General features: G+C 42.9%; 2 protein-coding genes and 1 long non-coding RNA gene across 7 annotated transcripts; all 3 read right to left on the reverse strand.

Moving 5' to 3' along the window:
* Positions 1 to 14,260: 14,260 nt before the first annotated feature.
* On the reverse strand, positions 14,261 to 15,593 carry LOC144405471 (uncharacterized). Its single transcript, XR_013467077.1, has 2 exons — positions 15,281 to 15,593; positions 14,261 to 14,959 (listed from the first exon to the last, which is right to left on the reverse strand). It is a non-coding gene; the product is annotated as an uncharacterized LOC144405471 (long non-coding RNA).
* A 5,928-nt stretch (positions 15,594 to 21,521) lies between these two features.
* ptf1a (pancreas associated transcription factor 1a) lies at positions 21,522 to 23,581 on the reverse strand. The gene is made up of 2 exons (XM_040169845.2): positions 22,328 to 23,581; positions 21,522 to 22,209 (listed from the first exon to the last, which is right to left on the reverse strand). The coding sequence occupies exons 1-2, from the start codon at positions 22,944 to 22,946 to the stop codon at positions 22,007 to 22,009; spliced, it is 822 nt and encodes a 273-aa protein (XP_040025779.2). The 5' UTR covers positions 22,947 to 23,581; the 3' UTR covers positions 21,522 to 22,006.
* Positions 23,582 to 33,680: 10,099 nt separating this feature from the next.
* On the reverse strand, positions 33,681 to 115,999 carry LOC120815930 (disks large-associated protein 1). Of its 5 annotated transcripts, none has more exons than XM_040171038.2 (16): positions 115,740 to 115,999; positions 98,626 to 98,705; positions 80,266 to 81,640; positions 69,783 to 69,997; positions 66,764 to 66,959; positions 63,752 to 64,034; positions 52,582 to 52,706; positions 51,644 to 51,769; positions 51,333 to 51,491; positions 51,152 to 51,234; positions 49,025 to 49,070; positions 48,530 to 48,811; positions 43,891 to 44,023; positions 43,339 to 43,430; positions 41,450 to 41,602; positions 33,681 to 38,761 (listed from the first exon to the last, which is right to left on the reverse strand). In XM_040171038.2, exons 3-16 carry the CDS (start codon positions 81,520 to 81,522, stop codon positions 38,537 to 38,539), a joined length of 3,375 nt encoding a protein of 1,124 aa, XP_040026972.1. In that variant the 5' UTR covers positions 81,523 to 81,640; positions 98,626 to 98,705; positions 115,740 to 115,999; the 3' UTR covers positions 33,681 to 38,536. The 5 variants fall into 5 exon arrangements, with proteins under 5 accessions (XP_040026972.1, XP_040026971.2, XP_040026969.2 ...); XM_040171037.2 differs by having other exon boundaries at positions 43,891 to 43,975; positions 80,119 to 81,640; XM_040171035.2 differs by having other exon boundaries at positions 80,119 to 81,640.
* Positions 116,000 to 122,277: the final 6,278 nt, after the last annotated feature.

Below are 122,277 nucleotides of genomic sequence, written 5' to 3' on the forward strand. Positions count from 1 at the left end.
TTTAATACAATACTCCATCATATCTCGCCTGCGATCCCACGCTGTGGTGTGAACCACACTGAAAGATGTTTTTAAAGCGAGGGGGACCCCAATGGAAATGGCGCCTTCCGTACCCACAAAATCAAATATCTCCCTACACACTACATGTGGCCAAGAGTGGGGGGAGTCAAACTCTTTGCAGAATCTTTTGCAGTATGTTTTGTCAGATGAAATGTTGTGTGTTCAACTTGTAACCAAGGCGGTTTTGCTCCCGGTAGTGACACATTTTTTGGGTGTGACTCTCCTCTTCAACTCTAGCAGTGAGAGCGTTCTCTTCTTTTCAGGAATCAGGAATAAGGAAACATTTATTGCCATAATATGTCAGACATACTGTACAAGGAATTTGACTTTACGGTTGGTGCATAACAGCAGACAGTACGACAATGGACGACAACAGTGCACAAGGAATAAAATAAAATATAATGCTATGCTTTCAGAGGCTTTTCTTCCTGAGGCAGCTGGAGAAATTTAACCTGCCAATGACGATGATGGTGCACTTCTACACGGCCATCATCGAGTCCATCCTCTGCTCCTCCATCACCGTCTGGTACGCTGCAGCCACAGCCAAGGACAAGGGCAGGCTGCAGCGTGTCATCCGCTCTGCAGAGAGGGTGATCGGCTGCAATCTGCCGTCCCTGCAGGACTTGTTCGCTTCCAGGTCTCTGAAGCAAGCTAAAAATATCGTAGCCGACCCCTCTCACCCCGGACAAAACCTGTTTGTGCCCCTTCCATCTGGCAGGAGGCTGAGGTCCATCAGGACTACGACCTCCCTCCACACCAACAGTTTCTTCCCGTCGGCAGTCGGGCTCATGAACAGAGCCCGGTCCCCCCCTGCCTGACTCTGACATCCCACCGGTCACTCCCTTCATACTGCACATGCACCGGTCACTTGTCACTTTCACATACACTCACATTACAGTTGTGTAGAGTATGATTATCGCCTGTGCACTTTATTTTTAATTTAAATTCCTTCTTATTCTTTATTTTTATATCGTCTATTCTATATCCATTGTGGCAACCTAGGGAAAGGGAGGCCAGATTCAGGCATAAAACAAGATGCTCGGAGGCAGTAATTGTAAAACAAAAATGGTCCTTTTAATAACACGGTCAACAACAACAGCTCCTTGGGCCAACTTCCAACAGAACTAGCACTCGCACGCTGGGCTAGTGACTCCCGTCTATTCCATGGTGTCAACGGTTCCTTCGTCCTGTTAGGGGCAGAGGAGAGGAGAGGAGAGGAGAGGGTCCTGCCGTTACCTCTTCTCTGCTACTGGGGCTCCTGTCTCTTGTTCGTTTCCCTGTGTATGCTCTGCTCCCTAGTTGTGTCCTCCACCTCTAATTAACATATGTCCCGTAGGTGTGACCAATGGCACGTTCCTGCCATTGGTGGCTGCAGCACCTGCACAGGATAGTATATCCCCTTTATTAACTCCCCCAATCGGAGCTTGGAGATCTGCCTCCTGTGCTTGGTTCCTCCCCCTGGTTCACCACACCCCCTAGCACATTATATTTTATTCCAGACTTAAATTGTAAATTTGTAAATTGAACATGCCATGTTCTACCACTAAGTTATCTAATCTGTCTTGTTGTCCATTGTCTTACTGTCGGATGTTATGCACCTACCGCCATGTCAAATTCCCCGTATGTCTAACATATTATGGCAATAAATGTTCCTGATCTTCTTTTCCCAAGTGACAGGTAGTCAATTAAGGCCTCAACGAGTGGTGTAAGCCAGTGATTATAGCGTGCGCCACAGCTGTAGGTTTGTAACTAAGCAGGCAGATGATGCTGTTTTCAGTCTATTGTCAGTGACAAACACCTACACATTTACTGTCTCGTCTTAACAGACAAAACACACCAGGGACTGGGCACGCAGGAGGTCCCTGCTGCCTTTTCTTCCTCCATTTGGTCTCCTCTGCTTTCTTCTCCATCCTCTTACGTTGAAAAAGAGAACGGTTTCGCCCCGCCAGCCTTCTCTTAGCCAGACCAAAACACACAGAGGCAGAAAGACGCCCACTAAGACTGCCAACCATGGCTAATGTGACAGCCCAGGCTGCTATTCATTCACACACACACACAAACGCACACACAAACACACACACAAACACGCGCACGTATCCACACACACAAGCACACTTTCATGCACATATAAATGGAGTCACAATCAGCCTTACACACTCACAGTCAACACCCCAGTGGCATTCAAAGCCTTTTTAACACATGCTTTCACTCCAGTTGATAATGTGACAAGTAGGTGATGGGAATCCCTCCCACACCCCGGCCCTCCATACTGGGACCATTCTTATTGTTGACTGGATATTTGAATACAAGTTAGCCTTCAATATGTTTATACTAACAAATGCAACTGCAATTCAACAACTTACTCCTAAATCTAAGGCAAAGGGAGGTTTCAAGGAACTCTGTAATCAATTGTTTAAAATTATTTTTCAGATTTAATTAATTAATAATGAATCAATGAATCAGTTAAAGTGGTTGTGTTTCTAGAGCCTGAATAAGTTACGGTACACAACGTCAGCTTCTATGAAGGGATTACCCCGGGGCCTCACCACCACTTGGCTGGAGGAAGACCAGTGTTCTCGGGGCAACATTTAAACGTCTTGCTAGCCACTTGTTCAAAACTCACGAGAGGAGTATTTACTAAACTATTTTATTTTGTAGTTCAATACTTATTTCATGCATCTAACAGAAACATAGTGACTTAGAGTTGAGGGAACCAGAAGTCAATAAATGCAGGTTAAAGGACTGATTCCTTTATTCTTTATAGTACACACAAGCACAACCTGAATACCACCTAATCACTGGGCCCACCACTTTATCTCAACAGCTACTGACGGGATTGCCATCATATTTGGTGCAATCTGCTTGATACAACAAATAGAATTTCCATCTGGATACTTTGCACGTTTTAAAAAATGTGCTGCATCACTCCACGATAGCCATTACCTGCTAACAGTCGCATTGTGAGCATGTTAGTAGGTTAGGTAGTATTTAGCACAAAGCACAACTTTTATAATGTACAGCCTCTTAGAGAGGCAACCGTGGTTGTTTTGTTGACAATATACATGAGAGAACATTTTGTCAATAATACTTGAGATGTAATCAAAGCAGGTGACAAGGTGCCAATCAACAGTTTATTTGGGCTTTTGAGATGAAGAGCGGCCTGTGAAAAAGGGTTGCATTTGATATGTCCAAATAATTCATTACTTCTTTAAGTAAAGTCATTGCCTAAAGTTATAGAAGCAGAATAATTTGTCCTGGACACAGGTTTAAAAACCTAATATCATGACCATAAACATTTGATGGATTACTTGAGTACTGAGCATTGAAAACAAAGTAAAAGTTGGCCAGTATTGTTTGACAGCAACCTGACTAGTATTATCCCTTCATATGCACACGGGTTACTCTGCAACCTTCTCATTTTGATTACAAGGCCGTTCCAAAGAATTAAGCATAAAATTGAAATGATCTGATTGGATGAATACCACGAAAAGGGGAGAATGAAAACATGTGTAATCTCGGTGAACTGACCCTTTAAATTACGTGGCTTTTTTTCATTGAACAAGTATCCCGGCTGCCTCTGAAAGCTCTACATCATGTTTGCGTGACAGTGCGCTGGCTGCCCTAGCAGACTGCTTCAGTCCCAATGGTCATTACTGCTTCATCTATGTGACCGCAGGCATATTGAAGTAAATCAGATGTTCTGGGGTTGACCTCTGCTGACCTGACCTTCACCTGCCTCTCTGACCACAAGCTTTAAATCAGCCAGCGCACCCCAATCACAATACTGGCCGAAGGTCCCAAAGAATAGGCCAGCACTCCTATTCACGATGCAGGAGGAGCATAGGACCATGAGAAAGGGACAGTGCCAGCCAGGTCAAACCCAGGCTCTTTGTAGGAGCTGGAGCTAATGGCACAGCAAGCACTAAACGCATAAATACTGCCATTCAGTGGGTGGAGCCTGAGAATGGCAGAAAAACACACAATGGATCAAAAGAAATATAAGAAGCAACGCCTCCTTAATCAGGATGTGGATTTAACATTATTGGAATGAAATCTTTACTTACAAAATATAGATTGATTTATAGTGACATACACATTGATCATTAGACTAGTTGGCGACGGCAAAATACCCAAACTGGAGGCCTCCAAATGGCAGTGCACAAACCAACAGGTGATGTCACAATGACAGCTCCATTTTGTACAGTCTGCTTTGGATTCATTTCAATGTAAACCCATCGGCCTCATTGTCAGAAGGCTGACATGGAAGGCCTGATTGACATGGCCCAAATCCTGCAATGCAATACAGGTTGTGTCAAATCTCAACAAAAATATGCTGTATATCAAAAATAGCATGTTTTTTCTGGTTTTGACATAGGGAGATGGCTAAGTATTTTCTTTTCTAATCAAGAATTCAAGTTAAAATTATTGGATTTTTTTATTTGTGTATGACTATGTTTCAATAGATGAGTTTATTTATAATTAATTATAATTATAGTGTTATTATGATTCCATCAGTTATTGGTAAAAATGTATATATTAACACGCCGTCCCTGATAGCCAGAACGTGAGTTGGAAGTGTGGGGCCACTGGCAAAGGAGGAGATATATTGTGTAGACGTTCTTAAACAAATGCTTGACCTCAGACACAAGAGCAAGAAAAGACATGAAGGACAATTTGTAATTAGTTAGGTAAAGGCACACATTTACAGAGCGAGTATAAAGTGTATAAACCAAAAGTATAAATGACACATTGCTTCAATGAGATGATTTAATATGATCACTCATGCGCATAAACAAACTTGTCATTATCATGCTTCCCTCATGTTCTCTGCGAACATATGGAGACACGGCATAAATATTCATTGATCTCTTCATCTCATCGGCCCGGTCTTCAGTCTCCTCTCTTCTCCCACATGCATGGGTACATCACATGTGAATTGGTTTCTTCCACTTGTGTTTCAGTGCTAGGACATTTTGATACGAAAGATCAAGGTTCACCAGGTGCAGGTTCCACTAAGCCCTACTCGTCTCATCCAGCTTTCACCCAGACCATGAATATTCATACAGCTTGGTCCATGCAGATTCACTCGCTGAGACGTTAATTTGTCTTCTAGGGCGCGAGGGGAAAACAAATGCATTCTCGGCACACACACACATACACACACAGAAGGTTTCTTCTTCGACCCATTAAGAGAAAGATGTAGCAGAGAACCTCAGTCGGTGTGTCTTTCTTAGGATCAACCAACAGACCAGTTTAATGAGACAATGGTAATTTCTCACAAAAAACATATTCTGAAAGGCTCCTCCATAGTTCAGTAAAGTTGGCAAGATATTCACAGATTCAGACTGATGGACCGGTCTGCGAGCTGGACGCATTGGTGTTAATGTGCCGGTAATGATGGTAAATTATGGTGGTAGCTGGCTGTCATCTATGGTCCACTACGGTTACAGAGAGGTGTCCTTTGTGTTTTGACAACGTTTTATCTCATAATTTTGCCTTTCTTTAGTGCGGAAATGGGCTTCTATAGTTCTGTGAATGCATAACTCCAGCCAATCCAAAGACAGGGTTTGTAACCAATTAGATGTAGAGATACCATGGTGACTGGCTCCGCCCGCTTACTGTCAAAAACAGCGAGCGCGCAGAAAACACCTTCTCGAGCGTGGGTTCAGGTTTGGCGAGCAAGCCCGAGAAGGACTTTTGCTCTCTCGAGGCCGACTTTAGGCCCACATGGACCTGATTTGCGGATCTTGACAGTGATTTGCCGCCACAGTAACACCTGCTCTTTTTCTGCTGTGAAAAGATAAATTTGGCAAAAAGACTGCACACTCCCTTTGGAAACATAATTTTTTCCCCTGTGCAAGAGATCTATAACACTAATTTCATCATACGAGCCCGTGTTGTAGGGTCACCATGAAAGAACCTTGGACCTCTTCAACCAAAAGCAAAGACCTATTGTCAAAGCTCCAGAGTAGAAATATGCCTCATGGTGTATTTATCTCTACCGCTTGTCACCATTAACACCCAGCAGTGTTTTCCTTGGGGTTGTGATGAAGTGAGAAGAGAGCAGAGGTCACGGCTGTGTTTCCTTCTGAAGCTCCTGATGAGGAAGCTAAGACGTTCACCGACCCGGACGGCGGAGGTAACTGCAGTAATCTGCGGGCTTCATATTGACTCGCCGATAATTGGTGTGTGAGCTTAACGAGCTTAGACTACGCGACTAGCTCAGATGAATTATGAGGGGGGGGTTAAGCCCCCTGTCAATATGGAAGCTAACACCACAGACTGTATTATCAGATGCACAGAAGCCAGCCTGTTGATTATACTTTTACTACCAGATGACACCATCGCCATTTAAAAGACAAATGTGATTATTGGCAGACGTTTAGGGAGAAGCTGTTTGTGTCTCCTCTTGAATTAATGAATCATACATCAATTAGGATGACGTTCATAACTTTGTTTTAGCCATATAGGGAATGTATCTGCTCCAAAAGAAAACATATTTTTCAAGAAAACAATTTTTTATTTTTTTTATTTCTGCTTATCATGTAGTTTTTTAATTGATTCATCTCACAATTACATTTATTTTCCTTTTTATTTTCTTGTAAACTATAAACTTGTTCAAAGTTTAATCTTTCATAAAGAAAATATCTAGAGCATAGAGCTTTTGATATAGCTGTGTGTAACGTCTATTTTTTTTATGTAAAGAAGGTATTTGGAAATTGTCCCAGTAGTCTCAGTAAAAGCTTCCTCAGTAGATTACTTACATAAAACATGTTTTATAAAGAAAATGTCGGCTCAGAGAGTGAGGGGAAAAACACCTTTTGAAGATATGAATTGTAAAATGACAGCGTAAATAAAAACAATAGCTTTTGTTGCATTGAGCAGGAATTGAGTTTCTTTGTTGAGTCTTTGTCAAGTTGAGTCTTTCATGCAGGAATATATGCTGTGAGACACTCTCGGGTCCTCCCTCCACATCCATAGACACTGACATATCAATAGCTCAGCATATGTCCAACCATCTATCACCGCGTCTGAACTGCGCTCTGTGTCACTTGGCCATCAGCCGCTTACACCCTGAAAGATACAATGTGACCGCAATCCCCCCCACATCCTCTACACACCACAACCACCAGTTCAGGCTAGCCTCTTATTACTCCAGTCCACACACACACAATAACACACAAAATCCCCCACTCACCACGACTTGGCCGTGTGGTCCCGGCCAACTCCAGCCAGGTCCCAACCTCCCCTCTGGCCCCTCTCAGCTCATAGATCACTGCTGACACATCAGTAATTGAGCTGGGATAGATAAGGGCCACCGGACAGGACCCCGGGGCCCTGCCACCGCAGAAAAAAGCCCAGAGCAAACATTGTGTGACCGTCTGATAAAACCCCCCAACAGGACTTTGGTTTTGAGCTGCAGTCAAGATCACTTCTTCTTCAGTGGTGGCCTTCTGGTGAGACATGACCCCTGCAGCAAACATTTAGGGAAAGACAGCACAGCAACATTAGCCTTTTTCTGATCGCATTTAACCCTTTAGACGGCCAACTTCAACTAAAGGAGATGTTTCCATAAACGTGAACATTTGGGGTTTAGATTGCAATACACTTTTTGCGTAACCTTGATCTAACCTCATTGTAATGGCTAAAGAGTATTGTCACCATCTGTGTTCGGAATGGTTTCATGCCTCATACACTGACCACTTGCCGTCGTACAATTTCCTATAAGGATGAAATGCTCAATTTAGTAGTTTACTCTGTTGTAGCATAACAATGAGATCTTTCAAGTTCAAATGTGCATTCTTTCACTTGTTTCCTACATTTGACAGTAACTAGGTTTCCAGTAGTAGCCATGTTACTTAAGTTACTGTTAGCTAATGCTAGCGGTTCAAAAGGCAAAAGGGTCTAGTTGGAAGTTAGGGAAAGAAAATTTGGTAATCCAAATAATGCAAGCTAACAATAATGCTAGCATTATCTACCAAAAACATTAGTGTGATTCATTTTGAATGGGACAATTTTAACAATTCAACACTAATGCTAAAGCCATCAGCTAACGTTATAGTTCCAAAAACAGGCTTTCTTGAAGGGGCCTTTTTTAAATGAGCAGTCATTACGTCTACATTTCTAACCTGAACAAGTCATTGATATATGCATCATTAAAGTACTCAATTAGGAAAATAATCATTAGTTGCAGCTATATTTTCTAAACTAAACACATTATGGCTACTGCGGGAGCGTGTTTTCCCATTACTGCTCACAGTTCAAAAGCCAGTAAGGCTAAAAGAGGATTGGGGGTTTAAATAAAGAAAGCGAGAACACGTTGTTAGCAGGACATACAAGCGTGATAAATTTCCGTTCGTCCTTTGTCAGTGAATACGTCTGGGCCCATATGCTGGACTACAGAGCTACGTGAAAGCAGCGTTTAAAAAGCCAGGCCTACCACATTAAAGCCTATAACAATCTCTGTTCATGGTAAGTTATCACTCTCAATTAATCACCTCTCACAATGGGATTTCTGATGTGTTCAAGCCCCCTGAAAGCTGCAGGTCAGGCTGAGGGCAGACTGACTCTCAGTTCTCCATTCTCCATCCTAGCTCCCTTTTCACTCCATCACATCTCTCAGTCGCCGCCAACTGAAGCGTCTTTACATTTTTCTTACTCTTCAAGCTCTGAAAGAATGAGTCGGGCATCACACACTCCAAAGCAAACACACAGAGATAGATGTAAATGTGGAGATGTGGGGCTTATTATGTCAAGTGAGGGCCGGTGCAGTCTGACTGACTGTCTGACTGACTTTGTGCTTGATTATAACCCCTCCCTGATCATTCCACTGGGGCTGCGTTAGCCTATGAATGGTATTGTATTGTTCCGGCTCTCCCCATTCCTGCACTGCTGAATGGGTTTAACCACTGGTTTAGATTCAGTTACACGGTTTTGGTTGAAAGTGTCCCCCTCCCACTGCTTTGGACTCCATGGTTCCCTTGACTGACCTGTTTAGAAGCTGCCGTGGAAATGTCATGTTGCCCCTCCCATGGGCCGGACCCTACATTCACTTTGATAGGTAACAAAAAAATGACTTGGGTTGGGAGTAAACCAATGGCTCTTTTAAAAGCACCATGAATTGCTAATTTATGGTGGAACGTAGCAGTGTGGTGATGGAGGACTTTGAAGTGGAGGATGCAGTGATTTGCTTCTTTTGCAGCCCAAAAAATGTTCCCTAAAACAAAAACTGTCCCTGCAGGGGCACATTTTTACAGTTTAATTAGAAGATTTAGGAAACTGTTACCAAGAATATAATGATTTATAATCAATAATCAATCACAGCTGACATCATTCATTATCTGAAGCTGCAAAAAAGATAATATAAAATAAAATAATATTTTCAAAATTTTTTGTTCTTCTATTTCATATTGAGCTATATTTAAAATAGGTGCACATTTTTTGCAATGTGCCCGAAACAAAAAAGACAATCAAGTGGAATCTTGTGAAAGTATTTCAGTAAGATGTGTAGCCAACAATGGCTGTCGTAAAGAATTGTACAAGAGTACTTGAAGTATAAAAAAACAAAAATAAATTTGTTTGTTCACCATAAAGCTGGTGTACCTAAAACAGTATTTTTAAAGAATTACATTGTAATTTGGGGCCAGACAATATTAAATCATCAAGCAGCAAGTACTGTCAAGTACTGTTTTTGTCACGGTGTGGTTCACTTCCTGTCTTATTTTGTAGTTTTCTGCCACTCGTGTCCCCGGGTAACTTCACTTCCTGCCTTGTCTCGTCATCCCCTGTGTTCGTCTAATAGTTTCCACCTGTGTCCAATCACCTGCACCTCCCTTGTGTATTTAAGCCGTGTGTCTCTTGTGTCACTTGTCGCGTCATTGTCTTTCGTCTCGGATCGCCGTAGTTTCTCGCCTGTGTGCTTTTGCCCCCGGTTCCTGTGTTTTTTGACCTTTTGACTATTAAAGTCTTTTGTTTTGGAAAAAGTCTGCGTTTGAGTCCTGCCTTCCACCCCTCACCTCGTGACAGAATGACGCGACCAAAGAAGGGCTCAGCAGACCCGCTGCCAGACTACGGTCCGGACTACCTGGACGTAAGGAGTCCCTTCTGGCAGCGGAAAACCAACTGTGTTTTTGGTCCCAGGAGCTATCAGCTCGCCTGCCTCGAGCTCCGGGACCTCCTTAACCCTAGGAGGAGCAAGCGGAAGAAGCGATCTCCCTTTCCCGCTGGGCCGCCGCAGCGATCTCCCGTTCCCGCTGGGCCGCCGCAGCGTTCTCCCGTTCCCGCTGGGCCGCCGCAGCGTTCTCCCGTTCCCGCTGGGCCGCCGCAGCGTTCTCCCGTTCCCGCTGGGCCGCCGCAGCGTTCTCCCGTTCCCGCTGGGCCGCCGCAGCGTTCTCCCGTTCCCGCTGGGCCGCCGCAGCGATCTCCCGTTCCCGCTGGGCCGCCGCAGCGATCTCCCGTTCCCGCTGGGCCGCCGCAGCGATCTCCCGTTCCCGCTGGGCCGCCGCAGCGATCTCCCGTTCCCGCTGGGCCGCCGCAGCGATCTCCCGCTCCGAGACTCTCAGCCATGCCCCCGACCCCCGAGCCAGCGCCACGTTCCATGCCCCCGACCCGACCAGTTCCGGCGCCACGTTCCATGCCCCCGACCCGACCAGTACCGGCCCCACGCTCCATGCCCCCGACCTGACCAGTACCGGCTCCATGCCCCCGACCCGACCAGTCCCCGCTCCGAGACTCAGGCTCCCCCCCTCCCATCCCATGGTCCTCTCCCACCCTCCCGTTGGTGATTTGAGGGCCGTCTGGGATCCGGCCCTTGAGGGGGGGGCTACGGGGTGGGTTATGGGGGGGGCTGAGCCGCCGCCGACTGCGGAGGTGTTCCGTGTCCCCGAGCTGGAGCAGACTGCGGAGGTGTTCCGTGTCCCCGAGCTGGAGCAGACTGCGGAGTTGTTCCGTGTCCCCGAGCTGGAGCAGACTGCGGAGGTGTTCCGTGTCCCCGAGCCTGAGCAGACTACGGAGGTGTTCCGTGTCCCCGAGCCGCCGACTACCCCGGACGTTTCCCGTGTCCCCGAGCTGCCGACGACGACTACTACCCCAGACGTTTCCCGTGTCTCAGAGTCTGCCATTCTAGAGACGTTCCGTGCCCTGCAGTCGCCGCTCCGGAGCCGGATTGGTGACCGCCCGCCGGGCCGACCCCCAGAGGCTCCCCGCTCGTCTGGCCGCCCGCCAGAGTTTCCCGGGTGGTCCGACCAACGTCTCGGGTTTCCCTCCCCCCCACCCCTTGTTTCGCTCTAGTGTGAGCCGCCTGGAAGTCGGCCCTTGAGGGGGGGGTACTGTCACGGTGTGGTTCACTTCCTGTCTTATTTTGTAGTTTTCTGCCACTCGTGTCCCCGGGTAACTTCACTTCCTGCCTTGTCTCGTCATCCCCTGTGTTCGTCTAATAGTTTCCACCTGTGTCCAATCACCTGCACCTCCCTTGTGTATTTAAGCCGTGTGTCTCTTGTGTCACTTGTCGCGTCATTGTCTTTCGTCTCGGATCGCCGTAGTTTCTCGCCTGTGTGCTTTTGCCCCCGGTTCCTGTGTTTTTTGACCTTTTGACTATTAAAGTCTTTTGTTTTGGAAAAAGTCTGCGTTTGAGTCCTGCCTTCCACCCCTCACCTCGTGACAGTTTTGTTTGAACCATCCAATACTGGTTGGGCTTTCATGGTCGGGTTCATGATTAAGAAGATTAGACAAAATATGATTTTTGGATATCTGAAAATATTGGCGCAGGTGTTTTCATAGTTGTAGCTAACGGAAGCTGAAACCAGCCTGCTTGTGGATACCCTCCATTCTTATTAGTAGCATTTCAGACAATGATAGCAAGAGCCTCATTTTTTACATTACATTATATTACATTACAGGTTGTTTAGCAGACGCTTTTATCCAAAGCGACTTACATTACACTTTAAATCCGTGGCTTTTTCACATTTTTGCCCGGGGAGCAATTAGGGGTTAGGTGTCTTGCTCAGGGACACTTCGACATGGAACATGGGGCAGCCTGGAATCGAACCACCTTGTGCTTCTCAGCACACCTTCTCTAACCCCTGCGCCACGACGACGCAATTTGAATCAATCATTTTCAAGTACAAGTTCGCCATGGTGTAAAAGTTCTCCATGGTGCTCCGCAGGGAGGGTACTGTAGATTATTAGAAATTAACTGACGACCCCGTTCATGAATTAATAATAAATATAATAATAATAAAATGCATTTAGTGTACACCAGGATACAGCTATGATTCTGAAACTATGTAATCAATGAATACATGAGAATAGTGTAACACCACTGTAATTTAAAAACTGCAATCAATAGAATAATATCAGTGCACAGCTATGGTTGTATTCAATAAAATGTAATCAACCAAAATGCACGCATGTAATACTTGACCGAGAGACATTAAAAATCCAAATTACATTGAAAGCAGCAGAAGAAGTCACATGCCCAGGGGCGTGGACACTGCTTTTCACACCTTTGCTGATCTGTATAAATACCTGTAGGCACCCTTTGTTCTAGCAGGCAAGAGACAGTCACTATGGGTAGTGAATGGGCTGCCTCGTGGCCTGTTCCTCAGCTCACATGTTCTTTTTTAGCAGCTCTAACACCTTCTCCTTTATTAAATACTTTTCAATTCAATTAATTTTATTTAGTATAGCCCAAAATCGCAAATTACAAATTTGCCTCAGAGGGCTTTACAGTCTGTACACATATGACATCCTCTGTCCCGAAACCCACACATCGGCACAGGAAAAACTCCCCAAAACTTTTGATTTTAGCTTTTCAATCCAAGATGTCCTCTGTCTGTCTGAGTTTCTTCATTATTTTAGAACACAGCAGTACCTTGTGCAACGGGTATCAGAGGCAAAGAGTCATCAGCCAAGCCTGACTTGTAAACAGTCCGTTCTCTACTGCTGCCCACTGAAAGTATCCTGTAGCTTTGGCAGTGGCACCACTCTATAAAGGAACTTTCTCTGTCAGTAACAGCTCACAGACACACAATGGAGACCATGACGCAGAGCTTTTATTTTGCGTGTAGCGCAGTTTACAAAAGGAGCAGCTGAGACAAAACATTCTCTCACTTCTTCAATCGGATGCGTCTGGCATGGAACTCTTTTCTGCAAGTGGGAGGGAACCCTTGCTGTGCCGTTGGACGAATTGTCAAGACACACAAATAACAATTTGGTTTACTTATGTATCCCCAATGAATTGAGACAAAAAGAGAATCCACTTCCAAAAAACATTCATGTCTTTCTTAGAAACAGATATTTAAGTGCACACGCGCTCACTCACACAGAGGGTTGGAATGGAAAAGATTCCCTCAGTCCGTTTAACATCAGTCCCTCAGTGAGGTGGAAGAGACAAGCCTAAAATCAATTAGCTGTTCTCTCTCAATGAGGCTGTCAATTAGGCCGGCCAGTGATTGGGGATATGATTGCTTTATTATCCAATCCAGCTGAATTCCTCCGCTGCTTGCTACAATACCTACAACTCCGTAACCTAATAACAACACTTTTACTTGACATTTATTAGACGGATGCATCCAACTCCAACTGCACAACATGATGGCACTTCAATAAAGTGGCATTTTTCGACATGTGGACCCTGTAGAGAAGCCTCTGTTATTACCACTCAAACTTGTATGAACAATTGTGTTTTTACATTTTCTTTCAGCTAATGGGAGGTGGTGACATCATCCCTTCCACTGTGGAGCCTGGCAGCAAAGGCAAAATGCAGGTGTATCAAGTAGACTTTTGTGAAGGCCTTTTTTTTTTATTCCCACAAAATATGGCTGTAGTTATACAATTTAGTTTTAATCAATGCCTTGATCTTTTTCCAAAATAATCTTCTTATTTTTTGTTTACCATAAGAAGAAATAGATGTTGGACCTATGCTGGAATTGATGGACCAGTCCACCATTATTACACATGAAGGCCTTAATGCTAATTATGAGAAGAAGGCGCAGGATAAGCTGCCGTTCGGTAAAAGGGAATCGAAATCATTTTGGAAATATTACAGGATATGAATAGACAAACATGTGAATTTGTGCTAATGACCGAAAGATAAAATATTCCTTTAAAGAATGGATTCCATAAAAAGTGAGCACATTTTAATGTTCTAGTCTTACAAACAGTGAACACAATGTAAAAAGGAAAAGATGTGAAAACCGTATTTGTGTTTATATTAATTGTTTATTCAATTAGTTTACAACTCTAAAACTTTTCTGACATCAGTAATAATTATTATAATAATAATACTAAAACAAATGATTTATACAAAAAAATGGTTGAATTATATTAATTTAGTATTGACCAAAATCATAAATTTTAAGGTCTGTCCGAAAAGGGGACAAAAGCGTGGAGGATCCCTCTATAATAGACAAGATGTCATAGAATGAATGACGTAAAATATGTACAATCCATTCCATTCCCACGAGAAAGAATTGAAATAGTGGAAGTGGTCAGCAGGATGAATGATATGCAATGTAGTAACAGTTAAAGGTGTCAGCGACAGTAATGAGGGACCTCTCACACGTCGGTGAGTCTCCATGGAGACTGACTTTAGGTATATTTTACAGCCTGTTGAAGCAGCTCAGGAGGGTTTCCTACTTCTTGTCTCACCCTCCTTTCACAGTCATACTCTATTGGTCTGAAGGAACAACACATTCAGTGTCGGCGCCGAGGCTCGCTGTAAAAGTAATTGGTTTCATTGGTAAGTGGATAAATGGCGCTGGCTGGTTGCGATGGGCTTCCTGCCGAGTTTGACCGCTCCTGGGTCAATCAGGGATCTGAGGTTGGAAGCCTTCCCAGTCGTCAGCACCATGGCCACCAGCCACTGAAGCCTCTTACTGCACAGCCGGCTGGGGATCAGCTGCAGAGGAAGGAACCGGTTACCATTAACATCACTTTAAAAATGATTACCCTTTATTTATTTAGTCATTGTAGCTCAACTTGCTTTAAGTGTGATCTTTCCAAATATATTACAATGCACTTTAGAGGCTTTAAGTTTCCTATTTTACAATTAAAATTGTGAAAAACATTAAAACAGTTATTATTTTACGTGATTGACATTTCACGATGAATTACACTTATCAGCACGGGCGTTGTGTTATGTTGCTCAATATTATTAGGTAATTAGTATTCCCACTTGCTTTCATGTCGGGACATAGTCAAGAATGAAAGTGATATTTACCATTACTCCGTTCCTTAAAGAACAATTTACCTGCAAACGAAAACAAAGAAACTATGATTTCCATCTTCTCATTCCTAAATAATGAAGAAGTCAATATTGTCCTCAGCTTCAAATACAACTGTCGGAGAATTGCCCCTGACCGGAAAGGAACGTGGTTGAACCTGGTTTATTCTGAATGAAGAAGGCTCACAGGCTGCTTGTATCCAGTAAGCCAGTTGCAGTCTCCCTCGTTTGGCCAAAACACCTCTGCAGCACCAAGCGCGCAGTATCTTCTGCGTCATGCGAGCTTTTGTTTTTGATTGATTTGACGTCTGCATAATGCTGACTGTCTCCATCCCATCGGCTGACTGAAACGGCCTTTTTGTGCCACTTGACTCCCTCGCACACACACAGCTGCATTTGTCTTGCAAATCCATCCCCGCTGCGCTGTGTTCAGACGAGGAAAAGAGAGCAGTCGGACGTCAGTGAAGTTCAAGCGGGCGAACAAGCGCAGAGGCTGTTTCATAGCAGCCTCTTTTGTCGATATTAAAAATGGAGAGCGAGTGAAAAATGATGCATGCTTCTACACCTCTGACTCCTGGCAACTGACGGAGGATGCACTGTGTGTGTGTGTGTGTGTGTGTGTGTGTGTGTGTGTGTGTGTGTGTGTGTGTGTGTGTGTGTGTGTGTGTGTGTGTGTGTGTTCCTTTCCCTGGGACTGAAGTCGGAACAAAGGGCCCTCGGTCTAAGCGGGTTGGATGTGCTCTAGCGCGCGACGGGGATCAGCAGCGCAGAATGTGGAGATGGATGAAAGCACACACGTACAAACGGCCGTGACTTAAATTAGCATACTTGTAATTTATGACTTTTTTGTGGAGTTATTCAGTTCTTTCTTTCTTTTTTTCTTTCTTTTTTTTTATCGAGTTATAATGAATCCCTTTTGGACACAACACGCGCGGGCAGTGAGAGAGAGAGTCACAGCCAAAGGCCCTTCTGAAACATTATTTATTAGAGTTATGTATTTCTTGTTTTGGTTTTCCTGTGCCTTGAGATCCGATAGAATCAGCCTGTCTGCCTAATTTCCATATCTTTTCAATGGTGCTTCCTCGTGAATAGACTGTAATATTTCATGACGGGGCACGCAAAAGCTGTGCACAATGCCTCTCATATCCACCCGGCTTTCAGCCGCAACAATGATCATAGCACGACGTCTTCATGGCTAATTCATTCAAAGGCGCATCTCCCGTCCTCCGGCGCAGAGGTCAGGCCGCCGTGTTCCGTCCACCAGGGGGGTTTTCAGAGGCCAGAGTCGGCCAGCTGCCTCCATAAGACCAGAACAAGCACACACACACATGCATAATCAATTCAATATTACCAGCGTTCAGTCATTTTCAGCTCAGAATACGAATTAATTATGAACCTAATCTGTAGTGTAAAGTTGGAGACTTACAGAGGCTGACAAATGACCTCAACATGTTGCGATGAAAAACGCGATAAACGTGCTGTCAGAATGCTGAATATTAAGCGGCATCGTTTCAAAAACATTTTCTTTTCAACTCCCACTTTTGATTGAACTGTTGATAACACAATTATGTTGGATTGACGGTAAATATGGCAGTGGATGCCGTTTAGTTTTCCCTCACCGTCACTTTATATATAAAGTCCTCCTCTTAAAAGTCGTGGATGGGAACAAAAGACTGGTCCAATTTGTAGAGACACACGTCTCCTGTGTTCTCACAGTGAGGAGTGAGATGTGGCCAAATGAAGGTGTGTTTTAGTTCCTCGGCGCGCAGCGAGCGCCCCGTTACGCAAGGAGACCAAACTGGACAACGCCATCGGCTTTTACGCATGAATGTAATTCACCCAAAACCGGGGATTATAAGAGGGATGATATGTGTTTATAAAGTTCCTAGGGTTAAATCGCCATTTGCAATATGCATCCACCTTTTAGGGATCTGTCACTTAACTTTCTCACTGGAGCGACAATTAATGCATCATTTCGGACCAAACAGAGTTAAATGGGGGCAGAGGGGGGCGGGGGTGGGGCAATTAAATCTCTTTTAAATTGATGTTATTCCATCAAATTTTTTATTTTAGTTACAATTTTCTCCTTGCCCACTCAATGTAGTCCCAATAAGTCTACGCGTTGCCATTGGCCAAAAGAGACGTCCTTTGGAACATATCCAAGGGAACACATATTTTTTCAAGTTAAATAACGTAAAGAAAGTTCCCTAAAATCTACAATACTGCATGTCATTAGGAAATAAATCCCTCCTCTGATCATTATCCCGATATTTCTTCTTTCTCAGCCACACTGCTGGTCTCAATGGGGAAAGCTGCTCGTGCGCCCTGCATGGAGCCACTTGTTACTGGCACATAAAGTATGAGCCTTTGAGAAGTTAAATATCCCGGAAAGAACACAAGTTAGTATCTCAAGTGCTTCCCGGGGACAAAAGACCAGCGCCTTACCATATGCTTAATGGCTACAGCCGTCCAGCCTTTATTAAAGGCAAAAAGTGGTCCTTTAAAAGTTGGAAAGGCCCCTTTATTTGAGTTAGATGGAGCACTTGCGCACAAAACCAGAAGCGCGCGTTGCCATTGACTCGCCCCCTTTCTCTTTCTTTCAGGAGTCTGAAGCGGCCACCGTCATTGCCCGTTTCACTCCGACATAAGCTTTTCATCACCCGGCTTTGTCCTCGGTGAAAGTAATGCTGCGAATCAAAGAGATGACAATATTTTCCATCAGCTTGGAGATCCTGGACAAGAGCCCTCGAGCTTTGGCAAAAATCTGGGCCGGTTATTCATCCTGTCACTCCGCACCTGTGGTCCCGCATTCAAAGTATACAAACCTGTCCCTATTAACATTAATTATTCACAAACAACACAAAGGCTGAAATAGAGCAGGTTGAAGTCTGTTTATGGCTCCTAAATGTTTTATTCCTCTGAAGATGTGCCCAAAGCTTATTTTTTTCTCCCCCGCTCGCAAACCAAGTGCCTGTCTCTCTTTCAGCCTTGAGTAGCTCTACAGTGTGGATGTTACAATCACAGCATCTGCTTAATCTTGCGGGTACAAATATGACACAAAACACAGCCCATAAAGGATTTTTTAAATCCCGGTAATGAGTGATCAGGCGGGAAACAATGGAGGAGGATGGTGAGAGCCGTATGGCTCCGGGGGCACCCGGCACAGTTTGCTCTCTTGTGGAGAAAGCGCCAGGTGATGGCAAGCAAAATCTCCATTCCGAGCACCAGAACACACCAAATCCACCTCCTTTCTCCCATTGAAAAAAAAAAAGAATTGGAAGACATAAATTTAATTGGCTTATCAAGGCGCTGCGAAAAGAGCTTGCTGTTAATTGGCTGAGGCGCACAAAACAAACGCGGGGAGAGGTTTCAGCCTGGCTGGCCCGAACTGCACTGCGCTTTCAGCCCGATGTCACGTCATTGAAAATGTGTTTTTTTATTGCAAAACGTCACATGCTTTACAGTTGCCATATTGTGTAACAGACAAAGGCTGATGGAACATTAAATACGCGGAAAACGGTGCCAACCCGTCTCGAAGACACTGCAAGGGCCTCTCTCTTTGCTTGCTTTTAGGCAGCTGCTGTCCAGGGACTCAGGCACAAGGACTATGAAAAGAGACAGAGACAAAGTTTGATCCACCAGGTGCATCCCCCGGGAGGACGCTGCGGAGACCGATCTGTTCCAGCGCGACAGAGGGAAGGCCCCATAAAGATGCCATTTAGATCGGAAGGTCGCGTCTGAGAGGAGAAAGAGCGCGCGGGTGAAAAGGAGAGTAACCCCGGCACTGCCTCCCCTCCACGCCACACATGTCCTCCATGTGCCTGGTCCACACGGCCGACCAATGAGAGAATCCGAAGCGCACGGAGCAGAAAGTCCGGGCAGCTCACTCTCATTGTCCCACACTGATGATATGATGGGCAGGAGGACGTGGGAGGGAAGTGCGAGGGTACCGACCGGGGGTTGGTGTGGTTGTATTTCCGATGGGAGATGGTGTGAATCTCAAGCCGATGTATTGGCCGTCTGTCCCAGCGCGCTGACACGGGGGCTCAACCCGGATTTGGCAGCATTAGAGGCGACACAACCTTTCTTTTCATACGTGCATCAGTGAAAACTGTTTAACCAAAGCTTCACCTCTTCAATGAGGCTTTTTAACATGCTGGTTTCAGACCTGTTGGGCTTTTGTTGATTCACCTTTCTGCTCCATTTTTCATCCCAAATGTACTGACGTCGTCCGCCTGCTGGTGCGTAAAAGTGCCACTAGATAGAAAAGGGTGTAAATAAAATGTAAAAAATCCTTAAAAAAAACGTTGCTCTCAAATCCAAAACCTCTGAAATGAGTTTGAATGAAGTGGGCGGGACATCTGAATATTCTGCTGAAAGAGCCAATCGGTTCTGTTGGTGGGTTTGGCTCTTGGCTAACAGAAGACCTTCATGTTGACACAGCAGCCCTCATGTCGTTCTTTAAAAAAAAGAGACTCCACAACACTAGCAACCCGACAAGAAAGTGAAGTGCTGCCAAATTTATAATGTAAACGTACCTTACCACTTACCACTTAATGTTAGTGCGCCAACCGCCACGTAGAGCTCAGCAATAGAGACTCCTGGCTCATTCAGCTTGTTCAGCCCCGCCCACTATATCAAAACTTAAACTGTGGGTTTTCGTTTTGAGAGCAAAGTGTTTTTTCTTTTAGGACAAAGGTTGTTTTTTTTAGAGCAAGTAGGTTTTTATTTTACAAAACAGCTCTTACGTTTTTACTTAAACACTAGGTATTTGATTGGATGTGAGAAATGTGCTCATAGCTAATAAAGACAAATATACTTTCATATCTCTGCCTCCTGCTTTGGAGCTGAGGTGACCCGAGGTGACCCTTCGACACCTCTGAACCACTGCGAGCAACAGGTGTCTCAGGGGACCGGAACGGAAAGGCCTCTCGCTGGTATTCTTCATGGATGGTGTTTGTTATTTGTTATCAAACCCAAATCCCCCCCGATGATGAGCCGGCTGGACGTTTCTGAAATGGGGATGGGGGGTTAGTAATAAACAATAATTGCAGTTGAAAGACATGGGAAATATTCATATTAAAGCCAAAGGAGTCATTCGGACCAAATTAAAACTAAAAGATGCATATCTAAAAAAAAAAAAAACTCTTCCAGATTTTTTTGCAATTATTAAAATGTTTAAAAAAGGAATTCATCACAAACGAGAGCAGCCATCAGAGAGATATTGGATCTGAATTACAAGGTGTTACAGGTTGATAATACTAGAGTTCTTATGTAAAGCATTGAGTCACACACTTACTTACTTCCGTCTTCAGCAATGATGAAAAACAGGAATGTCACGTGCACTTCAAGCCGGGAATTATATGTATTTTAATAAACGTTCCCTCTCAATCCCTGAGTTCACATGCTTTTTTTAAATGTTGATTGTTACTTTGAGGATTATTTGTTCTCCCGTTTCCAAAACACACCAGAAACCCGGTTCTCATTAATGATAGGCTACTTTAATTACTAATAAATAGATAAGTGAAATAAAATAAAATAATATTTCTGGGCAGTGTAATTTGTGTCTAAAATGGTGAATCTCTAATGTCCCGGCCTGCTGAGAATTAAAGGAAATAAAATGCTCGTGTCCTTTTAAAGGCCTGCCGAGCCCGCATAGCCGAAGTGACCATAGCCGGCAGTATTTCCGCTCCAAAGGACACCCGAACCTCGAGGTAGCAAATTGAATAATGTGGAATTGTTACAAAAATGCAAGGTACTGATCAGGTATTTTGTAATGGAGAATCCAAGCGGAGTTCCCATATGCATGGCGTGGGGGTGCGCGCGCTATAGGGACACATGTTGGAGGGGATGCGTGCGGTGCCACGGGAAAATCCGACCCGGCAGCACCTGGCAGCACAGAGCGGCATTGAACTGCTCCACCACCCGCTGCACGCCCGCGTGCGCTTTAATAAACACCTTCAGTGGTACGGTGTTGCATCTCATTTGCATATTGATGTGGCAATATTTAGGTATTCGAGGTTATTTTATCATAATCATCATACAGTCCCATACCAGCAATCAAATGAGTATTTTAATTCTGATAAGTAATTAAACAAGAACCTCAGGCTTATGTCGAATTTAGATATTCATTATTTGAAGGTCCAACTTGCACACTGATACAAAACAAAACATTATTATCATATTGTTAAGTTTCTAAACGGAAAACTTTATCCCAATTAAAATAACGAAACTGGACTTCAGTAAATATTGCCCTCTATTTATTATTGTATCAAAGATACATAACAAATATCCATTCTCAACATCTGCGTTTGGACTTAAAAACATAACAATTTGATGATGAACAATATTCATCAATTCAGACACCATTGGAAAAAAGTTATATTTTCTTCAGGAAGTGCTTTTATTTGCAAATGCAATATAACTTTAAATCATCGTGCAGCAATATAAAAATATGTTCCTCTCATTCAGTGCGATTAAATTAAAAAATATATTATCACTTTTGAAAAAATAACAATAATAAATACATGATTGCCAGTTGCCTGAATTACAAAATTAAATTATCAACATGATACAACAATTTACAACATTGAAAACAATATTTGTACAGTAAAAGCTCACACGGTGCTCACATATTTCTTTAGCAATGCGCGTTCAAGTGCGCATCCAAAAACTCCACAGCGACAATGTGCGTGTTAGTCAGAGGGAATCTGGCGGCTCCGTTCAGACCACCATGGCGAAGGGAGGCTCGTTTTCTATGTCTGTGAGGCCCGGCTTGTTGTGCAGTTTCCGGGGGTCCTCCGGTGTCCAGACTTTGGCGGTGCGGATAATGTTCTGCTCACGGAGCTGCTTTTCATCTGACCAGGACAGAGAGTGGCCGGCCAGGGGGGGCAAGCCGTAGTCCGGGTCGCTGGGGGAGGGAGATCCTGGGGAGAAAAAAGGTGAAAGGTTTAGTTTTAGGCTTGTTTTTTTTTTTCTTCTTCTTCTTTAAAAAAAAAGATCGCATTCTTTCTTTTCAGGTGCGCGCTCTGTGAGTGCACCTACTTGTTCCTCTGTGGCAGATGATGACCTTCTTGGGCTGCGCGTGCGTCTCGCTGCTGGAGCTTCTGATGGGCAGATCGGACTGCACGAGCTCGGCCAGGAAGTTGATGTAGCCGATGGCGAGCCGCAGCGTGTCCACCTTGGACAGCCTCTTCTCGTAGGGCAGCGTCGGGATGTGGGTGCGCAGCCCCTCGAACGCGTCGTTGATGGACTGCATCCGGCGCCGCTCCCGCACGTTGGCCGCCTGCCGCAGGTGCTGCATCTCCGTGTCGGACCTCATCCGCCGCCTCCGCTTCAACAGCGGCCCGCCGTGGTGGCCCATCCGCGGGGACAGGTTCGGGGTGCTGTCGGCGCAGCCGTACGAGAAGGTGGAGGACGAGGAGGAGAAGGACAGGTCGCCGATGTCGTAGTCCCCATCATGCGGCGCCGCTCTGCCGCCCGCGTCTTTGCCGTAGTAGTCTTGAAGGTGGCCGGCGAGGAAGTCGACGTCGTCATCCAAGAAGTCATCGGTGTCCAAGTGTCTGTCCCTGGAGGACTGGTCTGTGAAGAAGTCGTCCTCGTCAAAGTAAGGAGGGGAGGAGAATGAGTCGAGTCCGGAGAACGGGTCCAGCACGCTGTCCATCTTTGTCCTCTCCGTGTCCCGTTGTCGGGCAAACAATGACACACTGTGCTCGTCTTTTATCGCCTCTGCGCTCGCTGCTCGCGGTCAACAGTTAGTTTGAGTTGAAGAAGCGGCACGCGAGGATTGTTTATAACGACATCCATAGTCGCGTGCCGCTTGCTGGGAGTGCCAACCAATCACGGCTCTGTCCGCGAGGCGCATCTCGAGATACGCCTCGCGTGGGCCACGCCCACTGCGTCCCCGCTGTCCGAGGTGACATCTCACTCTGCGCTGACACCCTTCTGCTGCCCACGCTGCGCTCACCGGCGGTCCTCGAGGTGAAGACGCTGATGACACTATATATTCACTCACTAGTGACCCATTTGTATTCTATAAAACTACAACTATTACTAGTAGATGATTTAAAGCGAGTCATCGTCAAACCTCCCTGTGGCTCCGTGCAACAGGTTGCCCCCATTTGTCAAAAAGGATACTTTTGTTATTATTATTACGTCCTAATGATTGCTATTATTAGTATTGTCACTATTGTGATTGTTATTGTGAATGTACGTTTGGATTTAATTTACTTGCAATGCATGTGTTACATATTGTTCTACCCATTTCCCCGTTTTAATACAAATTAAATGAACTCGATTCACCACATAACAGACATGTTCTGGTTGGACTGTGAATGGGTAGCCTACTTGCAAAAAATACGATTTTTTTAAATTGACGTTGCACGTGAGGCACCTAACTGACATATTAATTGACCCACGAATGCCCGTGCGCAGGCTGCGGAAGAAGCCCGTCATCCTGCCGCTCTGAGCGGCTGCAGCGCACCTGAAAGCAGCCCGCCTGGTGACCCGCAGAAGAGCCCTCGGCTCGGTCATTTATTCAGCGGTAAGTGGCAGCGCAGCCGCCATAAATACGTGCACCAGCAGAGCACTCGATGGGCCACTTGTGCGGTTTTTTGCTTTTTGATTGGGGGCTTGGTTGACAAATAAAGGCACAGTGGTGGGCCGTGGAGAGCGCGCGCGCCTCTCTGACACCTCAAGCGACGTGTTAGCGCTCCCTGGTACACCGAAAAGGAGACTATACCCACGGGCGCCGGGGGTCTGTGAGAACACGTCTATTCAGGCCATTCAGCGCGAGGGCTCACTTTGTTTAGGCGAAACGGCCCGGGTGCGCGCGCACCGCATGTCCGCGAAGGGATGGAAAGCTGCAACACGGGCCGTGGCCGTGGGAAGAAGGCCATTTGCGTCCCTATCGCCAGTCAATGCAACATGTCGTGTTATAAATGAGGCCTGTGTTTTGCTGTCTGCATAATGAAGCCGTAGCCGGGACAGACACACAATGCACGCGCGTCCCGACACCAACCAGGTGCTGAACGCACAATGCAACACCGAACACTCAGAGGAGCCTGTAAACCGACAGACATCCTCCACCAGCATCACCGTGGAGGACCCCTCTTTCCCCATCTCCATCATCATCATCATCATCATCATCATCATCATCATCATCTACATCATCAGCAGCAGCAGCAGCAGCCTGCTGGACACATTAAGTAAGAGAAAGAATCGCGTTTCTATACACAGGATTCTTATGGGATCAGAATCAGCTTTATGCGTTGGACTCCACTTACACGGATCTCAATGGACATACACGGTACAATAAACAGGAAGTGATACAAATAAAATATATTTAAGAATAAATAAAAACAATAACAACTATAGAATATGAATATGTATTTAAAAACACACAACAACGAGATTGGATATGGGGACCGTGGTGGCGGTGAAGATATTAGAAATATGTACTTGGTCAACAAAACTACAGAATGCCCAATTGGCATATTGAAACATAAAATATGAAATGCAAAAAAAATTATCTTACCATCAGTAATCAACAAGCAGCTTCCAGGTAATAGCTGTTATTATTTTACTGCCTGTCGTGTGCAACGACAGGCAGTAAATGCACAAACAGTCTAAATAGACGTGTTTGTGTGAATGCACAAACACGTCTATTTAGACTCTGGGGCTTAAATCTCAGTTTCATCTCCATTGTGGAAGTTTTTACTACGTTCAAATATCATTACGAGCCTTAACATAGTAATAAAACCCCGCAGAAATTAAGCAGACGTGGAGAGCTGACTGACTGGACACGTCATACCAAAACAAATAAACATGGTCCAATGTTCTTCTAAGGAAATGCACATTGACATTGTGACATTTACAACCTGTTTCGGGGATGTTTCAATGTTTTTTGCAAATTATTATGGGTATAATGGGCATTTGTGAGAACTGCACAACAATTACGGTTGATGAAAATAATATCAGTTGTCGTAGTGACGGGCGGGATATCTTATACGTCAAGTTCACCAACAGTTTGATTATAACGCACCCAGACAACTGTGGAGCCCCAATGTCCTGGTTTGACCTCTCACCTTTTTGTTTAATAGTCCGTCACGATGAAACCTACATAATACTAAAAGCATCAGGAAGCACAAGCTGCCGTGAATCTATTTGAACCATTTCCCTCATTCTGCATGTCGAGCTGCGAGGGTGGTTTCCAAAAAAACCGAATCAATCATTTCTAAGATCCTCATTGAACCTCTTTAACCTTATCACCAAGGCAACAGTGTGTGTGTGTGTGTGTGTGTGTGTGTGCGCGTGCATCCACCCTGACACGTTAAAAAAGTGTATGTTTGTGTGCCCCCCCCCCCCCCCCCCCCCCCCCCTCCAACGCCCCCACGCCCCAAACCAGATGATAATTCGAACCGTGCAGGCCTTTAACGCGCCGTGACCGCGCGCTCCACGCCGCCTCATTGATGAACGTCCTGTCCCTCTGAACGGGCCGACCTGCGCGAGCGGACCAAGTGTTTCGGTTCCCACGTGGCCCCTCGGTCTGCAGCGGCACGCAGCATTCAGGCCGGGCTCACAGTGCGCGCCGGGGTGCTGGTTGTGGCGGGTGCGTAAAGACGGGGGAGCGCGTACACGGACACACACGTACACACAAAATCCCACAAGAGGCACAATGTACACACAAGGTGTCCTGCTGGTGGGGTTATAGTTCTTTCCCGTAAAAAGGAGAAAATAAATGAATTTGTTTGAAATACCAAGCAGATTTAGTTCCATGAAATGCTAAATCAAATGAGACGGACAGAATCTGGGCAGAACTACTACTAATAATATTAATGAAATACATTGATACATCATAATATGAAATGTAATGCTCCCAATGCCTATGAAATAACCATTTTACTTAATACTAATATGATTATTACGTCATGGACTATTACAAAAAAACGTTTATAACGATTTCTAAGGCAAAATAAACACATTTTGGATTCTAATCATTAAAAAAAGAACAAAAATGTTTTTCTAATAAAGAAATAGGATAGTCATTTGTTACTAATTATATAAAATAGTAATTCCCCTAAAAAAAAGTTCCATTTAAACATGAATTTGATGTTTCAAACATGTCATGCAACTAAATTGCTTGCCTAAATTAAATAACTGTACAAAAAAAATAATCCATAAGTATCAAGTTACATTGTTCTTTTCAGGAAATACTATGACATCATCATGCATTGCTCTTCCTGATCCAAAACTCGACCATAAACTTGAATAAATAAATGCTCCTCCTCTGTGTTTATGTCCTCTTGTGAATGTGTTTGTGTGCCTGTAATCACCTTGTTAGTCCGCAAAGTAGAAAAGGAAACCCAGAAAGTGAAGTACAGCAGACGAATGTGTGGAATTAGATGTTGGGCTAATCCTCACACACAGAGATTCCGTGGTAATCCCTCTAATCTCTGGCTACAGGGGATTATCCATCTGGATGGCTAAAACAAATTAAAGGGATTTGCTGAGCGGTAATTTAACAACTCCAGTCGATGCGTCTTCAGCCGTAACCTTTGCTCGCTGGTCACTTGAAGGTCGCTGCATTCAGCTGATTCTTGACACAAATCATTTGTTTATTGGGGGGGGGGGGGGGGGGGGGGTATGCTTCACTTTACACTTCTGTGTGATGCATACGCCGTTACATTACATTTGACATTTCATTATTCATGTGGTCGTGTTCCCTGTGATGATGGAGCATTCACTCTAATGTCATATTAGGGGGGCACAGGTCGAAGCATGTTGCACATGTTCAAACAGGAAGAAACTGATTTAAGATCTAACTTCATTCCATTCATTTCCTCATTCATTAATTAAAACAATTAAGCTTTTATGACAGGGTTTTCTTATACTTTTTTTGATTGAAATCCGCCTTCTGGTTAAAATCAAGGAATAACCGGCAGAAGGTTAATTGTATCAAATACAAAAGATATTTTAAAAAACTGCTGTGGTGACATTTTCTCAAGATTAAAGTTTTCTAAAGCTGTATGACCCTCGAAAAATATTTGCTTACTCTAGTTATGTACAGGGGAGGTAATTAAAAAATCATTATTTTTTTTAATTTATTCTTTTATTGTTGATCAAATCATTATTTCTTATTATGTATTTTGTTCATGCGAAACAGTTTTAAGCCGCCTATTGGACCACTGAGATCCTGAGAGCAACAGGTATGAGGGAGGAAGAAGAGTCTAAATTCAACACTGTAGGAGAAGAATCATTTAGTAATCGTGAACTTGATTTGGTTTAATGTTCGCTTGTAGTTTATCAATATCTCCAAAAGTATAAATAGCAGTGTATTTTTGTAAATATTGATACAAATTAACTCCTTAGCATACTGCATCATCTCATTTGTTTCCTTAGTGAAGGCCCATACCTCAAGCATCCTCCACAACACAATGCTGCAACACGTTAGTGTGAATATGCTGAATCAGTGAACACAGCGCGAAGGACTCATGCTTTACGCTTCAGATGCTTGTGACGTGTGGCCCACACTTCTGCTGCTGGACATGAACCCTTGTCTCCACTACACCGCCCTCACTCTCCCATTTTTCTGCACTCAAACAAAGTATGTCAGACTACTTCCTGCTTTGACCCTCAACAGAGACACAGGTGTCCTCAAGCTGTCCAACCAAATCCTCCTTCTTGGGGAGGAGAGTCTCCGGTCGCAGCCTAATACGATTAGTTAAGGTTGGTGGGGGGAGGGGCCTCCTTCAGGCCTGTCTGATAACTGACGGTCTGAAGTCCACCACCATTAAACATCGTTTTTACACACCTGTCAGCTGAACACACAGCTCCACTCTGTCTGAGTGTGTGTCCCTGTCCCACGCAGCAAGACGGACACACGTTCCTCCGAGCGGGGACGAAAGCGGGTCACAGGGTGACGGCGCGGGAGCCCAAGCACCAGGGAGGCCTGGGAATCCTGCCACATGCGGGCAGGACGCGGACACAGAGCAGGGACAGACGTCAAGAGGAGGCTGCCGGGAGGGTAATGAGTGTGCACTGCTCGCCCACGTCCAGGGCACCAGTTCCAGGTCCACTTTAAATGACCGTTAGCTACACTCTTAGCTATAGTGTGCACATGAACAACACTTCTCTGTCCATTTTCCTGCTTAGGTCCTGTAACACTTGTTGATTTGCCCATTCGATCCGCTACAGACGTCTGTCCAACAGGAGTATCTGAGACACTCGCTGAATCAGCTGATCCATTTGTTTCCATTATCAACCATGGAATAAATAACCACTGCTTCTGCGCTGTAAACGTGACATCCTTTGGAGGCGCTACGTGGATTTGATACGGCTGTATTCCATTCATTTCATTTGGTGTAGCCCAAAATAACAAATTGGCCATAGATGGCTTTGCGGTCAGCACAAGTGACATCCTCTGTCCCAAAACCTTTACCACAGCACACAAAAAAAACAAAAACCCAAATGAAAAAAAACTTTCAACGGGGAGTAAAAGGCAGAGGAGGATCCCTCTCCCAGGATGGACAGAATAGTTGTGAAGAATAACTTAAAAGATGTTTGATAGGAAGTCATATGGCCGAAATGATTCACTAGTTCAATGGTTTAGTAAAGCCGAATGACACCCATCAAGTTTCGCTGTGATTGAGTTGTAATAAACAGACATAACGATATGCAAAAATTTGCTAAGCAGATTTTTTAAAAGTATTGATTCATGTTCTGTTAGTTTTTGCCCTCAAGAAATATATTTTTAAAACTTATATCATTATAATTATGGAACTTGCTGATTTAAGATAAACTATGTGGACCAGATGGATAAATACCTAAAATTGTAGGTGAATGCTTTCAATGTTAACTCCAAACCAATCATAATGGATAAGTTATCCACATTTGATAAAATGGTGTTGTTTAAAACACCTCCTTAACTGACTTTCAGATCGGAGACAAGGTTTCAAAAATATTTCTCACATTGAGAGAAGAAATAACAGGAGTGACAACATGACTAAACAACGACATCTAAGAGGAAGTAGATTCATGACTAAACAAAGACATCTAACAGGAAGTAGATTCATGACTAAACAACGACATCTAACAGGAAGTAGATTCATGACTAAACAAAGACATCTAACAGGAAGTAGATTCATGACTAAACAACGACATCTAACAGGAAGTAGATTCATGACTAAACAACGACATCTAACAGGAAGTAGATTCATGACTAAACAAAGACATCTAACAGGAAGTAGATTCATGACTAAACAATGACATCTAACAGGAAGTAGATTCATGACTAAACAAAGACATCTAATAGGAAGTAGATTCATGACTAAACAAAGACATCTAACAGGAAGTAAATTCATGACTAAACAAAGACATCTAACAGAAAGTAGATTCATGACTAAACAACGACATCTAACAGGAAGTAGATTCATGACTAAACAAAGACATCTAACAGGAAGTAGATTCATGACTAAATGAAGACATCTAACAGGAAGTGGATTCATGACTAAACAAAGACATCTAACAGGAAGTAGATTCATGACTAAACAAAGACATCTAACAGGAAGTAGATTCATGACTAAACAAAGACATCTAACAGGAAGTAGATTCATGACTAAATGAAGACATCTAACAGGAAGTAAATTCATGACTAAACAAAGACATCTAGTTAACGAAGACATCTAACAGGAAGTGGATTCATGACTTAATGAAGACATCTAACAAGAAGTGAATTCATGACTAAATGAAGACATCTAACAGAAAGTGGATTCATGACTAAACAAAGACATCTAATAGGAAGTAGATTCATGACTTAATGAAGACATCTAACAAGAAGTGAATTCATGACTAAATGAAGACATCTAACAGGAAGGAAATTCATGACTAAATGTCAGCTAACCTATAAAAAAAGACTACACTAAAACTTGCCTGACAACATGATTATGTTTCTTGACATTGGCTTGGGGGTTGGGGTGGGGTCACTATCCTGCACACACCTCCCTCATGAAAAAACAGCCCTCCTGTTTCCTTTCCCCTACAAGATGTCAAGCATAAACACCGCTGGAGTCTGTTTCTTATGGGGTTTGGTGATGGTAGGGTTGGGGGGAGGGGGTCATTTTGCTCGGCCTTTAATTGGTTTGGGCGTTAATCTGGGGGGCTCCAGACTAAGAGCAGGGCTAATATGTGATGAGACCGGAGAGAGAGTCGGGCTCTGCCCTGGGGGGCTGTTGACGGCTGCAGAGAGGATTGTAGGAGATTATCAGAGATCTTTGAGCGTCCCGCAGGAACAACTTGACCCAACTGTTTGTACACTTGTCCGTCTGAGTGAACGAGAAGGGTTTTGCAAATTTGCTTATTTCGTGAAATCCACGTGGAAGAGTTCTTGTGGGAAAAGTTCTGTGGTCCTTCACCGGGATCCAGGGTCCCAGGGGCTACATGAAATGGTTGTAGGCGTTCCAATATCTGCTGCTTCCTAACTGGGAGCTGGTGTTATTTCACTGGGATATCATATGTGGATATCGTCCAGCATTGGGTCTCGATTAACAAGAACCTCACGTTTTTGTACGTGAGAGTAGAGTTGTTCTTGTCTACGTCAGATTTGTGACGTGTTCTTATCATACCTGTGTTCTTGTGATGATAAATCCTGTTGAAGGTGCAAGTCGATCAAAAAGAATTCAGTGGAAAAAACCCCAATGTAAAGGTCAAACAAGCTTTTATATTTAGTGTAGTGTTTATTTATCATTTAAAACGTAATGTCTTGCATTATTCCTCACATTTCTTTTTTTGCCATATTCCATACCTCACTCATTAATGAAAATGTAATAATACTAACCATATAATCTTTTCAACCACAAGAGTGTATGATTTTTCAAATGAAAGACATTGCAATTTTTAAAAATTGATTTTCTCATTGCAGAACAAGGTGGCCCAACCATCTTATTCCACGCAGGCCTGACAGATTTAAATCTCATTAACACCTCTTCAAATTTGTTTATTTATATTTGAAGGTTTACAATAACATGGACTCCAAATTAGTGGTCAATGAGATGAAGATGGAAAAAAAGAAATCTCATTCAGTGGGCAGCTTATATGGTAATAAGATAATGACACATGCTGAAAAACGATGTTTTAGGAGACTAGCAGATCCCAATTACCAAAGTACCATAATATTGATATTATTTTTCAATAGTAACATAAAAACTAATTGTCACCCATTACAGCACTGACATGGGTTCCCCTTTATCACCACAAAAAGAAATTGAACAAATAGACAATGTAGTTCTTACACTTTTTATCGTGGGTGGATCTTTGGAGCAGAGGCCAAAAGAGAGGCTAGTCTCCAAAAAGTTATGGAAAAAAAGAGAAGAAAACACTTTTGTCCATAAACCAAATAAAAATCATTTCACACGTGATTATGCGCGTGATCATGCGCCTGCAATTGAGCCTTTTGGCAGGTGCAGACCAGGTTTCACAACATACGTTAGTCCCAATGATGTGACCCATCATGACGCTGTGACAAGACCTTCTTGTAGAATGGAGGCTTTAAACCACAGTGACCAGACCGCGTCTGGCCTAGCTAGCGGGAAAAAACATTACATAATAACCCAAATAAATATCAAAAGTGAAAAAGTCGATGTATAAATATTGGGTTCATTTTTTGAGTAATCATTTATATTGATTAATCATATAATTATAATTTAACTTCTTTGTAAATAATGAATGAATTAAAAAGTGAATAAAACTGGTTGTCACTCTTCCTCACATGAATCAACATGAAAGTATTTATGTTGTGTAGTATAAGATGGGCATCGCGTTTGTTTCAATGGACGGCCCAATGGTGCGTCACTTTAACAGACGCCGTTGCAAGGAATTGTGGGGCGGCAGCATCTTCTTTCCATTTCAAAGAGGGGAAAGGTAGTCAGGAAGCATAGAAGGCCCTTTTCTTTTCATTTAGAAAATTCCACTTGCTTTTCATACATTTTGGCACTCAAAATTTTTCACAGCATCCCATGAAGTCTTAAAGGAAATAAGTTTAATGAAAAGAGGTTGATTCTCTCACATTCTCCTAGAATATTACTCCCATAACATGATATTATGGATGAGAGTGAAGCTTTTAACACCTTCTGTCTCTGTGTTCTTTGTTTGTGTGTGTGTGTGTGCGTGTGTGCGCGCGCGTGTCTGTGTGTGTGTGTGCGTGCGTGTGCGTGTGCCTATCTTTGGGTGGGTCTTATTTTTCTCTCTGCTAAATCGAATTGTATTTAGATTACATTTCATGTAAAATAATATAACAAAGATAATAACAATGTGTCTGTCCCCTGTCCTGCAGTGAGTATGAACGCGTGATGTTACTGGCTCCAGTGTCCACAGGCCCTTCACTTTGCACGTGTCTCTTTTCGGCGCGGATGTCCCCCCGCTGGAGGACACTCAGTACCAGCTGGTCGCTCCTCGCAGCGGCCGCAGGTCATCTGATCCCCAGCGCAGCAGCGCCACCGCGCGTCCGTGGAGGAGAAGACACTCGGACTCGCGTGTTACTGTCCGTCTTCTTGCTGGTTGGAGTTTGGGAAAATCAACAGATTGGAGGCAGCTGACCTTCACTTCCGTCCACGAGACGTGCCACATTTTGGTCTTTGATCTTTGACTCATTCCCGCGTGTTTTGTCCTGGTTGTCCTGCAGGCGGACCATAAATCCCACGCGCTTCTTCTCGGCAGAAAAAAATATATTTAATGACATCAACAAAATCACTGCAGTTTTGTTGCTTGTATCTATAGAGCAGGGTGAAACAAAAGGGATCTTTTCAACACATCACTTTACACCACTTTTAGTGTTTCAAAATAAAAGCAGTTGTGCGTTTTTCTGTTGCGTAGAATCCCTCAACGTGGCACCAGGCCTTTATTCTGAAATGTAGGCAGGATCGTGCTGCAGAAGATACAGTAACTTGGTTTTGAGTTTGTTCTTTTTTCAAACGATCACAGGCGTCTGAACCTTTGTCAGTATGAGATAAATATAACGCTATAAAAAAAGGATACATTGTGGCATTATGAGAGGATGTGGATTAAAGTTACTACGATATCCACTGTTTCATGCAATCCCATGAAAATCTTCCCATGGCATTATGACATATGTATTACATTTAAAAGTGAACTTATTCCCCCGGAGGAGCAGCAAATAAAATGGAGATCCAGGTTTAGCAATACATATTTTATTTGTCCCTTTGCCTTTAAATCTGAAGAAAATACATGTGTCGGACTTCAATAACACAAGGACAAAATATCAGCACTAATTTGTGTGTGCAATCCCTATCATTACATCTTAAATCAACGTCATATTTTGATATTGTAGAAAAATAAAAATTCCAGGTGGCTTTTTAAATTTGAAGAGACGATGACTCATGGGAGAAGAGTTGATATTTAATTTTATTATGGGTTCATCAATATTTATGGACGTATAATCATCTCTTTACAATACAACGTAAGACCAGAAGAGCATGACAGACCACTACAACAGAATGTCATAGTTAAAAAATAAATCAATAAATAAGAGCAAAAATAAACCAAATACATGTTCCAAACTTAGATATAGATTCATAAATACTAATATTGTGTCTGCATGCGTCATGAAATACCCTCAAACGATTGCTGTACAAACACGAGTGGAGAGTTAATGTACAGAATGAGTCGATGAGGCTACTAGACCGTACTGAGGAAAGGCCCAACATAGAAAACAAGGTACTCAGGAAGCACTTTAAAGAGACCTCACACACACACACACACGGTGCATCTTCCATAATGGTTATATTTACAAATGGACTGCATACAAACGTTATAACACATAGACACTTGCACACACCCGCACACTCAGTTTGAAAAACAGACCAACATGTCTGGGAGACCCTGATTTTATAGACCACATTTACCATCTCTTCCTGAGGAAAAGCAGCAGCATTACATCCAAGGTTGTCCCCTGTGAAAGGCCAAAACTGCCAAAGAATAAAATAAAATGTTTTTGTGCATCATGTGACCAAATTGTAATACAATGTTATTAATCGTTTAGACGTGGCATGTATAAAGGTTGCATTTAAAATGGGAATGTAATTCCATTGAAATCATGGTGGTGTGAAACTGGCATCCAATCAGGTTTTGGTTGCTGATTATATCAATATGATTAATTGATATGAATAACTCCACTTGAAGTGTTTCATATTATTAAAAAGTCAAATTTCATGACATAGGAAACTCCTGATGCAGGAAAGAGAACGTGATGCTTCTATGTTCTGTGAATGGATTTCCACGTTTCCCACACACATCTCAACACATTTTGATTATTACTTTCGAATTGAATGATTTGGCTTGTCTTCTATTTTCCTTTAGTTATGTTTTACATGGTGGTTTAAAAAATGTATATTATTTTATTTCCTTTGCTTTTTTCAATGCAGTTTTTATAGTACAAATAAAACATAACTAAAGCAAACTAAAATCCATTTTGCCGTTTTACTCTTATGTTTCGGTAAGACAGTTTCTCCCAATTTTAGTTTCATTCCATTTTTTGAATTCAAGTTGTGTTGACCTTTCTTAATTGTGCATTTTCAAACATAACATTTGAATTCTTTAAGTGCAGTTTTAATGTAATTGCTAAGATGCAAACAAATTGAAAATTTAAAAATAGTTGTTGTTTCAATATTGGCTACCCAGATCTTTCACAGATTCCATCTGGTTTCCCTGTCAGTTTTGATACACCATCTTCAGGTTCAGACATTAAATGGCAGACCATGAGGCCGTGCCTCTATTCTAATGTTTTGTCATTGTGTCTAAAAGTCATCAACACTTTGATCTGAGAAGCTTCTAATATCCACCAAAGGTTCCCAATGTGCATATCTTCCCATTTCCCTCGGCCCGTGTGATGTTGTTCCTGCTCTACTGTTCCTCCCAAACACACAGACAGTAAGCTTGCTACTGGAACACAAAATAAATGATTCAGTAAGTGCCCAAAGAAACAAAATAAAGAAATCTTTCAGCATTTGTATGGCCCTTTCCTCTTGATAAGAAGGGTATTTCACATTGAATATGGCTCACGGTCATTGTCACCGTCATCATTGTTTAAACACAGAGGTAATTAGATCCTGTACAAAATGACAAACACACACACGTTCCCCCACACACACACACACACACACACACAACTGATCTTTAAAAAGAAGAATATAAATACTGAATACTTTCATTAACAACAGGTCATCATCAGCGTACGATCAAATCCTGTGAATCCTGCATCTGACTTCCAGTGTTGCTCTGGAGAGATGAATGGCAGTTATATAAGAGGTTGTCACAATAAATGTTGGCATAAGTAGTAGTACAAATGGCGTTATCACAGCTAAACAACATGAAGTGGCCCAAAAAAACTCATCTTGTGTTACTGTGTGTCTGTTGAAGTCAGGTGTGTTTACCCTTTGGAGAATGAAATGGAATGTCTTCTTGTGGCATTTTAGAACCCTCATCAGCAAGCGTCCATGACCACATCCGTCAACAATGTCTACAACATGTCCAGAGTTAATCATACACTGGCTGTGCTTTTAATAGCTTCTTGCCTATGTTTGTGTTTGGGCTTAATGTATTAAGTTGTGGGACTCTTAGGAGACGGACTGAAAAGGAGCGGTCCAATTGGAAGCATCTGAGGTATCCAAACATTTATGCTGGGGGGGGGGGGGGGGGGGGGATCAAGTTCCAAACTAATGGAGCCTATATTTCCCATAATGCAACTCAAATGTTCATTTTGTGAATACCCTTTGTGCTGGAAGAAAAACCTACAGCATTCTCACTCCACGCCTCCACTTAGTAACAATTTCGGGTCTAAATTTGAACTCTCCAAGCCCAAACGTGAGATAAGTGCCATCCTTGTGACATCTTCGGGGATATTTCCTGAGACTTGACACAGATGGGGGCGCAGAAGACGCAACTCTTTAGTGGCTCATCAGGGGTCAGGAAAAAGGGTAGACGGACTAACGTTTAAATTGACAGGAGCAGAAATGACGAAGACTGGATTTCATTTTTACGTTGCAGTATCAAGAATATTATTAATGTACATATTGTTTTACAGCTACAAAAGCAATGCTCTACTATTAGCTATGTTTAGCTTGCTATGCTAGCCATGGCAATATAAAAATGACATAACTGGCCTGGCTGGATAGCCAGGTAAAAGGTGAATTTAAAGTAAAAATACATTTCAACTTTAGATTTCTTTTTTGTATTGTATTGTCACAGCTACGATTACTAAATGTAAGAAAATTAATAAAATATACCACAGATACTGTATATATTTATATAACAAGTCTATCATGGTGCATTAGAGCTTTTGTAGGGAACAACAACTATGTTTTAGATCCGGGGAGATTACTCCTCTGTAATAAAAAAAATACCTATAATGGCCGTCACATAGGTCTGTACAGGTTGCTTGTAACAGTTTAAACAAATCAATGCATTTATGTTTTAGAAGAAAACTCTACCTTTCATATTCACTACTCTGTTCAGCCTAATGCACCTCTTCAGAAGTCGAAAAACAGAAGATTTTAGAATATTTATAGCCAGCCGTATTGTCATTTCTGTTCCTGTCTCTAAAATGGCATGGAGCAAATGGCATGGAGCCCGTCTAAACAACTACTGAATCTGTCTAATGAAGCCATGATAATAATAAAACCGCAATGCACATTTAATAGAGCCTTATTCTGTCCCCTTAATTATAGGGTATTGTGTTACATTTCAATGAAGCCCACAATCTCAACTAAATATTGCTTGTAATGTACCCTGTAAAATACAAATTATCTCAAATATCCAAGGAGAACGGACTTGAAGATCACATGTGAAGTTGGAGATCGCACACAGACCCAAACCAATTCATTTCCTAACATTATTAAACATGGCGACAGTTTCAGCACTTTATAATTCCCTTGATGGCTTTCCATGTTACAGAGTTAAAAGAAAACTATGTTATTTACAACTTTTTAAAATAGTTTTGGTCATCAAAAGCTGAATTGCTAAAACCCAGAGGGTGAATCCTCACCAGACATCAGAAGGTTTGGAAACAAATCAAAGGAATCAGCGCTTTTAAGAAGTTGTAACTCCTATTTGAGGTGAAATGGGCTTCCTACTCGACTGGTGGGTAAAAAGTTAATTAAATAAATCAAATTTCCTTTAAAATATCATCCCTGTTATTAAGAGGGTTCACTATAGAGGAAGAACACTGCAGCTAATCATTACATGAAGTCCAATAAATAACTGATGGGACGGGGTGAGAGATGAAGGATCAACAGTGATCATGGCGGCCTCTCCTCCTCCTCTCTGTTGCTCCACGTGCCCTGTGAGTGAGAACCAGTTTGCAATTCAAGTGTTTTCGTATGACAATGTTGATGATTGTGTGTTTCTCTGTGTGTCTGTGTCCGATTGTCCATCCCCTACGTGTAGATGTGTAACACAACCGAAGGACCCAGAGATAAAACATCCAACCCAAGTCAGACCAGTTCCTGGGAGGGGGGAGCCCTGCAGCACACGTCCCGGGTGGGTGAGTTTGGGACGTGTACACGCAGTGTCTTTCCATATAAACTTCCTGTGTAGGGTCACGTTGTTCTTAGGTGGACTTGGTTTGGTTTAGGTTTGCTGAGTAGCTTCTGTTTATGGCGTTTATTAAGTTCATAAATTACCTGAATTTGAGTAAAAACACCTCTGAAACACATTTATTTATTTGAGGAGAACTGCTGCTGTTTTGGGTCTATAATGAGCAAAAGTATCAGTAGTTTATCTGGTTACTTTACCAATAATATCTTGAGGGTTGGGACCATTGGGCCTTAATGCATGATTGTGTGTGTGATGGGAAGAAATTAAGATTTAAATAAATTACTTTTTTTTGTGCTCTTAACACACATTTGAGCCACCTGTCTCCACTCATTGATATGTGATTAAGAAATAAAAACAACCATCTGACGTATTTTTGAAACCAATCATAAATAAAATTCTGGATCTGATGATTATGAGACGAGATCTGATGAATTAATAAGGAACTCCTACTTAATATTAGAGATAGGATCAGCTGAATTAACTTTCTCTAACAGGTGTATGAGGTCTGTGTTCTGATTCGTTATAACCTGGAAGAAAATCACTCCAAAAAGTACAAGGACTGGGATTTGGTTACACCCGTACACCTTGGCGTGGACGAGCATACATCTCTGTGTTGGTATAGCGCAGTGTTTCCCCGTGTACTGCGTGTCCTCATAGCCTTGTCTGAGCCTCGGGGATGTAAATCTCGATGCTGTCGGCGCTCTCCGTGGCCGAGTTTTGCCGGACGGATGCTGCCCTCTTGGCGGCCATGAGTCGCCTCCTGGCCTCCTGCCGCTGTTTCTCCGAGCTCTCCAACGAGCGGTCTCTGGCCAGAGGGGGGTGGTGGTGGGGGGCCTTGGGTGGCTTTTTTGGCACTGGAGGTGGGAGCCTCCTCTCCTGGTGGGGAGAGGACGGTTGGGAGGGGGGCGGGGGAGTGAGAACATGTCAGGAAAAAGACAGACGTGTATGTGTTCAGTGTAACGGCCATCTTGAAGTATCTTCAGTACGTGCATCTCTAGGGGCTTGTAAGCCTCTGCACATCTGCACGCTTGGAACCAAAGAAGAACGTTTTTCATTCTGATCACTGTGTCAGTGCAGCTACTCCGGGATCTTAACTCATTCCTTGCACACGTTGTTTCGTACAGTGGTTCTAGCTGGACTAAGACAAGGGTGCCCAAAAGGTCGATCGCCAAGTACCAGTAGATCGGCTGCCATTGGTCACGGGTGAGTGGAGAGATCGCCATGACTTGGTCCGTTGAAAAGTAGCTTGGGAGCCTGTGTGGGCACCACGCTGTACTAAGATATATAATATAAGGATAAAGAAATGTTGCTGTACAACAATCTATCTGCATGAGGACTTTCATATGCATGCAAGGAAGGTACTCTATAATAATAAAGCATATATATACTATGTTTGTAAGAGAATCCAGTGTACAGGTCTGTTCCTGCGCATAAGCTGTACATATAAAAAACAAGACAGGACCAATTTCTCTACGAAGTAGAACAAATCAATGCTTGTTTCTTTCTAAGTAGTAGCAAACTTGCCTTTTTACTGGTGTTTTAACACATTTAATATTTGCCTGCCAGTTCCCTGTTGTTTTTTTGATGGTATTTTAGTGTTATGCACGTCTCTCATTTGATCCAAGGATCCACTCTCTCCCGTCCAACGCACACAACATGAAGCCACACACAGTGAGGCGGCTGCAGGCGGCAGAGGGGACGAAGGGCAGGAGGAAGCATGGGCGGATGGATGGAAAAGACAGACATGATGGATCTACGGAGGCCCAGAGGTGTCAAGGCCCCGTGGTGTTGTTGGCATTGCAGTTATGCTGATGGATGCGTGGCTGTTTGCGAGCGCCTTCACTGTCGACACAAAAAAAAGCACAAAGAAAGAAAAAAGACAACAATAAGCGCAAATGAGGAAGCCAGCATAGTCAGTATTCACAATGATGCAAAGCCACAACAGCCACTGCTGAAAGAGAGCAACGGAGCAGGCAGAGAGTAACAGATACACTTAAAGATATTCAGAGTATCTGTATCAGCACCGACACGGCAGATCACCATGCACTGCAAAAATATCAGCAAGGCTCTGTTTGCGTCTGTTGGCGGAATGCATGTATCGATTGTTATCGGTTTTAAAGTAATGCCATGCAAACCAAAGCTGCCTTTTAATTGTTGTCCTCGCCACCATGAATGAAGAATTTTGTATGACTGCTATCACGACTTACGTTTTTGTCACAAAGTGGAGAACAATTTTTGGGCTGCAATGTAATACGTCATTGTCTATAAAACTGTTTGTCTGTTGTGTCTATATAAGAAGACGTTACATTGGTCGATGTGAAATGACCTGGGTCAAATGATCGGGTTGTAGTTTTGAAGCTTGGTATTTTGACTGTTGCCATCTTGTGTTGTTGCAAACTGAAATGATATGAAAGGGTGGAGCTAAATACCACAGAATGCTAAGAGGACGAGACAATGCTGAGCTGTCACACACAAGGTAGTGACTCTAAACGGACCATAATTTACTAAATGAACGTTATGCTGTATTGAATAAAAAGACCTATGCATAGTGTGAAGTAGATGGATTGCCGTTCTGAGGCCTCCAGTTTCTGCCATTTTACGGTCGCCATTTGGGATGAAGGCTTCTGCCTTGTTGTCTTTTTTGCGGAGCAACGGAAGTTTTGAACATTTGGAATGCAAATGACGTAGAGGCTCCGTATACGTCTCTGGTAGCAACAGCGACAGTCAATCAGTAGACCCGCCCTGAAGCATACTGCTTTATGGTTTATTTGACTCCAAATATTATAATGTACTAAACGAACATCATGCTGTATTGAAGAGGATTTGAAACTCATATTTACAATACTTTACTAAGGGAATAAATCAAGCGAGTAAAGCCATTTTTTCATACCAGATAGGACCGGAGGAAGCGGCCCCTTCTAGACATTAGAGAAAGTGCTGGAAATTCAACATGGGCTTGTGTAACCATGTCTCACTCAAGGAGGAGTCTTGCTTTAAAACCTTGCAAGGTGTTACTTGTTGCCGGAAGATAACGGTGGAAACAATGGAGACAGGAGTGGTCAAGTTGTCACTGCTTGTTGTGCTGGAGAACAGTAAGTGTAGCTTTGTGTTATCGAAAAAATCTTCAATGTGTTACCTGAATATTAAGTGGATTTCTGTTGTAAAATCAACTTAGATGTGTGAGAGAGGTGATCGATGACATTTACTGGTGAAGCGCTTTGAGTGCTCAGAAGACTAGAAAAGCGCTGTACGAGTACAGTCCATTTACCATGCACTTCCGTTGTATGAAATCATTGGGACTGACCCACACACATTATGGACGTACCAATTTGCTATATAACTTTCCATTGCGATTCAGAATGAGGCAGGTGCATGTCTGAAAGGGGCTGACGACACAAATGCGCCCAATGTACAGGGACCTTACATGCTGTCACAGTGGTTCAATAAACTAATGTTGAACAGGCAAACAGCAAAAGGAGAAGAAGCGCACTGAATAAGTCTGGCCAGATGGTGATGACACCCCAAGTCCATCAGTCAGCACAGAGGAAGCTTGTGTGAATGTACCTTTCGTTCTGGGGGATCCAGGGGTCGCCAGTTGTTGGCTCTGATCTGGTGAAGCTCATCAAACTTGAGGCTTATGTTCTCGATCGACAGCTGTAGCATATCCCAAAAGCCAGCCAGGTCGGATGCCACAGGGCGGGGGTGGGCGTTGGGGTTCTATAACAGAGGAGGAGACGGAGAAGAGCAAGAGCATTAAAGACAAAAGCCAGGGAAGAGAAAAGGGGATAAAGACAGTTTTACACATTAGTTCATGTAAAGTGACACAAAATGTACCTCGAAAAGAGAATAAAAATATATTTAATTACTGGTCTGAGGTCAAGGTTGAGAATTCATTTTGTAAGAGTCATTATGATGTGTGTCAGGGTCTGATTGTTGGACGGGTCAGCCTATATAGGGTACGAACCTTTGGGGGCTTGGCAGGTGTTTCCAGCCGGGATAGAAAAAACTGTTTTTGACCGCACGCTGGGTGGATGTATGTTAAACGTATGACAATAATAAGTGAGCAAATAAATGGACTTGTTTGCAACGTAACAAAAAGGCTACAGGACTCTCAGTCTTCCGTCATGGTACAACAGCGGCACGTCAATTAAGTTTCCAGACAAGATACCTCAAAGGGTTAAAGCGTTGGCTTAGCCTCTACATATTTAATTCAGTTTCCGTTCCCTTTGTATTCTAACTCAGTTTGAGTCAAAAAGAGGTATATAGCTGAAGATTATTCGTAATGAATTCTTACTAAATCCTAATAGTCCCAAGAACATCCAATTGGACCCGAAGACCATTTCTCAAACTAACCACATCTGTTGTTCGGAAGGCCTGTTGCTCCAGGAACTGCAACAACCGGAAGCACTTGGCTAATCATTCCTCTTCCCATCGCTTTTCCCTTCAATGGCGGTCATGAGCCGCCCTACACTGGAGTGACAGCGAGATCCTCCTTGTGGCAGTGGCAAGTGGGTGGCATCAAACTTGAGAGCCCCACCCCCTACACGGAACCCGCCGGTCCAAACCTAAAATTAGCCTCTGTAATAAGAAGACGGGGGCTCACGTGTCTCAAATAAAATTAAATAAAATAAAATATTTACAGCAGCTGATCTGTCGTACAAATAACAGTTGTTTCTGGGAAAAATTGGCTCCTCCCACCCAGCGTGCCGTTGTGACGCCGACTGATTTACTGGCGATTGCCGCTGCCTGTCACAAAGTTGCCACCCACTTGCCACTGCCACAAGGAGGATCTCGGCCTTACTGCTACACTGCCTGTAATTGGCAAGTACTTGTTTTCCCGTAGGACCACAGTGTCTTTGGGAATAGCACATTGAAACCTTGCTTGATGATTAAAATGGTACTTCATCAGTACAGCAATAAGAGCTATGTTCTTTTTCTTCTTCTAGCACTTTATTCATAATACACATAATTTATTGGCACTCTCTGAAAGAAAAAAGTAACACATGTTATTATCAACAACAAAGTGAAGATTTGACCTAATGGTGGAACTACAATAGAAATCTGAACATTTGTCCTGAGCATGAATATCTCTACAAGGTTTCATGACATGAGGGAGGTTTTGTGTTTCTATGGAAGCATTTGCTTGTAAGGAAAAAAGAGTAAACTTGTCAAATCAGTTTCCTTGGATCAGATTGTTGAATAGTTGAGTATCTAGAGTCAGTCCTGGTTTTAAGTACATCCTCTTTTGCCCCTTGGGGGCTCCCATATATTTCATACCTGGAGGCTTGTGAGAAACAAATTAGTTCATTGAGAAGACAATAAGAAGGGAGTGACAAGAGAGAACTTTAGTAGAAAGTGATTCATAGATAAATGGGTAAAGAACATCACAACATTTCAGTTTGTGTAAAAGTCTATGTGGCTGCATGTTCTCAGTGTGAGTATCTCACACTCACCAAATTCTCCTCGCACAGCTCCCTGAACTGTTGGAACTTCTGGGACATCAGAAGCTGAGCACTTCCTACAGCACTCCTCATCTTCCCGAGGACTGAGCGCAGAGACAGGAAGTTCAGAACGAGAAGAAACTAGAAAACATACATCTGTTCTGCAGAACGAGAGCTTCCTGCACAGTGGTATGGTCGGCTGGTGTAGTTCGATATCAAGGAAATGTTACCCTCACTAAACTGAGCAGAAGGCAGTCACTTTAAATTTTCATCATTTTATTTAAAAGCCAAACTCTCAATCAGTGGCTTTCACAAAACAATTGATGGGATGCAATTCCAAATGAACCCTTTTATTTAAGTGTTCATAAGTAGAGCGTTTAAGTAGAGCGGTTGGACTACTGCTCGAAGCTTTCTTACTTTCAGAATTAATTTCATTTTCCATTTTCTTTCAGCCAGCTTTGATAATATATAAAGTGAGATTTTAGGGAAAATAGAAAGCGGCCCCTCCTATGTAGTAACACACCGTGGATCCTAGACAAACGAAGAACACACACCAGGACTCACCATCATCAGGAAGGTCGTTGTCCTGTTGGTCAAGCTCCATCTGTCGACACCAGCCCTCCATGCGGTCAGTCTCTGCCTGCAGCAACTTCAGAAACCAGCGTCCATCTCTGTGACACACTGACCGCTGAACCACCTGCCATTCAAGCATTCAGACTTTCACAGCACGTAGAGGTAATCTACATATCCACTCCAACAGGAAGAGGTCGTATCCGTCCGTAATATATAAAACATATGAAACGTACGGCCGGGGAATTATCATGCATTAATCAGGACTTTTGTGGTTGTTTTGTGGTTCATCAATCTCCGCAGTGTTGTCTCTATTCTACTATTTATGATCGATGCAATCGGAAAATATTAATTTACAGATTTATTGTACTTCAGTGTTTTTATTCATATTAACAAATGTCATTACTTCAAAACGCACTTTACCTTTTAAAAACTTGCATTAATGGTTTTTGTTTATTCTGTGATCATAAGCTCTAAAGTATAGGGTCAGATCAGTCTCAATAATTGCAAATGCACACAGAACGACTAACACATTTGCGCACGGAATAAATCACAAATGTTTTAGATTCACAAATGCACACAGTAAGATTTACAAATACATTTCAACGCACACATAAATAAATTACGATTTATATTTGCGGATTGCACTGCATTTATTTGCGTATCGCTTCACATTTTTTGAGACTCGTCTTACGTCCCAGATCCTGCGATGAGACTGCCAGCGTTACAGCTACGCAATGCAACGGGTCCGAAGTCACCAAACAATGGCGTCTGGTAGTGATGACCCTCTGCTTCAAGTGTAAGTGAAACATGATTAATGTACCCCCCTCCCCCTCCCATGTTGTAAGACATGACCTTGAACCATGAATTATTAGTTTTGATCCGTTGACGTTATGTTAGCGGAGTAAATTCCATGAATTATTTGCAACTTCTTATTCACTTAATCTTAAAGCTCCATTAGCTTAGTTAGCTAGCTAGTGTTGTCTACAGATTCGGCATGCTAATTTGTTTCTTCTGCGAAGTAACGTCTTGAAACTACGTTACAATTATTGAAAAAAACTGGGTCTGTTGCCTAGCAGCACTTGTCTGATCCTCTCTAAGCTACATACTTATTATTGCATCTCTATTTGCACCTACCTGTTTAGGGATTGCTAAGAATGAACAAAAAGAAAGAAAGATGGCAGTTATGATCCAAAATCTGCATACAAAATGGGGTACAGATATAATTCTATGCATGGTGTGTATGATGTACTGGCTTTAGTGGCTCACGTTTCAATTAAATGCATTTGAGGTGTTGCATGCTAACATGTTCTCTTCCATCAGCGGAGGTACTCTTCATGTGACCTCATGAAGTTCTGGGTTTGGAGGGAGCTGCTGGAGAGAAACCTCATGGTTGAGGTTGCAACTTACCCAATTCACCTGCTTCTTCAATCTGAAGCTCCCCAACCACTTCCAGACCAGGAGATGCTCCTCCAGGACATGATGATGGCCAACAGTTCCATCACTTCTTGTTTTGGGCTTGTGTTGATGAAAATATCAGGTGTTGCACTTGAATTCCTATTCACATAGGCCCTAGTATAGTTTCTGAAGGTCTTTGATGATTATTTCCTTCAAGTGTTCATTACCAATACAGTTAACACATACAAATGACGACTTCCTTGAACCACAGAAAAGCAGTACATTGTTTTGTTTTTTAATTGTTTTATATACAAATTGTATGCAAGACACTGGCTCCCTGTTAAATCAAGAATATAATTTAAGGTACTCCTCCCCACCTACAAGGCACTTGCTGGTGAGGCACCGTCGTATCTTAAAGAGCTTGTAACATTGTATTGCCCTACAAGGCAGCTGTGCGTCCATAGATGCTGGGTTACTTGTTGTTCCTAGAGTTTTAAAAAGTAGGATGCGAGCCAGAGCCTTCAGTTATCAAGCTCCCTCAGTCCGGGGGGCAGAGTCGGTCAGCTCTTTAATATCGCTTATAGTTAGGGCTGGCTCAGGTTAGCCTGGACCAGCCCTTAGTTAAGCTGCTATAGGCTTGGACTGCTGGGGGACTTCTTAGGACACACCGAGCTCCTCTCACGTTCTCTTTCTACAATAATTCATGTTTTATTAATTCAAATGACTAATTCAGTTTCTTTCCGGGAGTTTTTAGTGCTTTCTCCCCCAGCAGGTTTCTGTAGATCGTAGTTCCTTCTCGACCCTGGTCCTGACACCTGCCGTGGCCCTGCTGACACCTGCTGCTGCTATCATCATCATTATTTCTATATAATGGTCGTTCTATCTGATGGTAGTTGTCCCTGCAGTGGTCCTTCTGATAGCTGCTGCTGCCATCATTATCATTATTATTTGAAATTTTAATCATATTACCCTCCGATTGGCTGGCGACCAACCCAGGGTGTACTCTGTCTATCGCCCAAAGTTGGCTGGGATAGACTCCAGCCCCCCCGCGACCCTGTGTGCAGGATAAACGGTTTGCAGATGGATGGATCATATTACTGTAATCATAAACCAACATTACCCTCTCCTTTGATCTCCCTTCCCACAGGCTTCTGTGTATAGTGGTTCTATCTGATGGTGGTTGTCCCTGCAGTGGTCCTGCTGTGCGCCTGGCTTACTACTCACAAATATTTGAATAATTTCTGTCATAGGAATGTAATGTATTATACATTGTTTACACTGTTCATTCTGTACACTGTACAATGCCGCAAAACACATCCATGATGCAACGTATTTAACGTAGCAATAATTTACTACTCAAACGTTTACGTCAATCATGCACGCCATGAAACTTTAAACTTGTTTGACTTACACAAGAAGCAGAGGGCCGTCACTACCGGACGCCATTGTTTGCTGACTTCAGACCGTTACATATCAAGTTGCGTTGCTGTAAAGACTAGTTTATGCTTCTGCGTTTTCAGAGAGACGCAAGGACACGCAGACGCAAGACCCCCTTGCGTGTCTTTTCACACCTCCTTGCGTGCGTCGAACCACTTTTCTAGACTAGCGTCAAAAGCTACGCAAGCCTCCCGCAGCCCGCAAGGCTGTGATTGGTCTGCTAACTACGTCCTTTACGGAGTCCCACATTTCCGCTTTTATAGCACGATACCGCCATTATTAAAACGAAAAATTTTACGAGAGAACGGATCAGATTGAAGCGCTCTTGCCGGAAGAAATCCGTAAATATGACCACTTATACAAGCCGTCATTGGCGGACTATGAGGACGGGCGGATGCCCTCCGATTCATGGAGGGAGATTGCCGCAAACAATAGTCTATGATAAATAAATAAATTAACAAACCATGACTTCCACACATAAAGACGTGACTCTCTAGGTCGTCTTCGACAACAAACGTTACTCCACCTATTGTTCTGGCGGGGAATTGCTCTGCAACAAACGCAAGACTTTCAGAACCATGAATTCAAACGAGTGCGTCGACACGACTATGCATAGAGACGCAGAAGCATTCGCCAGCCATAACGCTGTCAGGCTCGTGGGGGAGGGGGAAGCAGTGATTGGTTGAAAATGAGGGCGACATTTGATTGGCTACAGACAGGTCCATGTTGGAAAATAACGCACATGTGGATCTGCGACGTAAAGTCTCAAAAAAACCCAAACACAAATGTGTAGCGATACCCAAATAAATGCAGTGCGATTCGCAAACATAAATCGTAATTTATTAATCTTACCATTGAAATGTATTTGTAAATTGTCCCGTGCGCATTTGTGAATCTTCCGGTTTGCATTTGTGAGTCGTTCTCTGTGCATTTGAAATTATTGAGACTGACCTTCACGACCTTCACGGTTTGGGGTTCACGTCTTGTTTTATTTTGTAGTTTTCTGCATCATGTCTCCCTGGTAACTTCACTTCCTGCCTTGTCCTGTCTTCCCCTGTGATTGTCTGTCTGTCATGATTGTTTCCAGCTGTTTCAAATCATCTGCACCTCCCTAGTGTATTTAAGCCATGTGTGTCGCTTGTCACTTGTCGCGTCATTGTTGAATGTCCGGAAGTCCATGTTGAAGGGTTCCTGGTTCTCGTCTGTGTTTTTGCCCCCCTTGCAATTTAGATTTTTTTGAATTTTTGACTATTAAAGTCCTTTTTTGTTTCTTGAAAACTCTGCATTCGAGTCCTGCCTTCCCCGCTACTTCGTGACAGATCTGACCCCATACTAAAGGAGCACTTTATTATTCTTATAATGAAAATCAATGCTGGGGATGGAGACAAGATGCATTTTTTAGGAGTAACATTGCTGAAAATATGTAACCATTTGAACCTGCTCAGAACAAGTGCTCAACAGTCAGCTGTTGCCTAACAGGCCCTCTGTCTTTCAAAGCAATCCATGAGCACGCAGATCTGTGTGATAGCTTCATCCTCCAGTGAGACAACTAGGGGTTGGTTTTTATCATTCATTAACCCATTTATTATTCATTATTTTTTTCAATATTTGACTAATAAATAATAGCAATTTTGTTTTTTAAATAATCATGTAACCAAGACATCTAGACATCTGAAACACGGAGCAAACTGTTGTTGACGTTTTGTTAATTTGCAATTGTTAAAGAAATGAAAGTATGTTAATAATATTGTGTATAATATTAAAGTTTTTCCCATTCTCTGGATACGCCCCCACATACCTCCAGAATAGCCGAGCTGTTGAAGTTGACATCCAGTGAGTCATCCGTTACACTGTCTATCCACGGATCTGGAGGGGGGAGGATGGACGGGTCAAAGCCCACATCATCGTAGTCATCGGAGGCACAGGCGTGGTAGTGGTTCCCTGAGCCCTGGATGCTGACAGTAGAGGTGGCAGCATCACGGGAGTATTGTCGAGAGAGGGCACCAGATGACAGAACCTCCATGTCGGTGTCTGGGGAGTCTAAAGGGGTGTCCATCGCGTCCGGTATGTCCATGTCTGCCTGCATTAAATAATGGATTCATAATGACAGAGGGAACGAGTCAACAGTTGATGATTAGTGGTGAAGGTCTGTGAAGTCGTTGTCTGACCACCATAGGTACAGTATACCCTCTTCCAAATGATATTCAGTCTAATTGGCCTGTTTAGAGCTTGATTGTAGTGCTGGGTCTATTTTTCAAACTGTCCTTGTGTCTTTTTATCCTGTTCTAATTACCTGCACAGCTGTTGTCACACTGTTGGAACGCTGGAAGCGACGATACCTGAACACAAGAGGGGTACAGAAAAAAACTAACATCAACATCAATTTCATGATTCCCAACGTGGTAGATAAATAAGATACGATTTTTTCTTTTATGGCTATAGGTCCCAAATGAGCCGTTGCTACCTGTTGCTACTCCATCAAACTGCCAGAGATAGCATGGAGCCCCCACTGTCACTATCAGTACTCCCTGTAACCAGTAGTATGATCACATTTTTAAAAACAAAGCTAAAAAGCAATTGCAGAAAGCCAACACAGGCTTCCAAGGGTGAATCACTCAGGGTGAGTTACTGAATCAGCTAACCTTAATCTTTACATAGTTACATAACAATTTATTTTATTTAAATAAGTGCTTCAGTTAAAATGAAAATTAGAGCCTTCACAAAATCTGTGTGTACTCCAGGGTTTCTGAAAAAGAAATGAGCCCAAATAGGTGAATCAAACAAACTAACTGTCAAAGCACCAGTGGGACAGAGCCAGTGCGAACAGTTAAACTTGTCCCGTTAAATTCTTACGTCTGGTTTGAGGATGAATTGTGCCGGTTGCTGTCTGGTGTCAAAGGAATGTGGGTTGGGAGCGTGAGTACAGTGTACCAACAAGACTATTTCACCATTATCTCTTCCAATGTGTTTTGGTTACATTCTTTAACACAGGGTTAGAGACTTTCAAACTGCCAGGGGTCTGAAGAAAAGTGCATTGAGTTTAGAAGCCAGCGAAACAGAATCTCAGCAACAGTTAATGTGTTTATGTCGAGGATAACCTTGGCAGATGAGTCGGTGGGTGTTTGTTTGTGACTAGAGAGAGAGAGACACAATTAAACCACAGCCGGATATGACTCAGCCGGACACTGCGAGTCAGAGGGAAGATAAACCCCTTGTAGCATAACTTCAGTTACCCAACACACATTTATTCGGGTTGCTGTGATCTTTTACACTGTGAGCTGTCTAGTCAAAGCCCAGCACCATGTAAGGAGATACGCTGGAACTATGGCCACCAGAGATCTTTACTCATAGTAAGGTTATGTTGGTATCACCAATAGAAACAATGGACAAAGTGTTGTTTCACACGGCCAAAAGGAGCGTTCCAAATGGCCCATGAACATAGATTGGCCAGTGAGTGTTGCGATGTTGCAGACTTTTGCATGAGTACATTTTCTCTAACGAGACCTTGTTGAATCTTAATGAAATAACCCTGCTGCCGGGCCTTCTATCTGCTTCTCTCTGGAAGTGTTTCTTAGATTCTCCAAACATTGTATTTATTCACTGAGTGCAGTTAGTGACGGTGTGGGCTCACTGGCAGCTCTGTCTGCTTGACAGGGTGATCTTACATCAGAAAGGAATCTTTTAATGGTCAGTATTATCATGGGACAAAAATGTTAGTCCTCTGTCTGTGCAATTGTCAAACTAAAAGAACCAACTTTGACTCCAAACACAACTCCATCAGGTTATTAAATACGTCATGCTAGTTGGTCCAGATAATTTACATACAGTGATAATTATGTACATTTTTCATTCTTTTTATCAAAGTTACAAGCTAACAAAGAAAACGAGACACAAAGCCGCTATCCGAGATGACGCGGAAGACGCTAATATGCTTAATATTTCTCTCGGACAAAGAGAGCGAAATAACTACCGAGCATTCCAAGCATATGGATCCCCTTACCTTTGAGGTTTTCAACAAAATGGGGACATATTTTTGTGAGATATTTGTTTTAGTCGTATCCAATAGGATCAGATGATCAAAAAGAGTGTTTGAACCACTAGAGTAGTAATCCTGACTCTGATTACTTTCCCCACTGGGCTATCAGGTAGATGCCTCCTGCCTTGAATGTTTTATAGGACTCATAATGCTGAAAGACACTTGTTTCAGGCGATTCTCAAAATGATCAGTTTTTTTCGTGTGTATACATTGATTTATTTCTTCACCAGTAACATCTAAGCTAATTTTTAAACATCAGAACACTCACAGGTTCTCTTCATCCTGACCAAAAAGAAAATGTCCATAGACAACATAGTTATTACACTTTATCACGGTATTTTCAGAGCAGAGGCCAAAAAACAAGTTCAACGAATGGAATGTTACCCTCTGTCATCCTCCACTTGCACCCCTATAGAGGTAAACTTGGATGGGTCCTCGGGATCTGGAACCTCCTCTGGTCCATCCACCTAAAGGAGACCGGCTGGATGAGTCCCTTGTATTCAACAATTAAGCCAACTATTTATTTTATTCCGTCACTCCTCCTCCACTGCTGTCTCTCACATACCTGGATGCCGATGGAGAGACATTTGCCCTTCCTAAGTGCTTCCTTCCTATATACGTCCCGGTGGTCTTCAATAACAGCCCCCCTGCTGTGGACTGAGGGGGTGGGGGTGCAAACTGTCATGGCGCTGTTACTGACATGCTGACTTGCTGGTCCATGAACCTACATTGAAACAACCAGAATGGAAAAAAGTGCACTTTGAATAAATTATTCACAAAAAAAAGACAAATGTATTTTTATTTTTTTACAAAAGGTCATTTCGCAAAAATAGGTAAATCATTGTAGGTTGGTTCCTGTGAGCACGAAGCACTAACCTGTGCGTTAGCCGCCTCGATGGCGGCTGTCAGCGCCTTCATGCTGTCGATGCTTTCCGTAGAGTTGCTGAGCCCCGATTGGATGGTCATGTCACCTCTGGGTCCCTCCTCTTCCATGTATGCATCCTGGTTGATTTAAAAGAAAACAGACAAAGGGTTAATGTGACCACAAAACATCACATTAAGCAAAATATGTGAAATAGTTGGAGGTTCCGGTCATCATTGTTTCTTCCATCATCATCATCTTTCATTCTAGACTGAAAACTCAGATAAATAGAACATTTAAAAAACACATTTTTCTACTGTCTCTATTATCTCTTATGACAAACTCATGTAACTGGTCCAATATTATTGCATTTATAAAAATACAAGATTGTCCTCAATGCATCCCAAACACATGTATCTAAGCACTAAAAACGAACCAGTGTCTTCGCGTATGCCTTTCCTTCTCTGATTTCATCCTTTGTTCACTGTGTATGTGTGTTTTCTTCAAGAATTCAAGGTAACGGGGTGGAGTAACGGATATATAGATGTTCATGTTGTGCGCATTCCTTGAAGCAAGTGAGTGCTTTAAAAACGATGGCTGCAAAGGAGCTGGATACTCATAAGCAGGCAGAGGAAGACTAGGAAGCCACCTTGTCCTTTGGACACATATTCCGTCTTGGCATTTCAGCCTCGCCACAGAACGTCAGTGCAGACTGATCACTGATTGGAATGTACATAGTGAGTATTAGTTTCCTTGGACTTGGTTCCAGGGTCTGTAGAAGAGATGCCTTTTCTCTCAAGGAAGAACAACGGTAGGAAAAGCAAAGTCTGCACTTCCATAATTGCTATAGCCCTCACACCTTTAACCATAGTGTACGTTACTTCACAAGTAGATGTGTGGATGTTCTGTGACAACATGCGGGATGACGTCTGTGAGTAGACTTGTGCAGTACCTGTGCAGACTCTGTGCTGCTCTGGGCTGTGATGGAGATGTAGGGCTTGGACGCTGTGGAGCAGGTGGAAGTTCGGGGCGGCACAGGAGGAGGGGTTTTCTTGTAGGTGGTGATGCAAGATGAAACTACAAGAAAATGAGAAAAAGGAAGGTGGTAAAATTCTAAACTCTATAGGTTGCAGATATTGACTACCATGAGATCTGGTTTTCCAATTCTACATACAATCAAACAAAGTTTCATTCACTTCACTCGCAAGCAATTTTCTGAATCAAGTTACACTAGTTAATAGAAGTTGGTAGATTAGTGCTATCAAGAGAACTACTTTTATCATAATACTCATTATAATCATAATATAAAAGCAGAATATGACAGGCACTCACATAAAAAACAGAAATGAGTTTTCTTTCTCGACCAGACACTCGCACTTCCATCGCACTATTTCGCTCAACAAAAAGCCAATGTGATTTTTCAAGTGGATTTCTAAACAAAAATGCACTCTCCAGAGGGTAAAACGCTATGGTTAAAGTTTCTCTTCAAGTATCTCAAGGTCGTGTTCAGGAGTGAGGGTAGGATGGATCGGGACATCAGCACTAAAACAGTTTTGGTGAAGAGACAACTGCGCAGGATCTCTACATTCTGGCCCTAGCCTGTGGTCACAGACTCTGGGTCAAGGCCGAAAAGACTGGGTCGCGGTCGCCCAAAATGAGTTTTCTCCGTGGGGCGGGCTTAGCCTTAGAGATCGGTTAAGGAGCTCCGACATCATGAAGGAACTTGGAGTTGAGCAAAGTTCAGCTGAGGTGGTTCGGGCATCTAACTAGGATGCCTCCTGGACTGGAAGGTTTTCGGGCACACCGAACTAGAAGAGGAAGAGTAGAGGGATTAAATCTCCCAGCTGGTCTGAGTACGCATCAGGATCCCTCTGAATGAGCTGGGAAATGTTGACAGGGATGTCTGTGTCAACCTGCTGCCACCACGGAGGGAAATGGAGGGAATTAAACTACGGTCCCAACAAGGCTGTGAAAGCGGGCTGGTGTGTGTGATGACGTTTTGCTGTCTATTTTACCCATTTGTTCTGCAAGACATGTAAAAGACAAAAGTATGAGGGGCCGTTTAACTATTAAGACACTCTCGCGCACACTACTGACACACTCACACATACATAGATACTCTGTAAACCTGTGCATGCACACATATAAACCATTATAGATATTCATCTGAAACACACGTACATATGCACTGTAACAAATTGCTGTAAATTTACGGTGCATTTCTAACGGTATCTTACAGTAGGTCATAATAACTGTAACATACAGTTAAATTTCCATCCCTTGCTTGTAAATTAAGGGCCAATGTCATGAATAAACAGTTAAAGCTGTCAATTTACAATAATAGCAGACTACGGTAATTCAATTGCATGTTACATATATTTTATGAAGTGGTGGAAATACAGATACAAGTGCAGTGAATTACAATCCATCTACATCTGTTGTAGGTTAATGTATGGAAGCCCATGTCAGCCACTGAAAAACAGGTCCTGTAAGTCATCATAATGAGATGGTATCTCATGAGATACGATGATGACTTTGACTGACAGGACATTACTATACATGCAGCTGTCACTTTTATCCAAAAAGCCCATGTTTTGACATAATTGCATGTGGAGTAATTGGGGGTTAGGTGTCTTGCTCAGGGACACTTCGACTTGGCACAGGAAGCAGCCACGATTCGAACCGCCGACCTTGCGCTGCACAGCACACCCTCCCTATCTCATACACCGCCTTCGCTGTTGTTTCAGTGGCCAGAATGTAAAGATTATAAATATTTGTATTATTCAAAGTATTCATTGCCTAAAAGTCATTTGAGTGTTAATCGTGACCGACTGCTCCTGAATGTGACGTCAGACGCGTAATCTCAGTTCATCCAGAACACCTGTCAGTGGAGTTCAACATCGGAGGAGTTTCTCATTGCCTCGTTTCTCCAAGTAACGTTGGTAAGTGTTATTTGCCTAGCATGATTAACATTCTCCTTCCTTACATCTTGTTGTCTTCCGCAACTTTGTAATTTTAATATTTTACCAATGACTGTGTTTCAAAATATTTTATTTTGGTTTGTTTTACAGAAGCACTGTATTAAGGACACCAGCCGTTTGCTGCGGTCAATTGAAAGTGTTCCATAGCGTGTTGTTGTTAGTTTGCCTTGTTCCTAATAATTTTATGATTCTTTTTTTTTTCTTATTGTAGACATGCAGCATATTTTATGTTTTGTTCTTGGTTACAAATATCTAACATTTTTCTCTTAAAGGCATCTAATAAACTCCAACCACTATGACGGAAATTAGTTTGGTTGTCTTTCTTTAATTTGTGGGGAATTAAATGCAAAAGTATATGGTTATAAGTAAACGGTAACATTCTGGTATTTATAACACAAAAGCAGTAATCGTATGGTAACAAACTGTAATCCAATATACAACAACATACCGTATATTACGGTAGGGCACTGTAAATAAAACAGTAAGTTACTAGCGTCAACTGCCAGTAAATTGCAGTTAATTCACAGTAAAATTGGTTCAAGTTTACGGTAACATACAGTAATCCATTTTATGGTAACATAGTTTAAAAACAATTTACGGTAATATACCGTAAGCAAATGGTAGATTTCTGGCGTCCTTGCTGCCAGTAAAATACCGTTAATTTACAGTGACATTGTTTGGAGTGTGAGAAACACACCCACATGCATGTATACTGCTGTGTCATATACACACACATATGAAATGCCTACATGCATACAAGTGAAACATTCATACGTATCTATCTAAAAATACTCATGCATGCAAATATGAAACGGTTGTACATATATATTGATGAACACGTACATGCATTCATTACTGAATCTCTTGATATGTTATGATATAAAAGGTTTAGATATGCAAGCGTTTCACATGTATTCATATGAGTAATCTCACTAGTGCACGTACACAATAGTATATATGTATGTGCGTGTGTTTCAGATGAGTATGTGCGTGTGTTTCAGATGAGTATGTATAATGTTTTATGTATGCGTGTGCATAGATTTACAGAGTATGTATGTATGTGTAAGTGTCTCCTAAACGGCCCCTTATACAAAAGCATCCAAATTAAAGAGAGGTGTAGTGACACACAAACTACTTCCGAAATTAATCTGGCAACTTGTGAGGAAGTCCTGGTGTATTGGTTGGAGGATGTGAAAAAAGCTGTGAAACTACTGTTGTTCTTAAACTGGAGCCTGTCATCTGCAGGCCCAATGCATACCTGTATCTACAATAACGCACACAATACGATACCCAATACACCCGCTTGTGTCTTCTTCCATGCTGCAGTGTAACGCAGCAATTTCATTTCCTCCGTCTCTGCATTGGTATCTTTGGTCATGCTTTTTATCTAGCCAAGTGCTCCAGGAGATCCAAATATAGATTTTAAATGGCATTTATTCATGCCTGTGTGTTCCTAAAGAACATTCAGCCTGAGGGGGAAGTGCAGCACTTTGTTAGCTATGCAGCCAGCCGCTGATATATCTGAATACCAATGTCCAGCTGGAAAACAATAGTCAGCAGCATATGACAACAGACCACTACCTGACTAAAGCCGATGTTAAACAAATTATCATAAATACCGTGTTACAATGTATGAACAGATGTTTTGCTATGCAGGTGCTAGGGGTCGAGGGTTGGTAAAGTCTGCCAGTCCACATTCATTCATCTTATGTGCAGCACATGTGCACAACTTTCTGAAGTCTTGTCATCACATTGAGGATTCTAGGTCTGGAAGCATTCAGGCCAAACCAATAGCCAGGGACAGAAGGGCTGCGCTGTGTGGATTGATTATAAAAAACACAGAAGTCATCCCATGGTGTGAATCAGTGAATCAGATACGAGGAGCTTGAGTCATTACATAAGCTTGTCATGTTCTTGTGAAAACATTTGTGTAAAGATAATAGATTTTTAATCATTCTGGTGATCATGAACAAAAAGGAGGAGCCAGATGTGTTTCTTCTTCTTAAAAAATAGGAGGGGCAAACTTTGTCTGCTAGAAATAAAATTGGCAGAAGTAGAAGAAGAACAAGTTGTAATGTTCCAAACAGATTTGCCTTTACGAATAAGTTAGGAGGCAGCGTTGGTGTACTTTAATCACCCTCAACTCTTCGCCGTTGTTGAACAAAGTTGTCATTACCCACAGTTTTCCTCAGCCTCCTCCATCTCTGTAATGCTTCAACTTACACGCTAACTTTTTGTGTTGGCTGTATGGGCGCCTGAAGGCTAAACAAGGAATATGAGGATAATCCTCATAGAGAGAGCTTTTCACCTCCTCCTCTCTGTCTGGTAAATCAGTCTTCCATAGTGGTGAGCCGGTCTTCTGCCTCTTCTCGTCCCCAGACAGAGCTGGCCTGTCGTAATTCAAGTGTTTCAGCAGAATGTTCAGGTTGCTTTTGGACAGGGTCAGGGCACCTCACCAGTTCTTTTCATTTTATGCATCAGCAGTGTGTGAAAGGACTCAGACTTCAGACTCATTTAAAAATGGAGCTTCCTGCTTTTGGAAGTCAGCTCCTTAGACTGACGTGTGAGAAACTGTCCGGCTGCTTGATTGCACTTCAAAGGACCGTTTTTTTCTGTGAAGGTGTTAGGAACAAGTTTTATAAAGTCCATTGTATCCTCAAAGGAAGCTGTGTGAAACCTGCCAAATCACCAAAGTGATGTTGTCTATATTAGTGTTTGTGTGGAAGACAGCCAAAGAAACTCTTCCAGATGAGTGTATGCACTGGGTGACGCAGCCCAACTGGTCCTGTCCCGTTATCAACTTGGTCCCATCAAGTCAAATTGTAAATGAGACAACGTTGCATTTACAATCATCCAGGGATCTCTGTACACGTGGGATTTCTGTCCCGATGGGCACAAACAGAGGGCGCCTGTCGTAAATTGAAGATGTTGCGTACGCACCCCACCTCCCCGACCCACCTGCGGACGAACATTTCCATTTACTTGTTCAACTTAGCATCATCAAACACTGCAGACTTGTCTGAATAGTATGTGGGGCCTGGTCACTGAACTAGAAGGGTATAAGCGCTGAGTAGTGGCTGAGCTTCTCCACGATGTCCTGGTGCACATTGCTTCTCTTCACGTCAGCCCTCAGCGGTCTCTGAATGCTTTTGCCTGAGGCCCCTCACGAGGGAAAGTCAACTTGACTTTAAATATGTGGCATACATAACCTTCATGACTACACAGCAAAATTCAGAGAGTAAAATTGAGATTGAGTTTTAACCCCAAGCTGCAGTTACATTTCAAACCTATCAAAGAGTTTAACTACTAAGTGTCACAAATGAATCTGATCAGTGTTAAATACACTCTATGTAGAGTTAAAAACCCAAGTCCTTGACACTGGATAATGACTCCAGCTCTTTGGTACAATTGACTCTGTAAGAGTTGAATCAAATTTTTGCAGTGTGATTTCAACTCTGCACTTCAACACTTTTGTCTAACACCCGAAAACTAACTCTAAGAATTTTGCTGTGCACACTCATACGTAAATTATGCAAAACCGTCTCTTTTTTTAGTTGATGGGTCTCCCAGTGTGGGGCTGACCTTGTACTGTGGACATCTGTAACAGCTACACTTCCTCAGATGCTTTTTTTGTATTTTTTTCAACTTGGCCAAATGCCATTAGCTCAGCTGGCCTGCATGACTACCGCTATCAATGTTAGGTCAATGTCAGCCATTGTGGCGCCTCAATCTGTAGGTAAGTAGTCATCATAAACCAGCAAAAGCACTTTAGGCACACTATCAATTGAAAGTAAATGCAGATGTGCATGGATCATGGCAGTAGGGTTGCTATGGTTTGGGGGCTCTATACATATGGAGCCAGCACAGTGGCTTTGACTTTGGCATTATAAATTAAACGTTGCATTGAAAATAAAATCAGTCCGTGACTTTCAGAGCCCAGTGGGTGGTTTGCAGCCAGGTGTGAAGCAGTTGGGATGAGAGCCAGTACCTCCAAGTCTGAGGCCTTGGTTCTTTGCCCGCCATGTTGGACCCAGAGAAAGCATTATTTACCTCATCTGAATCGAATGAAGCTTTGGCATCATACCACAGGTTTGGGTAAAACTAATTGGAATTGTCGGTATGACATTGCAAAACTGGGTTGGGTTAACTTTGCAACAGTGGTTGATTTTACAAAGAAGAAGAGGGCATTACCCTCCATTGGCATCTGTAGAGAAATACATTGATGTGGATGAGAGCTGCTCATGGATTAAATGTAGTTTGGGAAGAATGTAAAGGAAGGTACTATAAAGAGGTTTGATAAATCCAAAGATATTGATGTGTCAACGAGAGAGAATAAGTAGAGCTAAGCCAACGACTTGGAGCTACGTTTGGGGTGCAGGGTTTGTGTAGGTTTTGATCATGTGGGATCTTTGGGATGAACCCAAAGTGGCAGAAATTAGAAAACGTATCGTCCTCTCTAGCAGAGGCCACTGTGGAGGAAAGAGAGCCCGCAGAAGCACCAGGAGACAGATATTCAGTTAGTGGCTATGGAAGAACTTGAATGAAGCCCCTATGCGGGGCCTGATGCACTAAGGCACAGGTGTCAAACTCAAGGCCTGCGAATCCGGCCCGCGGATGATTTTTGCTATTGTAAGAATTACAGAAAGACATAAATTGCATTTCTATAGAAGTAGCTGCTGTTCCTAAAAAGTCCAATGGGGGTCGCACTCTGTGAGTGAGAGCATGCGTTAGACCAGGGGGACCAGGTCGTTCACAACGCAGTGCTAGTAGATCACCTGCCATTGAAAAAACAAATCAGCAAAAAGTCTGACCGATGAGAGGCTCATTGTTGTTTTTTAATTAATATCGATTCGTTTTGCGCTCCTGGTATGCTGCGCTGTTGTTCCGTTTGGTTACCGCTACCGCTATCTGGCCCAAACCTAAACCTACTATCTGGTCCAAACCTAAACCTACTATCTGGCCCAAACCTAAACCTACTATCTGGCCCAAACCCAAAATGAGTTTGACACCCCTGCACTACGGTATTTAACTGGTGATTGGGGTCCTCTTTTGAAGGGGGGCAGACATTCAAAAACACCTCCAATACCAAGTAAGGTATTTACGCTACACTAGAAATGAAGCACGCACCTTACGCTCTTCAACAGAATAATAGTTGATTAATTTATCTATTATTAATCTACTAAAGTATACACTAGGTGCACCATGCTAAAATAAATGTACATTTATGTGTCCCTGATTGATATCAATGAGGTGTATAGACAGTCCAAATGCAGCTAGAGCGAGAGCCTCCAACATGAATCTCTCTGAAACTTTGTCGCGAGTTTTATTACAGAGCCGTTGGACCACACGTGTTTATTACTGAGTGTATAAATATACTTACTAAAACTATACAGCAGCTACTTTTTTGCACAATGGAGAGGGCCGAAGGGAGCGGCGTTAGGGGCCAAAGGTCAAACATCACATCCAGAGAAAGCGTTCCAAAAAGGCCTTTAGAGTGCATTGCATGGAGGTTTTGTCTTCCTATGAATATGGAGGATGTGTGTGGGAAGGTTGGATGTGTGAGGAAGCACAAAGAGAGGGGGTGATTAACTGGCTTATACGCAGCTCATCAGGCTGCTCTGCTGCTTTACTCACACTGACCTCATTTGATGTGTGTTTCACCAGAGAAGCTTCTGACTCAGCCTCAGCGTCTCACTCCGGTACGCAGTGTTTTTTTTCATGTGGGGGATTCTCATGTTTCTAGCTTTCATCTCATCTCTGTTTCCATCCTGTTTATTAATTTTGTTTTGGTGTTTGAGCATTTTTAATATAAATATCTCTAGGGTGTCCAAACTATGGTGAAATCCTTGGAATAAAGAGAGAGAGAGAGAGATAGCGTAGGCATACTTCTATTACATTGAGTCGCTAAAACACTAGATCAACTAAATTCTGAATCTCTTGGCACTGATACCAAGTTTGTTAATATTAGACTTCACAGCTTACATTTACAATGACATCATAATCTTTTAAGTGGGCGCCCCAAAATGAAACCAATTTTGTCTCTTTCTCCCTGTTCCCTGACTTGTTTCCACATTTACACATAGCATCCTAGTATTTTTAGTGTTTTGTCATTTTCTATTAAAAAATGTTTTCTCTGCACAAGGGTTTTTCTGGTCTAGAAATAAAATTTTATTATATTGAAGGTATCGTTCACTATTGTTTTGTGACTTCCCCATATTGATATGGCCCACCATCAACATCATTTGGACCCCCCTCTGCTTCGGTCTCCTCTTTATTCCTTCTCGCTATGCTTCAGCCACAAGGGCGTGAGCTGAGAAGTGGAGCAGGGAACCTCTCTCTTCGTTTCCTTTTCTCCACTGACTCAGCTCTAACAGGCCGATCGGCCCTCACACGAGTAAGTTAACAGATTTAAAATGACAATTGCTTCGAATCTGGCCTCAGAAAGACATTTTGCTTTGATGAATTAGGACCAAAAGTTCCATTTACAACCGAGAAAAGCAGCTCAGCTTCAGTACTTTGGACAGTGCCGCATCTCCTCACACACACACACACACACACACACACACACACACACACACACACACACACACACACACACTATACTCCAATTTCCTCTGCTTGTGTTGGTGTTATGTTGAGAACCCAGAGAACACACTCACAAGGTGAAAAGCTAGCAGCCACGATAGCAGCCATGCTAACCCTCCACGCCACACCTTCCTGTGTTGCCTTCTGGGTTGATTCTCATGTTGGATCTAACGTCCCGCAGATGAGAATGAGTGAACAGATGAATAGGAAAAGCCAAACGCGGCGGTTAAAAGTCCTGTAGTGATAATAATGCAGTTGCACAATGAGGCCGAGTGGATATCTCACCTCAGTGGACATTGGAGCAACATTTCTCAGCACAATGTCCAGTCATGTGGATGCGAGGCTCACCACGTACTGCACTGTGGGCCTGCAGAAGATTGTGTGGGTGTTTGCATGACTGAATAGTATACAGACACTTGGTGCTTATCTGGATGTGTGTGTGTGTGTCCATTTATCCTCTTGGTTAACTCCAGAAGAACTCCCGGAGGAGCATCAAATGTAGGTCACCTCCAGTTGAGCACTTTGAAAATAAAGACAACCCTAATATCAAACAGCCGACACAAAGTCCCCCGCGGCATCCACTCTGGCGTGTTCTCCTCTGAATACGCGCATGACGACAGCCTTTTTCCTTTTTTTTGTTTTTTACAAGATTATCTGCGTGAGATTTCTGGTTCGTTGTTACAGCGCAAAGGCAGAGTGCAGTTATGCGCGTAACCGCAACCCGGAGCGTTTTTATAATTCCTCCCCCCGTTATGTGTGTGACGCAGCAGTACTGTGGCTCATCCACTGAAGACACACGTTCAAAGTGACCAGCTTTCTCCCCAAAGGGATCTCTGCAGCAAGAAGTTATCTAGTCGTCCAATCTACAAAACTGCGGTCCAGATTAGAGAAAATCCCATTATAGGGTTGGAACTGATCCCTGTTAAAGCTGTGGCCTACAAGAGGGATCCTCTTTGTTCCTCTGGGTTTGGTTGGCAAGTCTTATAGATTCTCTTTTTTATCAAATAATCGTTAGCCGTAAAAGAATGCTGAGTGTAGTTATGTTTCTTCTAAAGAACAAAGCTCCAGGTGGGTAATGGGTTGGGAGTGTAAATCAAAGGTTTAATAAAAAGATATAACGCCTCTGGTGGGAGGTGGATGATCAAAACGTGCGCTAATTTAGCTAGCTGGCTAATTTTGTTTCATTTGTGGTCATTTTACAGTTAACTCCTCAAATCCAGGGTCTGGTAATCCTGTATTTCCAGCAACTGCTGTGAAGATCACGGTGGCGCATGGGAACCGCAAGGTTGGCGTTTCGAACCCCGGCTGCTCCATGTCCCATGTTGAAGTGTCTCCAAGCAAGACACCCGACCCTTAACTGCTACCCCGGCCACACTACGGCCACTGTGTGGGACGGCTTAACATGTAAAACCATGGGTTAAAAATGCAATGTAAGTCACAATGACATGACGTATTAAGATACAAGAGTCTTTTCTTTTTTAATTTTGAACGTGAACAAAAGTGAACAAAAAGAAGGGACATGTTATCTCGATATTTTTTGCATGTGACAGAGTGTGAAACCACATTCAGATTAAAGTACAGACAAACATCCTCCTCTCAGACAGCATGTTTGCAGTTCAATTTGAGCTGTGGTAGCTTGTGGTATTAACATTACATGATTAAACAAAACCACTACCATCTTTAGTGACTAGCCGTCCCTCTCACTCCGGAATAAGTCAAAAGGAAATGGAGGCCAGATAATTGTCAGCTCTCTTGAGAGAACTGCGTCATGTCTTCACAGATCTGGGTACTATTCCCACACTGAAGCAGCAGTGTGCTTGTTACTTGTATGATTGTCCGGCGACGTAACAGCTCAGCGATTATCACACATGGGAAGAATAAAATTGAGCAGTAAAAGTCATGAAATAGTCGTCATCTAATCGACTGATTCATGAACTTTTCAGGGGTTCCTGGTTTCCTTTAATCTTGTTAAGAGAAATAGACATGGCTGTAAGAAAAGTCTTCCAAAAGATGTGACAACGATTCTGGATTATATCGGTTAGATATACTTGCTGTCAAAGCCTGCCTCTGTTGACGTGGAAACAGCACAGGAGGACGTGCACGTTGGGGCGTGTGGTGATTAAATGTGGCTAAATTCTCCACCAGCAGCTTCCACTATTAAGAGGGGTTTGAACAAGTCCAGTTACTGGGATGGGGAACCACGCCAAACTAACGCTCCGTTTATTTGACTCTTCACATATGTGGGCAACAAGGTCGTCCTTCAATGAGAGGAGCGCGATGATGACGTGTAGTGATGAAGAGCTTTGGGTGGTCTGAAGACTAGCAAAGACAAATACACGTACAGGCCATTTACCATTTAACACACACACTGAGAAATCTGAGAAATCCTTCACTCCAGGACCCAGCATCACTTCTTGTTAAGAGTCAAATTAAGGCTCAGTTCATTTTACTTGTTCAAGTGCTTAAAACTCATTGAGTGTCTGACATGCAGATTCATATGCAAGATCGTCCATTATCCTGGCCAACAGGGGCACACTTGTGTTGCAGGAGCCGTACCTGTGCTGCTCTGGATGGTCCTGACGGTGGTGGCCGATGTGCGTGGTGGGGAGGACGGCAGCAGGAGCAGCGGCCTCCCTCCCTCTCCTTCCTCGTCCCCCGAGCAGCCCTGGTCAATGGCGCGCACGTAGCTGTGGCTGCGCATCCGGAAGCACCCGGGCATTGGCAGCGTGTCCATGGTTTCCATGCTGTCTATTGCAGCCTCCATGGCCTGGGCCTGCATCGCGCTGTAGACCTGCTCACACACCTGCTCGATCTGCCCGTTCACCTCCAACTCACTCAGCTGGAGGAGGACAGGGGGAGGACATCAGAGGGGGGAGCAGGCCGAAAACAGAAACAAAGTCATACTTTCATTCAAGCACACTATTGTTAATCAGAGTTTGGACTGCAAAAGACACGTTGGGCATGCAGGTCACACTGGCGTTAGTCAGGGTCCGCTTGCAGTGCTGCTGAAACCCTACGGCCACATGATTATGGGGGTAACCGGAGGGGGGAGCAGCCCAGAAGAGGGGATGTCATGCAACACGGAAATCCGGTTGGTCTGCGGAAGCTACCTCTGGGGGAGAACTAGCCAGTCTACGGCAACGGGTGCACTGGGTGGGATTCGGCGCCGAGGTGCCAAGCAACAAGTGTCTGTGCATTTGAAGAAACACTTGTATCTTCCATAACTGAAAGCTAACTGGAGTTTAGAGATCCACCGGTTGGAAACTAGCAGCAGAACATCGCTGCACTGTAGTGACCAGAAGCAAAGTTGAGTCAGTTGATCAACTTGTTATAAAATGTCTAAACTTAGAACTGAGAACTTATATAATCTATATAATGTTACGGGAAACACAAAAGTCTTTGTGACACCACACTGTGGGGGCGTTACTTGATTAGATTATATGTAAACTGATACTTAGATATTTTGAAATATGCGAGCTGTCCCATCCGTGTGGTTGAGTCATGCATCATTCCTGCTGCTCTTTGATGAGTGCAACGTGTTTAATCAACAGACAGAAAGCATTCCACAAGTTGCTTCAAACGTCAAGGTGTTCCCCGAGCAGCTTTTAATACAAAGCCAATGTTGTGCCCAAAGGAGCATCACATTTGCAATGTGTCACCTGATCAGCTTAAAGTGTCACAGTCTTGTGTCGGGGAACATATTCTAGTAACCTAGGAAGCATGTAATCACATGTAATCACATGTTATCACATGCCATTCTTGTTTTTTTTTCATTTTCCTTTTTTCTTCACTTTCCAATCACTGAGCTTAATTTTCAACGTGGACTCGAGTTGAAATCAAACTGAATGTTCCATTTGTTTCTTATGATTGGGTTCATGAGGATATAAGCATGTTAATAAAGGGAGTTCAGCTTGGTAATGGCATTAAAGGGCAGGTGCAAGTTGACTAACACCAGTAGAGGTTGAAGGTGGCGTAAAGGAGGGACACATGTATGCTATTTACGCGTATTCCACAGTTACTAAAGCGGTGCCAACACCAAGTTTAAGGAGCTCAAAACATGATTTATACTTCAAGGGAAAAACCTCTGAGGTGTTAAGAAAAATAACCCGACCACTGAGAGCAGTGTCTTCAATAAACATGTGGTTAACATCGTCATTCAAAGAGGAAAAAAATAGAAACATTGTTATTTTTCTGTATTTTTCTCACTGAATCCCATAAAAAACAACCTGAACCAACAATCTGCTGCTGGTGAATTTGTTTCCTCTTCGTCCCTGTTTGCTCTGAGCTCTGTTAAATCTTTCATGCATTCCGACAGCCAATGTTTCAGTTTAAAAACAAGGGCCCGCAAATGTACTGAAACAGTTGGTTACTGTGGCTTTTAACAAACGCTAATCAAACAAATGCACCGCATGGAAAACTAGAAATACTGCAATACTGCAATGTCTTCACTACAACATTTTACCACCTCAGACATTTGAGCGAAGTACTCCTCATGTTTTTTGTGAGGTCACAGTGACCTTTGACAACCAAAACCAAATCGGTTCACCCTGGAGTCCAATTGGATGTTTGTGCCAAACTTTAAGGAATTTGTCAGTTCACAAGAATGTGACAGACAGACGGACAACCAGCTGTCCTCCCGGCTTGTGTCCACGGCCACATGGAAGCACCATCATTCTAACGGAGGCCGTTGGCTGGCCGAAGGGATGAGGGACGCTCCCACAGATACCGGCTGACACCGACTGATGCGGTTATGGTGATAATGGTGTCACTGTTCAATTCGATTCTATGTTTAAACACTATAGACATTATAAACTACAACTTTAATTTCTGTTTTGAAATTTGCCAAATTTGTTGCTAGAAATGTGTTACCTCAGAGAACAAGACTCTGGGAACCGCGACTTGAGAAGACGACCTTGCTGATACACTTATCTGGCTATATTTAGGTTGGTGGAGAGTAAATCCCCATATACAAAGATGGAGAGATGCAATATACTTCACATGCGTCGCTGATCTCTGGGCACCAGAAACTCTCCTCAGCTTTTACCACTTAAGAATCTTGTGAAAATACTTTCAATCCTTCCAAACCCGAGAGTTTCATGTACAAAGCGTTTTTTCCATCACTGACTACAAATCCTTTAGAACTGAACAAACTCAATCTGGTGGCCGTGTGATACGCTGAAAAGCTCCGAAACGTATGAGCAGGTGGATCTTGAGTTGGGGTTGCATTGACAACTACTATCAAGATATTGAGGGAAGTTCAAAAATGACTTTATTAGATTGTATTTGAGCCGAAAAACGTTTCTCCGCAATGGAGTATGGTTGAAATACAGTTTATGAGATGGTAAAAAAATGTTTTTAAAGTGAAGCTGTGAAAGCCAGTAGGTTGTGCGTGTGTCCGGAATCGTCTCCCAGAACCAAAGAAGAGAATAATTGCAATCAATAACATTTTGTTTTCAATGTCTCCACTTCCCACATTTTCCTTCACATCCTTCATCCTCTGTGTATCTATGACAACATGATCGGGTGAAGCAACCTGACAGTATAAAGGTGGCGGTGTTGGCAACCAACCTGACTGATGGTACTCATGGCCCTCATGTAGCTTTCATTGCGTGAGCGGTATTGGGGTGAGGACAGCAGCGATTTGGGGTCGAGGAGGGTTTTGGGATCCAGGGTATCCAGGCTTCTATTGATCGAAACCTCACTCACCGCACGCAGGTAACTGTGGCTTCTGATCTGCAGTTTGGGCGAGTGCTCCGAGGAGATCCTGACAAGAAGGACGACAAGGAAGTAAAGTCATACACAAGGTCAGCAGCTATCTCTCAAGCGCAGGCGTGAATTCAGTCAGGAAGACGAGCTGATCGCAGCAGCAGATGCAACCCTCCTCCACCCCTGAAACCAGCAGCAAAACCTAGCGTGCCATTGGGGTGGAGCAACTTTATTCTCCGCCACCACCAGTGTCTGGACTCCCGGGGAGGATGTGCCGAATCGGATCGCGGCATCCCGGCCCAGGGTTTGTCCTACAGCAGGATGGAGAAATCTATGAAATATATTTATAGAGCCAGATAATTCAGACGAGATGGTTCTGTGATTCAGTCAGAATGCACATCAGCATTATATGGTAAGGGCACATTAACGTCTCATACTTGGCGTTTTACCAATACGTCATAATTAACCCATTCACACCTACTCATACAACGATGGCAGACGCTACCATGTAACTGTTCTAACTTTTAATGACGGACTAATGTACGGTTAAGTGTCGTGAGCCGTGGATCAAACCCCCCATTCTCTGATTTAAGGGCAACCTCTTCCACTGGGGCGCTGGAGTTTCCTCCTCTTATTTATGTATAGTCAGTTTTATAATAACGACCATTTATTAATAATATCTCACTCCTTCTCGCTCCTCTAGTCGCAGCTTTTCACACACAGCAGCAGTATATGACAATTCTACACAGCAAGTCATAACATATGTTCCCTCCTTTTATATTAATGTCTATCTGTATAAATTGCATTTTTAAATTCTTTGAATCCCCGAGAAAACACTAGCTTTTTCTTTGCATAATGCATTGAAAATATTAACTCAACTAGCACACGGGTAAGCGGCAGGTGAGCTGGTGCTCGCCACGTTTTAAATGAGCTCATTCCGGTTGTTTTCACACTGTTCAGAGTTTGTTCTTCCAAATGATTTGTGTAGTTTTACTGTTCTGCAAAGGTTACTGTGTCAGAATGTGAAATAAGCAGAACTAAGCTGTTGTTACCACCTAGTGTACAACTAATTGAAGTGTTGTCATATTGTAAATAAATGGCGTTAGTGCGTGACTATAGGCCACAATGAGTTTTGGTCGTCTCCCGCGGTGGACCGCGCAAGTAGAATGTGGGATTTCGTCATTGATTGTGTGTACGCAATTTATGATGGATACCAATTTGCTCCAGTGCATAATTAGCACCTCTCCCACACACACCTATAAGAGGACTCGGCATTTCTAGCCATTATGTATGTCGTTTCTATTACCATGGTCTCTGGAAGCATCAACAAAATGATGATATGTTATTAAAAGGAAAAAAAAACTGTTGAACGGATAAAGAATTGAACGCTTTCTTTTCCTTTAGCATAGTTATACAATGTTTGTTGCTGTAATACTCATGGTTCTTTTTGCTTTTAGTCCCATATAGCACGTTGGGTGGGAGGGGGATTCACCTCTGTACCTGTTCTTACAGAATAAATAAGTAGTAGTAACTTTCTTTTGATCGTACACGATGTTCACGCCTGATTCACAGATGAAAACAGATAAGGAAGCTAAAAAGATTAATGGTGCGTGTCTTACAGCGCGTTACAGACAATTAGTGACTAGAGTGTGCATATCCATATAATATATTCATGATGGTGCAGTGATAGCTGCAAAAAACAATCGCACTCTACTGGTTGACACGACAAAGGAGATTGGCGTGAAATATTATTTCGTAGTTTCGCTCATGAAAAAGCCGTGTTCATTAGCTTGAAGAACGAGGGGAAAAGCTGGCAGAGGATGGCTAAAGGTCTCCCTGTCTCCTACACAGCTGGTGTCCATTTTTGGGCGGCACCTTAGTTTGGTATCAGTCCACGTTTTAAATACACCAGCATCCATCTATCTCCTTGTGTGTGTGTGTGTGTGTGTGAGAGAGAGGGACCGGTGGCAGAGCGGCCGTCCCTTGACTACTCGCTGTAATTACTCTCACTATTTAGAGAGCTGTGAAAGCTTAATTAGGCAACGGTGATATTTCTGGCTCCCTGTTGTAGATCAGAGTGAAGATCACTCGTCTCCCAGGGAAGACTCCCCGAGCCTACCTTTAACAGCCACGACACTTCCTGTTGCTTCCTCACCAGGAAAAATATATAAAGACTAGGATTTCTGACTGTAATGAACATCAAAGAAATATTAGTTTCAGCCAACCAGATGTATAAACTTTGCGTAAATGGAAATTCTGCCATGAAATGACAATCTTGAAAATACTGTTGTTCAGCAGGAAAAATGAGGCATTACACTGGGTGTGTATTGGTGTGCTGTGTTTTGGCAAGAAGAAGAAAAGAGAAGATAGCGGGCAGAGCGCCGGGTCTGTCGATTATTGATTGAGATTGTGAACTGTAAACTGTAGCACATACGACTTTTGGCAAGTTGTCCTTTAAAATGCTATCAATCTAATAATCACATATTCATCTAATACTTACTGTAAATACTGATCACCATGATGATCACATGAGGAAATAAAGCTGTGCGTTTGATACTTACCGTAACGTTTGTATGTCACAGTGGATACAAACGTTTATCGACTTGCTCGTCCCTGTCAAGCAAGTCACAACCAAAAAGGCCCTGCTATACAACCAAACATCTTAGGATCCTGGGAGAAAGAAATGCTAACAGCTTTGTCCTTTTAAGTTGCATTCTACTAAGCTTAAAAGAAATAATAATAAAAGAAACAAAATAATAAAAGACCCTGAACATGTGAAAAAAACATCTCCATCAGGCCTTAAACATGAGAAAAGCTAAACTAGAAAAGAAAACACCTGAGATGTCAGCGAGACGCATGGGGGGCACTAAGCACATCTTACTGTAGAGTGGTCATCTCAGTCAGCGACGGCTGCGTGGCCTTCAGGTAGCTGGCCCGGCGGGCCTGCATCTTGGGGGAGGGTTTGGGACTCCCGTCCGAGTCCCCGCTGTCCTCCTCGGCCATGGCTTTGACGTAGCTGCCGCTCCTCATCCTCCGACAGGGGATGTCGTCCTCCTTCCCCAGCGGGGAGAAGCCGCTCCACTCGTCCTGAGGCACCTGGGGGCCGGGCGGATGGGACAGAGGAACACTGTCAGGGGGGTCCACTCCGCTGCTGTCTGAGTCCCAGCCACCAAATTGGCTAGCTGAACTGTCCTGATGGTACATGGAGGCTACACAAACAGCTTAACATGCCGCACAACAACAAACAAATGGGATACTCTGCGAGATCGGGCATCCAAAAACACAGGCTGGACTAAACACACACACATCCATTCACAGCTCTCACACTAATGTGGTGCAGTCTGTTGGCTAATTAGCAGGAGCAGTATAGGTGTATGGGCTTTGAGTCAGTCTGAATTTCCTCTCTGGCTAATTCTCACATCTGCTTTCCAGGAGTGTGTCCATACATGAGCACAGGAGACAGCCTACTGTGTGTGTGTGTGTGTGTGTGTGTGAGCATTCATGTGTATGGGTGTGTTTGTGCAGTAGACCCTAAGGTCTGATTGTTAATTGAGAAAGACTTTGCAGTGCAGTTATAAATACACAAAGTGAATGCACATAAAGATGTGGAGGAGGTTTGGAGAGCAACTGAGTGGAGGTAAAGAGATCAAACGGGATGTTAAGTTGAAGACTACACAATAAAAATACAACAACGGCATCCCTTTTTCCTCTCCCTCTCGTGGTTCAATGAAACTCTTTTGGACTGTGTTTACCAGCGTTTTTTTCATTCATCTGTTAACTACTAGCAATCGAGTTGTTGTGCTTGAAGAATTTAACGGCAAAATATCTTTCTAGATATCGTGACCTGATCTCTCAGGTCCATCCACGGACCGTGATGTTGTGAGCGGTTTAATGTAGAAACAAAATGAGTTCCTTTATTAAACTGCTTTAAACACAAGCAGAGGGACATCTAGCTCAAAAATGTTGGAGTGAAAGCAGACATTTCTACGGCCGATGTCTCCAACATACCTGTGAGATTTCTGCCTCTAACCCAATACAGTTGATGAGAATGGAATTATATTATTGAAAGAAAACACCAATAAAACCCCTTTCGGTTTCCTTGACGTGATAGTACTGTCCAACAATCTGAAGAAATGGAAACAATAAAGACAAACATCCAACCCATTCCCTTTGAGGGCGGATAGTTGATGTGATTGGCTAATTACTACCTTCATATAATAACTGTTCTTAATGAGTTTGACATGGACACATTTGAAAATGTCCAAATATAATCTAAGAAAAAGTTGCATGTACAAATTTCACAGTCCGTACGATACCATATGGAAGAAATGGGTACTAGTAATGCAAGTAAACGGGATATGCAAAGTCACTTGCTGCTCTGCATGTTTGGGACTCAACAAGAATATTATGGGGATGTTATACAGAATATTAAATTAATCTAAAGAACAAAGCATATGTATAATCTTCACAGTAACCAGCAGGGACTAAAAAGAGTGTCTTCGTTCCCTTTCTTCTTTCCAACATTATGGAGGATAATGGCGTCCAAATTACAGAAGGGTGGCGATTAAAACTACAGGCTACAGCTTTTCCATGCAGTCCCGTGTTATCATATCTTTCTCTCAGCGCAGGTGGGACTAATAACAGAGATGAGACTCGATTCCATTCAGCTGTTTCACATAGGGTTCAACTCTGCCCAGTGGCCTTTCTGTGTGGAGTCTGCATGTTCTCCCCGTGTCTGTGTGGGTTCTCTCCGGGTTCTCCGGCTTCCTCCCACAGTCCAAAGACATGCTCTGGGGATCAGGTTAATTTGGGACTTTAAATTGCCCGTAGGTGTATGAATGTGAGTGTCAATGGTTGTATGTCTCTGTGTTGGCCCTGCAACTTATACTGCACTCACTGTATATGTGTGCATTGCAACATCTTCGGGCAGTCTAGGCCACACTCTTAATATTTCTGCGTAATTTTCTGGTTTTAAAATAAAAAACCCATTGTGTGAATACTTACTGTAAGGCCTAACGATCAATAACTTCTTAGTTTGACGGACAAACACTCTGTCTCCCAACCCCATTCCACCTCACCCAATTACTTGATTTCAAAATAAAAGCCTCAATAATTATCTGTATCTTAACCTTGAAGCTCAGAATGAAGCTGTTTTGTTGAAATATTTATTCATCTTTCAAATACTACTACAGCTGCTACTAATATCACTAGTACAACTAGTAGTACCACTGCAACTGATACTGCTATTACTACTAAATGACTTCTAGTAGCAGTACTAAAAATGCTACTACTAATAGTGACCCTGCAACTGATATTAGTACTCTTACTATTACTGCTATTAATACTACAACTAGTACTTTTAATACAAACATTACTATGACTAATAGTATTAATACTACAGCTGATCATACTAGTGCTACTACTAACACTATTACTTCTAGTTTTTCTACTGCTATTGATACTAAACATACTACTACTTATTCTACTGTTAGTACTACTAGTACCAAAATTACAACTACTAATAATTTTGCTACAAAAAAATACATTTTTTAAAACTCATCTCAGCTTTTGTCATTTCTGTATTTTCAGCAATATTTAGATTTTTTTCCAGTATTTTTTATTTCAGTATTTTTTTCAAATTCATTTCAGCTTCTGCCATTTCTGTATTTTCAGCAATATTTTGATTTTTTTCCAGTATTTTTTATTTCAGTATTTTTTTCAAATTCATTTCAGCTTCTGCCATTTCTGTATTTTCAGCAATTTTGTGAAATTCATTTCAGCTTCTGCCGTGTTTTCAGCAATTTTTTTGTAATTCATTTAAGCTTTTCTCATCTGTGTATTTTCAGCAAATCTATTGAAATTCATTTCAGCTTTTCGGTTGTCTGTATTTTCAGCAATGTTTTGATATTCGTTTCTGTATTCTTTAGCAATGTTTCTATAGTCATTTTTGGCTTTTCTTATTTCTGCATTTTCAGCAAATCAGTTGACATTCCTTTCAGCTACTCCCATTTCTGTATTTTTAAAAATTAATTTCAGCTTTTAGCTTTCCGCATTCCATTTCTTATTCTGTTCTACTCTTTTGTTTTCCAGTTATATTTTCTAATTTATATTTCTTGTTAATTTTTACGTACTGTGTTTTACGGCCCTCTGGCCCCCATGTCTCCTTCTCTATTTTCTTGTTTGCAGATTGGAGACGGGTGGAGCTGGAGGAGACCCGTTAAGGTGACAGGTTGCACCTGTGGGTGGAGCTAGCCAGGTGTTAAAGTTCCTGATGCCCAGCCCCCAGAGTATGCGTTTTGTTTAAGTACACCTCTCAACACCTACACTTCTGATATGCATCCATGCATTTCCACTACACCCCTCATATGCCTATCTTTACACTTCACCAGTTTATTTTCCGTTGTATATTCATACTTTGTTAGTTTTTGAATAAAACCTTTGTTATTTCTTAAAGTCAACGTGTGGACTCCCTTGTTTGTCACCTTCCATGAGCCGGGTTATGTACGTTGAGCCTCAAAAGTAACCAGTCAAATTCCATGTACGAGTATGAGTATGAGCAGGCGACAACATCCGGTTCCGCTGAGATTTCTTTAGAAGTGCCTTGAAACATGCATTCTCCCTAGTGACCACCAGGTCCTATAGAATTTTCCTATTGTAGTCTATAGGAAAATTACTCTATTTCCCTTTTGATTTATTCCCTCGGTAAATATTTTAAACATGAATGCATGGTCCCAGTTTTGAGTTTGAAGTCTTCCTCAACACAGCATGATGCATCATTTAGTTAAAACCAGTACATTTAGAGTCAGATAGACCACAATGCAGGCGATGCTTTACTGCAGGGCTACTAGAGTGACAGATTGCTGCCGCTAGCAGAGACGTATCTCTACGTCAGGGGTCTCAAACTGGCCACGTCCGGCCTGCCTGGGCGTCCGGCGCGGCCTGCCGCCGAGGGACCGTAATGGTCTGGACGCCTGCTCTACGTCAACCCATTGCATTCGACATGTTGTAACTTACATTCACGGGCTGACAACAATGCAGAACCCATAGTCCAAGATGACGATGGTAAAATATGTGCAAAGATATTGCACATATCTAAAAATACCTTCTATTGGACATTTATTGACATTGCTGCAGCACTCTCTCTCTCTCTATACTGGACCAATTCCCGAACGTGTTTCCCATTAGTCACTTGATACAAGCACTCGGAAAAACACTGGAATTCCAATTAAGAAAACATTTTTTTTTCCCTCTGACCTAACAGACGTGTACACGTGTTTTTCTGCATGTGCTCTTAAGTCTTAAGGCTGCTTAGGCTCAACGAGGCGGACAAATTCACACTGTACTGATAAAAATAATTGTGTGATTAGCTGAGATCAAGCTACATGACGTCTGTACTTGTATCATATAATCCATACATATAACCCACTGCATGTCATTAGTTAATCCAATTTGAGCGTGCTCGTGCGATGTGGAGCAGATCCAGCCCCCTCAGGTCGTTGAGGCCGGTGTGACAGATTGACAGAAAATAACAGAGACAGACAGACGTTCTCACTGATTACATGTGAATCACAGAGAAAGAGGCTGAGCCGATCTGGCCGGGCTCAATGTCTGCCTCTCTCTCGCTCTTTATCCTCTGTGTGACGTCAAAGAGACACAAATGAGCAGTTTGGCTATAAAAAGCAAATGCGGGGAAAGGACCAGCTGCAGTGGCATCAGCAGCGCCTCTCACCCACGCATGGGCCTCGCTTCCACTGCAGCTTGATGATGCTTCTGCTGCGGTGCCGCCGCTTTCTGCGGGTCTCACTGCCTCTCCGAGGCTGTTTGATCTTTCTGAGCCAGTCCCCTTTTAAGAAATAAGTCACTGAGTCTCTACCAGTGAAGCTGTGTGTACAGTGCGTCCTGAGAACCAACCATGTGTTATATATTGCCGGCTGGAGATCGTTTCCATGGCAACGCTGGGCTGTTTTCATGGCTTAAGGCAGAAGCATCAGAAATAACAGGTACAGCCGCGTTAGAGCCGCGCTGGCAAGACAGATGCTAAAGATAATCATTTTGCAAATAAAGAGAGTGCAAAGAAGCTCGTCTTTGTGATCAAATTCACTTGGAGTCTAATCTGTAGATTAAACAACCTTCATCTGAGTAGTATTGGAACTATTCTTAACACCGACATGACATGTGACAACATGTCCACACGGCAACTGTTCTTCTGTCTGTGTCCACCTCATCAGCGTTTTCTACAGCCTACATATGCACTGATGGAGCAATTGCCCACTCTAAATAAAGAAATATTTAACAAAGGGATGTCACATGGACATGACATATTTAAAGATGTTTGTAAATACATGAATAAAAAGGCTCTTTCTCTTGCTCTTCTTAGTTGATGCAATGACAAAAAAAGCTTTTCGCTACACAGACTTTCAAAACCGGAACAAAAGGTGTGGGCTTTCACTTTGTGTCCCCGCTTCAGGCATGATTGCAGTGTTTCTGAATTATAAATGTCTGTATCACAGTTAATAAATGAGTCACACTGCTGCTTGTTGAGACTGACGGCAGACAAAGCGTCGGATCCTCTCTCTCCGTCTCTTGCCCACTCCAGGTCTACTGATACTGAATTAGACAAGAGACAGTGATCTGTCCCATGAGCTGGGGTCAGAGTAGCCTCAGTATGTGCAGCAAACATCCAGGTCAGAGAGGTAACCGGCAAGATCAGGACCAGCGCTCGGGGGCTCTGCAGCCGAGATAAAGAAAAGCCACCCTGCACGGTTCAGTTGCTCATTTGAATGTTGATAATTGTGTTGGTAATGCTAATATATGTAATATATGTGTGCGCTATGATATTTTCTCATAACAAACAGACTCACACACACACACACACACACACACACACACACACACACATTCAAACACAGTATAATCCCACACAGCACAGTACATGTAACAAAGAATACCAGCAGGTGCTGAGGAGGCTGTTTAACTTTTATAATTTACTCCTCCCTGGAACCAATCAAACTACATCCTTCAGCTTCTCAGTAGCTCCCAGACTCAGATAAACAGAGAAACTTCATTGTTGGTTAAATAAGTACTGCAAAAGTGACAGCTACTTACTCCACGTTGTGGCAGTCAATACTGTTTGGATTAGATTGGCTTCATGTACTGTGTGACGAGTTTAACTGGGAGTTTGGTCTGGATTACTGAAACAGCCGTGACAAGATCTGCTGGATGATTCACTGACTTTTTGTGTGTAACAATGAGGCCTGCGTTTTAGAGAGCATTTCCAAATAGATAGTCGGCATCAATGTTGACAGTAGCTGCAGTCTTTTTCTTCTTGTTGCATGTCTTTTTATTTTCTGTTAAAGCCATGAATCACTCTTATAAGTTCCCTCACTTTGAGCAACACAATTTGTACTTCTCTATTAAGCGGAATGCTAATAAAGCCTATTGAAAATTGAAGTGCCAAACATGTCCAAAGCCGTCTACCTCCCATATGCAGTTAAACGCCTCCCCAACAGTTTGCCCAACACAGCACTTCAAAGAACAGCACAGCTCAGCAAGGCGGAGGAAAGTAAAAATGTAGCGAGGAAAGGAGAGGTAACTGGTAGAGAGGCAGGAAGGGAAGCACTACTAAATAGAAAATGAAGCCTACAAACAGGAGAGGATGCCGTTCTTCATGGGTTCATGTCATATACCTAGCATTCAGAGAGTAAGGCTGCTACTGGCTCTGCACTTACTTCTCTCTTCAACTTAAAAGGAGGAAAGAGGAGGAAGAGGAGGAGGAAGAGGGAGGCTCCCCAAACCGAGAGGAAGTAAAGGAGAGGGTGGGGGGGTGGAAGTGGGTCGGTGGGTGGCAGAGGGGAAAGGGAGGGAGGGGGGTGAGTTGGGTGAGTGAAGGAAAGGCGGGAGGAGTGGGGGGTGGAGGTGGCGGTGGAGGTTCTTGGGACATCAGAGTGGTGGAGAGGTGGTGGGGAGCAATGTTCCCTCTAAGGCTGTGGATGCACTACAACGTTTGTGTATCAGCACACCGTGAACACACAATGAGCTGACCATCTCTTTTAAGTCAAAGAGTTATGGGGCACTTCTGAGACACTTTAGATTATCACACAGTTCCATTCCATTGCTGGTTGTTTTCAGTTAACTTATCTGTGGGGCCCTTTATGTGGCCTTTAGGAGTTTGATTTAAAGCAATTTTTTCAAAATCCCTGAGCATGACTTTTTGCATCAATAGCCGTGTTTCCATTCAATCGGCGAGCGACTTATGGAGCCCCAGAGGACATGGGGGTTAGAGCGGCTGTGGCTTCTGTTTCTGGGCTCTAGAAAAATCTGATCAGACCAAATGACCTGTGAAGGAAACATTTGAGATTCAGCTTTGTATTCTCCTCATCCCGTCCTGGTCCTACTTCTTTAACCACAGGTCGCGGAGGTGCTCTGTATCACGCATCCCTAAACTATTTCCTTTCAAACCCTTTATTGGGACTTAAAACAAGCTTTTCAATGCCAAGGAGACGTGTGAATGAGGCGTTTTTCCATTACACTGGTTTGGTGTGAATAAACTACACTACGCACAGCAGAGTTTGTTCAGAACAACATGAGGAAAGTCTTCAAGAACTTGTTTGACTTGGTAGAGTTAGTTTCTCTCCCATATCAGCTAATATTGGTATGTAGTGCTTAATGCAGATTGGAGATGATTATTGGCTACAGACGCTGACGGCAGAAACAGCTGATCCGTTGCTAGTTGAATTTGCTAAGTCAGAATTTTGCCTCCCTTGAGCCATCAAATCTTATTGGGAAAAAAAAACTGCATAGAAACAGTTCTGAACAATTAAGGAAGTTTTATGGATTTCATAAAAAGCTTCCCTAAAAATATAAGAATGGAAACACGGCTAATACAATAAAATTGCTTGATTTCTCACATATTTAGTAACCAAACGCAGACACAGCCTGCATTTCCTGTGTAAACTCTATGCTACATAATAATGTCATTTTCATAACACTTGGTCGTATTATTCCTGCATCCAAAATACTAATTTACGGTGAAGACTAATCTGTTTGATTATGTTGTTGCCAACAGAGCAGTTTTACACTTCTTTGGATTATTATTGTGTACCAAGCTAATTATTTGAGATTACACTATTAATATTAACAAAGTAAAAAGAGACTTTTCATTCATAAATTCACCTTGAGGCTACACAACGTTTTCAGTTTGGTTACTTCTTTAGTACTGGGTTAGGGTTAGAGCTTAAATGATTTGATGATTAGTCGATAAACCAAAAATATGTCTTTTGGATGAATCAAATGCTTTAAAAAAAAGGACCAAATGGTATCTGTTGTTTGTAATAAGTGCGCCCAACAATTTAATTAATCCAAATTACTTTTTGGGGGGCATGGCTTTTCTGGATGGGCTGTCAGTGTTGCTTGCTTGGATGACTTGTTTTATCAACCTACAAAGCTAGTGTTGCTAATTAAAGTCATTGGAAAAGAGTTATCAACACCGGGTTGGATTTTGAGGATAATCTTTTCATAATCTTTTTAGTTTTCAAAAATTACCAAACCCAACTGTAGTAGCCTTCTTTATGTGTTTTTATATAAAGGCCAAATATCCTCAATTTACAACTGCTGTATAAAACATACTTGTTGCTTTTCTTCATATATGTGATCGTAAAAATTAGAATACTCTTGGATTTTGGGCAGTTGAGTTAGCCAACATAAACATTGATAAGAGCAATTCTGTGGTCTGAGATTTGGAAAATCAAACAAATCATTAATAGTATCATGGAATAATTAATCAACATATTAGTAAATTAATAATACAAATAATGGTTATTTGCAGCCCCAATGGTATTTCCTAAAACTACTATCTGCTTAAGAGGTTTTTAATTTCATCACATTAACTTGGTACATTTAATTACAGCCCTTCTATTACCGGTTCTAGTGTGTCCCCAGCTTTGGCAAGCAACATCCAGTCAGGGTTTCCTGCCATGTGAATCTGCAGTTTTCATTCCAGCCAAACACTAAAGCAATGAAGTTATGCAGATGTGTTAAAGAAGATCCTGGACTTTGACCTGAAAGCAGCCCAACAAGCTGCCATGCACATCCACAGCGTTGTCATGTAACGCTGCATAAAAGGCTATTTTTGCATCCCCCTTGTTAACATTCCACCCCAAATCTCAATCCCATAGAAGCAGAGAGTGCTGGGCGCTCTCCGTGGTGCTGAAGTAGTGACCAGATTTGTGATTGTGCTCTTATGTCTTAGATGAATAATATAGTAATAATATTCTCAAAATTATACTGTATGAATAGTCAATGATATACCATATGTTAGTCTATGTACAAAGTACTTAGGGACAATAGCAACATGTAGTTCTGAAAGACTGACAGAATGATTGAGACGCACTAATGTAGGAACTGTAATCATAATTGACTGTCTCAAGTACTCTGGATGTCTGGCAAATAGCCAGAATAGATTGTAAGAGGCAACATACTGCTCTCTGATTGAGGGGGCAAAATCACCACATCAGCCTTTCTAACACAGGTCTAGCTTCTGATATAAAGTCTGAACATGGGTTTACTTTCAAGTGTGATGATACTTAAATCATTAGAATCACTTTTGTTGTAGTTGTCTCAAGACCCATCTGAAACTTTCACTAAAGGCAACCTAGAGATTTCATCCACTTTGTCTGAGCCACTTCAAATTTTGACAGAACAATCCCGAGGCCTTGGTGATTAAAAGATATTGATCCCTTCTAGCACAACATAGTTGGTCTCTGTATGCAGATACAGGCTATTTATCATGTAGCTGCATAAGAATGCTGTCACTTGCAATGTTTCTGGTTTTAGTATATTTTTCAAATAAACCAAATCAAAATTGTTGCAGGTCAACCCTGCAAAACTAGTACCTCATGACTTATAACTGAATGTGCCAGAATAGCAGCTGTGCACGTCTGGGAAATAGTGGCAAAATTTGTCAAAACTTCAGAATAGCCACTCAAGTAATGGATTCCACCGATTGTTTTGCCCTCCTCTAACTGACACCATTCTTCAGCAAAGTCAGAGAGTGTAGTGTTTGGTAGGACTGAAAACGTGGAGGGTTGCAAGACTGGACATCACCGATTTAAAGGAAACATTGGTGAGGAAAGTAAGGTGTGCAGAAAAGGTAGGCAAAAGAGGGGGAAGGAGAGTGAATCGACTGGTTTTGGATGGGAGTCGGGGGAGGAATTAGTTACCTGTAAGAAATGGCAAGAGCGCTCCTGCAGCTGACTGCCCTTAGATTTGACTAGAGCTCTATCTAGGTTTAGGTAACTGGCTCCTGCGCTGGCTCGAGGCTGGTTGTGGCTGCTGTTGTTGGTGTAGACCTCTCTGGCCCTGCTCACCGTTAGGCTTGACGACCATGCCCCTTTCTTCACAAGGGGCCCGTCCACAAGACCCAGAGACAGCAAGGGGCCACTTCCTCCAACGACACCGCCACCGCTGATTTTGCTGCTGCCACTAACTGGCACACATGCCGACGACGCCGCGTACTTCACATCGTTGTTGCTCCGGGAGACTTTGAGTGCAGAGTGGTGGTGCGTGTGGCCATGGTGTGCGTGGGTGTGGGCATGAGTGTGTGTGTGCTCGTTGAGGGTGCCGTAAGGGTCCATCATGAAGTATTGCTGGGACTGCGAAGAGGAGAGGGGGATCTGGGGGAACTTGTCCTGGCTGTTGCCGGGGTACCGGCCCATTGTCATGGCGATGGGCGAGGGGGAAATGGAGGGTGAGGGTGATGGCGGAGGTTGGTGGTGGTGAGGGTGGTAGAGACTCAGCTCCCGTTCCAGGTTGTCGTCTGAGCTCCAATACCCGGAGCCCGGAGCAGACGCTGAGCCGTGGAGCTGGTGGTGGGGGTGGTGGTGGCTTCGATGCTTGGGCTCCGCTGACCGACAGCGCTCGCGGCTCTTGCTGCGCTTCCGCTGGCGCACTCCCACTGGTGGGATCTCACCCTCCGGGTTGGCCCTTGAGCCACCACCACCACCTCCTCCTCCACCACCACTACCATTAACGCTCCCGTTATTGGCCCCCTTGGAGTTTTGTGGGTGGTGCGGCCCTTCCAGTGAATGTGACTTTGTGAAGAGTTTTTGGACTGAGTGGACCAGGTGACGAATTCTGCCTGGGCTGTCATTGTTGTTGTGTTGCGCCCCCACACCCCCACTGTGGGCCAGCACTCCTCGTTTGTACTGCAGTGTGTGGTAGCCATCTCTGGGGAACGATGGCTGGCGCTCAAACGGCTCTGGTACCCGGGTGGGCGTTTTGCCCCCATAGCCCCCTCCACCTCCTCCTCCTCCCCCTCCTCCAACTATATATGGTACCATGGCCATACACTCATCCTTTACCTCAGGATGGTGGGATGAGGAGGTGGAGTGGCACCTCCTTGGGAAGGTTCCGTATGGGACGATGCTGTTGCTTTCAGAGGGGTACGGGGTTCGCTGAGCGTTGTAGTAGGACAGCTCAGCTTGATGCGGCATGGGAATGGGCACAGGCATGTCATTCTGACTGATTAAATATGGCTTGCGGTCAACATGGTGACCCAGTAGATCATATGATGGTTCATAGGAGACCACGTGATGGTGACTCCGACTACCGGACAGGCCTTTCATGACAGGGGGGGAAGGATGGGTGGTTGGAAAGAGGAATGGTATGGATGAGAGCTGCCAGGCAGGCCTGTGACCAGAGAAGGGCAGCAGGAGACTGTCCCTGGAAGGAGAGCTGCAGACTCTGGAAGACAAGAGAGGAGCAACAAGAAATTGTTAATGCGAAGCAATACATTTTACAACAAAACAGTTTATGACAGTGAGTCCTGTGGCTTTATTTCAATCTTATTAGTGTTGTGGATATAATTACTTTTCTACTTTCGACTTAATGATAGCATGCCCATGTGCCCCATAGTCCTGCTTCAATGTAAGGTGTCTAACTCAAGGACAGTATAGTCCACCCACTCGAGATTGTTGCAATATGGATATGGAGCTATTTGATAAAATATTATCCTTAAAATATTATTATAATTGTTGTTATTATTAGTTATTGGAAGGAAGGAAGGTAGACCATTGGTTATATCATCACCTTGTTTTCAGTCGATAATGGCCCTCATTGGTTCATTTAATGACCATGAAAATGTTGTGGCCTAATTTTATCAATCTGACTTGATTAGCTTGATGGATAAAGAGCAAGTTCCTCTGAGTAGAAAAAAATTAACAAAAGGTGTATTTGGCCACATAGTTAATTTGTTCATGTTATTCAAGTTATCCTAAATTAGCATTTAGCAACTCTACCAGGGGCAGGCCATCAACACGTTCCTCATTGCTAAATGTAACGTGACAGGTTTAAACATGTGGTTAATATTGTGAAACGTTTGCATTCCCATGCAGTGATTTTCAAAAAGTTATAGCGCCACCTATTGGCAAAGGGAAATGCAAAAGTTGTAAACTTTGATTAGCTACTCATAGCCCGTTTATCTAATCAACCTCAAATTTGTGCAGATAAGCCTTAAGACTTTGATGGTTGTTCAGGGTGAATATTGGGAGTTTTTGTTTTGTTTGAATATTCCTTCTATTTATTGCACTTTCTAGACGCTATACTCCTCCCTGGGACTTTGTCACAGCCAGCTCAAATTTAGGTGGAACAATCCCAAGGCCTTGGTGATTAAAAGTCATTAAAAACGTTTTGTTTCGTGTTACGGTGTTGCCATGACAAGCGGTTAACCAGTCAAAATGACTAAATACGCTCCAATCTTTACTAAACCTGGAAAACCTCAAATTTGTGAATAAAAGCCTTAAGACTTTGATGATAGTTCACTGTGACTATTGGGGGTTTTGAAAAACTTTGTTGCCGTGACAACACGGCCATCACATGAAAGTTCAAGCAGATATTTTGGAGCCTTGGCAAACTCCAAAACCTCTGTCAGTGTCCTAGGTAATAACATTACAGAGCTGATGTGGGTTTTTGGCTCAAAAGTAGCAAATTGCCTCCATAGCCCCCCTGGCAGTTTTCAACAAAGTAGCCCCAGCATCCTGTTTGACCTATATGACATATGTATAACAGAGAGACTTAAAGGCTCTTGGCTCCATGCTCCAAAATGAGTAGGAAGTTGGTTATAACTTTCTAGATGCTCTACTTTGACGAACTCCTCCCAGGGACTTTGTCACAGTCCCTTTTGACAAGGCCTTGGTGATTAAAATATATCAATAACTTTTTGTTTCGTGTCCGTTACGCTGTTGCCATAGCAACCCATTCTTCAAGGTCAAAACGGAGGTGCTTTTGAGGGACTTAATATGCTTTGATCTTTACTAAACTTGGAACACACGTTCACAGTTGTAAAAAGATGGTTACTTCATATGATTTCCATGCTTCCTAATGGCATTTTGGCTCGATAGCGCCCCCCTACACATATTCATAAAGCAGCCCCAGCAACTGCTTTCATCCAGGTGCACTCATTTAGAGGTCAGAGCTTTGACAGAGTTGTGCATATTCCTCCAGTATATCAGCAGAATAGGCATGAAAATAATACATCAAGTTGTTCAAATGTCCCACTGTGACCGACATGACTGGATCTCCACATCCTCACTGGAGAGAAATGATCCACTTGATAAAAGCAGAGGTCTGTGCAGGCACTTGACCACAGCACTGCTCTCTTCAGGGAGCCACCAACATTGTCCTACAGCTTCAAATGTTGGTGACTTTGTTCTTCAGAGACACATTCAGTGTGTTCAGTTCGTTAATGTAATTACATGCTGACGCTTTTGTCCAACGAGACTTACAATAACTATAAGGATACAAACTCAAAAGAACGAGAAACAACAAGTTGTGTAGTCTGAAGAGGTGAGTCTTTAGTTTGCGGGGGAAGATGTAAAGGCTCTCTGCGGTCCTGATGTCATCAGAGTTTGGGGTTAGGCCGCATATATAACTGTAAAGCGGGTTAGTGTTAATAAAAGTTTTTTGCATTGTGTAGTCGGTTTCGTTTTTTGTAATTTTATTTGTAAAGAGTTATAATGGTAGGGAAAACACTGGGATGTCCCATTTGCTAAATAATACTAATGTTATGTCTGTAGCAATTTCCCATTTGAATTTTGCCAATTTTGTACATATTTAATCCAATTTACCAACAACCGTTTTGTTCTCTTATAGCCCAGGTGTCAAACTAAAGACCCGCTGGCCGAATCCAGCCCCCCAGGGGGGTCCAGTGCGGCCGCCGGATGCATTTGCTATGCCATGCATTGAGAATTACAAAAAGACATAAATTGCATTTCTACAATAGTAGCTGCTATTTCTAAAAAGTCCACTGGGGGTCGCACACTGTGAGTGAGCGCATGCGTTAGACCAGGGGGACCAGGTTGTTCACTAACGCGGTAGATCACCTGCGATTGGGGAAAAAAAAATCACGTCAGGTTACCACGTGAACAGTTCTGACAGACGAGAGGCTCGTTGTGTCATTTTTATATTGATTCGTTTTGCGCTCCCAGTATGCAGTGATGTTGTTCCGTATTATTATTGCGGGCGAACTGCCCAAGCGGGATGGGGGGTAGATCGCCATGACTTGGATTGAAAAGTTGAGTGACAAGTAGCTTGCGGGCCAAAAAAGTGTTGGGGACCCCTGCGTTAGACCTTTTCGACCACAGCGTCACTCCAGGCAGCAGCGCCATCCTCCCTTCACCGAATATTCTGGATCACAAGCAAAGTTGCCAACAGTGGCAAAGGTTTTTCAGCCGCACCCTCGCTTTGTAGACTACTGTATATATGTATATATCATATATTGTGTATTGTGTATACCATTTTTTTCATATCTGCTTAGAGTCACTTTGCTTGAGAGCCCTTTGGATGCTTACACACTATTTACCTAATTTACTGCGTCCGGGTAGGATCGACCAAAAGCAGTGTGAAATTGGCCCTTTCGTAAATCTTGGGCATAGCTCAGGTGAATGTCCCATCTGTAATTTCTAGCTACTCTATATCAGATGATGATGCTGTCCAATCTTTAATGCAGTATTTTACGTATTTGGGTCAAACGACAGAGTTATTTATTTGTATCTATTAACTGCATTTTAGTTTACCGTGGTCATTTATGGAAAACACATCTGTGAACATCTGTCAAATGTTTTAACATGAAATAGAGCTGCAACAATTAGTCGACATAATCGGCGATGACGATTATGAAAAATTGTCGACGCGTTGTATATAAAAAAATTCAGAGCTACTGGTCTTTTTCATTCGCCGTTGCAATACACCACAGGAAGTGGTGGGGGCTGTATCGCTTCCATTGTCTACATGCACCAAGGCGAAGAACAAGTTTATCAAGTTGAACGTGAGCGAAAAAGCGAGGCGGAGACTTTTAAAAGTCTGACAGTATTTCATCAGCAAACGGTTTCAGTACGGTTTCCGCACGCTCTCCTCCACACAAAAGCGGTAAACTTTGGGCAAAAACTGCATATATCAACTCAAATCTCACACACAAGGTCTCCATGAGGCCCAGCTAGGGACTGAGAACAAGCCATGCTTGGGGTAAAACCAGACCTCTGAATCACGGAATTAAATTGGAAAGGTGGGGGCTTGATTCCAGAACTGGAACCAATAAAGCCAAACATAAACACAGGTAGAGGAGAGATGATGACTAAACATATTAGTCCTTTTTCAGTGCTTTTTTCTTTTCTAGTCAGTGGACGGGGCCAAGCTCTCCAATCATCTTGCTCTTATTAGAGCAGATAAGAGTTTTGAAAGAAGTCCCGTCGCTCAGATCTTACATAACCGTGAGTTCACATCTCTGGCGATTCTGGGAAAAGGCTGCAGGGTTCAGACTGCTAGCCAGGCAGTTTTTTTTATCACAGATGAACCACCATCCATTTGCGGTGGCGTTGTGGGAAAGGTGAGTGTGTGTGCATGTCTGTGTGAGATTTGTCTGTCCTGCTTGGCCTGTGACACAACTGCTTAACACAACCTGACAATTTCACTGGTAGAATGGCTGCATCAGTACAACACAGTACAAGGTCAAACAACTACACGTATATAACGGCTTGATATTTCACACCTGGGAGATGTGATTTCATGAAATCTAAGCTGGTAGCCTGAGAAACCCACAGAAAAGTAAAGGTCACAGCTTAATGTCCATCAAAAGAGTCCCTCACAACCATTGTTGCTAACGTGTGGGAAGATTAACTAATTCTTCTGATCATGAAGCCTTACCACCAAGAACTCCAAATAAACTGAACAAGTGGTCTTAGACAGTAGTGTATACATCCTGATTACCCACAGAACCACTACTTACCATTCTATAATTAACAAATAAAATAGGAGTAGTAAGATATGATATGAAGGCTATAGGTTTATTATCTCATTAACTAAACTTATAGAATGAGTAGTGTAACTGAACATCATTGGTTTCTTCTATTTCCATCAATGTTTTGTAACTGAATAAATCCTGAATCAAACACTGGATGTGTGCTCTTTGGGTGATTATGGGTTGGGAGTCCTGGATTACTGTCTGTAAAGACATTGTGCTCTCAACACTGTGTCTAAAAATAAAACGCAACTGAATTGAGGGAGGAAGTGATTCACTTCAAATGATGTGTTAGTAAAGTCAGACATTACTGTGTAAGGACTAGGTCTTAAAAATGCTGCATTTTTCCCCGACTAGCACAATATACCTTAGATTACATCACAAAGGACTTTAAAAAAGAACTAGAACAAATATAAAGTATGGGTAGCTGGTGGTTAGTCATTTCAAATCAGACTATGTATTGCCACTATTTAAGAGGTACTCATAAATACAGTGGCCTTTGAGAGTAGGATGAAAGGTTAACAAGGTAACAATCTCATTGTTGGTAGGTACAGAGCATCTACATTACGTATCAACGTTACGTATCAAACATGGACCAATTAAAATCAAGATATTACTGACATCACGACACTGTGCAATAATTAAGCTATATAATAACTACAGATGTGTGTGTGTGTGTGTGTGTGTGTGTGTGTGTGTGCGCGTGCTTGTGCGCCGGATCGTGCGAGAGAGTAGTAGTAGTGATATGTCATCCTGATTCAAAATCTCTTGATTTCGACCCTATATATTTATATTTAAAATATTTATTTGTATTATTATTATTATAATTACTTTCATCATGAACTCAATTTGTATTGCGTTTTTGTAGAACTCAAAGTCAAGTACATGATCCATCACTGACTTCCCGCCAAAAACAATTCACCCTGTTCCACCTCCTAGAGCCACAAACGTTGTGTTGAAGTTGTTCTGTAATGTTGAAAGGCTTATTTGGGAGAGCACTGGATCATAAGTGAATGATCCATCCTATATTTAAAAGATCTATAGCACATGGTCCAAACTGCATGTAGCCTCAAGAGGACGTAACCTGACCACTAAATACATGTTCTACTTGCACGCCGGCATTGATGTCAATCTTGGTGCCATATGCGGCTTGGCGCCGGCTGAGGGCCTTATTATTGACCCTACCGAGAGTCAACTGAAAGTGACTGAACGATCATGATGCCTGAATCAGAGCTCCAACATGGCCCATCAATCACACCGTGTCTCTTCTCAGTCATATCAGAACGAAACCTCTGCAGTTCTGAAGGAGAATTAAACAAAACGAAAGAAGACAACCGAAGCCGCCAACAAGAACCGGAGTAAACTTCTGTCATGATGACTCAGTTCTTGTTTCCTTACACATTGATCACCAGGAGGAGCCGAACTGGAGATTAGCTACTTATACAACTGACAGTTGAAGGTACATTTCTAGAAGGAGAGGCGAGAGAAGCGGGGAATATGAACAGAGGTAAAGCAGCAGACGGAAACAAAGTCTCCAATATGTTATAGAAGGGAGGGAATACCAGATAAAAGATTGACGGCTGATCCCTATCCCACCCCAACCCATCTTATACCACCACCTCCTCCTGCCTTTTTCAAAGAGCCATATGTGCCAGGCAGCCTGGGCTGATGCTGTGTGTAGGCGGAAGGAGAAATGAAAATAGGGCTGAGATCAAGTTATTTTAGGCTAAATGGAAGCTGGCGAACAAAAAGCCTTTGAGTCACACTCTGAGGGTGGATACCAGCACCGAAAGCAGACAGGATACTCATCGAATGTAGCTAGATCACGTCTACACCGGGCCACAGAGTGGCTAACAGAAAGAAGAATATTGAAAAGCGCCAATAAGGACAATGACAAATATAATTGAATCCTTTAAACTTCTTAGAAAAAACTGTTTTAACAATTAAGCAACTACAAACCATTGGCATTATTCCCCTTTAAAAACTATTCATATCAGCAGTGATGAACCCTTTTCAAACTGATTCATTGTGATGGAAGATGGAATATCAGGATCCTATCGACCGAAGGTTTGTAACACTGTGGACTGTGATTCTTCTATTTGGACAAAAACAATTTCAAAGGTTTAGTGTGTGAATTATACACTTTCAATTACTGCTGGTTAAAAAAAATGACTGAAGGAAATACAATAAATATCAAGACACAGCTAAAAAATTTGAATGCACCATTAGAAGATATACGTATACACCAACCATCCGAATCTTTGCCATTCAGTTGCCATCCCTAAATTGTCAGGTTATGGTTAATAAAAGACTCAATGAAATACCTACATTATATTTAGCAAAAAAGGGATATATTTAAGGTAAATTTTATTGCCTGAATAAAAGAAAGCAGATATTCCAGTCTAACCAATACATCTGTATAAAATGACTAAAAACGCACCAAAAAATATATGAATTACATACAATACACACAAAGTATTGTGACATAACCGTATCCATACCACCGACTGCTTGTTATTCTTGACCACCGTTGCCAGTGTCATGCATTTAAAAGTAAATTAGCACTCATTTGAAAGCTTAATGAAGGCTAAGTGTAAGTTCAGTCAGGACGACAAGCTGGGACATCCTGTTCTTAAATTTAAGAAACCGTTTCTATAAACCCATCGAATCCTTGCTGTCAAACTGTAAAAACTGTTCTCTCCGCTCCTGTCAGTCGTTTTTCCGGCGTGCATCAGACGCAACTCTCCCCCACTCAAGAACATGTCCATCAGCAGCAAAGAGCCGCCTATGATAGGATTTACCACCATATATATAACAATGCCTAATGCCCAGCATCCCTACCATTCAATTATCCTACAGCAGGATAGATCTCCAAAGAGTCTGCACAATTCATATTCATTAGCATCTAATAAACTATTGTTGATCCCCCTGAACTGAAAGTTAATTTGGCTCTGCTCTGAGTAAATTAAACACGCAAGATGAAAAGACGCTTTAACATCTGACTTCAGCGACATAGTAGTTCGATAGTCAATATGCTATCATATGGGCGGATATTTTGATGCACTTACATACCAATCAAAGATTTGGACGCACCTTCTGATTGAACTGAATGACACCTCGAGGAAGCCATTAGAGTCGAACTGAGTCTAATCAACAAGACACACCTTGTGGGGTGAGTGTGTGTCTTGGAAGAGTCAAACAAACACTAGACTCTTACCCAGGAGACAGCTGTGAGAGTCCCGTGAGGAACCTAGTCAAGGTTGACTTATTTTTGTTTTCGTCATTTACAGCGATCATATTTTAGCCTATCTAAGTAATTGTGTTAATAAAAATAATAATACATTTTATTTATAACGCAGTCTTCATCAGCAGATCTCAGAGTTTGAGAGAGATGGCAAAACATGAAAATAAACAACAAAAATAAAGTAAAAGCTAGTAAAAACATAAGGGAAGAAAAAAAACTTAAGGTAGAGTAAAAAATGCCTTCTTGAATAAAAATGATCTCAGGCCAGTTTTAAAAGAGTCCAGTGACCGTACTGCCCTCAGGTGGTCAGGGAGACTGTTCCACTTGGCGCTGCCTAGCAGAAGGCCCGGTCGCCCGTGGTGAGCAGTTTGGTGTAGGGACCCAGAGGAGTGAGCTGCTTGCAGATCTGAGGGTGCGGGTGGAGATTTGGGTGAGTATTTCTTGCAGATAGGGAGGTGCAGTGGATGATGGCTAGTCCACCACCGCCAGAGCTGCGGGCTTTCTCATGTAGTTATAGCCAGAGGGACATGCTTCATTAAGCACGGAATAGTCCCACGGTGGTAGAAGACAGGGGAGGAAGTCTCGGCAAGCTCCGTATTGCACTGCCATCCACTCCATGTTTCCTGTTGTGCCTTGGATTGGGTTTATTTTGCTTCCTGATTCCACATTGAAACAGCGGCGCAAACCTCTATGGATGTAGCCAAGGTCGGTTTTACAAAATCCTGCACTCCCGACAGCGGGCTACAAACTGTAGGATATCAAAAACCCCACTGTCTTTAGTTATGTAATCAATAACGCAGCATTCAGTTTAATACCACATTGCACCACTTCAAACAACTAGTCAACTTGAACGCACCAGAAGACCTCATGTTGTGACGGCCTCTGTGTGGTTCAGTGAGGCCACTCTGTGGGAGAGATACCTCTGGTAGTAGCCATCTTTGTCCAGAGTTGATGGCAGATGCCAATGGTGATCAAGCCCCACCTGATTGGACTACACGTCTCGCTTTTCACTGCAATCCAGATGTCAACCATGGCCTGATTACCCTGCTTGATTTATTCAAGTTATACGTTAGAAAGTAAGAAAATGTTTAGTTGATTCCTTTGTTAAATAAAATTACTTTTGATCAGTTACGCTGCCTCGTTCCCTCTTTTGTCATGGCCCTTGAGCCAGGTTATGACAAAGTGGGGGCTCATCCAGTCTTGGTGTTTGTGTAATTTGACATGAGCTTGTTACTGTGTTTAGGTTGTTGGGAGCGTGGCAGCTCGTCGGACTAGTAAGAAGCTTTTGTCTTACTTTGGTTATGCTTCGTTGTTCGTTTGGGGTAGTGCTGTTATATGTTGGTTTGGCGGGTTGAACAGTGTAAGTGAGGGCTTGTTTTCTGGCATCTGTATTTACCTGGTTGGTGTATTGTATGCCAATTGTTTGTTGTGACTGCAGTAAACCGGTGATCTGGGTGTCTGGTGTGGGTCCTTGTGTGCGTACTATTGATTATAGTGGGTGGAGCTTTCTCCTGTAGGCTGTAGCGACGGTCCACTTTTGGGCTTGTTGAGCAGATACTTGGTAGTGTTGTGGCCAACGTGGGTGAAGCTTTTAGCTTGGGACATGTCCGTGGTTTTTCGGAGGGTCGCTAGTGTGCTAGTTGATCTCCCTGGCCAGCGGTCTTTAGTGCATAAGTACCTAAGGTTGAGTTAGTTAGCTGGGTTGATCTAGGTAGCGGGGAAGCTCCATACCAGGTAAGGGTTAATCCTCTTAAATGCGCATTGGGAGGTGCACCATCTTGCTAGATCTGTTGCTGTAGTTTTGTTTTGCCAGTTGTAGTTTGTTGTAATGGCGGAGTGTGATGCGTTTATTGCGGCTCCGTCGGAGGAGGCATTAGGACGTTGTACTAAGGAGCAGTTGCTGAAGATTGCGGAGCGCTTCACGGTAGTGGTAGGCGACAGACGCCTTAAGGAGAACATTAGGGTAGTTTTGAAGGCTGAGTTGAGGGAGAAAGGTGTGTTGGCTGGGGGCATGGACGATGGTTCTCCAGTCTCCACAGGTGCGTTTGTTCAGACTCAGGGCTTATCATTTGATCAACAGAAGGCGCTGTTGTTGCTTTAGCTTGAGCATGACACATGTAAACATGAATTGCAAATGAAAAAGCAGATTGAGGTGGAGAGGATTCGACAAGTAATGGAGCAGCCTAAATTGGATCTGGAAGGGCACAGACTGGCGCAGGAAGCTTATTCATCGTTGAGTGCAGAGGACAGCTCAGGGTATGTCATCATCAAGTCTGCAGTGTTAAAAGCATAAGCCCATCGCCAATGTTTCAAGTCCTGGGAGAGACGTAGTGGTCAAACTTATATGGAGTTTGCTCGGGACCTGAATGGTCATTTTAAACATTGGTTGGCTGCGCTAGAGGGTCTGTGTGATCTTGTGGTTTTGGAGCACTTCAAAGACGTGCTTCCTGCTTACATTGCAACATATGTTAGTGGGAGGCAGTGTGTCACTGCGGCGCGTGCGGCCGCATCGGCAGATGAATACTTGTTGCTTTTTAAGGGAGGTTTCAGGGAGCGGGCTACGACCCATGAGCGTTCTTGGAGGGCTGGTGTGCCAAAGTCGGAGGTGGTATGGCGAGGTGATGCTGTCCACAATAACTAACTACTGTCATGAGACGGGTCACTGGAAGGTTGATTGTCAGCTGCTGCATTTTAAAAATGCACAAAACAAGCCGACCACAGGGCCAAGCGCAGCTCGAGCCGGGGCAGCAATCCAAAGTCTGCCATGTTCCTGTTGTAGTCCAACACGGGAGGTAGGCGAGGCTCCCAAGTGAATCCGACCGAATTCCAACTAAGGGAAGTTATTCCAACTCTATGGAATAGCAAAACGTTTAAAAAAATAGCTATAAATGCCATATAAATCACACAAGTACAAAGTGTCAAGAGGAGCAGCAGCCAACGTGCGCCAGCGTACCCTGCAATCAGCTAATTAAACCTAAAAACAAACTAAATCTCAGTTTGAACATTAATTTCGAAAAGACTAAGCATGTAACAAGTGGACATTGGCAAATTGTCCTAGAGATGTGCAAAACTGGGGGGGGGCATAATAACCGCTGAACAAGTGCAGGTATTCAAGAAATTCTGAGAAGAAAATACAAACACCGTCATTACCACATGCACACAGAGCCCAGATAAGAACAAATAACCGTGTGACTCGGGCTGTAATTGAGCAAGATTTGACTAATTTCAGCTATAATGGCCGGTAGTTATCGACCACACTTTGAACCTGCTATTGTAGGCCCCTCATTTTTCACACATCAATGTGCACCACCAGAAATGGACATCAAGATGGAGGGAAATCAATACAAAATGGGGCCTGTGGCAAAGGCATAGAAAAGAGAACAGGGAAACTCTAATATGAAAAATTGAGTATTTCCTCCCTCTCTTTTCTGGTTTGATCCTATTTTCCCTAAAACCTACCTGTGTGGGTTCAGGTAGGTCAACGTGTTGTGTATGTGGTGCTAACCAGTCAGCAGCTAACCTCTTGCCAATCGAGAGTTGGGCGTTACCAATTTTACAGCCATATTTATTCTGCTTAAAGTTTCAGTTATCGTGCAAATGTAACAAGTGTAGGACCACTGAACAACTGTCTGTATTCAATGAGTTTGGAGCGAAAACCCCTCTACTTTTACTTTGACTCTTTTTCAAGTAATTCAGACTAGAAAATACAAATAACTTCATTGCCACACAAAATACCTCTCAAATAAATGTATTAAAAAATACAAAATACTGGTGTATTATTAAATAAATTAACTAATTAATCACACATTTTCAAATTTCTCACAATTAATGGCGATTAATGAATGTTGTTGTTACTTACTGAAAAGACAGAAAGTGAACACATGGCAGAAAACACGCCAAAATGTCAGACGTCATTCAACCCAGAAATAAGTTTCATGGTTTCTGCACTCTGTCGCTGTGATGTTGACATGAGCTGCCATTAAAAGAAATGCGGAACAGAGAAGAATGAAAGAAACAAACATGCAGCAGGTATCTCTTCCCTCAAAACATGAAGTAATCAAGTAACGTCTCCGTTGGATAACAAAATCTCCGCTGCAGGGCTGTGTAAGGTGAACCATGCTGTAAAGCAACCAGTCGTTCCGGGGTGTAGACTGCGTCGTGAGGATGGAACAAGAGACATTTTATGATTCCCCCACTGCTAAGGGGATGATGTGTGGCCGAACTAAAGCCCAGGCTTTGTGTGTCAGAATCCTGCGTAATTAGTTACAGCCTCACAAAATACCGCATAGTGTCTTCCTTTTGGTGTTATGGATATGGTCACCCTACCTCATATGCAGTCTAATCTGTGTGCGTGATTGTTTCAGGGAGAGAGAGAAAGAGAGTTCTCCTCCCTTTCACTTGTCTTATCTTACAACAAAACCAAAAGCAGAAAGGATGTGTAACCATGGCAACCACAGCAGTATGTGAAACAGACATGAGTGAGCAGCAATCACTATACCTCCTACATTCCACAGCGTTTAGTACTGTCGTTCTAGACCCGAACAGGCGCGCAACCACACACACCATAATAATTCAGGTAGTACCATAGAAACCACTGTCTCACAGATTTAGGAGGGAGGGCTTTCCCAAGCCATCTCCCAAGCCATTGAACAGAGACTCTCGCTGAAAGGAAGTTACCTTACGCCATTTAGTTAAGATTAAGAATTAAGATTAAGTATGGCCATATTTTGTTCCGAAAAACATTTTGGGACCACTGCATATTTTGGGGTTTTAACCGTGAAACAGCCCAAGGGCATTAGGCTGTTTGACTCCTGTTGTGGGAAACAGTTGTGCTGTTGTCCCTAGAACCCTTCAGTTGTTTGCCACACTGAATTTGGAGCAGTTACTGAAATGAAGATGACCACGACGGAAATAATGAGCCAGATAATTGAAATTGAAGCGAGATACTGAAAGAATGTTTTCTTTATTTGTTTAGAAAGCTGGTAGCATGACTTGCCATTTTTTAGTACTTTCACAAAAAAATTGCTACACTGCTGCTGTATCAACACAAACCAGTGCCTGTAGTACGCGTGACACCTACTATCAGAACCACCACAACATTCCCCTTCTTCATATGGGGCAGACGGGTTGGATGGGTAAAACATGGGGCAAACCAACACAGGTCTGTCAAGCAGCCCACTGCTGTTGGTTTCCTGTGTGACAACAAGTCAGGGTTGACTACTTTTTTTACATCATTTACACTTAACTATGACATATCTGACACATCTATATGTGGTTTGTGTACCTCCTGCTGGTACAATAGTATGTTAAAAAACTGGTTTTGCTTCACGCTTGGAACAAACCAGCAGAAGTTAGTGAATTTAGCAACACCTAGAATGATGTTTGATTCCAGAGCTGACGCTGGAAAGAGTTTAGGAATGACAGTAATCCGCGCAAGAGCTCATCTTCTGTGACCCGGGTACCTATGAACTGTGACGCCCACGAAGGAGCTCCCAGAGGTCTTATCGAACATTGCAGCCAATCAGCATCCCCCTTTCCCTGCCAGCACAGACAAGCTTATGAGCAATGAATGTACTTCCCGGATGACGGTTCAGAGCGCAGAGCAAATGGAGACGTCACTTCTCTGGATTAATCACTGCAGCTTGCATGCTGATAACTGTTTAAATCACTGAAATGGTGTCCGTCATTTATATTGTATTCTTTATTGTACACTGATACAGAATAATGACCTGTGATCCACATAGTGGTCCTGGTCTTGAATGGGAGCTGGAGTGCTTCAGTCTCCAGCCACACATCTAAGAGAGCGAGCCGTCATCATATTCAAAGAAAATGATGAGGAAACAGCAGTACTCATTTTAAGCTTCCTTTTTAGGTACTTGGTGTTAACTCGAGTCTTGAAAAGTCACTCGTTAAATCGAGTGACTTTTCAAGACTTAATGTAAAAATACTTGGAATAAGTTATTTTCTGCTGATAGGATGATGATAGAAAGTGAGAAATATCTGAGGTAATACTGTGTTTTATCATAAATAAGATATGCATGCTAGGCCCTCCCGTGGGTCTTTTCCAAGGTGCGATCAAATCTTTCTATGAATCTCAGGTTTTGATCCATGGTGAACTAGGTATGGCTTGATTTTAGCCATACCTAGTTCCCCTTCTGCTTCTAGTCCAGGAACACTAGTTATTAGGTGAAAGGAGTCAGTTGACGGCATAAAACAGTCGATAGAAATGGGACTAAAGTATGTGAATCAACTTGGGCTGTCAACATAAACACATTCATCTATGCGTTAATGTGGCCGGGATTAATGCAACAAAATATTTTAACGTAGTTAAGGTTACGTTTGTTTACTTCCGAGACCATAAATAAACTGGAAGTTGATCGCAGAAACAAAATGTCCACTAGCTGCAGTCAGTTACATCAAGATAGAGAGAGCACTTTGCATTGGAAGTAAAACACAGAAGAATTACTCCACGTGTCAAACAGAAGGGTGGGAGTGGAAAACGAAGCTATGCTAAGCTATCTGCTAGGCTACTTGCATCTCCACATGTAACGTTACCCTGCCTGGGACACAGTCTGCAGAGGACCACCACTGTGTCCCTACAGGACCGTGTTTGAATACGTCCTGGATAAATGTGGGGAGATTGTTGACACTTGAAACACAGCCGTCAAATGGTGGAGAGTTGAGAGCAAAGTGCACGAGGACAACCGAGAGAGTCGCTGGTTCAACATGTTCCACCAGGTGGAATTCTGCCACAAGATGATCAAATGTGTAGTTTTGTGTTTAAAATAACATGTGTCTAAAATAGATGCTCTCTAAAGTGACTACTCATTAAAAAAATATATTATTTTAAAGATTTTACTTTTTTTTTAAACTATTGACAGCCCTAGAATAATCACAAGCACAGGACGTTACTCAGCAACAGTCTTAAATGTTCACAACAATGATCAGACTGAGCAGCAGTGTGTGAGATGTACCGTGGACAGACAGTCCACACACAACCAAATGCACAATGTCCTCAAAGTTCCAACAAGTTGACATATATGCTAGTAGGGAGACTCATATTTCTGATAACATGCCCTCAGCATCAGTACAGCTGTTTCCATTTGTCAGGCCTTATTGTGTAAGTGTCTTAAATATGTAACATCATTCGTGGATTTCAAAGTGAACAACGAAGACGGCAGATCACAGGAGGTTTGCTTTTAGAGCTCCTCATACCACGTGTGAACAAGAGAAGACTTGCTGACCGAATCAGATCAGTTCCTGAGGACAGAGTTGGTTCATACGTGTGTGAGTAGAGTGAGTGGGTGAGGAGATGTTGCTTCCTATCTTGCAGCTGGCTCAAAACTGGAAGAAAACCAACATTCATTCACACAAGTTGCAACAGAAAAGGTCTGACTGAAGAAACAATGACATTGCGCTCCGTCCCCGAGACATTTTTTGGTGCCAAATCTTGCTTTTACCTCGTAACCCGCCCTGGACATCTCCTCCTTTGAAACAAGTATTGCTACCGGCTACTGTTGAGTTGTGAGGCTGTTGTGAGGCTTTCAACCAGCTGGGTAGATTATCTGAACCGCCATGCAGCCATTAAAGTCCCGTGGAGAGAGGGACGGGCTAAGCACTGCCGGGGGATATCACCAACTCGCTCTCTTCCCTCTTCTCCCGTCCGAAAGAAAAGAAAGAGGGAAAAAATCCCTTCCACGCAGATTGTGACGTACGATCATCTCTAGTCGATCAAGGATCTCAGTGGAAGGGATTTTTTCCCTCTTTCTTTTCGCCCACTGAGTGTTATGATTTAACTCAGCCCATAGAGCAGGGTTGAGAAGAGAAGAGCGTGGGCGTAACCTGCATCTCTCTCTCTCTCTATCTCAGTACCTGCTTGCCTTCTGCAAGGAGCTGCAGAGCTGCTCTTTCTCCCTCTAAGAAATGAAATCCTGGGTTTTGACTTCATGCCCGTGGAGCCTACGACATGCAGACAGATAGAAGGGAACAGCTCAGTGGTGGGATGTGTGAAGGAGGTGGGGACCAAAACGAACAGCTGACTGCGAAATAAGCGTGAATCATATCTTTAACACTTATCTTCTCCTGTCATATTCCTCACAAATAATGGTAGACTGATTACTTCAGATCCCCAGGGACATTTCTTACAGCATTTCTTATCAACATGACAATTCACACCAGAGCAATGTATCTGTCTCAGATGAATTAAGAGGCTGAGTGTAGCTCGGGGATGGTGGGCATGTGTTCTGGTCTCAGAGGACTAATTGTAAGCCAGCATTGGCTGAATATCCAGACTGGATAAAAGACGTAAGGGATGCAGAATGATTGGGGGGGGGAGGGCGCTGCAGCTGTTCTAGAAGATTGTGGAGGAACCTTGCTAACAGAGCTTAGAGAGGGTGTGCTGGGAACCGAAGGGTTGTTGGTGTTACGGGTTAAATGCAGAGACTCTGCAATGACAAAAAGTTGATTCTTCTTCTTCTGCAGTTCTTGCACAGCCACCGGCCGGAGTGCACTCACAGATTAACTATTCGCTCCTCACATCACAGTCATTTGTTTCTCTCTATAACTAACACTATTTTTCTCCATCAAAGCTGCAGCTTCCTAATTTCTGTAAGAACGTAACTAATTAATGCAAACCTGATCTTGTGGACATGTGAATCATCTATTTCCTTTGATTATTAGAAAAAAGTTTAAAAATGAGATGTGAAAAGCAGCAAACAAAGAGCAAAGCGCCCTTTGTTACTCTCTGTCCCCTCAGAGCGCTGCTGCCGAGCTGACTGATCAACACCTTCATCGGACACCTTTAGGGGACTGACGGCTCACCGGAAACACCCGGAATCTCTGGGAAAGTCTTGTCTGAATGAATCAAAAGGGTTCTTCGTCCTGAGCACTCGTCACGGGTAAAGTTAATGCATCACGGATAATATGGACATTAATCTTTTTCCTTGATAATTATACACCACCTTCTCCTAAGCAAGAGTGAAATGATGACACCGCAGGAGCTACAAGGTGCCTCTGTATGAAGATGGCAGTCGTCTCTGTATTGCCGAGCTGGTTTACTGTACATGTGCTGCTCTCTCTTACGCCCATCAAACAAACATCCAGTTTGAGAAATGTGTCAAAATGTCATGAAGAATGAAGATAAAAGTTGTGGAACATGAGAACAAGATATAGTTTATGTCCCTGTAAACTCACCTCCTTTATATCCTCATGATTGCAGTTGTCGCTAACTGGAAGGGATTGACATCTCTGTATCACTGGTCAACTCCAGTTATCTGGGGAAGGACAAAACACACAAATACACATACTGTTACTACAGAAGGTACATGTGACAGTTTGGTTCTCAGTCGATTATGTGTGCTGCATCCTGTCCCTTTATCTGTCACAGCCAGACTTCTCTCGGGTAAGACCAAACCAACACCGTTGAGGGGGGGGTCAAAGTACGAAAAGCCATGATGTACGAGTGCTGTGGAGAGATTTAGACTAAGTTAAATATCTAATACTAAAATGCAGTTAGTTATAATTAGTGACAGTGTGCTCCAAAGTAAGTCCGACGGCTTGACGGAGTAGCAGAAGTGGGCGGGGCTTAGCAAAGTGTCCTCTCCCCCCTGCTGCGATGCGGATTACCGTAAATTACGGACTATAAACTGCTACTTTTTTCCCCACGCTTTGAACCCTGCAGCTTACACAACGATGCGGCTAATGTATCATATTTTACGTGCTAACGAGACAGACGGGTGCAAGTTATGGGCAATCAATCTGTCTGTCGGAGAAGGACACAGAGCGGCTGCTCTTATTATTTTCATTATTTGATTTAAAGAAAAGATGGACTAGCTTTATAGACTAACGGACGTCTGATTTCCACTAATGGATCCTGACATCAGTGGATGGTGGGACAACTAACCCCCCAACAGGCTTCCGCAGCAACGCCGTCAACGATTGGGGTTGACAGCAGCAGTGCTGACACTGACAAAATCTGGGCATCTAATGTGTTGAGCCACAGCAGGGGGCTCAGACACAACTGGAAATCTAATGCGACACATGAATTTGTCATGTGTGAGCTATTTTTACTCTGATGCATGTGGTCTGTACATCACGTGTAAATATAAGACGCTAATTATTTAGCTTAAACCTGTTTCTGAATTGTATTTCAGAGAGCTAGAAGCCACTGATGTTCAGCTCAATTCTTTATGTATTATTGGTGTATTTGCCGTAATCCATATTACTCATCTACACATTATCTTAGCAATAATGCTAACTTGAAATGGGATTGAAACCATGCATGGATGTTCCTAGAGGCCAGTCAGGGCTTTCTGAAAATGTTGCATCTCTATTGGCCATCACACCAGTTGTTTCGTGTATCCGCCTGGACACACACACCAACAACAGGTGCTTAATTGTCTACAAATAAGCAATTCCTAAAGCTCCTCTTTCACAGATTAATTTGTTAACACTCTGATTTGTCCCCCAACTAATGATGGGAAATGACACCCGGGGGTCCTACTAGGATATTTTTCACAAGTAGAAACCTGATTAGGTTGTTGCCTGGAAACAGACTGATTAAGAACGTGCAGCTTTAGTAGACCCAATGTTTAGCCTAACTGGACCTTTGCTGTGGGCGTAAAAAAGATTGGTGAGCTGCTGCACATCAAACCAGAGAGCTCCACCATGCACCACTTTATTACTTTATTAATATGTATTACTACATATTAAAGCCATGCTTCGTCATTTTTAAATACACAGAGGGTTTCCTAAGCTTTGTCTAATGAAATGTCTGAATATTACCCACAGTCTGATGATAGAACCCTATGACATGGGACCTTTGTCATCACCAGAGCGCCAAACACCAGCAAGTTTTAACGTAGTATGTGTAAGTATGTGTGAGTGTCCCCTCTGTGTCTAGAGACCCCTAAAGAGGGACATGGGTGGCTGGGCTGTAATAAAATCAATATGAATCTTACAGATGCATAAAACACTAAAACAGAGGTCTTCAACAGGGGGTCCACATAGGTACTGCAGGGTGGTTGCGTATTTTTTGGTTGATAAGACACATTTTTTTCCACAAATTGAAATCTCTTCAGAATCCAAAACCTGAATTTATTGTCTTTAAATACACATAGCGAACGGATAAATTGATGGAGAAGACGTTATCCTTCAGTCCCCCAGCAGCTCTCTGCTGGACACCGATTCACTCACAGCTCCTTTCATGCTGATACGACATCACAGGCACCAGCCAATCAGATCCATTCATGCTCACGTCTAAAGCGCCGAGCTCAAAAATAAAAGATTCCACCACAGCGGACAAAACTCCGCAGAATAGGGGGTCCCTGCTCCATCTCGCCATCAGTTTGAGGGCCTGAAAAACGTTGAAGACCCTGCACTAAACAATAGGGGCAGACTGTTTGGGGGGTGGGGGGTGGAGTTCTACACAGGCGGACGCTGCAAGAAAAATAGGTTCCCTTCCCCCAGAAATTATAACACAATGCCCCCCACACAAATATTGAGAGAAATTAAAAGGATAGTTACCACAAAAAGGGAAAGGGTCTGACGGTTCACTATATTGTCTCTTGCCACGACGAAACCGAAAAAAACTATCTACAATGGTCCTCAGACAGTAGTATACCGTCTTATTAGTCTTTAAACTAAATCACCAAAAGTAGTTTTGTTCAGGTCTTGATCTTGACATTTTTGCTCAAATTGTTAATGTATTGTATTTGAAGGCAGCTTTAAACACCAATTGACTAGCATTAGAGATTACCGCTAGTGATTAGCATTTGTTTTAGCAATGAAAAGGCTTTCATGAACAGCCATTTAAAAATACTCCAGCTCCCTGTTAAAGTGATGATGTGGTAGTGCTCTTAATTTTCTGTAAGTGCAGTATGAATTCATAGTGGAATCGGATAGTCGATAAAGTTTAATTTATTGACTATGCGAAACAGGCACGTGCACAATGACCCCCAGTGGTGCTCAAGCACCTGCCCTTTGCCCTGGATAAGCAGAGTGCCCCTTCTGCTGCAGCCCAATTTTTTCTTCATTCGTCAATATTTAAGAAAAATGACTCTCTCTGTCAACAATTCCCGCCAAATGTGTTTTGATATCTGAACATTTATTTGAGTTCTTGTGAGAATTTCGCCCGAAAATGCCCACGGCGCTCACAAGCCCCGGCCCTCCCTCCTCCTCCACTTAGAGCTCGTGAAGTGCTGAACGCCAAACGGCTGCAGCAGCGGACAAAAAGGTGATGACGGTGTTTGTGTAAACCGCTGAAAACTGGTCCGACGTTTCCTAAAAAATAAGCAAAATACTCAAATCTGATTTCAAAGTCTTGTCGAGCTGTTTACTGACATTTTTCATGTTTAATGAAGACAGAGAGGGCGAGATACAGACAGTTTTACTGTTCTACAAATTAGACAAGTTCACTAGTTTTGTTTAATTTAATTCAATTATTGAAATAAAAGGTAGGTCTTACGTTGAGTTGCATGACAGTCTGGTGAGGTATATTGTGGTACATTATTAGCGTAATGCTGCTTTTGCTTCAACTGTGTCAGAAAACAGTAAAAAGAAATGCATGTATGTTGTCATCTTTATGGAGATTATGTAAGTGTGTCTTATTATTCACAACATTGTTTATCTTATTTACAAAATGTACAGCATAATACCCTGTGTTTATTTATTTATTTATGATTATATTTTTAATTTCCTGATTACGTTTGGCGATGGGGGCCCTTTTGTTATGGTTTCAGCACCTGCCCCCCCGAAACGTCTGTGCACGTACCTGGTAGGAAAGCACTCACATTTTATACTGAGTGTTTCTTAAACCCCCCCAGTCGGACCCATGTTAATCATTTATCTTTCTTTTCAGGCATTGCAGGGACCTTGCCAGTGGAAGTAGTTTTTTAATTTTGTGTCTGGCATGTTGATATTGTACCGAAGAGGCGTCTGCTTTAGACAGGGCTGCTGTTGGGGGCTAATCATCTCTGTGGATTAATATAATCCATTAAATCATTTTAATCCCTAGCCTCGACCAAAACATTTCACCAACCAAAAACAGATTCTGCAAAGAGCTGCAACAATTAGTCGACAAAATCAACAACATCGATTGTGAAAAATTGTTGACGAAATGTTCTATTGTCAAAGCATCATATATTATGAAAAGATTCAGAACTACCTGTCATTTTCCTTCAAGTCTTGGAGTATTTCATCAGCAAACCAAACCAAAAAGTACAACACAGCATCTACAAAACAGAGTTGTCATTTCACAGCAGCGCCGAATACTAAACTATGGTACGTGATAATTAAAGCCTGTTTTCCTCTTTCTCACGCAAAGGCGTGTGCACGAGTTTATCCTGAATGCACCCCTCAGGTGGCAAGTCTTGGCAGAGAGCATCCCAAACATGCATCACTTGCATAGGCTTGAGTGCGGTTTTGAGTTACTTTTAAACCTTTATTTGCACTTTCTCTTTACTTTTAGAAACATATTTTCACCACTATTTAAGGTTTTTATTAATATATTTGTATTGTACTCACATACATTAGAAGTTCAAATTGCAACATTGAGTCATTATTTTAATTAGCTATCAGGTTAGTCGATTAATCGGATAGATTAATCGATTAATCGATTACAAAAATAATTGTTAGTTGCAGCCCTACCTTTAACTAAAGTACCTTTGTATCTCTCCAAGTGAACGTTGTTTTTAATTATTGACTTTAACTTTGTACCAGAGCTGGAAACATGATGCTAATGCTAACTTTAGCCTGGTCAGGGCCCAGTTCTCCATACCTCAGGCATTGCCTGTTGTTCAGGGATGGCCCAAATTAGTTATAGAAGTACGTATTGATTCAATAAAGAAATACCAAGAGTAAAAAGTGCATATTCAATAATTGCTGTCATTAAACACAGAAGAGCATTTCATTTTGAAATGGTATTTTTTGAAAAGCCAAATGACTATAGAAATAAGAGTGGATTTATTATATGATGTCTAACAGAAAGACCAGACACAATAGAGAAAATTAGAACGCAAGACATCAGTCTTATTACATACTTTTAATAATTCATATGGATTAAAATAGTTCATGAAATTTCATATGCAGCTCATTGAGGGTTCATAAAATCGATCTAGCCTCCAGGAGATGCTCATGTTTGTAATGGAAAAATGATATGTGACCCTTTTAAATGCTTCATTTGTATAACCAGTTTATTAGTTGCAAGTGCTTAGGTCACAAAGGCCCTGACATAAGAACTGATGTCTCCCACTTGGATTAGATGTTTCCAGCGTCATAGCTGTAGAGATTGAACAGTGTTTGTTATGTCTATGAACACCTTTGTTTAAGCATGTTGGGAGAGCAAGGACACGGTCAAAGAACTGACGTGTCTTACATGGATAAGATGTTCCCAGTACCCTGGCTGTAGATACTCAACAAGATGGTCAACGGTTTCTGTTGACACCACCGATATCTTAACTTAGGTATAAGAACTGCCTCGATGTGTTGGGGCAAAAAAAGGAGGTTCTTGACAGTCTACTGACCACGTAGCTGTTGTGACCCTTTTTCCCTTGCAAGGAAATAAACGGAGAAAAGACATACTTGACTCAGAGCCTTTGTTTCTTACTTAACGATTGTCTGTGCAAAATCTTCCACCACAACTCGACTCCACTCGAGTACACGGCTCATTGTGGATGGAGAGCCGGCAGGGGAAGGAAGTTGTGCCTCCGGTGGTCACATGTCAAGGCAGCGATGGAACATAAACACAAGGACATGTTCATAATTTCAAATCAAAGTTAGTTATATCGGTTGTTGGTTTGTACCACTCCTGGTTAGTGTCTGAGCAGGTGTGTTTGAGGGAACAAAGGTGATCTTCTATCGAGAATAATGTACGTTCTGGTTCCAAAGTGCACAAAGCTGCCACACTACTAAAATGGAAGCCTCGCTGCACCAAAACAATTTATCAAAATACAAAAGTATGTAACATGTGCTCGACAATTGTAAAAACTAAAATGTACTTTTACCACAATAAAAAGGGACAGTTGTCTCATTTGATGCAGCATACAGTGCATGAACATAGCTTTAAGCTCATTTGCTTCTGTAGGTGCATCTAACGCTAGACCAATTGATGTGTAAAAGTACACTTTGTAGCAAACTCATTCCCCATCTTGCACTTTATAAGTACCTTAAACCTACATAAGTGACTGATATTAGACACATCGATAATTACGTTATCAGTAACGCTAGATTTGGCTCGTACACTAAGATGATAAGGGCCGTACGGTCATAAATGTGCAGGTTCCTTAGTAGTTGACTTTTACCCCAATGCCTGAAAGTTGGCGGCATAAGGTGCCGCGGGAGGGACTGGGCTGACATACTGGAAATGTAAAGTAGAGCAAGCTCTAGGGCTATTTAAGACATTAATATTGTGCATATCATTGAGTATAACAATAAGTATCTGGTGGTTGTTCTCTGCATTGGACAGCCAGTGACTTGAGGCTGTTTTAGACTGAATCCCTTTTCCTAAGAGGTTTGCGTTGATGATTATATTCAACGTTAAGGGTATTGCACCTCAGTGGTACGAGTGTTAAATGAAGGGATTGATCAACACTATTCTTTACTCATCCTTTGATTTAGATTTTTTTGTCCACAATGACAGGTCATCATTTCTGATTGGTTGTCAATCTGAGGAAGGCAGGTCTTCCTCAACTACCACTCAGTCCAGTTGATGACACTGGGGAACGAGGGAACAGAAAGCGCAGCGTGACCAGGCTCACCGAAACGCTGCTTCTTTTTCAGCCTCACGAGAGATGAGACATTTCTATGAGTCACCAGCAGACACTCACACAGAGGCACAGAATAGAGTATTTACACATGTGGGAATTTCAGAATAAATCCATAGGATCCTGAATCCTTGAGGAACTATTAAGTTTGCTGATTAGTCTGGAGTATTCTATAGTCTTTAAAGTATGGGGGAACAGTAAAACATGTTGAGCTGACGCAGAAGAAATATCAAAATATTCCCTTAAAGCTGCAGTGATCAACATTACTTCCCACTGGAGGGGTAGAACAGGGATTCCCCAAAGTGGAGAAGCCTCTAGGCGCAAGAGGAAAGATGGAATTGTGGTCTCTAATAATTTTAATATATATATATATATATATATATATATATATATTTTTTTTTTTTTTAAATAAGTAGTTTTGTATAGAAAATAGCAACATGAATTATACAAAAAGAAAAACTACAATTTAATAAATGCACTCTTTTTACGTACACACTAGCTAACTTAACCTTGTTTGTGCAGCTAACTTCAGCAACATTCATACAAATATGCTAAACTGGCTAAAGTCAGGAAACTGTCCGGTGGACATCTGAAGCTATCAGTTATCAGAGGGGATGGACGAGATGGGGAGGAATCGGAAGAAACTGAGTTAATAATCACATCTCTCTGTAAGGAATACATGTTCTAGAACACAACTCGGAAACAGAAATGCAATCAAAGTTCTTTACTTGTGTTCAGTCAGGGTCAAAACCAGGATATCAGTCCAACAGGCAAACAAATCCTTGGTCGGGTAATCACGCAAACAGGGTCAGAACCGGCCGATCTGGACCGAGCTCAAGCTACGCTGGCGAGCTTTACAGTGACACAGAATATAACCTGGCAGAGGGCAAGTGTGGGGACCTAAATAGTGAGGGACTAATGAGGGAATGGGCCGCAGGTGGGGAGGGCACCAGGTGAAGGGAATGAGAGATGATCTTGTGTTGATGACGGGATCTGGAATGACCGTAGAGTTAATTGACAAACAGCCAGGCAGGAGAAACAGTAATACGACGGAGAATTCGTGACACTCGCTCTCTCTCGCTCTCTCTCTCTGCGTGTGAAATCCTCACATGGACCCTTTTTTATTCATAACAAAAATTTCTTCATGTCTCAATCATCTTGATTTTTCTACTACTGCTCAAGGCTTCTTTTTGATCAGTTAACACAAGCAGTCCAGTAAATCTAAAATCCCTTTTTGTTGAGAAAGTTTTGTGGTTGAAAAATCACATTACAACAGAATATGGAAAGGCTGTTTCTTTTCAGTACCAGTATGTGTGCACAGTACATCAACATTACAAAACCAAACATGAATCTTTGGCAGTTAAAAAGTGTGCGGTCAACTAGGTGACCCCAAGCTTTGTTGCCTGACAAACCGGTTTCATGTTAGAAGATATTTTGCGGGCGGTCTTGAACGCTTGGGCGGCACTTGGGAATTGTGACAAGCGCATGTAATTGGGAGAGAATCCGGTCGTTTCAAAATGATGTTTTCTCTGCGGCCCGGTAACAAGTGGTTGGGTACCTCTACAGAAAAAGGTTCCACACAGCAGCTCTATGCAACGAACTCCTGCTGATCTGTGAACCCTTAGATTAGTTAAACTATTCTGCTCATTAACATACACTATATTGTTTTCCTTCTCTGGACTGCCCCCTGAACATTCGGTAAAGAACAAGCATGGCAGCGCTCCAAAAGTCCAGCCAAAACATCTTGATAGTGGCTGGCCGATTCATATTCTCTATTCTATGTAACATAGCCAATGGGTGCCCACCCAACTGTGTCTTATTATCGACCGGGCGATCAACATACTGGGCACCCCTGATAAAGACCATGCATCCATGAGCCATGATCATATGCCTGTGTTGATGTAGAAAAAGAGAATAAGAGCAGGAAAGCTGCAGGAATGTTGATATTGGCTTATCTCAAAATGAACCACTCTTCACAACAAGATTCTACAAGAAGTACTAGTTGATCACACATTGTCGGTATAAAACATTCAATCAAATCGTTTTTTTCTGTAGTTCTAAGTGTGATGAATGCAACCAGGAGAGATTGTTGAGCATACAGCGCTAAATAGTATCAAAAAAAGCCTTAGCTGATGGGTCCCCCAGGATGCAAGGGACAGATCAGCCGCGGACAGGCGACCTATACACATAATCTCATAATCATAATCTCCTCCCAGCCGCCTGCTGGGAATCATTCATGGAATTGCCAAATTAATGGCAGAGTTTAGAGCATCTTACACATGATATTGACACGACGACCTCCTCCACTTCCTGAGCCACAGAGAGAGAGAGAGACAGTGACCTTTTTCCTGTGAAGTAAAGGTTGTCTTGTGTTTGAAATTCATTACCAGTGGACACAACCAGAGCGGATATCGCAGGGTTCAAAGCTATGTTTACAGCCTTCGTTAGTGAGCACACAGATGTGTGCTACTGGGGAGGTTAACGCCACTCCATCCCCAGACCCCAGTGTTTTATCTACCGGGGGACGCAGAGGCATGATCAGCAAACACAACCCGAGTAGGAAGGACGTTGAACTACAGTCTTAGATTCTCTGTACAAATGGTGATTGTTAGTTGTTATGGTGATTACCCCATGCTTTAATGCTACATCGTCTACAGACAGTGAACCAATAAAAGACAAGTGTGGATGAAGCCTTGGGCGGTTACATTGGGCTCATTTACTCTGGCTCTCTACCCATCATAATGTTACTGCTCCACTGCCCGAGTGAGGTGGTGAATGGCTGCAACTCGGCCTAGTTTATGATGATTGAAAAAACGACTACAATGGCTGCAATAGCAACTTAAAACGTAAGAATGGGCAGTGCGCTGATTATCCTGCTAAAGATTTTAATGGGAATGTCTCTTCTACTCCTGATCTATTTCTACGGGTATGAGTCACCTCCATCTTGTAACATAACTGTTGCAGGATTTCCTGAAGTAGGCACTCAAATCTCCTAATTGGTCAAGCAAGCCCTTCATCATAGACTAGAGCACCTTTCAAGGATTAGACTTACTAAAAATTGAACTGAAAAATAGGTGAAGACATAAAAGAGAGAAAGGGATGTATTTGCTGTTACAAAACATCCGCAGATGAAAGTCCAACTACATGCTATCAGTTCTGAAGCCATTCTTGACAGGATGTCACAAAATGTTCCTTTTTAAGGACATATTGATTTTCTCTTGGGACCTGCTGCTTCAAATACATAGAGGACTGTTTCCAAGGAGATTTCACAGCTCCTCATATGGAGGTGAAAGTCTTATCAAGCTCTCTCTACTTCATCGTCTTCAAATGCGTTACACCAGGATCAGATGTGACCACAGAGGGGCGGAGCTTATCCATCAGTGCGCTAACTGTCTCTACCTCAGTCGCTGCCCTGTTTTAACAATGCTGGGCTGAAAAAAGGAAAAACTTGAATGCAGACTGAAATTACACAGTTGTGGAGAATTTAGCTTTCATGGAGGTTGAGTTACTTAAATTAAGTAAGAAAATGTGTGTAAAATACCAAAGGCATTCAGGGAGCTGCTGTGTTAAACCACATGTGCGTAGTTTACAGCATAAATAAAAACCTGGAGATTGTAAAGAATGTATTGGTATGGGGGTGTTCACAAATAGAGCATCTCTGTATGTTCAGCGGTCTCTGACAGTGTCACAGGACTCAGGGAAAATCTCTAAATCTCTGGAGCAGTCAGAGAGTGAAAGAGTTGAAAGGTTTTGCCCTCTCAGCACGCGGCATTCTCTGAGGACATGTTCAACTGGCAGTAAGCTCTCTGGATGAATGCACCCGGAAACAAGTCAGGACGTCCCAGTTCCTCACAATACAGAACTGTGCAGGGACTACCTAAACACAATCTGCCTTTGTCCATCTCTTTGAGTAGAACAAAATACATTGATTGCAGTCACAGTTGACATGAAACTGTATGAAATGGAGAGAAAACAATGGAATTGAATTACTTTACAGTTAAATATTTAACATTTATTCACATACAGTTTAACATAATAAGGACATCTTATTAATACAATTTAGTATATGAATTAATAAATATATATATATATATATATATATATATATAAAACATTCAGAATATGATATATTCTACATTATATAGTAGCCTCTAGCTAGCTAAACCTCCCAGTGTAGAAGTCTCTTATGTGCAGCTTCCCTTTCACGCCGGTCCGTTGTCTGATCGTGCGTTTAGGCTGATCTGGGTCCAGTTGTTTTACCTCTAGTTTCTCTGCCAAAGTTCTTCTCTCAAACAGGTCTCGGAGGACAGATTTTCCGAAGTTCAGGTTGGGTCTCCTTGAATGTTGTTATGTCTTGTTGTTAAAAGGGCGCGAGACTAGCCCTGATGAGAGCGCAGCTTGGGGCCAGCCCTACAATGGCCCACGGCTGAATCTATTTCAGGACGCTGATTGGCTAAATGATATGTCACTCATTTATCTTGAAGCAGTAATTTGCTGAACTGCTTTTTAGACCCGCCTTTTTTGGGGATGGCGTGAGCCCAGCTGAGACATGCAGACAGGCGGAAAGGACGAGCAGGAAAAGCAAATACTTTGCACAGATATGTTATTTTACAAATATTAATTTGTATATTTTAAAAACACAAATATTGACTATTGGTAAAACGTATTTTTGATATAATAAAAATACAAATACAAATACAAAAAAAATACTTTATTTTGTGGCTCAAGGTGTTGCCAGGCCCCATGGCCCTCTATGGCACCACTGGTTGTTCATCTTTCATTCTTTCTAATGGCCGTAAGGTGGCGACTCCTTTGGTTATAAGATGTAAACATGAGTTTATGGTCTCAATCCCAAGTTTAAAATCTTCAACACACCATGATGTTCATTTAGTAAATTATGGTTCATTTGGAGTCAACTAGACCATTAAACAGAGTGTGCTTTAGGAGGGGTTTACAAAGTGATTGACAGTTTGCTACTACGTACAGTCTGGGGGTTGTCAGTGTTCTTACGTTAGAGCAGGAGTAACCACACTTCCTCGGCTCGCGAGCTACTTTTGAATTGACTCGATTGTCTGGAGATGGTCACAGCTGCTCGGCTGTGATGCCAACAGTCGCTCCACTCAGTTTGGCCGTCTCCACGTCCATCCTCCAATCCAAACAATGGCCAGACGCAGCCTGTCACCTCCGTACATCATCATACTTCATAACATAATATCACTAACATAACATAATACTACATAGTTCTAAACGCCAAGTTCTAATATCATTAACATAATATTCATCTCATTTTATATAACCCAACATCACAAAGTTGCCACATAAGGCTGTTGTCCAATCTGTACACCTAGGACATCCTCTGTTCCCAAACCTGACACAGAAGAAATACCCTTAAAACCCTTAAATGGGAAAAAAAATAAGAAAGAAACCTGTTGAAGAAGGACTAGACAGAAATCATTCTCCCGGAGAACATTACATTATGGACGTCTTGTGTATTGAATGACGGACACGATTTACAATATGTTTAATTAATATAACAGAAACTATTCTGCTATCTGAAACCACACATTATTATCATTTCTACCACTAGTCATGCTTTTTCTACTTCAACTCCCAACGGTGTCCAATAAATATTTTCTTATGATCTCCTGTAGCGACCAGCAGCTTCCTCTTCAAAATGGGCATTCATTCCTATAAGTCTGAATGCTGCTCACACACACACACACACACACACACTGAGAATGTGTCCAAGAGACAAAACCATCTCCTGTCTGTGGCGGGCTCCATCAACCCCATGGGACCATCAGTCTCTTCACTCAATTTCAGTGGAGCTCATTTAACACCCCAAGGTCAGTGGTCAACACAAGCACCAGCTGACACATGGGGAATCCCCTTTCTCTGTTTAACACACACACACACACACACACACACACACAGAATGCACTATGATCCATCTGGCTGGGCTATCCCCACGATTCATTCTGCCCCACTTTCTGAAAAGTGGGGCAGAATGCACATTGCAAACAATACGGTTCCAAGCAGTTTTTGGTCATTGTAGAACAGGGATTTACGTTCTCCGTGGTGTCCGCCGGCGGAGGGGGCACGAGCCCAAAATCACATCATTACTCATTGGGAGTGAAGCACCAAGGGTCCTCAGGTTTCTGCAGCACTTGGTCTTGCAGTCCACCTCTGACGTTTTGTCACATTAACTCCTTTGATATAACAAGATAAAAGCAAGTAAATAAGGCATTTTATTTATTTTACATCACACCCCTATCCCACTTTGCACTGACAGAGAGAAATACATTTTCCTTCTTATATCGTCTAGTGCCACCAATTCCAACCAATAATTGCCTGATATCCATCAATCTGCTACTTTTAGCAACAATGAAAGCGTGTGTGCAGCCACAGTCCTTTACGTACAAAATCACATAATCATGATTATTGATAGCATTAAAATGTACTTTTGCCGAAAAACACATAAATGCATAACACTGCCAAACAATCCAACGTGATTCTAAACACCACGTCCTGTTTTTGCAGTACCCATAGCTGGAAGAGGCTCAGACAGGCTACGTGAGGCGTTGACCTTGAGTGTGAGGGTGAAGATGGGCAGCTGTTAAGGACTTAGTATTGGTAAAATGCGCGCACGTGTCCGCGTATGCACAAACGTGTCGGGTGAAAAAAACGTGGAGTCGTGGAAAAAAAATCTAGACTTTCTTGGGGAGGCAGTGGTAGTGCTTGGGGGGGGGGGAGGGGGAGGGGGTAGGAGCGACCCCTTATTTAATGGCAGGGGAAACATTGGTCTATAGAGGTGTGTTTCTACTTTGCGTCAGTTGCTCTACAGGTTTTCTAACATCCTAAACATTGTCAATCGTGCAGTAAAGCCGTATAGCTCGGATGCTCCTTATGAAGGACAGCCGGGAGAAAAGGGCAGTGTAGCAGAGAGCAGGCTCTGTGCCGAGAGGGCAGAGGAGTCAATCCCTTCTGTAGCAGCAATATTAAATGCAAGAACGCTTCTGCCGGACCAACCAGCTTGACTTTATGCATAATTTATAGCAGTACACCGAAATAATCCCACTTAAGCAAAGCCATGGATGCGGAGGGGAATTGAAGGAGGTGGTAACAGAGGAACAGAGAGGCAAGCAGCTAGGTAGTTTCTTCAGGGAAGCCAGAGACAAAATACAGTCAGGTTGACTTTATATTGGAGAGGGGATTACAAAAATCAAAGACAAATGGGAACTATATTCCAACATGTAACGTCCATATCATCTGCGTGTTAGTCTGCAAGATACTTCAATACCAGTCTGCTAAAAATAGATTCATCCATTTATCCCAAAATGATCCATGCCAACATAATCAACTACTGAGTGTGTCCACATTATATACATCATGCATACATATACACATTTTAATAATTTTCTCAAGTGAACGTATTGTACATCTTTTACGCTGCCTTTCTGTACACAAGACAGTTTCCTGTGCCAATGTGAGGGTTTTGAGAAAGAGGTTGCCGCATGTGTGCAGGCTGGAAAAGGTGAAGCAAATTTGTAATTTGTGATTTGGGGCTAAACAAAAGAAAATTAATAAAATTGAATTCTGAAGAAGCCAAAGAAAACCACACGTTAAGAGCAAGTCAGGTCTCAAGTCTTTGAGCTACAGTCCGAGTCAAATCGCAGTGAATTGGACGTTCTAAGATTGTGTACTCTAAAATGAAGAGGTGTGTGTAGAGGGCAGTACAACTTCTATAAAATCATGACAGGGAGAGGAGAGCAGGGTAAAATCACCGTCTCTCTTCTTTATCATTTCCAAATCAATTTGAAAAACACGTTACCCTTCACGATCACAACATTATAACAGGCAAGCTAACATTCATGAGTCTGTTTTACTCCGTGAGGACTCCGAGGTCCGTGAAGAGATTTAAAATAAAAATGTCCGCCAGGCTGCAGCAATCTTAGGCCCGCCCCCAAATGTTCTCATTAGTTGAGATTCGTGATGGCGCCCCTCCCCCTGTGACCCATGAACTTACTGTACGTGTATTCAGAGCAGAGGAAAACAGACTTTCAAAATAATAATAATACATTTAATAAAATAATTGTCAGTGTTAATTAATGAACGCGATAATAAACACCCAGCCCTAGAAATAATATAACTAGGTACTTTTATATAAGAAATAACTTTGGTTCTTTTGAACCAAAAGATTCAGAAATGACTTTTGTGACTAAACATGACACAGGGCGTGGAGCTAAGAGCGGAGGAGCAGGCCGCTCAGACGCAACTTGAAACGTCATATTCTAAGTGTCAAGCGACTCATTGTGTTCACATGAGATCTGCTGTCTAGGCAGCGCATCAAAACCGAGAGCTGTGAAAGCTCCAACAGGAATTCACTCCGACACAACGAGTGTTTCGTCAAATAGCGCTTTGAAACTCTTTGATCGAGGTCAGAGACAAACTGTTCTCGCAAGCTGCACTCGAGACAGCCGCACAAAGGGCTGAAACATGGAGCCGATTAATCAATACAGCCCAAATGTTTTCATTCATTTCGCATTTGTTACGTTCATGATCATATTACTTTTTAAATCCATGAATTCTCAGGTCAAATACACAACTACGCAAGAAGCAATACAAGACTGCCGGTTACTTCTAGTTCTCAACGTTTTATAGATCCCCCCTTTTGTGAACAGGGCTGCGTATTAAAATAATGACCAGTATTTGAGGTACAAATCCAGCCGAAACCCAGTTGTAAACAGGAAGCACGTGAAAACTGGAGCATTGATGTGGCGTTACCTGTTCTGCCCTCAGTGAGAAATGAGTGAGATTTCCTCAAGGTTACTGAAAGATCCCCTGCAGCGTTGAAGAACTCCTCCCTCTCATCTCAGTGCCTCATCCACAAACAAGCCAAACAAAACCGGTCCGCTGTGGAATCAAACTGTTCAGCTTTAATGTTGTTTGATTCTTGTAAACCGAGCTGCCGGCTGAGACAGAGTCCCCCCCCCCTCCCCCCGCGCTTCCACCAGCCGCTCGCTGCAGGCAGGGCTCACATCCGAGGCAGGAGGGGGGGGACAGGATGGAGGATGGAGCTGTTCTCCATTCTTTAGAAATGATTTGATGAAAAGAAACTTCTAAGAAAGGGATTATATTATTATTATATTAGGAAAATATATTATTTAATATGGGACTCAATTATACATCTTCCTTATATAAACACACACAAAAAAAACACCATGAAATTATGTAATGGGATTGAAATAACCTTCCAAAAATCTGCAAATTGCGCAAAAAGTTATTAAAAAGAGAAACACAGCAAAATGAGTTATTTAAAAAAGCTGAAACCGGGAAGTGGTCATCACATTGCTTTCATAAACTGAAACAATAACACAAATGAAATGAACGATGACGTTCCAAATACTCCACTCATTATTTCAGCAGCACACAAAAGACGTCAAAAGTAACTTGTCTTTCACTCAGGAAATGTCCCCCAACCCAGAATAATGCACACCTGCCTTTTCTCTGGAAGGGCAGGTTCACTCCCCTGCTGTGAGGAGGCGAGTGCCTGTTTCCTGTGGCCGCCTCTATTAGCATTATTGTAATAAATGCAAGAGCAGTTACATTACTGAGCCTGTCACATAATGTATTTAAGCCTGTTTTCCAAGTTATGCATCACTTTGCATTGAACTGCATTGAGAGATGAGAACACACACTGTGATAAATGCAAAGAGTAACACATATGGAGCAAAGTAGAGACAATAAAACGGATATGAAGGTGATGTGTAACTGACTCATCCATGTTGGGTGGTAATATAATAATATAATCCCTCCCCAGCTGACACTCTGCCCACGCGCTCATCATCACCAGTTGGTCTCCTTGAATTAGAAACACGCTGGGATCTGACGCGCGCTCCTCCGCGCGCACAACTTCTTTCCGAGAGGCGCGAGACACCAAAAAAAGCAGAAGAGTCAATGACATCACTTAACGACATCACCCGACCGCTTTCGCTTTTCATTTAACGGCTGTAAACTAACTAACGCACCCCTTCCCATCCAGCTGCATCCAGCTGCCGCCCGCGTGCGTGCGCGCGCGCGCGCGCTCTATCTCCACCGAAGCAAGGAGGTAAAGCCGCGTGAGACACACGGGGCGAATCAGCGGCCGCTTAACGGCGCCGCTGCTGAAGCTCCGCGCGCCGACCCCCGTCTGCACGGGGCATCCTTCAGCACCTGCGTGAAGAAAGCCACGGTCTTACCGAGCCGCGCATAAGCACAGCCCCCCCCCCCCCACCCCTCCCTCGGCGACCATCACCTCTGAAACTTTGAAATGATGTTGAACAGGAGCTCAGTGAATTAGCTCCGAGACCCCTAGGTGCTCAGCGGGAAGGTCCCCCCGCCATATTCTCTGCGGGATTAAAGGTCCTCTGAGCGGCGGCACCCCGCGGGGGGAATCTCCCCACGCGCGACAGCGGCCGCTGACGCCAATGCAGCAGAGAGCCCGAGGACCGCTCGGTATCGACGAGCCGCTCATTCATAAGCGGTTGAAGCCCGAATGGTCCAGCTTACCTTTCGGCGGACAGCAGCAGCTCCTCACGCCGCCGTGGATCGGAGGCACCGGCAGCTAAATCCAAAAAGCACGTCCGTTTTTAGAAGCGAGGCGACCACAACAGAGAGTCACTGCTGGAATGCATGTGTGTGTGTGTGTGTGTGTGTGTGTGTGTGCGTGTGTGTGTGTGTGTGTGCGTGTGTGCGCGCGCGCGTGCATGCGTGTGCGTGTGCGTTGCGTGGGTCTGTGTGAGTGTGAGCGCTTGCGAGTGCGCAAGTGCATGTGGATGTGGGGGCATCAAGTGGCGCAAGCCTGTGGTCCATGAACTGCAGCAAGTTAACCGCAGTAAGCCTGGATGGCGCCGGAAATCAGGCAAGTTAGCGCTAGAAAATAAAAGATCACATTTCTCGTGTGACACAGATGAAAGAAAATGCTTGTAATTCAATGATGTAACTTGAGTTTTATTCATTTTTCATTCACTGGCCTATATCAAATCAAAATGATCACATCAGGGGAGGTTTCACAGGGTCAGTCCTTTTAGGGACTGATTTCATGCTCCAGGTCTTCTACAGTTGACGATAATTCAAATCTATTTGTTTTAATCAACTAGAGAAATACAATAAAAACGTAGGAGCCACCAGACAAATGGTCTTATTTTAATTCCTTTCCATTGGTGGTTGGAGAGGGAGCAGTCACACTGCCACTGGTTCAGTTCACAAGCCGGGTCACATCCTCCTCAGCGTTTAGAAGGGCTACTTCTCCCAGAACAATTATTTATCTACGTGATGGAAAGCTTTGCAGATGAGTGCTTTTATTTTAGAACAGAAGTGGAAGTGGAGCAGCGTCACCACCGCCGGCTTCACTGTGGTCGACTCATCCGACTGAGAGGCGCGAGAGCGACGTTTCTACTACATGTCTCTTGTGAGACAGAGCTGGAATCCTCTATTCATTCCAGGTCCTGCAACTCTACTTCTACTGCTGCAGGGGAAATCAAGACAATACGAATATTACAAACTGCGGTCTGATTTGCAAACATAACACTGTACTTTCTGCATTCACTGTTTTTTACTGTAGCATTTCTATATCAGACTTTATCCTCCGAGGAAACATGTGCTCCTGAAAGAGGGAACATGACTGTCACACAGTAATCTTACGACTGTTATCCTTGGGATTCAGGATCGATGCTCCTCACGTCTCAAAGAGACTGCATATCTGTCGAACAGATCTGCAGGAGATAATCACCGGCTCGTCATGCTCTTCTAGAACATGGAACGGTGTTCCCATCTCCATTAATGTGGGGTTTACAAATATAATGATAACAGCATTTTGCAATTTTGCCAGCGGTGATTGTACCGGTAAAATACAACAATGAGGACGCCTAGGGGGGAGGTAAGGGACCTATCCTCTGACTTAATCCATGTAGGGAGTCCAGAAGGGCTAAGCTACCAGTTAACTTCAGTGGTGTCTCCGTCAGAGTTGTGACTGACATCCCAGCTCAGACTCCTGGGTTTTAAGCATCAGTGGTGTTGTTGGAGTGGGCCCAACAGAGACAGTCTCAGCACCTATAGAACGGCCCCTGACTGAGCCAAAAACAGAAAACAAGACAAGAAAAATAGCTCCTAAATAATCAGAGGATTGCTTCCACCACAGACTCTCAGGACACTTTGATGTCCTGCAGAAGGAGGAAGTCAAGGAATTGTGGGATGGAATTAGCTTCTTCTTTAATTCTTTTCGTACATGATGGTGCAGTGGTTCCTATGCTAAAGGAGCTAAGTAAGGAAGCATTGAAGCCTTCCTTCCTTTCCTTTGATTTAGAGAATTCAAACAGCTCTTATCATGGCGGCCACTTACACTACTTCTGGATCCTTTCACTCAATTAGGAAACTGCCTAAGCAAAAAGGACTACTTCTGCAGAGCGTCAGATCTCAGACCAACCGCATTAGAAACACTTTTCACCTCAAGGCTTAAAGAATATTGAACAAACAGTTTTAATAAGCTTTGTTGTAGATGTTGAGGTGTCATCAAACTGGATTTGCTCTACTGTCCTTCAAAAGGCGACTTCAATTGCACAGAAGTCTTTGACAAAATGACTCTACTTCTCTCTTGATTTATTCCCCCATTGTAAACATGAATTCATGATCGAAATCTCTAGTTTCAAGTCTTCAGTGAGGTGGTTTAGTAAATGATGCTTCATTTAGTCAAGTGAAGCGACGCATGCTGTGATTTACACGTCATGCATTTTGCATCTGTACCACTCTTTCCCATTCCAAATAACTTAACCGTTCATTAGATGCAAAAGATCTAAGATGGTGAGCAGCAAATTCCAATATAGCGACATTGAAACCGTCAAACTTGAGGCTTCGTAGCTACAGTCCACAAACCAATGGGTGGAGTCCCCATGACTACGTCCACTTCTTATAATCAGCATCCAGCAGCAAAAGTAAGCTGCAGTGGATGAGCAGCTGCCTGTGAAGGACTGCACAGAGGACACGTTAGAGACAGTCCCCGGAGCTGTCACTTGTTTATCAGCCTTGCACTTTATTACTTTATTAGTAATGGACAACTTCAATAGTGTCTGTGTCTACAGCTTTATGCCCACGAGTGTAAGTAGACCAGAGAAACTGTTCTCGAGATAAAGGACACACAGAAAAACACACAGAAAGACTGATTCTGACTGAAAGACAGATAATTGATTTATTCACTCCAAAAACCCATAAGGTTTCATGAGTAAGTACAAAATATGAAACTTGACTAAATATTACTTCTTGTGTACTCCTACCAGTATTAGTACATCCTTAAATAGAAAAATATTTAATGTTGTAGATCCAGAATAAAGTCACAAAACACACCAATTGAAATATGATGCATTGTTAGTTATGTATCTATACAGCATCATATTCGACTTGAAAGCTCAGCCTTGGAAGCCAAGTACCTTGTTCCCGACGGAGTAACCTTACATTACTTTACACTTGTCAGCGATGACTTATGATGCTCCACGCTGACGTCATCCTAGCCTGGAACGTACTGCTGCTACGTCACCGCAACTTCCTCCTTTGTTCCCGTTATAAGCGCGGTGGAGAACAGCATCATGGTTGACATGTAAGGCAGCTGACCAGGCCAAATGGCAAAACCCATAGTTCTAGAAACCAGGCATCATGTATGATGCATGACTGCATACATGTAAATTAGAGTGTGTTGATAGACTCTCTTACGACGATGCTTGAAAAATGTCGACACACATTTAGATCCCTACCAGTGAAAAAAGAGCATACCATTCCTCATCATATTCCTACCCACATACTGAAATCCTACACGTCAGATCCACTTTGCATCTGCAGCCGGTTCCTGCAGGATGCAGCCTCGATGCTGTGAGGGCAGCGGGGGGGGGGGGGGTAAATGAAGTGCGGTAGTTAGCTCAGGGAGTGCTAATGATCACAAGGTTCACACTGCAATTAGCACTTTATTGTGCGGAGCAGGATTCCCCTGATGTGAGGCTGTGAATGTCCCTCTTGATGAGAAAGGGGGGTAGAGGGAGGATCATGGGGGGAGAACCAATGCAGAGAGGGAGCTGTCACGCTGGCACTGGCTCAGTTCAGAAGCCGGCTCGCCCCCCAGGACCCACTGAACCGGAGCCTCAGATGATCGCGTCTCTCTGACACTAAGACAAGAATCGACATGAGACCGACCGCCCTGTCCCATGTCATCATCCTCCTCAGCGTTTAGACGGCCCCAGGGGCTACTGCTCCCAAAGTGTGCCAGGGCGTGTGTGTGTGTGTGTGTGTCTGTGTGTGTGTCTGTGTGTGTATGCATACACGGGAGTGATTTCATGATGTTACAATGTTCACAGTAAAACAACTCCTGGTACAAATGCTGATGCTTTTTGACTAAACTACACACAGACTACAAAACATACACTCAAAATACCACAGAGCAAACACTTCCTAATAAAACTTTGCAAACGTGACTCAAAATTGTACTTTTAGTACTTTTGCATCAAAAATATACACACAAACCCCAAATACATACATGTGCAAGTGCTCGACCGGATGCAGCACGAGGCGAAGTTTCTACGGAGGCAGAGCGACATGAACGGGCTGATAGAACCACGACTACCGCGGAGCATCCTAGCGTTCAGCGTGCATCTGCTAAACTGCTCGTTCCTCCCTCACTGAGAGCAAAACACTCGACTAGATCACGACTCTTTGCTGTCGTTGCTCCTAAATGGTGGAACGAGCATGACTGTCAATCGATTCATTGAACATTCATCTATCAGGACAACGGTTCTTCTTCTTTGACCTGTGCAGAGTAATCACAGCATGACCTCCTGATGAGGGGAAGCATTCCCCTCCTCCCCCTGTGAAGACAAGGCCAAAGAGCCAGAAGGTGATTTCAGTCAAAAAACGTCTGTCAGCCAGTGGCCCCGATGTGCATCTGTGCAGTTATATCTGCTCAGGCCACAAGATGGCAGCACCTGCATTGACAGACTGCTTGGCTTGTTTAAGGAAAAGAAAATCCAATATAAGTGAATTAAAATAAAAACACATGAATAAAACAAGATATAAAATAAACTGAGCCTGTATAACACAGTGAAAAATCACAGTTGAGATGTTCAGGTGTGTGAAGTAGGTTTGTTTAGACAACATGTTTTCTTTCTGCATGTTTTTCATCAATTGTTTCTTCTAGTTGTGAAAAAGCATGTAGATAATGGTTGAAGATAGGCAGCATGTGCTCTTGTATGACATTATTAAAGCTACAACATGAGGCAAAGGAATGATCAAGCCAGAGTGCCTTTGAGCTGATGTGTTATAGTGAAAAGAGAAAGTGGAGCTGATGGTTCCTTGTCTTCAAAATGCAGCTGATTAGTCACAAGACACGAGCAGCACCTTTAATACTTATCTCAACAAATGGAGGGAAGTGGAATGCCCTTTTTAAATATAATGTTGTATTATTACTGTATTACAGTGTGCGTCCCTTCAGAGAGCCACAGGTAAGCACATCTCATGCAGCCTTCATAGAGCAGTGCAGCAGGATAAACACGGCTGGCTAAAGGTGAAAAATGTCCCCTTCAGGATATTGCTCTAAAATCGTCTGCACGGTAAAATCTTCTCAGGCCGTAACAGCTGAGAGCAGCGTGGTTGGACAGTATTACAGTATTACAGTATCAAGTCAGCTGGATCAGTTGGCCTGGTTTGTACCTCCACCCCTGCTGTGTGTACTGTGGCAGATAAGAGCGTATATCTAGAGGGCAACAGGACATCTGCACCACCTCACCCTGCTCTGTTTATCCATCATGCATCCAGCAGGGCTTATCAATATGCAATATATACATGTCTTAAAAGTATTATTTATAGAACACAGAGAAACAACACACAATGAGCACTCGGACCATTTATTATTGCATGGAATATTGTGGCAGCAACAATGGTTTTTCAACAGTATTCTACTGTTACTATATTTTTACATTACATACGATTTAAATTGTGACATAAATAGTAGCCTACGTGTGATTCCACATTGGACCAATGCACGGGGTTGCTGTAAATCACAGGTCACCAAGTGGCGGGCCGCGGTCCAGATCCGGACCGAGAAGCCGTCCCATCCGGACCAGATGCTAAAAGAGACGGTTGTGACTTATACGTGACAGCACACTTTTTGAACGGCGCAGCTTTGGTCGTCTTTACTGATTGGCTTAAGGCACAGACCAATTGCAGACAGACGAGAGAAGTAGTGGCAAATGACAAATAAAAAGACAGTAGGAAGAAAAGAAAGATCGCGAGACAAAGACGAGTGAGACGGAGAAAGTGAGACAAAGAGACGGGTGAGAAAAATGAGAAACAAATGGCAAAAAGGGAAAAGTGGACAGCGGAAGTAGAGCATTTAATCCTCCAATGGACGGACTGGTTTCTGTTCATACTTCCTACTGCAGCACTAAACCAGCGCCTCATGAGCTCAGAACCCGTTGAAACGCCGTCTTGAGGCTCAATGAGCTCCTCCACATGAGGAGCAGAACCTGATGCATTAAGACCAGGTTTAACATCCTGGCAGGACAAACTAGAGATCAATTCTCCGAGTGGATATATATATATGTATATATATATATATATATATATATATATATAGGATGGCAAGACGAATCGATATAGAAAAAAGACACGACCAGCCTCTCGATCCTCATCCCTCACAATAACAAAGTCATCCGGCGGGCCGGAGTTTGACGTATGTGACATACAGGCTTCAGTCTCTTAAAGGACCGTGAGGACTGAGCCTTCTGTGCATTCTGTTGTAAATTTGTACCATCAAAGCAACTAGCAACTACAAGCAACTACACCAACTCTCTCGGTTCTGTCATTCGCTCACATGGCTTCTCCTACCATAGCTATGCCGATGACACCCAACTAAGTCTCTCCTTCCCTCACTCGGATCTCTGCCTGTCTGACTGACATCTCTCAGTGGATGTCCGCTCACCATCTGAAAATCAACCCCGACAAGACTGAACTACTTCTCTTTCCAGGAAAAGATTATCCTACACAGGACCTGACAGTTAACTTTGGCAACTCT

Source organism: Gasterosteus aculeatus, chromosome 3, assembly GCF_964276395.1.
Source record: "Gasterosteus aculeatus chromosome 3, fGasAcu3.hap1.1, whole genome shotgun sequence".
Classification (NCBI taxonomy): domain Eukaryota; kingdom Metazoa; phylum Chordata; class Actinopteri; order Perciformes; family Gasterosteidae; genus Gasterosteus; species Gasterosteus aculeatus.

Bases quoted from the DNA above. Each gene is read 5' to 3' on its own strand.
- ptf1a (XM_040169845.2), bottom strand. From the start codon at position 22,946: ATGGACAGCGTGCTGGACCCGTTCTCCGGACTCGACTCATTCTCCTCC. The intron at 22,210-22,327 runs GTAGGTGCACTC...TTTTCTCCCCAG, and splicing joins CATCTGCCACAGAGGAACAA to GATCTCCCTCCCCCAGCGAC.
- LOC120815930 (XM_040171035.2), bottom strand. From the start codon at position 81,522: ATGAAAGGCCTGTCCGGTAGTCGGAGTCACCATCACGTGGTCTCCTAT. The intron at 51,770-52,581 runs GTACTGCACAAG...TAAATCAACCAG, and splicing joins GCAGCACAGAGTCTGCACAG to GATGCATACATGGAAGAGGA. The intron at 49,071-51,151 runs GTAACATTCCAT...TCTTGTGTTCAG, and splicing joins CAAGTGGAGGATGACAGAGG to GTATCGTCGCTTCCAGCGTT.